This window comes from Apostichopus japonicus, chromosome 13 (genome assembly GCF_037975245.1).
Source record: "Apostichopus japonicus isolate 1M-3 chromosome 13, ASM3797524v1, whole genome shotgun sequence".
Classification (NCBI taxonomy): Eukaryota; Metazoa; Echinodermata; class Holothuroidea; order Aspidochirotida; family Stichopodidae; genus Apostichopus; species Apostichopus japonicus.
Window position 1 is genome coordinate 14,764,611 of NC_092573.1, and position 104,644 is coordinate 14,869,254.

At 37.1% G+C, this 104,644-nt stretch overlaps 5 protein-coding genes and 34 non-coding genes across 41 annotated transcripts; 36 read left to right on the forward strand and 3 right to left on the reverse strand.

Moving 5' to 3' along the window:
• Window positions 1–4,200: 4,200 nt before the first annotated feature.
• LOC139978941 (uncharacterized) lies at window positions 4,201–13,613 on the reverse strand. Its single transcript, XM_071989525.1, has 3 exons — window positions 13,376–13,613; window positions 6,384–6,608; window positions 4,201–5,644 (listed from the first exon to the last, which is right to left on the reverse strand). Exons 1-3 carry the CDS (start codon window positions 13,410–13,412, stop codon window positions 5,337–5,339), a joined length of 570 nt encoding a protein of 189 aa, XP_071845626.1. The 5' UTR covers window positions 13,413–13,613; the 3' UTR covers window positions 4,201–5,336.
• A 3,887-nt stretch (window positions 13,614–17,500) lies between these two features.
• On the forward strand, window positions 17,501–35,053 carry LOC139978523 (probable peptidyl-tRNA hydrolase 2). Of its 2 annotated transcripts, XR_011796971.1 has the most exons (7): window positions 17,501–18,051; window positions 20,666–20,991; window positions 21,965–22,048; window positions 22,315–22,511; window positions 28,613–28,727; window positions 30,494–33,312; window positions 33,664–35,053. XR_011796971.1 is itself a non-coding variant. In XM_071988813.1 (6 exons), the coding sequence occupies exons 2-6, from the start codon at window positions 20,866–20,868 to the stop codon at window positions 30,578–30,580; spliced, it is 609 nt and encodes a 202-aa protein (XP_071844914.1). In that variant the 5' UTR covers window positions 17,501–18,051; window positions 20,666–20,865; the 3' UTR covers window positions 30,581–35,053. The 2 variants fall into 2 exon arrangements, 1 of the variants encoding a protein (XP_071844914.1); XM_071988813.1 differs by having other exon boundaries at window positions 30,494–35,053.
• Window positions 35,054–36,164: 1,111 nt separating this feature from the next.
• LOC139978522 (acetylcholine receptor subunit alpha-like 2) lies at window positions 36,165–43,022 on the reverse strand. Its single transcript, XM_071988812.1, has 7 exons — window positions 42,862–43,022; window positions 41,755–41,885; window positions 40,878–40,922; window positions 39,537–39,646; window positions 38,542–38,753; window positions 37,521–37,853; window positions 36,165–37,007 (listed from the first exon to the last, which is right to left on the reverse strand). The coding sequence occupies exons 1-7, from the start codon at window positions 42,920–42,922 to the stop codon at window positions 36,436–36,438; spliced, it is 1,464 nt and encodes a 487-aa protein (XP_071844913.1). The 5' UTR covers window positions 42,923–43,022; the 3' UTR covers window positions 36,165–36,435.
• Window positions 43,023–44,118: 1,096 nt separating this feature from the next.
• On the forward strand, window positions 44,119–44,200 carry Trnal-uag (transfer RNA leucine (anticodon UAG)). Its single transcript has one exon. It is a non-coding gene; the product is annotated as a tRNA-Leu (tRNA).
• Window positions 44,201–46,016: 1,816 nt separating this feature from the next.
• Window positions 46,017–46,098, forward strand: Trnal-uag (transfer RNA leucine (anticodon UAG)). Its single transcript has one exon. It is a non-coding gene; the product is annotated as a tRNA-Leu (tRNA).
• A 1,917-nt stretch (window positions 46,099–48,015) lies between these two features.
• On the forward strand, window positions 48,016–48,097 carry Trnal-aag (transfer RNA leucine (anticodon AAG)). The gene has a single exon. It is a non-coding gene; the product is annotated as a tRNA-Leu (tRNA).
• Window positions 48,098–49,028: 931 nt separating this feature from the next.
• On the forward strand, window positions 49,029–49,110 carry Trnal-uag (transfer RNA leucine (anticodon UAG)). Its single transcript has one exon. It is a non-coding gene; the product is annotated as a tRNA-Leu (tRNA).
• A 285-nt stretch (window positions 49,111–49,395) lies between these two features.
• Window positions 49,396–49,477, forward strand: Trnal-uag (transfer RNA leucine (anticodon UAG)). The gene has a single exon. It is a non-coding gene; the product is annotated as a tRNA-Leu (tRNA).
• A 101-nt stretch (window positions 49,478–49,578) lies between these two features.
• Window positions 49,579–49,660, forward strand: Trnal-uag (transfer RNA leucine (anticodon UAG)). The gene has a single exon. It is a non-coding gene; the product is annotated as a tRNA-Leu (tRNA).
• An 823-nt stretch (window positions 49,661–50,483) lies between these two features.
• On the forward strand, window positions 50,484–50,565 carry Trnal-aag (transfer RNA leucine (anticodon AAG)). Its single transcript has one exon. It is a non-coding gene; the product is annotated as a tRNA-Leu (tRNA).
• A 642-nt stretch (window positions 50,566–51,207) lies between these two features.
• Trnal-aag (transfer RNA leucine (anticodon AAG)) lies at window positions 51,208–51,289 on the forward strand. The gene has a single exon. It is a non-coding gene; the product is annotated as a tRNA-Leu (tRNA).
• A 2,833-nt stretch (window positions 51,290–54,122) lies between these two features.
• On the forward strand, window positions 54,123–54,204 carry Trnal-aag (transfer RNA leucine (anticodon AAG)). Its single transcript has one exon. It is a non-coding gene; the product is annotated as a tRNA-Leu (tRNA).
• A 389-nt stretch (window positions 54,205–54,593) lies between these two features.
• Trnal-uag (transfer RNA leucine (anticodon UAG)) lies at window positions 54,594–54,675 on the forward strand. Its single transcript has one exon. It is a non-coding gene; the product is annotated as a tRNA-Leu (tRNA).
• A 96-nt stretch (window positions 54,676–54,771) lies between these two features.
• Window positions 54,772–54,853, forward strand: Trnal-aag (transfer RNA leucine (anticodon AAG)). Its single transcript has one exon. It is a non-coding gene; the product is annotated as a tRNA-Leu (tRNA).
• Window positions 54,854–55,242: 389 nt separating this feature from the next.
• Window positions 55,243–55,324, forward strand: Trnal-uag (transfer RNA leucine (anticodon UAG)). The gene has a single exon. It is a non-coding gene; the product is annotated as a tRNA-Leu (tRNA).
• Window positions 55,325–55,420: 96 nt separating this feature from the next.
• Window positions 55,421–55,502, forward strand: Trnal-aag (transfer RNA leucine (anticodon AAG)). Its single transcript has one exon. It is a non-coding gene; the product is annotated as a tRNA-Leu (tRNA).
• A 389-nt stretch (window positions 55,503–55,891) lies between these two features.
• Window positions 55,892–55,973, forward strand: Trnal-uag (transfer RNA leucine (anticodon UAG)). Its single transcript has one exon. It is a non-coding gene; the product is annotated as a tRNA-Leu (tRNA).
• A 366-nt stretch (window positions 55,974–56,339) lies between these two features.
• On the forward strand, window positions 56,340–56,421 carry Trnal-aag (transfer RNA leucine (anticodon AAG)). The gene has a single exon. It is a non-coding gene; the product is annotated as a tRNA-Leu (tRNA).
• A 414-nt stretch (window positions 56,422–56,835) lies between these two features.
• On the forward strand, window positions 56,836–56,917 carry Trnal-aag (transfer RNA leucine (anticodon AAG)). The gene has a single exon. It is a non-coding gene; the product is annotated as a tRNA-Leu (tRNA).
• A 99-nt stretch (window positions 56,918–57,016) lies between these two features.
• Window positions 57,017–57,098, forward strand: Trnal-uag (transfer RNA leucine (anticodon UAG)). The gene has a single exon. It is a non-coding gene; the product is annotated as a tRNA-Leu (tRNA).
• A 99-nt stretch (window positions 57,099–57,197) lies between these two features.
• Trnal-uag (transfer RNA leucine (anticodon UAG)) lies at window positions 57,198–57,279 on the forward strand. The gene has a single exon. It is a non-coding gene; the product is annotated as a tRNA-Leu (tRNA).
• A 101-nt stretch (window positions 57,280–57,380) lies between these two features.
• On the forward strand, window positions 57,381–57,462 carry Trnal-uag (transfer RNA leucine (anticodon UAG)). The gene has a single exon. It is a non-coding gene; the product is annotated as a tRNA-Leu (tRNA).
• A 734-nt stretch (window positions 57,463–58,196) lies between these two features.
• Trnal-aag (transfer RNA leucine (anticodon AAG)) lies at window positions 58,197–58,278 on the forward strand. Its single transcript has one exon. It is a non-coding gene; the product is annotated as a tRNA-Leu (tRNA).
• Window positions 58,279–58,377: 99 nt separating this feature from the next.
• On the forward strand, window positions 58,378–58,459 carry Trnal-aag (transfer RNA leucine (anticodon AAG)). Its single transcript has one exon. It is a non-coding gene; the product is annotated as a tRNA-Leu (tRNA).
• A 642-nt stretch (window positions 58,460–59,101) lies between these two features.
• Trnal-aag (transfer RNA leucine (anticodon AAG)) lies at window positions 59,102–59,183 on the forward strand. Its single transcript has one exon. It is a non-coding gene; the product is annotated as a tRNA-Leu (tRNA).
• A 2,601-nt stretch (window positions 59,184–61,784) lies between these two features.
• Trnal-uag (transfer RNA leucine (anticodon UAG)) lies at window positions 61,785–61,866 on the forward strand. Its single transcript has one exon. It is a non-coding gene; the product is annotated as a tRNA-Leu (tRNA).
• A 538-nt stretch (window positions 61,867–62,404) lies between these two features.
• Window positions 62,405–62,486, forward strand: Trnal-aag (transfer RNA leucine (anticodon AAG)). The gene has a single exon. It is a non-coding gene; the product is annotated as a tRNA-Leu (tRNA).
• Window positions 62,487–62,858: 372 nt separating this feature from the next.
• Window positions 62,859–62,940, forward strand: Trnal-uag (transfer RNA leucine (anticodon UAG)). The gene has a single exon. It is a non-coding gene; the product is annotated as a tRNA-Leu (tRNA).
• A 95-nt stretch (window positions 62,941–63,035) lies between these two features.
• Trnal-aag (transfer RNA leucine (anticodon AAG)) lies at window positions 63,036–63,117 on the forward strand. The gene has a single exon. It is a non-coding gene; the product is annotated as a tRNA-Leu (tRNA).
• A 5,210-nt stretch (window positions 63,118–68,327) lies between these two features.
• On the forward strand, window positions 68,328–68,409 carry Trnal-aag (transfer RNA leucine (anticodon AAG)). The gene has a single exon. It is a non-coding gene; the product is annotated as a tRNA-Leu (tRNA).
• A 371-nt stretch (window positions 68,410–68,780) lies between these two features.
• Window positions 68,781–68,862, forward strand: Trnal-uag (transfer RNA leucine (anticodon UAG)). The gene has a single exon. It is a non-coding gene; the product is annotated as a tRNA-Leu (tRNA).
• A 96-nt stretch (window positions 68,863–68,958) lies between these two features.
• On the forward strand, window positions 68,959–69,040 carry Trnal-uag (transfer RNA leucine (anticodon UAG)). Its single transcript has one exon. It is a non-coding gene; the product is annotated as a tRNA-Leu (tRNA).
• Window positions 69,041–69,136: 96 nt separating this feature from the next.
• Window positions 69,137–69,218, forward strand: Trnal-aag (transfer RNA leucine (anticodon AAG)). The gene has a single exon. It is a non-coding gene; the product is annotated as a tRNA-Leu (tRNA).
• Window positions 69,219–69,589: 371 nt separating this feature from the next.
• Trnal-uag (transfer RNA leucine (anticodon UAG)) lies at window positions 69,590–69,671 on the forward strand. Its single transcript has one exon. It is a non-coding gene; the product is annotated as a tRNA-Leu (tRNA).
• A 96-nt stretch (window positions 69,672–69,767) lies between these two features.
• On the forward strand, window positions 69,768–69,849 carry Trnal-uag (transfer RNA leucine (anticodon UAG)). Its single transcript has one exon. It is a non-coding gene; the product is annotated as a tRNA-Leu (tRNA).
• Window positions 69,850–69,945: 96 nt separating this feature from the next.
• On the forward strand, window positions 69,946–70,027 carry Trnal-aag (transfer RNA leucine (anticodon AAG)). Its single transcript has one exon. It is a non-coding gene; the product is annotated as a tRNA-Leu (tRNA).
• A 96-nt stretch (window positions 70,028–70,123) lies between these two features.
• Trnal-aag (transfer RNA leucine (anticodon AAG)) lies at window positions 70,124–70,205 on the forward strand. The gene has a single exon. It is a non-coding gene; the product is annotated as a tRNA-Leu (tRNA).
• A 2,958-nt stretch (window positions 70,206–73,163) lies between these two features.
• LOC139979018 (neuronal acetylcholine receptor subunit alpha-10-like) lies at window positions 73,164–82,204 on the reverse strand. Its single transcript, XM_071989654.1, has 7 exons — window positions 81,742–82,204; window positions 78,946–79,085; window positions 77,977–78,021; window positions 77,249–77,358; window positions 76,300–76,835; window positions 75,538–75,868; window positions 73,164–74,886 (listed from the first exon to the last, which is right to left on the reverse strand). Exons 1-7 carry the CDS (start codon window positions 81,779–81,781, stop codon window positions 74,676–74,678), a joined length of 1,413 nt encoding a protein of 470 aa, XP_071845755.1. The 5' UTR covers window positions 81,782–82,204; the 3' UTR covers window positions 73,164–74,675.
• A 2,125-nt stretch (window positions 82,205–84,329) lies between these two features.
• On the forward strand, window positions 84,330–96,254 carry LOC139978765 (neuronal acetylcholine receptor subunit alpha-10-like). 2 transcript variants are annotated; one of them, XM_071989247.1, is made up of 6 exons: window positions 84,330–84,553; window positions 86,034–86,185; window positions 87,824–87,978; window positions 92,835–93,388; window positions 94,595–94,782; window positions 95,565–96,254. In XM_071989247.1, exons 1-6 carry the CDS (start codon window positions 84,406–84,408, stop codon window positions 95,919–95,921), a joined length of 1,554 nt encoding a protein of 517 aa, XP_071845348.1. In that variant the 5' UTR covers window positions 84,330–84,405; the 3' UTR covers window positions 95,922–96,254. The 2 variants fall into 2 exon arrangements, with proteins under 2 accessions (XP_071845348.1, XP_071845349.1); XM_071989248.1 differs by having other exon boundaries at window positions 84,334–84,553; window positions 92,853–93,388.
• Window positions 96,255–104,644: the final 8,390 nt, after the last annotated feature.

A 104,644-nucleotide genomic window follows, 5' to 3' on the forward strand; every position in this document is an offset into this window, starting at 1 on the left:
GAAAACGGTTGAGGGGCCGGTCCAAGGCCTGTTCGCAGACATATTGCCCAACATATTGAAAAAGTCCCATGCATCAACGACAACCCCAGGAAGGAGGAGGCATGTTTGCATGACCAATGAGTCTTTAAATAATGTAGGTGCGTGAAAAATACAACATGAATATTGGGGTGCATGTCGGGTTTCTGTCCCACCCCCCCACTTCCCTCCCCTAAACAAAACCCGCCGATGCCTCACCAGACCGTGGAGGCTTGGAACTTTTTAGATCCCCGGGCTGCCCGCGGACAGGGGAGGGTCTAGGCGAGTGACAAACGACTGTGTATCGTATAGGTGTTTGAACTATTCCCAGGAACGAAACGTTATTCCCCCACTCCCCGCCCCTGACCGCAGGCCCTAACAAGTACATTCCAGCAAGGGTGCAACCACTGGCTGAAAGTTGGGGGGGGGGGGGGCCAAGGCAGTCATGAGAAACGTTTTGTGTGTGAAAAACATTATGTATGGAGAACTTCCCAAAAGTTGGAGGGTTACGCCCCCCGCCCCCCCCCCCCCCCCTCAGTGGCTGCGCCCTTGCATTCCAGCGAAATCCCTATTGCGATATTTGACTTCATCAGCTTCTCATGACCATTGGCGTTCCACAGCATGAACTTACTACACCTACACTATACATGCGCTGCCCAGTATATTCAACAGACTAGGCTAGGCAGCTTAGCTCGTTATTTGGTCCTACTCGAGTTTGCTTGTGTGCCTTGGAACCTTATTCTTAATAATATTTACCGGTATATGTCGTTAAAATATCAATCAAGATCTACAACGATCAGATTAATATTTCGAAGTAAATTTCTCCAACGCAAGTTCCCTGTAAGTATAATCCGTAGCCTTATGTTATTCATGCACGTTAGTGACGGTCACTAAGCAGATGAGTTCGCATGGTCAACGACGTGCACCGTGAGCAAGATGGCGACGGTTACCGTGAACTTGTTTATTGTGTACGAACAGTAAGTTGGTACACCTTTCAAATTTTACGAAAGATCGAGCAAAATACTTTCGAAAAATTCACGCGAAACTGGCATATCGTGCTAAATGCAACTAATGTCATGTAGACAAGGCTCTAGTACACCCATTTATGAATAAACCATACGACCACATCTGGCGGGGGGAAAAGAAAGTATTTTCTAGAATTTCCACCCCCAAAAAAGGAAAAATTAATATCCTACCATAGTTAAGTGTATAGTAAATAGCCTAACCACTTCGCCGGTTACGGATCTCACGTAACAACAAAAACACAACTAATTGTATTTTGCGAAGTTGACGTTTTCTACAAGGACATTGAAACAATATTTAGCATTCAGTTAATCATGCCAAGTGGCCTAAAACATGGGATTAAAAGGTTTACTTTCATAAAGATAGCCATACTGTAGCTATTGGGGCCTTGATATCGTGCTATGTCTGTATGGTATAGACTGTGCCTCGAGTGTACCATGGGGAATAGATTGTTTTGTTCATGCGGAGGAGTCGGTTGGCTTGAGGTGTGTTTTACTTACCTTAATGTTACGGGGATATATACTTTTCTTGAACGTCTAAGATAATATTTCGCATAACTTTACCGATCCTTTACTGACTTACCTTATTAATTCTAGAGTGGAGCCAAAATAGTTTACTCCATGAAAAGTTTTTTGGAAACGTGCCAAAAATGTTAACAAACAGGTGTTAGACAGGGGGTTGTTGGGAAAAATCGCAGCCCATGTACAGTATGCCTACCATGATATTTAAGTAGGGGTAAACACTGCAGTTGTAAACTGATGTACGTATAGTACACGCTGTTCATTGTTAGGCAGTCTAGAAACGGGGCTTTGCCGAACGTAGTTTGTTTCATAATATTGACAGTTTTGTTAGTTAAACTTTTTAAAGATTGTAGGACAGATTAAATCTCTTTTCATTTTATCACATAATATAGCAACTCTCACTTGTCATTTTCAAATTTTCATCAGTTTCGTGACAATTTAAATTCAAAAAGTTGTCAGTATTTTGAATCCTCTACTGCGAATTTTTTATCGCCAGACACGCAAAAATACTAAAATTTTCCGGGGCCTTTGTCCCTGGACCCCACACAAGGGGGTTCCACCCCTTGACCCCACCGGGGCCCTAAGGCGGGCCCCTGGACCCCACGCCATTATGCTCGCACGCAACAGGGGTTGGTGGGAATTCGGCAGTTGACAGCAAGGAAAAATTATCGTATAATTATCGAAATATCACGATAATCTTTGAACTATTTATCGTGACGTTAAAAAGCAAATATCGCCCAACCCTAGTGGGGTGGGTGTATTACCATTACGTTTCTGGAAAATTTTGTCGAGTAGCCTACACATGTCATTATCATACCGGGGTTGAGCTATACAACAGCTTGAAGGTTCTCTGCTTGAAACAATGCAATACAATGTGGAGAAATAAACTGAAACTGTATCGCAAATTAGCTTGCATTAAAATTTTCACCGAATAGTTACTTATATCTCTAACCACATGGCAGCCTAACACACTAAGTCAATGGGAAAAATCAAGCCTAAACCATCTGTTTATTCGTTGAATTTATGTCGCAGTTAGCTTCAGAAATCAACGTTACGGTCGATGTTCTCTCTTTAACATACATGTGTGGCATAGCTTAACTATTGTTTTGATTAAATTCTGGTGTGTCAATATGGGTTTTCTGAAGTTCTTGGGGGCATATATTTAATGCAATGGCTGATTCAGGTTTAATTCATAGTTACGTACCACTCGTTGAACAAGGCTCATAATGTATAGGCCCAGGTAAAGGCTGCTTTTATCGAACTTTCGAGTAGGGGAGTTTCACAATTGTTCATAAGAGACCCAAGAAATTTTATTTGTGAGGTTTGATAACGTGGAAGATTTGCAAGAATTATATAAAGTACTGAATCTCGGACATTTGGTAGTGGCGGATTTTAGTGTATAAGTCACTTTGCAACATAAACTACCGCTCTATTGACTGTCAAAACCGCTAAAGTTAATCCGGTCACTTGGCCAAGTTTGCTCATTGTTTGTGAAGAATAACCAGCCTTGTGTTGTCAGGACACTGTGCTCATTACTCCGGCTGGCAACCAGCTTGTGTGCATTCAACCATGGGACCAATATGCACATGCATAATGAGCAAGGGGTGCGAGATTTCCGCCGGCCCGGAACCGGCGGTTAGATTTGCGAGGCTTCCCTAAAGAAATGCATTATTTGGTGATATGATATGATATGATACACCTCGTATTACGCTTCCACCCGAAGGTGCTTCAGCAGACTAAGGAAATCCTTAGTCGGAAATTATTGAGGTTCCAAGTTTTTGTGCGTGGAAGGACACCGGCGAAACTCGCCTTCTCTTTTCGAATAGTGCCCTGAAGTAACGAGGCAGGGGTGTGTAATCCTGCTCCCGGGACCGCAATTTAACGTCCCCTCCGAAGGACGTGAGTACCGCTTTCCACGTGTAGCCACTTTCCTACCACGAGAAAGGAGCGGGGTGAAAATTGGTGTCAGTGTCGACACCGAGGTTTGAACCAGGGACCTCAGGTACTGCAGACGTGTACTCTCCCGTTCTGCCACCTCACCGCTCACATTATTTGGTCAGATATTGTTCTTTTTATGCTGCCTCGTCTTGTTTGCCTGAATTGTTTGGTTAATTATACGTCGTCGGTGAGGCAGTGTTTGTTACCGAGGGTCTGAATGAGACTTGAGTATAAGACCACGAGTAAAAGAACATGATCTAGAAAACATTGTACCGTTGTAATGTTAAACACAATTGGCGGATTTGGAAAACGTCAACTACTTTAGCATTCTAAACGAGGATAGTATATATGTTGAATGCATGGGCTACGGGCGAATCCAGCTTTTTGTAAACATGGTTAGGTGGCTCTGAGGTTGTACAAGCGGATTCCTCATGTAAGGATATCTTGACGCATCTTTCAAGTCTAAATGTCTAAATTGATGAGATGCAAAGTTCAATTTACGCGGTTTTTTTATATTTTATTTACTTGGATTAGTTGGACCTATATTGTAAACTCCTCTGTGATGGCATTCGTAGACAACACTTCCAAATGCCTTTTCGTACCAGTATCAATAATTTTTTTTCGTGGTTAAAAGAAGGAGAGCAAGGGTGTGGGGGGGGGGGGGTGGACACCACAAATAGAAAAGAATAGAAAACAAACAAAGTATATCTTACATCCCTGTATTTGATCAAAATATAAAATTATGTTATAAAGTTTAACTATTAATATTAATATCTTGAACCTTTCCTGTAAAATAAACCCCTGTAAGAGTTAATAAATTTTATATTTACACTTTTCTTTCCAAGTTTATATATTTCTTGTTAATGTCGTAAGTTACGTGCGTTAAGTGTTTATAGAATATCAACCACCCTAAAGAAAGGAAAAATAACTTGAAAATGACCAATAAAGTGATCGCAATATAGTGGTATAGATTTGTGTTTAATAAATTGCTTTAAAATATAATTATTTCTGTAGAACATGAACCAATTGAGAGACAAACGGGGAGGGGCGGGGGAGGGGAGGGGGACTGGTGAAAATATCGCGTTAGCATACTGAATGATGTAACAATCATCACTTTTGCTCATATCGGGTAAAACTAGGACTGAAACTTACATTCATCACGTCTTTCTTTTTATAATTGATTTTTACTCTAACTTTTAATGAGCTCATTTGTCGTTTAATTAGGAAAATTGGGCTGTGTTATAAACTAAGCTATCAAGAAGGCTAACATCCGCTGCACTTAAACAAGATCCTTCACTTTAAGGGACAGGAATTTCTTGAATTGTGAAAGATATGATCATGTGAGAGTGTTTCACAAACACACTGGAGGCGTCGATTTCCTATATGCAGGTAACGATATGACAGGTACAGAGTGGCCCTAGACATCTTCGCTGCCTGAAGCCTTCCAAGTTCAGTTATAAATTAAAAGAGAGGCTAATAGTGCTTTCACCGTCAAAACAACGGTATGCCAATATATTCAGGATACTGAAATTCATTATACTCGAGAACAATCTTAAATAGCAAGCACATACATTAAAATCTACAACATTTTTGTTTGTTTTTAAAGAATGTGCAACTTTTTTACGTCTTGGAAACATTGGTATACATTTATTTTAGTTTATAGACACTTGTAGTCGACAATTGACGTAGAACTTGTGGCTTGGTTTCGTCAGAATATGTCAAACTGGGCAGACTTCTTTGATTATTGAAGAAGAAGATGTTTGCTCAGCTGTTCTGTTTGGAATACAATCTATGACTTGTTGGATCAATCCTTATCTCTTTTTATCTCTTTTCCTTTATTTAATTAAGTCGTTCCGGTGCGTTGCGAGTTCTCCTTTGTCGCCTGATGACGTAAGCTGCCACTCCTGCGGCGAGAGCCACCAAGACAAAAGCTCCAACGGCGAAGACAAGACCGACAGCTCTTCCTGCACCATGAGAAGAGCTGATTTGTTGAGGATTTCCTGCAGCTTTGTCGGGCCTTACTTGTCCACCACTACCTTGTGCTGGCCCAGCACCGTTAGCACCAGCGGCTCCACCAACTGCTCCGTTTCGATCAGGTCTGGCTTGTCCTCCCGCAGCCCACACTTCTCCGTCAACAGCTTGGGCAACTTAAAGAAAGAAACGAATAATATAGAGGGGGAGTAAGGTCACTTGTAGAACTACAACGGTAAAGCTACATCACTATCAAATCAGTGGCAGAGATTATAGTATTCTGTCTAACAATGAACTCTTATTATATTCTTATTATATTCCTCTTATTATAGAAGTGCTCATGCATGGAGAGTATTCATAAAATTCAACACAATTCCAAGGCGTTGTTGGAGTCACGTGTGACAATCATTCCTGATTTTGGTCGTCATTTATTTGTATCATTGTCGGGGACAAAATTTCACAGCTGCTGTTTGTTTTATTTTAAACTGCTCTGGGTTATTTAACATTTTCATTTGGTAGCTCGGCAGAGTTGGGTTAGGAAATTCAGATGTACTGCCTTGACTTGCAGCACTTGATTTGACGCCAAGCCATTTATACCATTATCTCACTTACCATTCTAAGTTGGTTCGTTGCCATTAATTATTATGGCTTTATTCTGTGCCAAGACATTTCGTCAGTTGCCATTGTTACTTGATTTACGCAAAGACTGCACTTTGGCATTTATTACTACTATTACTACTAATACGATTAAATTTGATTCCGTGCCATGGCAGGTTCATCACCGTTATATATCTTGAATCTATGTAATGGCCACTAAATTTACTCGCTTTATTTAATGCGATGACATTTTTCGATTCACGATTCCATATTTGATTGCATGATATGGCACTTTAACATTTATACTGAGGAACTTACCGTTATCACTTGATTCTGCAGGCTCAATATCAGATTCGACGGGTTCAATGTCTGACTCAACTGGTTCGGACTCAAATTCACTGGTTTGTACGGGTCCATTCAGAATGAGTAGACCAGGACTATTGCGTGCTGCTTTTATCTCAAGAGGTTCATATGACGATTCATAGGATGAACCAATACCACGTGGTGGTGGTACAACGAACCCTAAAATTGAGGGCACACAGGCTGAAAGAGACAAAAAAATATGAAAACATAACCACATCGTTCACTGACGTCAGATTCGTAAATGTAAGAAACAATACCAACATTTGTTTGGCAACTATGTACACCTTTCTCTATACTTAAAGGACTACATGATATACTATGAAGAACATCTGACCGCTAGTTACGTTTCTATTCAGCTGTTCTGGTTTTCAAGACAATCACCTTTCAAACAGCTAAGTCTCTGGAATGCGCCATTAAAACAAAATCGATTATAACGTCGGCTCCTATTTGCATATTAATATTAATGTAAATCCATGATTCATATAAAAACCAAGTTGTTCTAACTTCGTATAAACGACCTTTGGATTACACTACCCTCATTGCCCCTGACAAATGTGTATATACATTGTAAGTAATGGCTAATAAAAGGATCATTTCTCAATCAAAATGGAAAGGGTTATAGAAATACAACTTGTACAAAAAGAAGTGGTTTTAGCGGTGTACAACAAATCAAAGCTAATATTGTGTCGTTAAAGAGATGACTCATTGTCTACTGCGTGAAACATGCAATATACTCAGGAATTGAATGACAGCTCAATGGAATATATAGTCTGTAACCCTTAAATGACTCGTTCAAATAAAGTGAATAAAAAGTGGTGGTTGTAAAAAGGACTGCCAACAGGGTATGAGGTGAGACATGCAAGAGAGAATGAGCAGGAGACCGAAGAAGCAGGAGGATCAGGACGTATAGCTGTGTAAGAGTAGCGGGCAAGGTAGGGCAAGAGGCGGCGACTACTAGGGGAGCTTGAGGAGTGGGGAAGTTGAGCAGAGCCAGAGGAACCGAGATATGAAGCAGGAGGATCAAAGGAGGAGAAACAATAGTATGCGTAGTATAGCAGGAATGGAACGAGATGCACCGGGCGGGCGTAGGGGAGGGGAGGGGCGGAGGGCAAGCTGACGGGGACTGAATACGTCATCGTAATTGCCAGTACTACACTCGAGATATGCTCTGTACCTGCTACCTCTGGTGAAAACAAATAAAAGTCTTTCATCAATGCAAAATAATTCTCTATAGAGGTACTCTTGTTCAGGAAAGAGCTCCGTAATGAGCGCTGCTGCAAGAACACAAAGACCGCCCTCGATAATGCATTTACCGTTAACCTTTCCGTCCCTCATTTTGACAGTAATTACCTGTTCCTGTCCGAAGGAAGCCACCTATTATACACTTTTATAGAGAGACACGTCACGGTGTTTTTATCCCACTACTACCTATCAAACTGTATGACATCAACATGGTGACATATTTATGAATATTTCCTACTCGTCATCTCCGCACGCACTGAGTGTTTCTGTGGGTGGCGCACTGTCTTTATCAGCAGGGTGCAGCTATATATGTAAATCCAGTCCTACATTGACACAGTTGGTTGGTATACAACCGATATCATAATCAAAATCGATATATCTACGTGATGTTTTCCACATTCAAAGGATGTAAACTTTAATCGTTATTTAGAAATGCTAAGTTGATGATCGAATTAAGTATAGTTTAATAAGTAACTATAGAGAGAAGTAGAGATGTTAATGATGTACCATATGGTAGTTATTGTTACATCTTTATTGCTATTGGCTCTACATTTTTTCAAGTTCAAGTAAAATTGAGTATTAAAGAGATCATTCTTTTAACTGGTCCTAAAAAGCAACCCTAAACTTTATCATTGACATATGTAACAGTAGGCAACTGTCCCAAACAACAAGAAAGGTTTCATTACATTTTGGAAGATATAACAGTTCTACTAGCAAGAATGAAGACTTCAGCTATCATCGAGGCAGTAGTATTTTACATCTTATTGGTTTTCTTTCTTTATCATATATATTGAAATGCACATCAATGACATTGTTTTCATTAATAGCACTGTTAATGTTTACTTTGAAAATGTGCGTGTCACCATGACATCAGCCATTGATAAAAGGTCCTGATATTTGTTTTCTAAAACGAACAATAATTCTATTAGTTATTTGGAGGCATTATTTATCTCGCTCACCACTATATCATTTCACGTCCAGATGATGACGTATGTTCCTCTTTTTTTACCCCATATCCATATAATTAAAATGACCTTTCGTTAATCACAGTTAAACATTTAACAAGAAGAAGCCAACACAAATTATCGCATTGTTCTTGTTTTTCTAAATCTTGGGAAATTAAGAGTTGTTTTATCCAATAATTCCATTTTCTGTAGCTCTTACAAATTTTAAAAAGCAAATAATGTATGTTATTTTAACAAGCCATGTATATTTGAAAGTGGTAAATGATGGCTCCTAGAGTTAAGTACTATTAAATCTGCTTAATATATGCATTGAAACATGGATAATGTCGCCAGATAGAAAACAAAACGTACTGAAAAAAGATGGTCTTGATTATCATCAAAACGAGGTCTAATTCTTTGAAGAAGGTACTTATTTATCATTATTCCATATATATATATATATATATATATATATATATATATATATATATATATCATAATTTGCACAATATCCTGTGTCTGATGAATGAGATGGGCCATAATGGGAGTGTGGACTCTTCACGTTACTCATTGCTGAAGTTAATTCCTTTCGCATATTTATTTTGGTGTACTCGAGAATCATGGCTTTATTTATCTCAACATGTGACGCCAATATCCATGGCTTGCTGTCTAACGTTGATCCGTGATTTCCCCGGCAATATATTTATATCCTAGACAAGTCTCTCTCCGCCAGAAAAATCAAGCAGGAAGTTCCCAATCAGTAGTTGCTATTTTTGGAATCAGGTCGTCTAATTATAGTTACCTTTCCGCCAATTGAGAACCTCAATTAGTAATCATGTATAATTATGATTACGAAAATGGCACATTCTGTATACGAATATTCTAAACGTTAAGGCCGATGCTATGACAGAGAGGCACATATAAAAAACGAACTTTGTGGAGCATTTTACACTCTGAGGAAAATTTCCAGCTCAAAGTGTAAATGGAATATATTGCCATGGTTTCAAATATACTCATACAAATGAACGCTAAAGTTAGGATTCCATTGTGTAGAAATACAATTACTCTTTCATAACATATCATCTTTATACGTTCATACAACGTGTGATAAGCTATTTAAGTACATTCTATATAGTATCCAAGTAAATGTGTGACAGAAAGTTATAACCTAATCTTAAATACAGTATTATTTCTAAAAGACTATCGTTTGATACGAGAAATATCATTGAGTGATGACATTGCTTTTAGATAAATACGCATGAGCTAGTGTGTACATAATTACATCCTACACGGCTGATTGTGAAAACATAAGCTATTATTGGAAATACCGAAATATTATAATGTAATAGAGAGCTTAATGCATTTACTGCAATCCACTTTACACTAATTAAATATGAATAATTAATGTTTGTTCCATACTTAAGACATACTAAGTTCTTTGCAAGAGATCAAAATATGTCCCACTATAGGTTATAGTTGTACGTGCCGCAGCGGCCCCAAGTGGATAATCACCTTTAAGGTACATCGTGCGTTGACATGAATCTAGTGAACCTTGTAAATAGAGGGATGTGCCTCACTTTAGTTATTTAGTATGAATAAGCATAACGTGTCCAATCGCCTGTTGGCATATCCTATCGACATTTATGACAAAAATAACTCCAACAATGCATCCCATATGACGATATGTCCCTATATGTGTCACTGTGTGGTTCTGCCAAGGAAACACAAAATTAGTAGCCACTAATTGATTTCTATTAGAAGCCGGAAAACACGTGTTTCTTGTATAATATTAATGGACATATTCAAACCCCGATGGACGTGCCTTTTCTCGTCGACAGGTGAATGGATTTTATCTACAGAGAATAAAGTGACTAGTTATGACTGCGTTATTTCTGTCACAATTCCACCGCAAACGCCAATGCTCAACATTGACAACCTATTTATATCATACAACACGCAAAATTGAATAAGCTAGGCTGATGGTTGATTTTCTGCAATGGGTCAGCGTGGGGAGAGTTGCGACCTATTTTAGGTTGATTGTAGTAACTTAAAGCCTCATTACATGATCGTTGCACCCTTTTACTGATAGGCCTACGTCTATCATCAATGTTTCTATACTTCATGTACTGAACATAACACCCAATACTAAACCATCTGGCTAAAATTCAGTGGTAGTAAATATCATGTTCGGGCAAAACTTGATTTCTCACTGAGGGATAATTTTAAAGGTTTTCTTTTGCAATTTATTAAACATCACCCATGTTTATATCGTTTTTGACTGAGTAATGCCTATCGGCCATTAAAGTGGCTCTATATTACTCTGACTGATCAAAATATTATTAAACCTTACTACATATTTTTGCCTCCTTAATTTTCCTTGGTACTTTAGCAGAAAGAAACTAGCTAATGATACACAAGTAACATAGCAACTACACTTTTTGATCCAACTTCAGAGGTATTACTAACTGAGATATTTTATCAAACTGAAATGTTTGTGCTGTTTTCTAATGAGAAATTTCCAAAGCAATTTTAGTACATTAGAATATCAGCTAAGTCTTAGTTTTAATCCAGTACAGCGTTTCTTAAGGAATGACGGTAGGCACAAAAATGAATTTGATATATGGTTAGACATTTAAAAACTGGTATTATTGAGTCCAGGTTGTATGTAGTGAGAACTATCCTATGAAATATCAATACATATTCAACTAAAGCGCATAAACTACTTAGTGCAGCACACAAAAACAGTAGGTCAGCTCACATCTCAATATAAAAACAAGGTGTTTTTAAGACCTCGAGTAAGATGTTTACAATTCATTCAAGTTGTGCAGGACAAATGATGTTGCATGTGATCCATGAATGGTATTTTGCTATATCACGTTCAAAGCCTCATTGTAAAGTTAAACAATATATTTAAGTTATCAATTCCGCCTGGATTGAGGAGTCGAAATCTTCATCACCAAGCCTAAAGAGCAAACCATATGTTCAACATATCTCAAATACCATTTGAAAACTAGAATATTTATAGAAACATTACTGACAATGTTCAAATGTTCTCCTATTGTTGTTGGATTATAACATGTTAACAGTACATTTCTGCCTAAATATAATGTGAGATTGGGAGAAATGCTATGATTCTATACGTAAGAGCCCTATAAGCAATGATATATATCTAAACCACGAATAGGTAGAACTGCAGAACTAATAAAGTATACAGTAGACTCTACAAGTTCAAATAGCAAGTCTAAAATAGCATAATGGGGAAAAAAAGAAACGAACATCATGAAAGCGTGCATTTCTCCTTCACCATTAATTGTTTTATCATATAGGTATAATTACAAAGTTAAAAGACAATCTCCTGTTGACATATCATAAAGGTCTCAGCAAAAGCCCTTTTCACAGGATGTGAGTATATGACTAATACAAAGACTGAATCATTTTAATGAGCTTCAATTAAGTTTCCACCGTCTAATTTCCTTAATAACGCAAACTGAAAAATTAAAGACAGGCTTCAATGAAAGTACAGTGGAAGAACATGTGTTCAATATACATTATAGATCCGCATATGATACGCTATAATTATAACCCTTTATGTTTGAATTAAAAGGAACAATGTTCCATTGTTTTAGGAAAGTTTAACTGAGAGCTTTTAATCCGAAAGATGATATTTTGTTTCAAAGCAACAGTTTATAAAAATGTGTTAGGTCTTTTGCAATGATGTTTCTTGTACCTTTACTGCATCTGTTGAGTCCTTTAAGATGTATACCTACACGGTTGAAAGTCTTTTTAACAAGATCACTGTCTTTCTTGTCTTAAGAAACAGAGCCTTGATCACTATCTAATGCCCACACATTTATCATCAGGTAATCTTTCATGAAAGTTTTGGTGAATTAAACAAATGACATGATTCAATATTTTGTTACTCTGCCATGCCCTAAGCATATACACATAACTAAAATTGTCTTCAGTAAAGAAAAACGTCTGTACAAACATTTTACTACATTTTCCTTAATTATGTTTCTGTGTGACAGACGTATTCTTCGCATATGTCTGATGCAATTATTACTTCTCAAATAACTTCAGCTTACAGTGAAAGCAAACGTTTATTTTTAAGGTTTTATAGTAGATATGAACGTTAAGGGACCGTCTCAACAGCTAAAATGTAAGGAATAATACTTTAAAAGGGAATCACTGATGACTAGTTCTCGCATTATCGATTAAAACAATTCCTATTTGGTTCCCTAAACAATAAATGAGATGTTCAGTTAACTCACCCTATGTTCATGATTTCTGAGTTGATATTTAACACAACTACCTGTTGTTTATTGGAATAAACTGATGGATTTCTGTCTACTTTGTATATGATTCTCAATGCACGCTGTTCATTTTTGTAGAGCATCTTTATTTCTTACACTTTAGTTATTAAAGCTGAACCGAGGAACCATACAGAAGATATATCTAAAATCCAATCTTCGATTTGTTCCCCTTTTTCTATCCTAAATTTAGCAACAACTTGAACATGCATATAAGAGTGTAAAATGATAGAATCATAAAATATCATATCACATTTGCCATCTTTGTTGTTGTTGCTTAGATTATATGAAATCATGCTACATACATATTTAAATAGAGATGCAGAAACTTTCCCTTTCATTTGTTCAAAACTTTTTGTGTCGAAAAAGAACAAGAATGTCTTTTTTTCAAGATTATTGCTGTCAAAAGTGATACTATCGTGATCAAAGAAACAGATAACAAAAAGCATACCAATGATTAATAGAACTGTTGAGATCCTTGCGTCCATTTTGTGTCACCAACGGTATTCAACTTCTGGATGGAATAAAATAAATATTCTTGATTCTTGATGGTAAGTTCGAAGTTCTGTCTTCCTTACAATCTTCCGACCTTTATCGTGAGTAACTAGTAGGGATCTTGTTTAACAGTGTGCTACTGTGTCCGGTAGCAGAGCTCTTTTATACTTCCTAGCACGTTGTGGATTAACACGTCCAGTTGCTTACACTCGTCGTAGATAGTTGACATGAGTCTATTACTCACTTTACAGTCGGATGGACATCTATTGGATGTTCCGCTCCCAAGCTGTATTTTTGGATGGTAACACTGACGTATGGGAAGGATGTCTAAAGAGATTTTGAAGTATGAGGAAATTCAATTCTTCCTACGAGTTTAACCAAAAAAAGATTTCTCTTTTCACCCTCATGGGTATAGACTTATATAGTAGTGCAAAGAGAAAACTATTTCTCCTATGCAGGCCTATCTACATTAGATACATATATACGTGTTACCTATTCTCAATCTATATCGTTTCGTATGACGAAATCATTACTCATTTTGTGCATGTTTCTCCACGTGAAATAACCAGCAAACGTTCATTATAAGTTAACGTTCCCAAGAATTAGACGGAAATAAAAAGAAACTGCTATGTACGATGCAACCTGTTGTTTTAATATGTCAACATAGATAGTATTATCAACGCAGTCTTTAATTTAGTAAGCGATATGTCGAAATTTTATTAAGAGTACGAACGATCATATTAAGAAACACCTGAAACGTTCATCGTCCTTGTCATTTCTGCGTATAACATTCCATGACCGTGCGCCATTCATTTTTTACATGCATATTCATGATGATGTCATAATATTATGATCAACATGAACAAATATGTCGCCCTTAATTCTCTGAGACAGTAGGATACGTGGACGCCTTAATTCACATCACTATGTTAATCAATGTTAATTTGTCAAACTGTCTCATTATTGTTACGTCACACCGAAAATGTTTCAGTATATTTCCCGTTTTAGAGTAGAATGAATGTGTGCCATCCGTTTTAAACAGCAACTTGCCAACTAGATTCTGCAATATTCAATTGACTATTAAAATATACAACTGATGTCCCACGAGATAAATCTGGGAGAGAAATGTCTACTTTCCATAAATTATCAATTTTCATACAAAGTAGCTTTTAATACGGACAAGAATTACGATAAAGTTAAAGAGAGTTTGAATAGAGCCGGTAACCATGACAAAGTCGATTAATTTCCCATAAGTTATCAGTAGTTTCCAGGGAGTGTTAGCTCAGTGGTTAACGCCGGTGCCTTTCAATCATAAAGGTCCCGAGTTCGAGTCACTCCAAGATTAATGTATGTCGTCCAGTTACAGAGTTGTTGACAATTGACAATTCATAATCATGAACGTTAAAATGAATCTAAGAGACTGACTTCGGTCAGCTTGCGGCTTTGATAAGCCAATGATGCATCTTCGCGAGTTCCTGCTTGCAGGAGGATCTTAAATACAAACTATAAAGCTAACTTTGAACAAACTTATTCCTTGTGTAGTTATGTTCAATTATATATTATCATGCTGGACACTCTACGCAACATACAGAAAACCGACATAAAGGCCCGTACTGTGCTTTATGACTTCACAGTTGAAGTACTACCAAAACAGGAATAGTTTAGAAGGAAATTAGATGATGGTATGTGCAAGAAAAACTTGATTTTAGTATTACGTTGAGTTACCAAGATAAGAATTAAAGGAAGACAACGGTATTGACTCTTCTCAGAGCAACTATGATAATTGTATCATATATCACACTCTACTTGAGGGCGGTAGAAGAAGCCTAATTGGTTAGAGAGAGCGATAGAGCAGAGGCACAAGTTTCGAGGGGCAGTGGGACGTCTGAATTTGATATTTGCATCATAATTTTAGACAAATTGATTTGTTTGTATGTATACCGTATACCACAAATTCAAGTATTGACGTTTTCTTAGAACAAAAAGGCACTGCATAATAACATATTTTCTTTAAAATGTTTAACAATAGGACCTTCTCAATAAGAAACAATATAAAACGAAGAACAGCAATATGACATTTTGTTCTAAAATGGAAAACGGTACGCCTCTTTCACAAAATGATAGGGCTCTTTAGAATTATTAAATAATTTTTTTACAAAGATGGATGGGATACGAACATATGATTATTCCCCCTGGGCCCCGCCGCCATGTTCTACTTTCTATCAGAGTCACCTAAGTAAACCTAGTACAATGTTCCGAACAAATTCTACGGAGTGGTTCCCCCTCGTTCATAAATTAACAGGTGTTAAGCCCTTACCAACTTAATTTCAACAACCATTGATACCATCAAATATGATATGCAAATTAGTTGAGATTCCAAGTCTGCTCGATCGGTTTATCTATGCATCTCCGGCTATATAGCTATATATGAATAATGTTTTGACATGCGCAATGGCTTACTTTTGACGTTTGTTCAAGATCATGGACGTTGTAAAGGTTGTAAAGCTGTGGTGTTACTTCCGTAATCAGTAATTAGGTTTGTGCCAAATTAAGTTACGCCGAGGGAGAGTACTTAATACAGCACAAGCTAGTAACACAAGTCCACATAACCACCAATTAAAGGGACTTAAGTTAGAACATGCGGGCATCCAGAAAGACGGTTGACTCACCTGGCGACATATATAGTTTGCAGATAAGAAAACAAGCACACGTACCTTTGCACTGATGTTATTAACAGTTTCCATCCGTTCAGTGATGTAGTCATTTGCCGCTTTAAAAAAAAAAAAAAAAAAAACATCTACTTCGACAGTCATCAATCAGGTTATATCCCTAACCCTATAAAAGATTACGTCTAAAGTACTATGTATACGGTTTCCTGTTAAATGCGGTGATATCGATAAATCGACTTCTTTAAACATATTTAATTTGTGTAAAAGTAAGTTGGCCTGACGTTTCGATCCTAGCAGGATCTTCTTCAAAGGCAAGACATATTTAATTTGTGTGTAATTTATACTATTCCATAACAATTATATAAGCCTGCTACTGGTATTTCATGATTACATTATTGATCAGGTTTTCAAATGTAATGGAATGGGGGAATTGTAAAATCCCCCGACTGTCTTATATTATAGGGACTGAACCAATATGGAAGGGCCAGGGGCTTATGACCGGTTTTTATAAAGGAGGGTGTGGTCCCATATGGGATTAATGAAGCTTTCTCACGTGTTGCACCGTCTGTGAATCGTTACCCAGGCAAGAAATGAAAAATGTGTTATTTGCTTAGCACGAAAATAAACTTGCTAATAATGTCTCATCTTAAGGCGTCGACGAAACTCCTAGGGTACCAGTATCATGTAGGCTATATATACTTGTCCATGACATAGTAGTAGTAAGTTGAGTCTCGTCTATCCGACATGCTCAGTGATTAACCTCCGCCACGTATCACGATCTTGCGCAAGGTTTATTGCTTCTTCGAAATTGGAATTGAAAATCGTTGTGCCCCATAGTTCGCAATTGTACAACAACAAAAAAACTCTTTAATAAAGTCTCAAAGATCCTAAGCTTAATTTTCCGGCTTATGTTTTTGCTTTTAAAAATGCTTGACAGTGTGTTGAAAGCACCGTTGGTTATACCAATTCTTCTGTTAATGTCTTCTTCGGTCCCCAGCAAGCTTCCAACATATTTACATTTCTTCCAACTGTCATTTCCTTTTCTTGTGATTGTAAATTTCTCAGTTTTTGTGCAATTGATTTTCAGATTTCTTACTGCCAGTTTGTCAGAGACTCGTTTTTCGATGTCTTGCAGTATATGCTGACCAGTTGATGCCCAAGAGATATCATCAGCGTATTGTTGGTCTACAGTGAAAAAAGAATTAGTGGTGGTAGTGCTGTAATCATGATCAACTAACTGCGATGGCAGGATAACTGCATCGATATCATTATCATCTGATTTCATAGAGTTGGCTAGATAAGTTATAAAAAAATAGTGCACTTGCACTATCTCCTTGTGGTGAACCAATGTTAGTGTAAAAGGAAGTCCTAGTTTGCCCTCTAATTTGACGGTGTAGGAGACGTTATCGATTAGCATTGATATCAGGTGAAGTTCGTCGTTGTCAAGAACCTGTTCTAGGTCAGTTAGCAAGGATCCTCTTTGAATTGTGTCGAACGCCTTGCTCATATCTAGCATCAATAGATTTATAGTGTAACCTATGGATGTTATAGCTTTTTCTGCTAGCACTTTAAAAGCGAAGACAAGTTCAGCTGTGCAACGTCCTGAAGTGTAGGCAGTTTGGGTAATGGGGAGGATATGCTTATCAATTGACGGACGAATCCTCCTGGCCACACAAACCGCAAGAATTTTTCTCAGTGTTGATAAAAAAATTACTGGTCTTAAGTTTGACATGCTTCGGCTCTTTCTTGATCTCTGGACTGTGTTGAAGTTGACGCTGAATGAAGCACTCCTGTGTTTGTTGGCTTCAATATGATATTCCTAAGGAGAAAATGGCTGCTTCCTAAACCCTTTATTCCCAAGACAGCTGCATCAATCAACATTCCCAATGTACCCAATGGACAACATTCAATAACTTCTGTTTCAGTGAACAACATCATCTGTTTCTCAGAGCTGTAATTGAAGGTAAAATTGTTGCCCACGGGCTTGAATCACGTAAAAATGTTACAAGCTAGCCCTGTTACTTGTTCGTGTTACTGTTGGTTGTTAGTGTTACTGTGTCCACTGCGTAACGTTATGTTACAGAGTAAGGATGGGCTACTCGGACTAGTATGAGTCGAGTGTAGTCTACAGAAGCCTAGGCCTACACAGTTTGCTAATTTTCATGTGCGATTTGCATTTGCCCAAGCACCCTGCCTGGGGTCATTCACTTACAGACCTATTCACTGGCAAGGCCTACAGTAGCTGAAGATGGTTTTATTTAAGATACATGTCAGAAGGTCATTCTAGTATTAGACTAGTATTATATACCTGAAATAAATATCACCAACACATTACTGTGACTCAACCTATGCCATTTGGCAATACTTCTTTAGTTGGCTGGAATTTTAGCATACATGTTCAGGGTTTTTGTTAAGAAATGTAGTAGGTGGGTCAAGTTGAAAAGTAGGCGGGACTGTCTTTACGCGGACATGGGGGAGGGGTCTAAGGAAAATTTCAATTTAAAAAGTCTCTAGATGCAAAATGGTGCAATATACAGCTGTTTGGTCAATGATATTGCCCCCTCCCAATCACCCCTTTCTTCTGTCCTATTTGTCTTTTTTTCTCCTCAATTTTTTCATTAACACTCTGGTCATGGAGCCTAGGGAGGTAGCTATGCCACTGAACCGAACTTAGCAAGGGTGTGACGCACTTGCTGCATTAAATGAAGTGCGAAAATAACAAAATGATAATAGGTCTAGTAGGTCTACGGTACCTTTGGGCTGTGGGTATTTATTCCTCTCGATTTTTTTTGTCATTTTTTTTTTTTTTTACTGAGCGTTGCAAAGTATCCAGGTCATGTACGTGCAGTAGGCGGGTCATTTGACCCGGGTCCCGGCTACTAACTAAAACCCTGCATGTTTTCTTCTTTAAAACTCAAATATTTTATGTTCAGTTGTACCAAATCTCTGATGATAGGTGCACAGAGTCAGGAATGTTTTCCAAATTGTGTGCAAAGTGGATTGACACAAGTAGCTTAAAATATGCCTATTCAGTTTGATGGCTCAGTAATATCAGATTAGGCGCTTTCTTTCTCCTCCCCCTATAGAAGAAATACATTTAATCCCCAAAACTGAAGATAAATAGTTAATTTAGGAAAAGGCAATCACACATGCATACTTATCAGTAATGCTTCTTGTATTGTGTGTCCATGGCAGTAATATGCATAACTCTAAATTCTACATAGTTCACTACTGCATGAACATAGGCTTGTTCAAACTTGGGAGTTTCAACTACACATGCACAAATCCTCAAAATCTGACCCAACATTTTCCCTGGGGGCTTTGGAGTGTTTGCAAACCAGCTCTACAAAAATTACATGTAAATAACCTTTTCTATGCAATGTCGATTACATGAAAATAAATTTCAACGGCTACTTTTGATGATGCATGAAGTACAGTAGTTTACACACAACCATTACATCAAAAAACTTGACTGCGAAATAGGTTGCAACAAAGAAACTACTGTGGTATGAATGCACATTATACATTAGCAAATCTCAATGCGGAGAGCACAATCAAACTGTGAGATGAAAAATCCTGAAAACAATGATTCAAATATTACCTGATAGTCTCAGAAACAATTCAAGTGCATCTTCGCACCATGAAAGCTTTCGTAAAAACTTAGTACTGTATTTGACAACAAGGCCTAGAACGTTATGATATTTGAGTGCACACATATGATAGCCTATACCACAAACTTTGCTCTCTCTACACAGAGGAAAATAACGTTACAAGTAGTTGCATATTGTGTTCATGGAGCACTACAGATGCAAGAATGTCTGCAGACAATGGGAAAGGGACTATTAGCCAATGAAATCACAGCACATATTGGAAAAGTATCATTGACTATTTTTAGCATGAAAATTTCTTTAATGGAAATGATGTTATTCCTGTACCTTGCAGTCGATTGTTTTGATTTATTTGTTTCCAAACAAATTCAATATTCTGGTAGGACTGGAAGAAATTTGTGTTTTTCAGAAGAAGTTGTTGTTTCTTGAAAAGAAAGAAAGATGTTCATTAAAAATGTATTTCCTTTTGCATAGGCCTAGTTGAGTGTACTTGGGGTTTGTTTCTCTCATAAGAAGTTTGCGTCCGCCGGCAATTTGAAGATTTTGGGTCCCTGGTTAAAACATTGCGTCCTGGACGCAGAATCCTGCGTCCATTACAATACTGCATCGCTGCTGGCCAAAACTGCTGAAGCAGAAGCAAGCTCATGTCAACTGCTTGGCCATAAGTTAATCAACCAGTCAAAAATACAATCCTTTCCACTTTAAGGCTTAAGTCATTTGATTGGATTTTGTTTGCTCTAAAGTTCTAAGGCTGCAAGGAAAGGTAAATCTAGGATGTAGTCTTGACTTTTTCACAACATCACAAACATTCTTTTATATGAGCATGTTGTTTATCAAAAAGTAATTATCAACGGGATTGAGTTTTCATGTTTTTCAGGTCAATCGTTTTAATTTGTTCATGTATACTATGCATCTTGCTGTGAAAGTAGAATGTTAATCTCCAGTATACCTGCTTTACTTCTTCATCAGGTTTCCCACAATTGTCATTGATCAAAGGTACCATCAGCCTGGTGCTATCTGGAGAAGTTTCATTTACTAGTGATGGTTCAAAGACCGTCTTTGATTCGGTCTCTCGATGATCCACTTTGATTAAGTCACATAGGCTGACATTGAATGTGAGTGATCGGTGTAACATTTAGCAGCAGTCAAGTGACATCTCGGCACGGTCAATGGAGCCATCAGGGGAAGCAGCTGAGGCAGCAGCAGAAGCCCCCCCGCCCCCCTCAGGAGAAAAAATACCAGAGCTGGTTAAAATGCTGATGGCCATGGGCATTGACAGAGAATTGGCTACACAGGTAGTCAAATTTTTTATCTAAATGTGTAGAATATAGTAAATGCAGATCATTTCATTTCTTTGTACCCTACATGATTGTTTTGGGAACACCTTTAAGAAACAGTGCAGAGCTCTGCTTATGCACTGCATAATAATGTGCTTATACACTACATATACACTGCTTATACACTGCTTATACACTACATAATAATGTGTGACCTTTAACTGGGCTCTAAAGAACTCTACAGTAATTCAGCTCTGCCTGTAGATGAGTCTAATTTGACCAGCTAAAAAGAACCACTGCCATTAAAAGGAAATAGTTACCTCTTTGTAGCACCCTGTCTTATTATGGTTATTTATTTGTTATAATTTTGTTGATTCTAGTTTAGAAACAGCTATGAAATTTATTGGCTATTAATACAAGATTCTGTGAAGCCCTTAGATTGATCGGTAACACTTGTTGAATTGTTGCTTGAGATGATGCCACATTACCTATCATATTGCATACAGTACTGTATCACCAGGGATCACATCCCAGTTTCACTTACATAGATACAGAACCTGTTCAGCTAAGAGATCTAAAGCAACGTGTGGCTAAGTTTTTTGTATAAAATCCAAATCAACAACCAGCAAAAATTGTTCTGCTATTGGTTTGCTTGTATGTTAGCTCTGACCACAATTGTTATATCTTAGGTTGGGAAAGACATGGTAGTACTTTGTTCTTTGTTTTTTTTTTGGGGGGGGGGGTATTTAAAGGTCTTTGGACACCTATAAACCACATTGTCCTAATCACTCTAATGGGCATTAGAAATCATGAAAATAGCTGCCAAATCTGTCAAAGATTGACCATATTACAAGTCCTTTCTTAATTCTAGTATAATTTATGAATAAACAGTAGCTAATTATTCACAGTGATGATGTAAAGGGAGTGATTGCCTAATTTTCTGTTATGTTATTCTGTGTTTCATCTGTACCATAACATCTGTTTCTCTCAGGCTGTCTGGGTGACTGGAACCACTACGGCAGATGCTGCCCTCACATGGATTTTTGAAAACCGAGATAGCGTGGAGCCTAGCGAGGTGAGAATTTCAATAGAAACCGTGATAGAAGTTTCTATCAGTACCCCTATATGTATCTTTATGTCCATATGTATCTTTATCATTTTGCTAGAAGAATTATTAATAATAATTTGCTAGAAAAAAACAACCAGTAAGAGAAGAACACAGCATCACACAGAATAGTGTATGGTAAATATATATAACCAAATTTTTGTTGGCTATTTCTTTCTTTTATTCATTCGCTTGATTCAAGCTTTTGACTGTTTTTTTGTTTAAATTTTTTATAGGAAAGGCTCCCACCAGACGGTGCCCTTGTAGAAGGTGACAATGTAGCCAAGATGGTCTTTGTCGTCAACATGGACCTCAAAATGGGGGTCGGTAAGGTGGCGGCGCAGGTAGCCCATGCTGCTGTAGGGTTACATAAATTCCTTCTACAAAATCAAGAGGTTTATGGTCATCTTCTCCTGCTTTGGGATGCAGATGGGTAGGTACACAATAGATGGTATGAAACGATGGGGTTACCATGAACTTGGTCTAAGGGTGTGGAGAAGGTGGATAGTGGGGGGGGGGGGGAGTGCTGGAACGAACGTAACAATGGTGAACTGTTATTACTGTAAATTGACAAAACAGAACATTTCCAATTATTTTTTGGGCATTGGAAAGTGGTGGATTAGTTGATTTGGTTACTTCTATAAATATTCCATTTCTTTTGGATTGAAGATTATTTGGGAACCACAAAGTGGAGGGACAAGTCGTGTCGACAGATAAGGATATTTCTTCATTTATATTTATTTTATAGTATCTAACTTGAAAAGGTACCAAAACAGGCCTTAGTCTGTATGATGAGAAACAAGGGTATTTGAGACTCATAGAATGTCTTTACTAATCTATTAAGGACAAACACAGTCTTAAAAGAACCTGTTTGCTCTTAATTTGTATTCTGACATAACCTTATTCCACTTTCAACCAGAAGCACTGAAGAATTGAAGATACTAGTGCAACTAGTTTTTGTTTTGTTTTACAATAACAATATAGCATTTCTTGTATCTAATGAAAAGTGCTGAAAATTAGCTAAGTTACCTCTTAATGGTCAGAATTTTATTCTTTCCTTTTTTTTTGGTCTGATTATTTCAAAGTTGGCTATAAGCTGGAAACTTTTGCAATAATGCTTTGGTATGATAAGACTTGTTGCTGATGTTAAAGTAATGGAAAAATAACCAGCTGCTCTGTGGTGCCAAGCTTGTGTTGTGATATTCAAAGTTAAACTTTGTGGTCAAGATTGTTTGGGTAATGCGAGGCAATGTGATGGCATACACCACATTTGCTTTTGGACATTATCTTGGTTGGTTTTGTTTTAAAAACAAATGTTCATTGAAGACTGTTCTAGAAATGGAAACAAATAAAGGTGTCATTTTCTTTCAGAGTTTTCAAGTTTATTCACTAAATAGATATACTGTACATACAGGAATATGGTTAGGAGCAGTAAAGACTTTTAGGAGAGGATGAGAGGTAAATACTTTTAGGAGAGGTCCATCAAGTATGTGACATGGAGCGGATAGAATGTTTGGGTCATATTAAACATTGCCATCCACTGCAAGAACTGAGCAAAGATGACTTGAACTGGTTGGATTAATTTAGTTCTAAAAGGTTTATGTTTCCACTTGGTTTCGAAACAACTTTGTTCGTCATGGCTGCACTGCAGTGATGTCCAATGGGGTGCCTTTGCATACCTCAGTATTTGAGAAAGTGGTCAGATGCTGGGGCATACACTCTCGTCCGTCGAATGGGGACGTTAAATGGTCGTCCCGGGAGCAGGATTGGGAGCCAATTCACACCCCTGCCTCGTTATTCTCAGAACACTTATCGAAAAGAGAAGGCTTGAAATAAGCCGGTGTTCATCCACGATATAACATGGATAGGGTCTCAAATAAGCTACTGTAAGGCTTCCTGATCCTTGGGTCCCTAAACTAAACTAAGAAAATTCACAAAGATAAATGATAGGTTAGTCAGTTTATTAGATGTATGTACCTCTAAGTATGAATTGATGACAGTGGTTGAAAGTATGACTTAGAGCAGGTTTTAATTTTATTGAATTGCCATAATTCAATGAAAATGTTGAAAAAATGTGAGTGTTAGTAATGTTCCCATAAGCTGAAACCGTTTTCGAGATATTCACCATTAAAATATGCTAATAGCCTGGAATGCTCCCCCAAAGCTTTAAGCCTTAAATTGATGATAACCTTAGCTATATTTCTAATAATGCTTGACTGTAAAGCTGACCTTTGAACTGCACATGACTAATAGAGCACCCATGGATGATGTCTTACACCACCTTTTGTTCTTGGAAATAATTTGTAATAAATTATAATCATGATGTACTTCTAAACCATATAAGTTTTATTGCTTTGATTTTAAGTTTTGTACTGCTTCAGCATAGCCGACGTCATCTCCATCCAAGTTTATATCCTTAGACAGACGAAGCTGGTCAATCGTCTTTAACTTTTATCCCAAAAGGAATTAGTCTTTTGGCACATCTACATCTTGCCTGTATTAAATATTTCCATGATTCTACATGGACAGTTTATGGTTATTCTTATAGGTGCAGGATTTAATTGTCCAGTATATTTTCATGTAGCTGAAAACAATTTGAATTATTGGTTTGAAATTTGTCCATAATGAGGCCCTTTATAGTATTCAGGTAAGGGTTAAATATTGAGACACATATGATACACTCTGTGACTTTCCTCTGCTTTTGTAAGATGCTTTGTCGGTAATTCTGTGTTGTGTTTTATTATGATTATTCTTTTTCTGTTATATAAAAAATTCTGTAATTAAATTAAAATTCACATTTAAAACCTTTTCATTGACTACAGAGAAGCCTAGAATAATTGGTTATTTATGCGACAAGTCATGACGTTTTGCCCAAAAATTTAATTTGTGAAAGAAAACTGAATGCTTACATGGACAGATGATTTGAGCCTCCTTGCTTTATTGCAGACACAACTTGAGGAGTGTTAGAGGTGAAGGTTGTATGGAATTTGTCTCAATCTGGTTATATATAACATATTATAACACTAAAAGCAAATAAGGTACATGAGAAACATTATCTGCTGCTTTAATCCACCAAAGTCACTTCAGGAATAATAAAAACTTTGGTGAGACTTCCAAAAATTTCTAAATGAAAAAAGAAGAAACTGTATTAAATTTTTAAATTTTGTGTATTGGATGTATATCACACTTTTTGATGGGTCTGATATATACCCTCTTTTGAACAGGCTGACGTGTCACCCTCATTTGATATTTCACCCTACTCTGATGGGTCTAATATATTGCCTTTGTTTAATGGGTCTGATGTTTCACCCTCATTTGATATGTTACCCTGTTTGATGGGTCTGATATTTTACCCTACTCTGATGGGTCTAATATATTGCCTTTGTTTAATGGGTCTGATGTTTCACCCTCATTTGATGTGTTACCCTGTTTGATGGGTCTGATATTTTACCCTACTCTGATGGGTCTAATATATTGCCTTTGTTTAATGGGTCTGATGTTTCACCCTCATTTGATATGTTACCCTGTTTGATGGGTCTGATATTTTACCCTACTCTGATGGGTCTAATATATTGCCTTTGTTTAATGGGTCTGATGTTTCACCCTCATTTGATATGTAACCCTGTTTGATGGGTCTGATAATTTACCATACTCTGATGGGTCTAGTATTGCCCTTGTTTAATGGGTCTGATGTGTCACCCTCATTTGATATGTTACCCTGTTTGATGGGTCTGATATTTTACCCTACTCTGATGGGTCTAATATATTGCCTATGTTTAATGGGTCCGATGTGTCACCCTAGTTTGGGGCTTTGATACGTCACCTTTCTTGATGGGTCTGATATATAATTACCGTACAGTAGTTTGATGGGTTTGATAAATCACCCTTCATTGGTGTGTCTAGTATATTACCCTCGTTTGATAGCTTTAAATATAATTCACTAGTTTAAAATGTTACCATAGCTTGAGTAAGGTCTGATTTGTAAATCATAGGTTGATGGGTCTACAATATTACACTGCTTTGATGGGTCTGCTATGTTATCCTCATTTGATGGCTCTGTTATATTAACCATTTTTTATTGGTCTGGTATATTACACGTATTCGATGGGTCTGTTCTATTACCCATATTTGATGGGTCTGGTATATTATACTTATTTGATGGGTCTGATATAAAACCCTCATTTGATGGCCCTGTTATATTACCCATTTTTGATTGGTCTGGTATATTACACGTATTTGATGGGTCTGGTATATTATACTTATTTGATGGGTCTGATATAATACCCTTATTTAATGTGTCTGCTATATTACTGTTATATGATGGATCTGGTATATTACCCTTATAAGATGGGTCTGGTATATAACCCTTATTAGATGGGTCTGCTTTATTACCTTTATTTGATGGGTATGGTATATTACCCTTATTTGATGGGTATGGTATATTACCCTTATTTGATATAATACCCTTATTTGATGGTCTGCTATATTACACTTATTTGATGGATTTCGTATATTACACTTATTTGATGGGTCCTGTATATTACCCTTATTTGATGGGTCTGCAATATTACCCTTATTGATGTGTCTGGTATATTACCCTTATTTGGTGGGTCTGTTATATGAACCATGTATGAAGACAAAATTTGATTCAGATTTCTGATATTGACATGCTGATGTAGAATAAAGCAATAGCGCCACCAATCTAAAGCATTTAGTGCCACCAATACTATTACTCAACAGATCAAAATAAAACAGCTTTTAAGTGTGAAGGTTTATCAACCGAAATGATTAATAAATTTGATTCAATCCTCAACAAATTGTCCTGCAGACACTTTCAAAGAAATATAAACATATGTGTTAAACAAAATTAGAAAATTTTAAGACATTTTTGACAGTATATACTTATTTGAGATGAATCTTGGCAACAATAGCTAATGGTCAACATTGTGGGACTGTATTGTAAATAGCATCAATTGCCAAATATCTCCAAGTCAATCCAATCCCTATTTTCCATAGGAAGCTACTGTAAATTAACTTTGAGTAATACTCACAATGATTAAACTTCACATGTAGAAAGATTAATCCAGTGAATAAGAATCAACTGAAACTTCTGATATAATAGATATTATTTATGTCATCATAGCAAAACCCATGAAAAATAGAGTGCTTCTCCTCCATGATTTGCCTTTAGAAATACCTAGCAATTTTATGAACAATGGATGTAAAGCTTGAAAACCGTGGTTTATAAGAGGTGAGTCATGTGACCCCCTTCTCCGCTCGCTCAGAACATTTCTTCTCTCTGCTCCATTTGTTTGTTTTGATAGTTGACAGAGACCTTGATTTCACATTCTTTGTTTGTTATGTCAGAAATTCAGAAAATGACCCATTCAAAGTGGAGCAATTAGTCCGCAACTGATGTGGTGAGGTAGCCAAACATTTCAGACGTTTTAAAAAACAAAGAGAATGGGTGGAAGAAGACAACAGTGAGTGTGGTGTGTCTTCTGCAGTCTCGGCATGGTGTTCTGTTATAAAGTGATGTCAGGTGTTTGGTTTCAATTAAGTGTGTGTTATTTCAAACTGTTTGCATACACTGTTTGCATCTACTTGCATTCCAATTATCCTTTTGATGTGAACATAGGAGTCATCGGCAATCAACCCGCCCTATTTGTTTAGTTAACAAACCTGATTTGACAGGTCTTGGAACCCTACCGTGATATCTCGACTGTGTAAATAAATCCGAGCGTGTTGACTCCTGGCCTCCGTTTTATACACATTTCTAATTTACCGCAGTTCCGATCACATGTGACTCAGACAGCTGGCTCAGTGGGTCCATCGTTTTGTTTTCATCATCAATTTGTTCCTCAATCTATTTTCTTTTCGTTTATCTTGTTATACAGTACAGCACGTATCTTTTAGAAGTTCTGTCATTGTTAAGTATCACTAACTAGTGCATTGAAGTATAGCTTTGCTGTGCCTGCAATGTGGCTACTCTTATAATGCAAATGAGCTTTGTACAATAAATGATGTTATTACTTTATTGCAGCTCACTTGTTGGTACCTGAGGAAAGGCTTACCGATGTGCAAGCATGATTGTCATTGGGCGGGGGGGGGTGGGGGGGGGAATGGAGGGTACAGTATCTGTGATACTTATCCTTTTATAGTATATTTTCGTCTTGATCGATTACTTTCTCATGATCAATATAAAATATCTTATATTTTTTGTGTATTGGTTTCCAATACTATGGCTGATAATTGAATAGCTGTTACAGACACTCCAATCCTTCCTAGGTTACTATTTGTAGTATTAAAACATTGATTCTAACTGGAAGACCCTTTAACCAATCAAAGCATCTTAGCATACGTCATAGTTTGTATGCAGAGAAGTAATGTCTCTAAATGTTTCTGTTTGCTTTATTTCTTTTTCCTCCCTTCTTGTTTGTCCAACATCAGCTCTAACAAATCTTGCTTGCAAATGTTGCCAGCATGTGAACCAACCAAAATTGAACCAATCCATGCATTTTTTTTTATTTCCAGAGAAACAAAGATTGTCTTGAAAGGAGATAATATTACAATCTTAGAAGACCTGAGGAGAAAGTCAGAGGCTGCTGGTTTACCATGTTACTTAGTCAGTGATGCTGGAAGGACACAGGTAGGTCCTCATGATTTCAAAGCACTGAGCAGATTGCATTTGAGGTTTAGTTTTTATCTTGCCCTGAGATACCTTGAAGTTTTTTTGCCTCGATGTCACAACAGGTGTATGACATCTTCAGAAAGCCTGGTGGTTTGCAAAGGCATCAGCACTTAACCTAGCCCTACCATACTTTGAAAGTAGAGACATCTAGCCTAACCTACCACACATTGAAAGCTTGAAAGCAGAGACACCTACCCTAGCCTGCCAAACTGTGGAATCTAACTAGTCAATGGAATTGTGCCAATTTGTAAAAAAAAAAATGGAAATCAGACCTAGAAACCATTGCTTAGATAACTGAGTGAATCTAAAAAGAAAGGATGGCAAGGCAACCAACAAATGTGAAACATTAAATGTGTTAAAATATTTTACAGGAAAAGACAAATTGTTGGTATGATGGGTGTTATACACTTGCTATCAAATCATTGTTTACTCAGTGCAGGGATATGAAATTGTCAAGTATAATTCCCTCAATGTATTATGTTCTGTAAATTTCATTTTGTAGAGGACAAAATTGGGTATGAGGTTATGGCTTGATTGAGTCTTCTTTACCTATGCAAAGAAAAGTCATTCATAATTCCCTATACATCTTGTATGTTTGTAAAATGTCAAAGTTGTTGTGAAATCCCCTTCTCTGTTAGTGTCAGGGTTAAATTGAATGAAAATGGGGCAATACTGATTTCATAGTTACTGAAGATAGTAATTACAAAAAATACAGCAGACTTTAATTTATAATTCTCAATGGGGAATTATTAAATCTGATATCAAATTTACAATATGCATATGAATTGTGGGTAAATTGCTACAGAAATGCATATCAGTTTTTGATGTGTCTGCGTGTGTGTACAGAGATGTTCATATCTGCTATATTTTACACTAAACTTAAAACCTGCTGCACAGATTGTGCTCAACTTTTACAGCAAAGGATGAATTTTTGGGTGTAAACTTAATTTGATATGTTGTAGACCATCACAAACACTGCTAGCAAATCAAGATTGGAATTTAACTTTTCAGAAATGACCCCTTTAATGAGGTTCATCAGTTAAAGTGACTGGACTATTTAGTGTAGACCATCAGATCAGTTCCTCAAATGGCAACACAAAAATCAATGGGATAACAAGAATTTTATGACCTGAAATGATATGCTTTACAAATTTGTCTAGGACATATTTGTTTTGCATATCATGCCAGGGTAGCTCTGTTGTTTACATGACCATAAACCAACATGTTTTGGTTAAGATATTATAATTTATAAAACAACAGATTAAAATTAACAATTGGGCCTGAACTGACAAGCCGATGTCATCATCTTTGAGGCATTAAAGGAGCATTCCAGAGGTAAACAATATTTTGAAAACCTAAATACCTATAGAAGCATAACTAGCACTCAAAAGTGGACTATAGCATATCAAGATTAAAATTTGGCCTAAAATTGCCCATTAAAACCCAAATCATCTTGAAGTATTTTGTGTTTATTTGTTCATATTTTCTTTGTACAGCAACTTTTTGCATTTTGCGCTTTATAAATTGTGTTATTATTATGATTATTAAGTCACTTCCCTGCTACTGACTTTCATTGACATGTCTGGGGTAGTTACACTTTCAGAATGGAATTTCTTTTCTGTAGAAAGTTTTGCTTGTACTTTGTTTACTTTTCTCACTTCTTTTGTATCAACAACAAAAAGGGAATATTTCTCTGCAATTTTTTGCCTACGTCTATTTCTCAGGTTCCTATGGGCTCGTCCACAGTGTTTGCCATCTTTGGAAGGGTCAATGAAGTTGATGACATCACAGGTCAGCTGAAACTACTCTGACACTTAATATGACTGTAATCTGTTCAAATTAAACCCACATAGAAGGCTTGCAGCAGACTTGAGTTTACCCGAGACTATATTGCCATGGTAACTGTGGATTCTGCTGAGCTGATGAATAGCCCAGGTGTGGATGGACATTTTTGACTGGTCAGGGTACATTTTTCAAGATTGAGAAATGTATGATTGCGATGTTTAGAAGATGTCTGTGTGACAGTCTGATATCGGTTGTGTAAATTTATGTGAAATGTTCTTTTTTATTTGAAAATTGTGCTCTGTGTGAAATGAACGACGAGTTCTTTTTATTTTTACCAAATGTATGAATGGAAGTTGCCTTCAGAATGGAAACTGCCTAGTTTTGTCATTTCAAAAATGGAAATTTTGTGGAGGCAGTTTTTATTTTCTCGGTTGACAAATGCTAAGATGACTCAACCCTAATATTTTGGTGAATCTAACTAAGATCATAAACTAAAAAATAAAAAATATGTTGCTTTCAATGTGTAAGATTTGTTGCTATGCCAAAAATTGTGTATTCCTGCAAGTTTCAGCTGTTTTATCTTTTTCGAAAGGTTGCAAGAAATAGTCGCTTAGGTACTTTCAGTGTTATTTAAATGTCTTTAGTTAGTCAAGTTGCTTCCAAATAGTACGTTCCATATGTCACTCATTAATGAGCTGGCAAACATATAAAAAAAATTAAAACAATCTTATTGTGCAATATGGCTAGCATGTAGTCTTAATGCAAAGCAATACATAGTTAGTATTAAAATGAAACCCCAACTGGGTTTCAATGTGACAAACTCAACCATCAAATTAAATAAAACTTTGGGAAGCTGGTTTCGATGGCAAATGAGATCATTTACACTGATCTAAAGTGTCCATGCCAGCATAAAATGAGTAAACTTGGTTCACTATTTCGCCTGGACAAAAATGTGTTGAACGACCCACGTGGATGTGGTCGACTTATGCAATGGATCAGACCACATTGCAGATGGATTCAAAACAACAGAGTGAGTTCACCTTTGTGAATTGTTTCTCTATTTGTATCGGTCTACATTATTCGGCCCACCCCGAGTTACGTTAGTCTGTTTGGTCCCACTTGGTAGTTTTATAGTGTGCTTAACGACTTTAAGTAACCTTAAAAATGCATGCGCTGTATGTATTCCGCACTATTCCAAAGTAGCTGTTTTATTTTGATTGGATTATTTTTCGTACTTTTGTTTTTGACAATTCCAGTCCTATTTTATGTTTTTTTTGTTGTGCTTTCATTATACAAAGCTTGCTTTCAACAACAAAATGGGGGTGGGGGTGGGTGGGATGGAGGAGGGGGGGAGGAAGGCATTTCAACTGACATGGAGTCTAACTGTATGTCAGTTATGGGGGATTGGTATATACACAAGTGGCCAAAACATATTTCTACACTCAGTCAGAAGGCTTTCAAAGCCTTGTTAATGTGTATTAATACAAAAAATGCTTTACACCAGAGTGTGTGTGCTTTTCATTGTCTGTGTTGGGATGCAGGTTATTAATAAAACATATTTAGTGACCAAGGAAAGAGAGAGAGACAGAGAGCAAAGTTCTTTAAATAGTGAAAGGTGGAAGTTTTTAAAAAGCGATTTTTTTTTTGGTCACACAGATTCCCAGTCAGTTACATACTCATAGAGTTATAATATCTCACTTTCTCAAAACTAGTTCACTGAAGCAAGTGTCATACATAGTTTAGCAGCTATTCTAAAAGGTTATGTTCAGTAGGCTAAAGGTAACTTAAAGTTTATTGGATCTCACGAAAACCGCCCACCCCTGACCCCTTGCTGACTCTTTGCCAGTCATTTCATTGACATTAATGTAGATACTTCTTTTCAGCGTGTACAAACATTAATTTTAATTTGTTTAATTTATTTTTTAATCCATGTCAAATGAGAAGTAGACTTTTCTTGATATGCTGCGTGGGAAGATGATATCGATCTCAAAATGACATCTTCATTATGATTCATAATGCCTATACAGTATCGGTCACATACTGTGTATATGCACTCATGTGTTCTCCACCCATTAGACTAGATTACCTGTCATTCCTTGTGACATGACTAAACATTCCAGGTAGATTAATAGTATACATGTGTAGGGGTAATGGTTGCACTGCAGCAACATAGAGAAGTGTGTTTGATGTAGCAGTAATTTGTGGTATGAATTTAAATGGTAGTGGCATCTTAAGGAGGCCATTAGTTAAGCAGCTTGCAGAGATGGGCAGTGGTGAGCTTTTCAACTTGACTAATAATGTTCTCTGTTCACTGAAATGGTGCATGCCAGCTTTCATGGGGTTTGCTATTACAATTAGGCAAATTCATGAATAGTCATATTTACAACGGTTTTAAAATTCAGAGGCAGCCTGCCAGCTTACATCAGGTATCCTATTACAATATGGAGGCTCATTAATATTCGTATTCTACAATGTTTCAACTTAATGCAAGCAGAGGCAGCCTGCCAACTTTCATGTGGTTTCCAGTCACAGTTAAACTCATGAATATTCATATTCTACAATGTTTCAACTTAATGCAAAGCAGAGGCAGCCTGCCAACTTTCATGTGGTTTCCAGGCACAGTAAAACTCATGAGTATTCATATTTACAAGATTTAAAATTCAGAGGCAGCCTGCCAGCTTACACCAGGTATCCTGTTACAATATGGAGGCTCATGAATATTCATTTTCTACAATGTTTCAACTTAATGCAAGCAGAGGCAGCCTGCCAACTTTCATTGGGTTTCCAGGCACAGTTAAACTCATGAATATTCATATTCTACAATGTTTCAACTTAATGCAAGCAGAGGCAGCCTGCCAACTTTCATGTGGTTTCCAGGCACAGTTAAAACTCATGAATATTCATATTCTACAATGTTTCAACTTAATGCAAGCAGAGGCAGCCTGCCAACTTTCATGTGGTTTCCAGGCACAGTAAAACTCATGAATATTCATATTTACAAGATTTAAAAATTCAGAGGCAGTCTGCCAGCTTACATCAGGTATCCTATTACAATATGGAGGTCATGAATATTCATTTTCTACAATTTTTAAACTTAATGCAAGCAGAGGCAGCCTGCCAACTTTCATTGGGTTTCCAGGCACAGGCAATATTCATATTCTACTGTTATTGCAAGCTAATTCCAGGAAAGGTTGCTACTGCTAGTTTCATGTCAAGCTTTACACAGTAATCTATTGTAACATATCGACAGCGAAAACTGCGAAAAATCTGTTTGAAAATTAGATTTTTTTTTTCTTCTCCCAAAGTTGGGATATGGAATATTGTACATTTTCAGGAAATGTACTAGGCAGATGGTTGATATTATGTTAACATGTATAGTCTCTGTATAGATATGCAAAATGCTAAATTACTACATAACTGTCAAACCATCTTCTCAGCAGTCTATGCAATTGGGCGAAGACCGATGCATTTTGTAGCCAACAGTTTGAACTCTTGAAGTTTTCAGGATATGCTGAGTGACATAATGGCACATTAATGTGTGTATCTGTTTGTCTATGTGTGCTTTGTTTGTTATAAACTTCTCATACCACCGCCTGCCAAACTGCTACATTGCTTCTCCACTCGGAGCTCTTGTATTCTTGCTTTGCCCTGGCCAGAGAATTCTCTAATGTGTAAAGTTTCTTCCAAATTACCCCCTCCCCCGCACTCCGTAGACTGATGTTATGACAGCGTTCATCTTTCCATGAGTGATGAGGCAGGTAATGAGCTAACAATTCTGTGACTAGATTCATTCATAACTTCGCTGTTTCCAATCTTGGTAGACTGACTCTCTCTTCGGTTATATTGACTATTCCCACATTGCAGCTATTCCAATTGGGCTATGATGTCACCATAGTACGAGGACCATGTCCTGCCAGTCGAAATATTCCACTTTTAAGTAGGGGTGTTTTGTATGTGTGTAGAATCTGAAACAGTCGTTTTACTGAACGTTGTAGACGGGTGATAAGAACAATCCATCGGAGTGGTCGGAAATATATATAATAGGGGTGATTTCTTATGGAGTTTTTTCCTCTCCTTCTTAGAGTTATAGTAATTGTTGTCGGTGTCAAATATGGATTATTTTCTCTCCTTATCAGAATAATAGTTTTTCATTTATTTAGATATCGGACATTGGAGTATAGTCCAAAATAAAACTGCAGCCGGCGACGATTGGGACATACAGTAGTATGTATCCCCCAAGGTGCTACACTTATATTATGTATATTTATTCCATTTCGATGTTCTTGCGGGGGACATATCATAAATTACTGTAATCTGTGTGTCTTCTGTAACATTATACACACTTCCCTCAGAAGTTAGATCCTATGCGATACATGCTGAGGTCACGGCGGGTCAGATTTCGTTGCCACAATAAAAACCATTATGCATTCATCATGTGAACTCGTTGGTACACATGTACGTGCATTTGTGCAATACATGGAACTTCCTGAAATACCTCATTGCGTTGCTGTTCAAATTCTTTTTTTTTATCTTTCTTCCTTATTTTCTGCATTGTGTTCGTTGATACTTTTGAGGAAGTTTCCTAACCGGAAGAGGGGATGGCGGAGGGCTGATTGGTTTTATTACAGGCGTAAGGCCCGGTCACACTACAGCGATATTTTATCGGAATACGGTCCGATTTTTCTGTTTTTAGGACGAAGAGTGAGGTTTGTGGTAGTGAATGTAATGGGTGCAGTGGAGTATTCGAATACCTACTCCATATCTGAGGGGTTCTGGAACGGACTACATTATGAAGTGACGTCACATCGAAAAACGATAAAAATCGGATGAGAAATCGGATAGCTATCCGATAAAAGGAAACGGAGTCAATATCAAAAGTTAGGAGCGGGCTATTCCACATCGGAATGGCTCAACATATAGCAAATCAGGTCCTTTATCACTGTGGCTAGAAGACCCGAACGAAAAACTGGCTGTTTCGATTCCTCTGGGAAAATCGGATAGTATTCCGATAAAAAATCGGTATAGTGTGACCGGGCCTTAACTGTTATTAAAAATTAGTGTGGTATGTGGACGTCTCTTTTGGAGGCCAAACAAACCAAACATCTCGATTCGGTCGCTTGTATCCGTTCATATGCTCTTCCACAGTTTTAAACTCAGGGAATGTTTTCACTGTATTCAAGCTTTTTATCATGAAAGGAAAAAATGACAGAAAAGTGTTTTATTACTGGATGTTATTAATTATAACATTCTTCAAAATTTAAATACTCATCAACAACATATACACAAGAATATTACGCTAAATTTAAGTCCATAGGTCGAGCTAGCTGTCGTGTATTCATAAGGTTGGGGGTATGGTATGGTTCAGACCTTAGGGAAACTCTGGAGTCGGGAAACCGCTGGTTTAGGTATATTTATTCAATTACATTGTAAACAAGTAGTTGGAATATAATTACTATTATTTAGTTTTGTTATTAGTGAAAACTTTTATGTTACCAAGCTTTGTTCTAAGGGATTAGAATGGGTGTTGAGAGGGGGTGGGTTGGGGAATCTTGCTGTAGAAACGGTTCAATTGACAGCATTTCATACTTGATTCTAAATTAACGAACATGGGTTTACATTTTATTTATGCCCACCTTGCAGCAGGTCAAGTGAGTCACTGATAAACTAAGGACAATTTGCTTCTTCTTAACAAATAGTTAAACAAAAACTTTTACGAATGGCCTCTTCACTACAACTCCACCGGCAACACGATGACTTAAACTGGTACATACTGATTAACACGGACTCAGATTAACTAAGATACTAATCATGGTGACATGCATGTTAGTGATTGACGACTGTTTCTCGAAGTCGTTCGTAGTTCACCGATATTATATATTTTCTAGGCGACCATTAAGAATAGCACGATCACTGACGTCATCACCAAAGCTAGTGTAAACGCTATCAACAGAATTCTATCAAAGATGATACAGATATCGAGCCATTGTTGCTTCACACTATCGGATCTGTCAGTCTCTTGCGCATGCTCCATTAAACGACTCACACATCGTTCAATCTGCTTGACAGTGCCACCTATGGCGTCTGTTAGTCCAGAATCACTTTCGTAATCTGAATCTTCACCCTTTTGTGTTTCCTTGGCAACCGATTCTTGCAGCGCGAGTTTTTCCAACAAACTTTTACCTACAATACGATCGTCAATAGACCCGGGACCGTTTTCAGGATCAAACGGGTCCTGGATCGCGGCTAAGCCTTCGTCGATATCAGCATCGTCATAGTCACGGAAAGGATGTCGTCTGCCGTGCATAAAAAGTATGTCCGCCAATTTATCTAGCACCAACCATCGCAGCCATCTTGGGGGTGTCGTCTTGGGTTCTCGGTAATATAAACGCAAGACAATGACACTCATCGCTGTCTCCAGGCACATGATGACGATTATACATTCCAACAGTTGAGCTGCAATCAAGAGATGATAATAATGATGGTAATTATACAGGTCCACTTCAAGTACCATGATTGCCAATAAATAGGCCTAAGTTGTGGTCCTATAGACAATCAAATTAGGAATAGGAAGTAGGCATTCTGTCGACACGTTCGGTTAAGGTAGGAGAAAGGGAGGGTAATCTGGATTAGCTTCTTCGCCCTCCCCTCCCCTTCCCCCCCCCCCTAAAATGTCAAAACTGAATTATATACAAATGTGGTAAATTGTGGGATATCTTGCTCACGTGACAATTCAAAGCACTATTGTTTCTGTATATCGTTGATATTCTGTCGCACTTTAGTTTATGTCAACCATTGGTTCTTGGGTAATCACAACTGCTTCATTCCTTCCCATCCAGCCCGCTTACCAAAAAATAAACAAAACAAAAGTCACGACACTACGAATAAATTTTGGAAAAACATTTCTATATGCCAAGGCTCCATGGTTCAAGAATATAGAGCACAGAATGGCTTACAATGACAACTTACCTAGCAACGGGACGGAGTCCGCATTAGGGGGCAGCAGACTTGCTCCTAGCAAGAGAAAGAATACCAGAGCTAGAAGCACGGTGATATTTAGTCCTACTTTCTCTCCCGATTCCATCGGCATGTAGAAACTAAGTACAGACAACCACGACATCAGTATAGACGGTATCACCAAGTTGAACAAATAAAACAATTCTTTCCGTCTCAGTTCTAGAGTGAAGGTAATATCCGAGAAAGGAATCGGACAACAGCCGTATTTGACTAAATGTTCTTCGACCGGCATGGCGAGAAGTTTCCACTGACCGTTTGGAGTTAGCTGAGAGAAATCACCGCTTTCTGTGAAGGAAATGGCAGATAACATGTAAGAATTGTTCTATGGTACTCTTATAAGCTTCTGGAGTGTAAGCTGAGTGCATTGGCTACTGGGGTTGGTTGGATGAGGGCCGGGAGTCTTAAAATCTCTTTACAGCGTCTTGACTATACTAATATACGAAATGGATACATTTCGTAGATATACATAAGTAGATCCATGACATTATGTTACTTCTTGACGCTTATCTATGCACAATAAAGATAGACAGAGTCCATCCTGCACTGTTGTATGTGACAGTTATACAACTGCACCCAGAAAATTATGAAAGACAAAGAGCAACACATAACTACACACTAAATTATACAAGAATGTTTGGTCTGAACGTTATTAGATTTCGACAAAGACCAGCGAATATTTCAAGACGCTCATACAGTGGGTATACGGGTGGGGTGAACCACCGCCCCTTTTCAACCCTTCATAAATATAATAAGAAAAATAGTTATTTATGCAAACTTGTGTTAAGCCATCTTAATAAACCTGATTTATAGCCTGAATATGCCCCAGAATGCATCATTTCACGTCTGAATTTGCTTTGTTTTTTTTCTGCGGAGGAGCTAGAACCCCAAACGCATGTGTCGGCTTCAACAACCACAATACCACCGTACTTCATCCTTTATAACTTCCTGGATCCTCGCCTTAACTGATATTTACCTGATACTTGTCGCATGATCACCTCGTTACCGAGGTAAGCCCAGGGTCCAAACTTGAGAATACAGGTTTGCTCATCAAATGGGAACCTAGTGATGACGAGACTGCATGAAGACTTAAATATAGCAGGAGCCGGCCAGTAGACACCTCCAGTATAGTTGATGACGGCATTTGTCAGAAGGACTCCGGTACCGGGCTCTTTATCTACGTCAGCACTGTCAGGATAAAGAAAGGAATGACGTCACTTTAAAGATGACAGTATACACGATTTTAAGAAGATGGAGCGATTTTGCTAATCCTTGACAGAAATAATTATATATGGCCGCTTTTACCATGATGCAACATGAAATGGATCCAAATATACCTGCTATATGTTATGTTAGGTACTTATGTTATCTCAATTTCTATTGTTCCCCCTCCCCCCCCCCAAAAAAAAAAACCCCGCTAAATACCCATTTGGCCTCCCATGATGATAATTCAATAATGTAATTCATTAAGAATGTAAATTCACCTTCATTGATCAACTCATGGTAACCTCCACCTCCCCATTCTCACACCTTGTCTTTACACAAAGAGACACCTATATACCTGTAGGCCCAGTCATTGTAAATTTAACTGTAAGCCATTGTCCATGTTATTGACACGCCCATTTGACTTACTTTCAAAGCAAAACACTATAGCTGAGATACATGTTCATCCATAGAACGGAATGCTATTATTGTGAAGTTGTCATGACATGGTGTACTCCACTTTAAACAAAGGCCTTGGTGAAGGCTACCAAAGTGAATGATATATTCTAATAAGCCACGCCCATTTTGCCCTGCACCTGTGATGTAATATTTGTAGGAGATCAACATCATTCCAGCGGGCATGCTTACTCTTCTTGAGTTAGAGTTATCTGTTAGTTATTAATCTCAGGAGCCGTAATTATGTCAAATAAATATTACAAAAACAATAAAATAAATAGAATATCTACAAGCCACGCCCATTTGACCCACCTGTTATATAATACCGTATCTGGTATCCATATCCTCCTGGAGGAGATGGTCACTTCTGTTAAATTGTCATAATCTTCTGGATTCCATTTCAAGTAGTCATCATGCCACCACTAGAAATAAAACGAAATATGCGAAGAAATTATTAAATGTCAGCGGAACAGAATATATTAAACTATCTAGCGAAACAGGGTAAAGGAAGTGAGACATCGAACTCAAGTTTGGCCTATACATGCGCGATTGTGAAATGTAAATGGAGTCATTTCAACTGACATGTGTATGTGCTGAAGAGAGTTTAAGCAGGGACGTTGCTAGGGTCTTGTGATGGGGGGTAGGGCGGGAAATAGTAGAATCATAACATTCCAACTAGAATCATAATTTTCCAACTGGGTGGGTTCATAGGATATGACCGACTGATAGTAATCATCTTTACTGTAGTAAAGGTGGCCTATACTGTAGGTTACATTATATTGCATATATTAATTATCATGACTATACTTGCGAAATGAACACCGTGAACAGGTACAAAATCCGTCATTGAATTTCCAATTTCGGAATTTTCAGCAGCACAACGCGAGTAGGTTATCAATTCTTTGTACCCTGGTACGTAGTAATAATGCTTTGCAAGGTGCTAAATCGAACGCCAATTGGCCGTATTCAGGCAGCATTAAAGTTAGTTTGTAGTACTTTCAATTTTATTATGGGTTGTACAAGGAGTTAGAAACAAGATTTCGGTTAATTGTAAGTTCGAATTACGTCAAATCTTGTAATAAGGTAAGCCTGAACTTGGAAATATAGCCTCATATTATTAACTCAGAAATCAGAATTATCCTGTCAAGAGTGCGATCAGCTTAAATTATGTTAAGAGATATTGCATAGGTAAAATGTTCAAACTGTCATGCTTTTGATCGCCGATTTTCCAACTACTGAAGATTCCAGCCAATTATTGGGGGGGGGGGGGATAAGACACCCCCTTTAGCTACGTCCCTGAGTTTGGGTTGGGAATGGGGGCGATTGTCACAGCTAACAAATAACACACATGAGACACGGCTACATGACATTGCTATTGAAGTGGACATTTAGGACAGCAACGTTTTCGAAGATGTAAAAATATTATCCTGCCTTAAAAAATAATATCCTGCCTTAAAAATAATATCCTGCATTCATGAAATATCATGCACTGAGTATCAGGTCTGGAGCCGTGGAAATGTTAACCTATAATACAATGTTCTAACGACGGCAGTGTCTATCGATCAAACTTTATACATGTAGTTTGTTGTAGTTTATTTTTCATCTGATACGCTCGTTCAAATAATAGTAATTAGGCTAGAAAGATTCCCTTACCTGTTCTAACCAAACCGCTGTGGCTAGAATTTGATTTCTCTCGTCCTGTAAAAAAGAGAGGCACAGAAACAGATTGTGAGCGTCAATAAATCAATTATCACTATTGATTTGGGAATAATTTACGTCTTGCAATTAAAAGAAAAAGTTTTCTAATTTTTTTTTGTAGTCAACTTGTGTTTGCTTTTATACAGTTTACCTCGATTTATATATATTAAGACTAATTGTTCAATTTAAATATTCCAAATTCCTGATTTGTTTTTTTGAATTTATCTGTTTTGTCCCGAACCTTTCTGTGGATTTTATATTTCAAATGTGAGGTTCCTGTACTTGCATACGGTAATTACTTCACTCGGAACTCTACATCGATGAAGAACACACACAAGCTATAATCGTTTGAATAAAGTTGCATTTTGGTTGAAATGTTTACAATTACTTGACATTTGAAGACAGATTAAGATACTTGGAAGCACCATCTGTTACTTTAAACCCACCAAAATCTCAGCAGAAAACTATGACGTTATATAGTCAATATATATAGTTTGCAATATAATAATAAAGCATTGCCAAAAAACTGTGGGACACAAAAAAATGAGGTATTAGATTAACCTTTAAATTATTCAGCGAGGACCAATAAATTTAATGTAACCATGAATAAATTATTAATTAGATTGTGTCCTTAATTAATTTGTCTGGTTCACAGATAATTAATAATTGGCCAAAGATGCAACCCAATAAAACATCATATAAAGCATACTGTTTACTTTGGAAGCCGACCATTATATATAGGCACATTTGACCATTACAGACGACGAACTTATATTACCTAATTATATATTGTAGACACATAGATAAGTAAAGTCATGTTGACTACACTTACAATTTTCAGAATTCTTGATAGTTTCATATGATAGAATATTTCTACCAGTTGGCTCTCCATGGCAACCGGTCGAACATATCGACTGTACTGCGACAGGAGATCATCGATTAGCTTAGCTTCAACATCTGCCGCTAAAATCAGGAATATATTAAAAAAATAATTAAAGACAAAACAGTTAACGGTCATCAGTCAGATACCAAAATATGCTATAATTTATAATTTTAGGTTTACAGTCTTGTAAGGGCCAAGGCCCTCTCACACGACTTTACAACTTAACCCTGGTCATTGGTAACTTGTCACACCTACACACCAAAGTGTGCACAATTCAATCAATCTGTACTAGGGCACCATGCACCGTGCACCACAACCACGTGTCCCCCGGGGGACTTCCCATAGGGTGCAGCCACAAACCGGCGCAAACAACTATGCTAGCAAGTCTATTAATGGTCTCTAAATTAAACACGCACAAAATATTATAACACACTAAGATATTTAAATGGCTAAGTTAACAAAATTAAATGCTTTTGAAAATATTTAGCAGGGTACACTTTCAACACTGACTATATCCTTTAAATTAATTTAAACAAAAATACTTGAACATGATTAATCGGTCTAACCACGGAGTTTCTATATTTGATCCTGCTGATCCTGGGATCAACGAAGGCAGACTCGTATGGACTATATTTATATAGGACTTCTTTTTTCTTTTCTTTTTTGGGGTGGTATTTTGTTTCCAAGATTTGCACCAAAATACATTTAATGGGACGGAAATATATATTATGATATGACAGAAAATGCGCAATTCCAAAAGAAAGAAAAGAAATAAAAGAGATCAGGAATTAGAAGAAAAGTTATGATAAGTTAGCAAATTTGTGTGTGAAACGAATCTCTATGCATCCACAATGAAACCCAAATATTCCTATAGATTATTTATTTTACACTGAATAAACTATTTGCAAATTCGTTCCCCCACCGAATCCGATAACCCCTCCCTCACACGTCTCCGTCCATCCTTAATAACAAAAACCAAAAACACTCCTTTGCATAATTGACCGCTTAATACCGCTTATCGCCTATTATTAGAAATAAAATGTGTTTAAAACTTACCTTCTGTGGGCAAAGAAACTTGTAAGCAGAACAAAATGAATATTTTCAGCAAAAACCCCATCTCTAAACTCCGAAATGAGAAAAAGATGTTTGTACGTATATTGTCATCACTGGAGAAACTAAACTTCGTTCGCACACCAGACCAACAAGAAGCATCTCATACACGAGCAGGGTATTACGTAATCATGTTTTTTTGTGTAACTAATAGAAAACTGGTCAACAGATGGCAACCAGCTAATAGTCATCTCGTGAGTCGAAAATCAATGCAGGAATGAAAAAAGTTTTCATCGATCACCATTCCTAGCTATCTTCCTTCCTGTTTTAATATTATTATTAACGACGAATCTGAATTAGTATACCGCTATTTTTTTTTAACCGGATTGGTAATTCTTATAGTATGACTTTAGACAGAATTGTAGTATTGATATGTTATATCCCAAGAAGAAAGAAGAAGAACATTGAGTGCTTGTAACGTTTCTAGAACTATAGTCTGGTTTGGATATTCATCTTGACGCTAAATTTGTGAACTACCCCTGCAAAACTAAATTATTGATGACGTCGGCTCCTCAGATCAGGTCTTAATGATAACCAAGTTAATCTATTGTTTTATAAGTTCTAATAAACTCTGTCAGATCATGTTCTATTAACTATTAATGTATGTCGTCCAGTTACAGAGTTGTTGACAATTGACAATTCATTATCAAGGACGTTAAATATGAATCTAAGAGACTGACTTCGGTCAGCTTGAGGTTTTGATAAGCCAATAACAGAGGCTTCTTCGCGAGTTCCTGCTTGCAGGAGGATCTAAAATACATACATACATACGTTATATTAAAAATAGGGCACTGTTGGATGACGATCAACAACATTTATCTTTGAATAAAAAAATTACGTTACATTGTAAACATGTCATTTGAGGCCTTCAAGTTTATGTTTTCCAATCGAGGTTTGTGTTGTATTTGGGGAACTGACCTAATGGTTTTTGTATTATCTTATGTAATCCAGTCACTATAATTGATGAACCTCGGCGTTTAAAAGGTCATTTCTCAACAATGAAATGTATTATAGCAAAAACAAAAACCAGGAGTGATAACAGAGGCTTTGAGTGGTCTTCACATATCAAAAATAATTTTGTGCCTGAAGTCATGACTCAGGCCCGGTCATTTCGATGGCGTTGGTTCGAATCCCACTGTTGCCAGATGTAATAACTAAATGCTACGAATGCATAATAATAACTAACTTCTATTAATCCGTATAGGTAGCGTGGCCGAGTGGTCTAAGGCGCTGGTTTTAGGCACCAGTCATTTCGATGGCGTGGGTTCGAATCCCACCGCTGCCAGATGAAATTATTTTCTTTTAGATGCGACGTATGCACAATGTAATCAAGGTAAAAATTGGATCGTGGAGCAAGCGACAACATACTTTGCTTGGGAAAGTCCAACTTTATCAATATTTATTTTATAATTGTTTTATAATTGTTAATTATTCTCGCACAGTTTCTAGTCCTGGGAAAGATGTAACTACTAACTAGAAAATAAGTTCTGTTTCCAATTCTATGGGATGGTAAGCTGAGCTAGTAGCATGGAAGATTGTCACACTGAAGTATGACTATTGGTGATTGGGTTTAGACTGCTTTGAGCATAAGATGAGTGCCATATTTGCCCATGCTTCAATACTTGTGTAATGGTGATTCCAGTTCTGTTAAATATTAGTTTGCAAGTTACTATTTGTCCCTAAAACTTCGTACTTGTTATCTACATCTTTGGTGGAATTCAAGTCCTCACACAGTTCCGAGATGTCACTGTCGCACAGTAAGGGTCGTGACGTTGTTAGAAGTCGGTTCAAGTTAGATCCGTTGCTTACCTCCCCCTCCCCCCCCCCTAGGTTAATCCACTTAATCTTTAGTTTTCTTGTTTAGCCAGCAGACAGTTAGTACCTCAAGCGTGGAGATCTCGCTTCCAACACTAGATTGGGGGCTAATGAAATACGGCCTTTCTTTCAATTGTTTGTAATAAGCTTAAATAAAGCTTAAACTGGAGGGTAATACATAGAGCCATGTAAGGATGCCATTGGAGATGGACACTGCCTATTTTCTCTAAAGTCAGAATCGGTTCGTCATGTGTTTTGTTTAGTGTAAATCACTAAGGGAAGATCATACTGTGGGTATACGAAATGTTGCGTCATGATATCAAGTTTGCTTTTCTGGTTATATCCAAAATTTAAATAGGCACAATGTGTATATTTATAAATGTTTTCTAAAATGAAATCGTAAATAGACTGAAAGGAAAGGTGAAGCTGCGTTCTGTTATGCGCAGTTATGTGTCAATTTTGTGTGTTTTAGGCTAAGTAACAACGTTAAATTGCTTTTCTATTTGTTTCTATAACACGTAAATGTTATATATATATATATATATATATATATATATATTGTATCATTTAGTATATATTGTTTTGTACACTAAAATAGTTAATAATCTAGGAGTAACTAAAGTAAAGGTAGCACGATCGAGTGTTTTAAAGCACCAGTTATTGCGATGGCGTGAGTTCGAATCCCACCGCTTTCAGGAGTTAAATGTTTTCTTTTGGAATCTAAGAAGACATATACTTTAAAAACAAAAATAAGAGAAACATAATTTCATAGATGTTTCGTTTAATGGTTTCAGTATAGGTAGCGTGGCCGAGTCCAGTCAATGCGATGGCGTGTGTTCGAATCCCACCGTTGCCATGAGTATTTTCTTACTTTTAGATGCTAATGCCATATTTCAAGAAAATCACAGAAACATAATTTCATGGAGAAGATTTCGTTAATTTTTTCAAATATTCGAAATATTGCATTGTTCGTTTCCGTAAATTTCGAGACAAGAATGTGTCCACTGATGGCCAACAACATCATTAAGTGTAAATAATGTATTACAGTGTACAGGTGTGTATTATTTCGTGTAATGTTGTATGTTTATAATACTTCTGTGCATTGTGTTATGACGATAAAGGTATAATTCCTTCTTGTCACCTTCCAAATTATTAAAAAGATTAATTTGTGTATAATTAGGTTTTATTTTATTTACAGTTTTGTACAATGAAATTGACAATAAAATGAAAGCAAAAAATAGAAACATAATTTCATAGAAAAGGTTTCGTTAAGTGATTTCTGTATAGGTAGCGTGGCCGAGCGGTCTAAGGCGCTGGTTTTAGGCACCAGTCATTTCGATGGCGTGGGTTCGAATCCCACCGCTGCCAGGAGTACATTTTTAATTATAGAAACTATAAAACTTCAGGAAAATAACAGAAACATAATTTCATGTCGTATTATAATTTCATTATAGGTAAGGTGGCCGAGTGGTCTAAGGCGCTGGTTTATTTTGTTAATGGGTGAGCCAGTGGGCTCGCCTTCAAATAAAAACAAATAAATTTAAAAAGCGCTGGTTTAGGCGCCAGTAATTGCGATGGCGTGTGCTAGAATCCCACCGCTGCCAGATATTAATATGTGTGTTATGTTTGGGAAGCTACTAGAAGACTTATTTCAAGAAAATTATAGAAACATTGAATTGTTCGTTTCGAATTGATAGGAGACTTCCCGTCACACTGTAAATTGTGATGAAACAAATAAATATACAAATACAGATAGTTTCCGTAAATAACGAGTCACGAGTGTGTCCACTGAGGGCCGACTATACATAATTGTTTGTAAATAATGTATAATAGTGTACAGTTGCACAAACTAATTGAACTTATCTTAACAAGAAACTGTTTCGAGTTCAATAACCAATTCTATCTACAAAAGATCGGTTGCGCTATGGGTAGCCAAGCCTCTCCGGAAATCTGCGATATCGTCATGCATAGACTTGAAAACCAGATTTTACCGACAGATAATAAAATCTTAAAATGGCTCCGCTATAGAGATGACATTCTATTGCTCTACGACGGTACACATCAGGAACTTGAACAACTGGTAAACAGGTTGAATGAAATTCACCGCTTTTTAAAGTTTACGGTAGAAATATCACACACCGAGGTAACATACCTAGATTTGAAAATCTTCAAAGGTCCAAGGTTCGAAACCAATGGGTTATTAGACACCAAAGTCTACACCAAACCCACGGAAACCTTCCAATACCTCGACAGAAACTCTGCACACCCACTTGCCACTTTTAAAGGCTTCATTAAAGGGGAAGTAATACGCACGTCTCTGTAACAATGAGACTGATTTCTTACAGAAAAAGAACGCGTTCACAAAGAAACTGTTACTCCGTAACTATAAGAAAGAGGAAATTGCCTCAGCCACGAAAGGCATAAAATTTGAAAACCGTGGGCAATACCTCACTAACAAACCTAAACAAAAGGAACCACCACTGGTGTTCAAGCTTACCTATACACCCCATATCAAAACCACGCATTTGAAAAAAGCACTTTTGAAACATTGGCACTTAATCTCGCAACACGCGGAATTATCCAAACTGTTTCCAAAAGAACCGATTCTAGCCTACGAAAGGGCCCCAAATCTCAAAGATTTACTTGTTAACTCAATGTTTCGTACTAACGAAGAATCAGCTGACCCTCAAGGTTCACACGAAGCTCTTTTAGATGCTCTTATAGCTGTACTATGAGTCCATAAAAACTCGTGCACAGAAAGTAGATGCATTTTGAGAACGAGACGCCCAGGCCGAATATAAAATATTCAAAGGCTACTACTGATGAAGCTCCTCCTGTAAAGTTTGAGAGCAGAAACCGGTCTAGTTGGTCATAAGAACATACGCTAGTCTCTCCTACTATTAACAGTACACTCAATTCACCAAATAGGTGCAATTATGTTTCACCATGAGGAGCATGCTATAAGTTCATGTTCCTCGGGCCCTCCCTTAAAAATACTTCAGGTTCTTGGCGACTACGTTGCGTTAGATAGTGTAAAACCACCTACACCCCCCCCCTTTCATTTCACATCATATTATTTCGTGCAATGTTGTATCTTTATAATAGTTCTTTGCATTGTGCTATAAATGTGTATTTCCTTCTTTTTGCCATCCAAATCATCAATAAGATTGATTTGTGTAATTATTCATATTTTATTTACAGTCTGGTACAATGAAATTGACAATAAAATGAAAGAAAAAATAGAAACATAATAACATGGAGGTTTTGTTAAGTGATTTCTGTATAGGTAGCGTGGCCGAGCGGTCTAAGGCGCTGGTTTAAGGCACCAGTCATTTCGATGGCGTGGGTTCGAATCCCACCGCTGCCAGGAGTACATTTTTAATTTTAGAAGCTACAAAATTTCAAGAAAATAACAGAAACATAATTTTATGGAGAAGATTTCGAATTGTGATTTCAGTATAGGTTAGGTGGCAGAGTGTTCTAAAGCGCTGGCTTATTTTGTGAATGGGTGAGCCAGTGGGCTCACCTTCAAATCAAACAAGTTTTTAAAAAATCGCTGGTTTAGGCGCCAGACATTGCGATGGCGTGTGCTAGAATCCCACCGCAGCCAGATGTTAATGTGTGTGTTATGTTTGGGAAGCTACTAGAAGACTTATTTCAAGAAAATAATACAAACATTGAATTCTTCGTTTTCGAATTGATAGTTTCCGTAAATTTCGAGTCACGAGTGTGTCCACTGAGGGCCGACTATACATAATTAATTGTAAATAATGTATAACAGTGTACAGGTGTGTATTATTTCGTGTTATGTTGTATGATTATAAAAGTTCTGTGCATTGTGTTATAAATGTGTATTTCCTTCTTTTTGCCATCCAAATGATCAATGTGATTGATTTGTGTAATTATGCATATTTTATTTACAGCTTTGTACAATGAAATTGACAATGAAATGAAAGAAAAAATAAATACATAACATAATTGTTAAGCTATTGTATGCTTTATAGAAGACTTCCTTTCACATTGTAGTATATTTGCACGTGAAAAAAAACAAAATAAATCAAATCAAATCAAATCAAACTTCATGGGGTATGTTTCTTTAAGTGATTTCTGTATAGGTAGCGTGGCCGAGTGGTCTAAGTCGCTGGTTTAAGGCACCAGTCATTGCAATGGCGTGGGTTGGAATCTTACCGTTGCCAGATGTATTATTTTTTTCTTTTGGAATCAAAGAAGACATACTTTATAAACAAAAATAACATTAACATAATTTCATAGAGTTGTCGTATAATGATTTCAGTATAGGTAGCGTGGCCGAGTGGTCTAAGGCGCTGGTTTTAGGCACCAGTCATTTCGATGGCGTGGGTTCGAATCCCACCGTTGCCAGATGTAAATCTTTTCTGTGGGAATCTAAGATGACATATTTTATAAACAAACAATAGCAGTTACATAATTTCGTGGAGGTTTGGTTTAATGATTCCAGTGTAGGTAGCGTGGCCGAGTGGTCTAAGTCGCTGGTTTAAGGCACCAGTCATTGCAATGGCGTGGGTTGGAATCTTACCGTTGCCAGATGTATTATTTTTTTCTTTTGGAATCAAAGAAGACATACTTTATAAACAAAAATAACATTAACATAATTTCATAGAGTTTTCGTATAATGGTTTCAGTATAGGTAGCGTGGCCGAGTGGTCTAAGGCGCTGGTTTTAGGCACCAGTCATTTCGATGGCGTGGGTTCGAATCCCACCGTTGCCAGATGTAAATCTTTTCTGTGGGAATCTAAGATGACATATTTTATAAACAAACAATAGCAGTTACATAATTTCGTGGAGGTTTGGTTTAATGATTCCAGTGTAGGTAGCGTGGCCGAGTGGTCTAAGGCGCTGGTTTTAGGCACCAGTCATTTCGATGGCGTGGGTTCGAATCCCACCGCTGCCAGATGAAATTATTTTCTTTTAGATGCGACGTATGCACAATGTTATCAAGGTAACAAATGCCATTTGAAGCGTGGAGCAAGCGACATCATACTTTGATTGGGAAAGTCCAACTTTATCAATATTTGTTTATTTTAATTGTTTCATTATTTCTCGATATAACTTCTAACCTGAATAAATTTACTTGTAATCGTACATGTTATCCACATCTTTGGTGGAATTCAAGTCCTCACACAGTTCCGAGATGTAACTGTCGTACAGTAAGGATTGTGACATTGTTAGAAGTCTGTTCAAGTTCAATCTGTTGCTACCCCCCCCCCCCCCCTTGTTAATCCACTTAATCTTTGGCTATATTGTTTAGCCAGCAGACAGTTAGTACCACAAGCGTGGATATCTCGCTTCCAACACTAGACTAGACATTCGAGTTACGAATGTATCCACTGAGGGCCAACAACATCATTAAGTGTAAATAACGTATTACAGTGTACAGGTGTGTATTATGTCGTGTAATGTTGTATGTTTATAATAGCTCTGTGCATTGTATTATGACGATAAAGGTGTAATTCCTTATTGTCATCTTCCAAATTGTTAATAAGATTAATTTGTGTAATATGTACAATTTTATTTACAGTTTTTTTACAATGGAATTGACAATAAAATGAAAGGAAAACAAAATAGAAATATAATTTCATGGAAAAGGTTTCGTTAAGTGATTTCTGTATAAGGTATACCTTATTAACAGTTTATAGAATGAAATTGACAATAAAATGACAGAAAAAGAACAGAAACATAATTTCATGCAGGTTTTGTTAAGTGATTTCTGTATAGGTAGCGTGGCCGAGCGGTCTAAGGCGCTGGTTTAAGGCACCAGTCATTTCGATGGCGTGGGTTCGAATCCCACCGCTGCCAGGAGTACATTTTTAATTTTAGAAGCTACCAAATTTCAAGTAAATAACAGAAACATAATTTCATGGAGAAGATTTCGTATTGTGATTTCAATATAGGTAAGGTGGCTGAGTGTTCTAAGGCGCTGGTTTATTTTGTGAATGGGTGAGCCAGTGGGCTCGCCTTCAAATGATTTTTTTTTTAAACTGCTGGTTTAGGCGCCAGTCATTGCGATGGCGTGTGCTCGAATCCCACCACTGCCAGATGTTAATGTGTGTGTAATGTTTGGGAAGAAACTAGAAAACTTATTTCAAGAAAATAAAAGAAACATTGAATTGTTTGTTTCGAATTGATCGTTTCCGTAAAAATTCGAATCACGAGTGTGTCCACTGAGGGCCGACAACATAATAAATTTTAAATAATGTATTACAGTGTACTAGTGTTTATTATTTTGTGTAATGTTGTATGTTTATAATAGTTCTGTGCACTGTGTTATGACGATAAAGGTGTATTTCTTTCTATCAACCTTCCAAATTACCAATAAGATTAATTTGTGTAATAAGGTTTATCTTATTAACAGTTTATAGAATGAAATTGACAATAAAATGACAGAAAAAATAACAGGAACATAAATTCATGCAGGTTTTGTTAAGTGATTTCTGTACAGGTAGCCTGGCCGAGTGGTCTAAGGCGCTGGTTTAAGGCACCAGTCATTGCGATGGCGTGGGTTCGGATCCCACCGTTGCCAAATGTAAACATTTTTCTGTTGGAATCTAAGAAAACATATTTCATAAACAAACATAACAGTAACATAATTTCGTGGAGATTTGGATTGATGGTTCCAGTATAGGTATAGCGTGGCCGATTATAGTCATTGTGATGTATTAAACACAATGGTTTTGTCTCTGATTTTTTCTCAATTAAATGAGGAGTTAGGCAATGATGTCCAATTTCAGCTATATTTTATGTTCTTATCACAGAAGCCTTTCATAAAATAATTTGTAATAATCCGGAAATTTCTGGAATTAAAATATGCAACACCGAAATTAAATTGTTTCAGCATGCTGATGATACAACATTCTTTGTTTCAAATGTTACAAGTATATATGCAATTAAAGATACCATTAATATTTATGAACAAGCATTAGGTTCAAAATGTAACTTGGACTAAAATTAGCATTTAATAATAGACCAAACCCAAGATGAACCTAACGAATTTTAATTTTCCTGTAAGGAAAGATTATATTGATGTTCTATGTGTTTCTATTGGAATGTGAATTGGATTATTGAAGCCCAAAACTGGAAAATAAACTAGAAATATGTACATCGTTACTAAAAAGATGGACATTTAGAAAGCTATCACTTAAAGGCAAAGTATTAGTTGTTAATTCCTTAATAATATCTAGGTTCGTGTATTTAATGAGTATTTTTACTGTGCCAAGTTGGGTATTAGACTCAATTCGTCAGGCAGTAACTGATTTTATATGGAATGGGAAAACACCTCTAATCAGGTTTAAGTCATTAATGTTGCCTATAAGTAAAGTATGGCTCAAGCTATGTGACTTTGAAACTACACGAAATTCTTTAAGAATTAAATTAGTTAGCAAACTGTTAAATGGAATTGTAAAATGTCAAACTGAATGCATTAATGTTATTTTTTCTTAATAAGTACATAAATTTAAAGCTTGGATTGGGTATTTTTCAAGTGGACCCTCAGACCAAATCTTTACATACTATACAACCTTTTGCCAGAGAAATACTACTCGCATGGATAAATATTACACAGGGCTAATTTGTAGAACCTATCACACGAGAGGAGATGCCTATCCAACCAATTTTCCATAACCCTCTCTTACGCGATGAGAACGGTGAAACTCTTTTTAACAGTATTTTTTTTTATTGATGGGGGTATAATTATGGTTGGTGACCTTATGTATGAGGTTATCCCAACACAACTGCCATCAGAAGCCTTTCATGAATGCAGAACACTTACTAATCCCGATAATCCTATTTCCTTGAATGAAGTACAAGCGATTATTCCTATGGTAATGAATGTATTACCCGAGAACTGGTTGACAGAGATCTATTCATCCGACAGGGTGGTATCTACACAATCCGACTTACAATACGCCATTCATTCTCGATGTGGTTGTGAAACTATTGATGGTGCTGTAAAGGATATCTAACCTTTTACGTACTTTAAGAAATAATACCCTAACGGTGAAATCTATTGGAAGAATACTTATGCAGATCTATCTTTTGAAACTAGGTGGGAAAGTGTTTTTAAAACGCCTAAGAGTTATACAGATGCTGAAATTGATTATAATATAATGCATTACATTTTATTTACGAATGAAATATTGTACAAATTCAAAATTATTGATTCCCCTCTGTGTACATTTTGCAGAAGTTCGATTGAAACAATACATCACCCTTTTTTTATAAATTGCCCTAAAATATTACCCCTTTGGGAAAATTTAACCAACAAACTAAATAAACTACATTTTATTGACAGCCATTATCGTTGGACCTTAGCAGCATTATTTGGTCAAGGTCTTCATGCAAAACATTAAGATAGTCTCCATATAGACTATATATTTAATGTTTATCAATCTGTAATATGGAACGCCGTAATGCAATTATTTATAATGGTGGTACTATTAATATTACAGCCTATTTTCATAATCCTCTAAAGAAGAACTTACGTCTTATTTATGAGGTTTACGTGAGCCATAAAAATTTCGTCTTTTTCAGTTTTATGGAAAAGGTAAAATTCTACTTTTAGCCGACAAAGATTATACCTACCAGTACTTTTTAGATAGAGGCTAAAGCAATATAATTTTTGAGCCGATTAACTGTATAATAAGTTATTATTATTTATAATGGTGGTACTATACTATACTAATGCCTGTATACGCATATTTAAGGAGGGCTATATCTGTAAAAAAATTCAGCCTAGTATTAATTCAATGAGTTATTATTGACTTGAATAACTATTCCTAATTTCTCAAAGTAATATATACTATATGAGATTACAATCGAATTAAGTAAAACGTATTTAGTAATATCATACCAACTATGGTATAAGAACAACATTTGTGAGTTACTAACAATAATTATATTTTTTATTTTAATACACAAGTTCTGTAAGAACTTATTGTATATATTGTTTGGTGAATGGGTGAGCCAGTGGGCTTGCCTTCAAATAAAAATTTAAAAACAAAATATAAAAAAGTCGCTGGTTTAAGGCACCAGTCATTGCGATGGCGTGGGTTCAAATCCCACCGTGGCCAGATGTGAATGTTTAGTTTTGGAATATTAGAAGACATATTTTATAAACAAAAAAGGAAAAGAAAAAACAGAAACATAATTTCATAGAGGTTTCGTGTAATGGTATCAGTATAGGTAGCGTGGCCGAGTGGTCTAAGGCGCCAGTTTTAGGCACCAGTCATATCGATGGCGTGGGTTCGAATCCCACCGTTGCCAGGAGTAAATTTTTAATTTTAGAAGATAATGCCATATATCAAGTAAATAACAGAAACCATTTTCATGGAGAAGTTTCGTTCGGTGATTTTTGTATAGGTAGCGTGGCCGAGTGGTCTAAGGCGCTGGTTTAAGGCACCAGTCATTGCGATGGCGTGGGTTCGAATCCCACCGTTGCCAGATGTATTTTTTTCTTTTGGCAAAGAAGACATACTTATAAAAAAAATAACATAAACATAAATTCATAGAGGTTAATTTAAGAAGCTAATGCCATATATCAAGAAAATAACAGAATAGGTAGCGTGGCCGAGTGTTCTAATGCGCTGGTTGAGAAGAAGAACTTATTGTATATATTGTTTTAGTGAATGGGTGAGCCAGTGGGCTCGCCTTCAAATAAAAGAAAAATGAAAAAACGGACTGGCTTTATACGACCGTCATTGCTAAGCCGTGGGTTCGAATCCCACCGTTGCCAGGAGTAATTTTTTTTTTGGAAGATAAGGAGACATATTTCAAGAAAATAACAGAGGCACAATTTCATGGAGAATATTTCGTTAAGTGATTTCTGTTTAGGTAGCGTGGCCGAGTGGTCTAAGGCGCTGGTTTTAGGCACCAGTCATTTCGATGGCGTGGGTTCGAATCCCACCACTGCCAGAAGTAATTTTTTAATTTTAGAAGATAATGCCATATTTTAAGAAAATTACAGAAACTATTTTCATGGAGGAGATTTCGTTCGGTGATTTTTGTATAGGTAGCGTGGCCGAGTGGTCTAAGGCGCTGGTTTAAGGCACCAGTCATTGCGATGGCGTGGGTTCGAATCCCACCGTTGCCAGATGTATTTTTTTCTTTTGGCAAAGAAGACATACTTATAAAAAAAATAACATAAACATAAATTCATAGAGGTTAATTTAAGAAGCTAATGCCATATATCAAGAAAATAACAGAATAGGTAGCGTGGCCGAGTGTTCTAATGCGCTGGTTGAGAAGAAGAACTTATTGTATATATTGTTTTAGTGAATGGGTGAGCCAGTGGGCTCGCCTTCAAATAAAAGAAAAATGAAAAAACGGACTGGCTTTATACGACCGTCATTGCTAAGCCGTGGGTTCGAATCCCACCGTTGCCAGGAGTAATTTTTTTTTTGGAAGATAAGGAGACATATTTCAAGAAAATAACAGAGGCACAATTTCATGGAGAATATTTCGTTAAGTGATTTCTGTTTAGGTAGCGTGGCCGAGTGGTCTAAGGCGCTGGTTTTAGGCACCAGTCATTTCGATGGCGTGGGTTCGAATCCCACCACTGCCAGAAGTAATTTTTTAATTTTAGAAGATAATGCCATATTTTAAGAAAATTACAGAAACTATTTTCATGGAGGAGATTTCGTTCGGTGATTTTTGTATAGGTAGCGTGGCCGAGTGGTCTAAGGCGCTGGTTTAAGGCACCAGTCATTGCGATGGCGTGGGTTCGAATCCCACCGTTGCCAGATGTATTTTTTTCTTTTGGCAAAGAAGACATACTTATAAAAAAAATAACATAAACATAAATTCATAGAGGTTAATTTAAGAAGCTAATGCCATATATCAAGAAAATAACAGAATAGGTAGCGTGGCCGAGTGTTCTAATGCGCTGGTTGAGAAGAAGAACTTATTGTATATATTGTTTTAGTGAATGGGTGAGCCAGTGGGCTCGCCTTCAAATAAAAGAAAAATGAAAAAACGGACTGGCTTTATACGACCGTCATTGCTAAGCCGTGGGTTCGAATCCCACCGTTGCCAGGAGTAATTTTTTTTTTGGAAGATAAGGAGACATATTTCAAGAAAATAACAGAGGCACAATTTCATGGAGAATATTTCGTTAAGTGATTTCTGTTTAGGTAGCGTGGCCGAGTGGTCTAAGGCGCTGGTTTTAGGCACCAGTCATTTCGATGGCGTGGGTTCGAATCCCACCACTGCCAGAAGTAATTTTTTAATTTTAGAAGATAATGCCATATTTTAAGAAAATTACAGAAACTATTTTCATGGAGGAGATTTCGTTTGGGTGATTTTCATGAAAGGTATCGTTGCCGATTCATCTTACGCGCTGGTTTAGAAGAACTTATTGTTTATACTGTCTGGTGAATGTGTGAGCCAGTGGGATCGCCTTCAAATAAAAAACATTTTAAAAACGGACTGGCTTTATACGACCGTCATTGCTAAGCCGTGGGTTCGAATCCCACCATTGCCAGGAGTAAAAAAAATGTTTAAAGCTAAGAAGACATATTTCAAGAAAATAACAGAAGCACATTTTCATGGAGAAGGTTTCGTCAAGTGATTTCGGTATAGGTAGCGTGGCCGAGTGGTCTAAGGCGCTGGTTTAAGGCACCAGTCATTGCGATGGCGTGAGTTCGAATTCCACCGCTGCCAGATGTTTAAATGGGGTTTTTTTTGGGGGGGGGGGGAAGCTAAGAAGACTTATTTCAAGAAAATAATAGAAACATGGAATTGTTGGTTTCGAATTGATCGTTTCCGTAATTTTCGAGTCACGAGTGTTTCCACTGAGGGTCGACTATACATAATTCATTGTAAATAATGTATAACAGTGTACAGGTGTGTATTATTTATGATATGTTGCAGGCCTATGTTCATAATAGTTCTGTCCATAGTGTTTTTGGCACTTATTGTGTATTTCCTTCTTTTTACCTTTCAAATTATTAATAAGATTAATTTGTGTATTTAGGTTTATTTTATTTACAGTTTTGTACAATGAAATTCAACTGAAAGAAACAATAAAAGAAACATAATTTCATGGAGAAGGTTTCGTTAAGTGATTTATGTATAGGTAGCGTGGCCGAGTGGTCTAAGGAGCTGGTTTAAGGCACCAGTCATTGCGATGGCGTGGGTTCGAATCCCACCGTTGCCAGATGTACTTTTTTCTTTTGGAATCCAAGAAGACATACTTTATAAACAAGAATAAAATAAACCTAATTTCATAGAGGTTTCGTATAATTGTTTCAGTATAGGTAGCGTTGCCGAGTGGTCTAAGGCGCTGGTTTTAGGCACCAGTCATTGCGATGGCGTGGGTTCGAATCCCACCGTTGCCAGATGTACTTTTTTCTTTTGGAATCCAAGAAGACATACTTTATAAACAAGAATAAAATAAACCTAATTTCATAGAGGTTTCGTATAATTGTTTCAGTATAGGTAGCGTGGCCGAGTGGTCTAAGGCGCTGGTTTTAGGCACCAGTCATTTCGATGGCGTGGGTTCGAATCCCACCGTTGCCAGATGTAAATCTTTTCTGTTGGAATCTAAGATGACATATTTTATAAACAAACAATAGCAGTAACATAATATCGTGGAGGTTTGGTTTAATGATTCCAGTGTAGGTAGCGTGGCCGAGTGGTCTAAGGCGCTGGTTTTAGGCACCAGTCATTTCGATGGCGTGGGTTCGAATCCCATCGCTGCCAGATGAAATTATTTTCTTTTAGATGCGACGTATGCACAATGTTATCATGGTAACAAATGCCATTTGAAGCATGGAGCAAGCGACATCATACTTTGATTGGGAAAGTCCAACTTTATCAATATTTTGTTTATTTTAATTGTTTCATCATTCTCGCCCAGTTTCTGGCCCAGGGAAAGATATAACTTCTAACCTGAATAAGTTTACTTGTAAACGTACATGTTATCCACATCTTTGGTGGAATTCAAGTCCTCACACAGTTCCGAGATGTCACTGTCGTACAGTAAGGATTGTGACATTGTTAGAAGTCTGTTCAAGTTAAATCTGTTGCTCCCCCCCCCCCCCTTGTTAATCCACCTAATCTCTGGCTATCTTGTTTAGCCAGCAGACTGTTAGTACCACAAGAGTGGATATCTCGCTAACAACACTAGACTAGACATTCGAGTTACGAATGTGTCCACTGAGGGCCAACAACATCATTAAGTGTAAATAACGTATTACAGTGTACAGGTGTGTATTATGTCGTGTAATGTTGTATGTTTATAATAGCTCTGCATTGTATTATGACGATAAAGGTGTAATTCCTTATTGTCATCTTCCAAATTGTTAATAAGATTAAGTTTTGTAATTATTTATATTTTATTTACAGTTTTTTTACAATGAAATCGACAATAAAATGAAAGAACAAAATAGAAACATGAATTCATTGAGTAGGTTTCGTGAAGTGATTTCTGTACAGGTAGCGTGGCCGAGCGGTCTAAGGCTCTGGTTTAAGGCACCAGTCATTTCGATGGCGTGGGTTCGAATCCCACCGTTGCCAGATGTATTTTTTTCTTTTGGAATCAAAGAAGACATACTTTATAAACAAAAATAACAGTAAAATAATTTCATAGATATTTCGTATAATGGTTTCAGTATAGGTAGCGTGGCCGAGTGGTCTAAGGCGCTGGTTTAAGGCACCAGTCATTTCGATGGCGTGGGTTCGAATCCCACCGCTGCCAGGAGTACATTTTTAATTTTAGAAGCTACAAAATTTAAAGAAAATAACAGAAACATAATTTCATGGAAAAGATTTCGTATTGTGATTTCAATATAGGTTAGGTGGCTGAGTGTTCTAAGGCGCTGGTTTATTTTGTGAATGGGTGAGCCAGTGGGCTCGCCTTCAAATGATTTTTTTTTTAAACTGCTGGTTTAGGCGCAAGTCATTGCGATGGCGTGTGCTCGTGTCCCACCGCTGCCAGATGTTAATGTGTGTGTTATGTTTGGGAAGAAACTAGAAAACTTATTTCAAGAAAATATTAGAAACATTGAATTGTTTGTTTCGAATTGATCGTTTCCGTAAAAATTCGAATCACGAGTGTGTCCACTGAGGGCCAACAACATAATTAATTTTAAATAATGTATTACAGTGTACTAGTGTTTATTATTTTGTGTAATGTTGTATGTTTATAATAGTTCTGTGCATTGTGTTATGACGATAAAGGTGTATTTCTTTCTATTAACCTTCCAAATTACCAATAAGATTAATTTGTGTAATAAGGTATATCTTATTAACAGTTTGTAGAATGAAATTGACAATAAAATGACAGAAAAAATAACAGGAACATAATTTTATGCAGGTTTTGTTAAGTGATTTCTGTATAGGTAGCGTGGCCGAGCGGTCTAAGGCGCTGGTTTAAGGCACCAGTCATTTCGATGGCGTGGGTTCGGATCCCACCGTTGCCAAATGTAAAAAAGTTTCTGTTGGAATCTAAGAAAACATATTTTATAAACAAACATAACAGTGACATAATTTCGTGGAGATTTGGGTTCCAGTATAGGTATAGCGTGGCCGATTATAGTCATTGTGATGTCAGTATTATACACAATGGTTTTGTCTCTGATTTGTTCTGAATTAAATGAGGAGTTAGGCAATGATGTCCAATTTCAGCTATATTATATGTTCTTATCACAGAAGCCTTTCATAAAATAATTTGTAATAATCCGGAAATTTCTGGAATTAAAATATGCAACACCGAAATTAAATTGTTTCAGCATGCTGATGATACAACTTTCTTTGTTTCAAATGTTACAAGTATATATGCAATTAAAGATACAATTAATATATATGAACAAGCATCAGGTTCAAAATGTAACTTGGACTAAAATTAGCATTTAATAATAGACCAAACCCAAGATGAACCTAACGAATTTTAATTTTCCTGTAAGGAAAGATTATATTGATGTTCTATGTGTTTCTATTGGAAATGTGAATTGGATTATTGAAGTCCAAAACTGGAAAATAAACTAGAAATATGTACATCGTTACTAAAAAGATGGACATTAAGAAAGCTATCACTTAAAGGCAAAGTATTAGTTGTTAATTCCTTAATAATATCTAGGTTCGTGTATTTAATGAGTAATTTTTCTGTGCCGAGTTGGGTATTAGACTCAATTCGTCAGGCAGTAACTGATTTTATATGGAATGGGAAAACACCTCTAATCAGGTTTAAGTCATTAATGCTGCCTATAAGTAAAATATGGCTCAAGCTATGTGACTTTGAAACTACACGAAATTCTTTAAGAATTAAATTAGTTAGCAAACTGTTAAATGGAATTGCAAAATGTCATTAAAAGGCATTAATGTTATTTTTTCTGAATAAGTACGAAAATATGAAGCTTGGATTGGGTATTGCTAAAGTGGATCCTCAGGCTAAATCTTTACACACTATACAACCTTTTGCCATAGAAATGCTGCTCGCATGGATAAATATTACACAGGGCTAATTTGTAGAACCTATCACACGATAGGAGATGCCTATCCAACCAATTTTCCATAACCCTCTCTTACGCGATGAGAACGGTGAGACTCTTTTTAACAGTATTTTTTATTGATGGGGGTATAATTATGGTTGGTGACCTTATGTATGAGGTTATCCCATCAGAAGCCGTTCATGAATGCATAACACTTACTAATGCCGATAATCCTATTTCCTTGAATGAAGTACAAACGACTATTTCTATGGTAATGAATGAATTACCCGAGAACTGGTTGACAGAGATCTATTCATCCGACAGGGTGGTATCTACACAATCCGACTTACAATACGCCATTCATTCTCGATGTGGTTGTGAAACAATTGATGGTGCTGTATTAACTTGTAAAAAGGCATCTGACATTTTACGTACTTTAAGAAATAATACCCTAATGGTGATATCTATTGGAAGAAAAATTATGCAGATATATCTTTTGCAACTAGGTTGGAAAATGTCTTGAAAACGCCTAAGTGTAATACAGATGCTGAAATCGATTATAAAATAATTATAAATTGTATACATTCAAAATGATTGATTCTCCTCTGTGTACATTTTGTGTACAAAGTTCGATTGAAACAATACATCACCTTTAATTATAAATTGCCCATAAATATTACCCCTTTGGAAAAATTTAACCAACAAACTAAATAAATTACAATTAATTGACAGCCATTATCGTTGGACCTTAGGAACATTATTTGGTCAAGGTCTTAATGCAAAACATTAAGATAGTCTCCTTGTAGACTATATAAATCTGTAATATGGAAAAGCCGTAATGCAATTATTTATAATGGTGGTACTATTAATATTACAGCCTGTTTTCATAATCCTCTAAAGAAGAAGTTACGTCCTATTTATGAGGTTTACGTGAACCATTCAAATTTAGATAATTTTTTTTTTTCAGTTTTATGGAAAAGGTAAAGTTCTACTTTTAGCCGACAAAGATTAAACCTGCCTGCAGTACTATTTAGATAGAGGCTAAATCAATATAATTTTTGAGCCGACTAACTGTATGATAAGTTATTATTATTTACTAATGCCTGTATACGCATATTTAGGTAGGGCTATAGCTGTAAAAATTAAGCCTATATTAATTCAATGAGTTACAATTTACTTGACTTACTATAACTAAAATTTCAAAGTAATATATACTGTATGAGATTACAATCGAATTAAGTAAAACGTATTTTGTAATAACATACCGATTATGGTATAAGAACAACATGTGTGAGTTACTAACGATAATTATAGTGTTTATTTTATTAAAAAGTTCTGTAAGAACTTATTGTATATATTGTTTGGTGAATGGGTGAGCCAGTGGGCTCGCCTTCAAATATAAAATGGAAAACAAAATATAAAAAAGTCGCTGGTTTAAGGCACCAGTCATTGCGATGGCGTGGGTTCAAATCCCACTGTTGCCAGATGTCAATGTTTATTTTGGAATATAAGAAGACATCTTTTATAAACAAAAAACAAAACAAAAAACAGAAACATAATTCCATAGAGGTTTCATATAATGGTTTCTGTATAGGTAGCGTGGCCGAGTGGTCTAAGGCGCTGGTTTTAGGCACCAGTCATTTCGATGGCGTGGGTTCGAATCCCACCGCTGCCAGGAGTAAATTTTTAATTTGAGAAGATAATGCCATATTTTATGAAAATTACAGAAACCATTTTCATGGAGGAGATTTTGTTTGGTGATTTTCATCTAAGGTATCGTGGCCGAGTATTCTTACGCGCCGGTTTAGAAGAACTTATTGTATATTTTGTTTGGTGAATGGGTGAGCCAGTGGGCTCGCCTTCAAATATAAACATTTTAAAAACGGACTGGCTTTATACGACCGTCATTGCTAAGCCGTGGGTTCGAAACCCACCGTTGCCAAGAGTAAACATTTTTTTAAGCTAAGAAGACATATTTCAAGAAAATAACAGGAGCACAATTTCATGGAGAAGATTTCGTTAAGGGATTTCTGTATAAGTAGCGTGGCCGAGTGGTCTGCGGCGCTGGTTTTAGGCACCAGTCATTGCGATGGCGTGGGTTTGAATCCCACTGCTGCCAGGAGTAAATTTTTAATTTTAGAAGATAATGCCATATTTAAAAAAATTACAGAAACCATTTCATGGAGAAGATTTCGTTTGGTGATTTCTGTATAGGTAGCGTGGCCGAGTGGTCTAAGGCGCTGGTTTAAGGCACCAGTCATTGCGATGGCGTGGGTTCGAATCCCACCGTTGCCAGGAGTAAATTTTTAATTTTAGAAGATAATGCCATACTTCACGAAAATAACAGAAACATTTTCATGGAGAAGATTTCGCCTGGCAATTTTCATAAAAAGGTGTCGTGGCCGAGTGTTCTAACGCGCTGCTTTAGAAGACATTATTGAATATGTTGTTTTAGTGAATGGGTGAGCCAGTGGGCTGGCCTTCAAATAAAAAAGCATTTCAAAACGGGCTGGCTTTTTACGACCGTCAATGCCAAGCGGTATGTTCGAATCCCACCGTTGCCAGGAGTAAATGTTTTGGGTTTTTTTTAAGCTAAGAAGACATATTCCAAGGAAATAACAGAAGCACAATTTCATGGAGAAGATTTCGTTAAGTGATTTCTGTATAGGTAGCGTGGCCGAGTGGTCTAAGGCGCTGGTTTTAGGCACCAGTCATTTCGATGGCGTGGGTTCGAATCCCACCGCTGCCAGGAGTACATTTTTAACTTTAGAAGATAATGCCATATTTCAAGAAAATAACAGAAACCATTTTCATGGAGAAGTTTTGTTTGCTGATTTTTGTATAGGTAACGTGGCCGAGTGGTCTAAAGCGCTGGTTTAAGGCACCAGTCATTGCGATGGCGTGGGTTCGAATCCCACCGTTGCCAGATGTATTTTTTCTTTTGGCAAAGAAGACATACTTATAAACAAAATAACATAAATAATTGAAAATCAACATGGCTGCTCTTAGTCGAGACACGTCCATACAGCTTCACCTAGATTGTAGTGAGGGGAAGTCAGTTATTTTTAATCTTTTGAAGGAAAAGTGCATAGATCCCGGAGAACATCTAACGGCGGTTCAGGAACTCCCCGGTAGACTATGGGACGTGACTTTCAAAACAGTAGATTTGAAGAAGAAGTTTTGGCCTGCTCTATCGAGTGCAGATTGCTGCACTGCAACAACATATACCGGTTGCACGACGCTAGTTACGGTTTTGCATGTACCATATGAATTGGGGGACAACGTGGTGAGGTATATTCTAGGCCGTTACGGTAAAGTTGTGAGTGGTCGTTTCCTTACACTTTCCGACTACCCACAGGTGTTTAATGGGATTCGGCAGTATCAGGTTGAAATCACCAAAGACATCCCCTCATCCTTAAGACTTGGTGGAAGAAACTGTTGGGTGCGATATAGAGGCCAGCCCAGAACGTGCCTGAAATGTGGAGCAAACGGACATGAAGCAAAACACTGTGACCAGATAAAGTGCTACAACTGTCACGAAATTGGACATACAGCAAAGCAATGTGTGACTGAAGTTAAGTGCACCGTATGCGAAAAGTTGGGGCACACCTCTCGTAGCTGCCCAATTTCCTTTGCGAACAAAATCAGCCCTACCGCCAGAGCCTGGGTCAAGGGTCCTGCTGTCGTGCAACAAGAGGCAACAATGTCGGAAGAAACTGACGAGCCAACGGCAAAAGTAACTGACGGCAACACCAATGCCGAAACGGTCGATACACAAGGTATGACACAGGACCTAGAGAAAAAAGAAGAAAGTCAAACAATCAACGATAGCGACACAGATTTGTTCGAAAACACAGAGGTTATGGAGACAATGTCTTTAGCATCAAGTAGCTGGGCCACCCCTCAAACAGAACATCGGGAAGTATCGAACAGCGAAAGAAGACAGTCTAAACCTTCACCTGAAATATCGTCACAAGAGGACATCGTTGGGGATAATAAATTTCGTCCCAGCTTAAGACCCAAGAGAAAAAGTGTCTCCCAACCTGAAGCAGTCAAAAGACCAGAAAGATCCAGGTCAAGTCTTCGCTTCCCCGCCGAGGACCCCAAAGATAGTGTGAAAATGTCACAAATTTTTCTAGAGGATGAGCCATGGCACTCATGTAAAGCAAAGGGATGCCCGGAAGTTTTTTCTGAGTATCACGTTTTGAAAGAGCACCTGTTAAACGCCCACCCAAAGCTGAAACCGTCAAAGTACCCATGTGCTATGAAGTCATGCAAGAATACGTGTAAATCCCCCCAGGAATGGATCTTACATATGGCTGACGAGCACCCAGAATTTGTCAGTAAAAAGGAGATAGAATTTTTCGACAGGTATTTTTTAAGGAATGCCTGATCATCGGAATCTCATTGTGGTATACATCTCGTTCTGTTCTTTACTTTATCTCTCTCTATGGCTACTATGAACCTATCGATTGCTTCACTTAACGTTAATGGACTAAGAGACAACAAAAAATGTTCAAAGATTTTACAATGGGCTAAGATATTCAATTTTGATATTATTCTTCTGCAAGAACTGTATTTGTCGGATAGTGCCGACTCTCAATTTTTCAGACGTCAATGGGGTGGTCCTTTCATTTTCTCCCCTAGTTCTTCTAATCACTCTTGTGGGGTGGGTATTGCTTTCAGTAGTAAACTGTGTTGCGTCATTTCGCAAGTAAGACACGATACCTCTGGTCGTTGCATTTCTGCCCTCTGCACTATTCATAACAGTACTGTACGGGTTTGTAACATTTATGCGCCTAACGCCCCGAGTGAAAGGAAAGCGTTTTTCAGGCAAATTTACACTTACACCCGTGGTTACGATCCTATTATTTTGGGGGGCGATTTTAATTGTGTAATGGATGACATCGATCGCTCAAACATTTCGTCCAACCGTTCTGCTTTTGTAGGCCGGGATGAGATCAACGATCTTATTGTCACTTATAATCTTGTTGATTGTTATAGGGTTATCCACCCCACCATACCCGGTCATACCTGGTTTCGTTTTAACAACAGTCAAAGTTCTAGACTTGATCGAATCTACTCTTCGAGAGATTTTTTTGTCAACAAAGCGACTACGTCGCCGATCCCTTATTCTGACCATAAGCCTATTCAGGTCAACATCAAAATTCCTCACACTGCTACTCGGGGGAAAGGTTATTGGAAGTACAATGTGTCTCTTAACAATGATAAGGAATTCTGCAAAGAATTACGTGTTTATTATAAGCTTTGGTCTACTCTGAAGCCAGGTTTTAATGCTTTATCTGATTGGTGGGAGAACGTTAAGTCTAGAATTAAAACGCTTGCGGTTCGGCACAGCTCCCGCATTGCTCGTCAGAAGAGAAATCGGCTTAAAGAGCTTCAAACGCTTTGTGCGACTTCAAATTCTCAGGAAATCGATGATATTATTAACACTGAGTTAAGGGGTGCTTACATTCGTTCTAGAGCTAAATTTCTTGAAGAAGGGGAAAAACCATCTGCCTTTTTCTTTAGAAAAGAAAAACGTCAAGCCGATCAGAAAGTTGTTCATCAAGTCCGCAAACCGGACGGTAATATTACCTGCAATAATAAGGAAATTATAGAGGTTTTCCACAAATTCTTTAGTGATCTCTATTCCAACCACGAAGGGTTTGACGAGAGTTCTCAAGATGTTTTCATTAATAGTTTGCACAACATGTTAAATGATGAGGACATTGAAAGTCTTGAAAAACCAATCACTCTAGATGAGATAAAGATTGCTCTGTCGCTTGCTTCCAATAACAAATCTCCGGGTATTGATGGTCTTCCATATGAATTCTATTCCTCCTTCCTAGATATGTTGGGCGAAGACCTCCTCGGTGTTTATAACAACATTTTCAAAACTGGCACTATGTCAATGTCTCAGCGTACAGGCATCGTTACCCTTCTCCCAAAGAAAGGTGATAAGACTGACCCAACCAATTGGCGTCCAATCAGTCTGCTTAACACAGACTATAAATTGATCTCGAAGGTTCTACAAATCAGAATGTCTAAAGTATTGCCCACTATTGTAAACGAGCATCAAACATGTTCTGTCCCTGGCAGATCTATTCACGATAATATGTTCATAATTAGAGATATAATTGATTATTCAGCCATGAAGAAAATTGATTGTGCCCTCATCTCAATCGACCAACACAAAGCTTTTGATAAAGTTTCTTGGTCATTTCTTATGAGAGTTCTCGAGAAGTTACGGTTTGGTAGCAATTTTCGAAAATGGGTGACTATTTTGTACAACAATATTTACAGTCGTATTCTTATCAAGGGAAATCTCTCTGATATCATACCCATTGCTCGAGGGGTGAGGCAGGGCTGCCCCCTTTCACCGGTTCTGTATGTGTTATTTATTGAGCCAATTTCTAGATATATTAATAGTTGCAATAGCATCCGGGGCTTTCCCATCCCTGGTGGGAGTGGCAGACGTGTTAAATTTCTTCAATACGCGGATGACGCCACATGTGTTGCAACCAATATTGGTGATATCGCACAGTATTTTAATGTGTTTAAACTTTTTCAAAAAGCTACCGGTGCTTCTGTAAACATGAGCAAGACTTGTGGCTTAAAGTTGGGTACGTTTGCCTCTCGTCAGTTACCCACCAACATTCATTGGAGTACCTCTTCAATCAAAATCACGGGTGTGACCTTTGGTTCAAAGGAGGCTGTCCATTGTAATTGGGCTACAAAGGTTAAATCTGCCACTCTACGTGCTAAATCTTGGAGCAGCAGACATTTGACTCTCCTAGGCAAAGTACTGGTTACTAATACTGTTATTTATCCACTGTTTTACTTTGTGGCCCCCGTTTTTCGTGTGCCTGATAGTGTGGTCAAGGAAGTAAACAAAGCCGTTTTCTCCTTTATTTGGGGTGAAAACAAACCCGACCTTGTGTCTAGGAAAGTCATCATCTTGGACAGACTACAAGGCGGCTTAGGTTTAGATAGTTTTAGAAATAAGATGGATGCATTGTTAATTAGACCGTTATTTACCTTGCTGACTCGCATGCAAGACCCGCCTATCCATTTTATTATAGCTCGTTTCTTTCTGGCCATGCCACTGCGTAGAGTCTTCCCTCAGTTATGGTCCAATACGCGGCCAAACTCTGCCGTTTGTCCACCCTCGTTACTTTACGCAAGTGATATCATTAGGAGGTTACATTCAATGGACAGCCTTTTCTTTCAGTCCAGTAAGAGTATCAAACTTATTACTAAATCCCTTCAACCCAGTGGTGCCAACTTAATTGCTGTTAGAGATTACCCAACGTTCCCTTGGGAGACCATCTGGAAGCTGGCTTTTAGTAACATGCTAGGCAACAAATTAATGGATTTTCAATGGCGTCTAGCACATCACATTTTGTACACCGGTAAAAGGATAAAGGACTGGGGAATGGGTGACGGTATTTGTCCTTGCGAGCAGTGTAACGAAATTGAGACTATTTCTCACATTTTCTGGGAATGCCCAAAAGCCAAGACAGTTTTGATTTGGGTAGAGAAAATTTTTCACAGATTAGCTGGTGATAACAGCTCATTTAACATGAAACTGTATTTGTTTGGATTCCCTTGTGTCGACTTTCCACAGATAGTTTTCAACAGAATTTGGTTTATCTTTTGTATTACGAAATTTGCTATTTGGAAGTCAAGGTGCCTTCACATTTTTGAAGACCAAGCCCAAACTGGGACTGCTCTTCTCTCGATTATTGCAAAAGAAATTAAAACCCGAGTAGAAGCAGACTTCAGTCGTCTTACAAAACATCAGTTCAGTAAACTTTGGACGTCCGGAACGTCTTTTGTTAAAATTAAAAAAGACAAACTTCATATTAATCTCAAGACAAATTTCTCTTAAGGTTTTGTTTTTCTTTTCTAAGGTCTTAATATATACTTCCTTTGTTCTGCATTAACTGTTTGGATTATTTTTTTTTGTTTACTAAATTCTGTTTAGTACTTGTCAAAAAGTGCACTAAGTGCACTTGTTTTATCTGTACATTTTGATTTTGGTTGAATAAAGTGAACATTAAAAAAAAAAAAAAAAAGAAAATAACAGAAACCATTTTCATGGAGAAGATTTCGTTTGGTGATTTCTGTATAGGTAGCGTCGCCGAGTGGTCTAAGGCGCTGGTTTAAGGCACCAGTCATTGCGATGGCGTGGGTTCGAATCCCACCGTTGCCAGGAGTAAATTTTTAATTTTAGAAGATAATGCCATATTTCACGAACATAACAGAAACATTTTCATGGAGAAGATTTCGCTGGGTGATTTTCATAAAAAGGTATCGTGGCCGAGTGTTCTAACGCGCTGTTTTAGAATAACTTATTGTATATGTTGTTTTAGTGAATGGGTGAGCCAGTGGGCTCGCCTTCTAATAAAAAAGCATTAAAAAGCGGGCTGGTTTTATACGACCGTCAATGCTAAGCGGTATGCTCGAATCGTACCGTTGACAGGAGTAAATGTTTTTGGGTTTTTTAAGCTAAGAAGACATATTCCAAGGAAATAACAGAAGCACAATTTGATGGAGAAGATTTCGTTTGGTGATTTCTGTATAGGTAGCGTGGCCGAGTGGTCTAAGGCGCTGGTTTTAGGCACCAGTCATTTCGATGGCGTGGGTTCGAATCCCACCGCTGCCAGGAGTACATTTTTAATTTTAGAAGATTATGCCATATTTCAAGAAAATAACAGAAACCATTTTCATGGAGAAGATTTCGTTTGGTGATTTCTGGATAGGTAGCGTGGCCGAGTGGTCTAAGGCGCTGGTTTTAGGCACCAGTCATTTCGATGGCGTGGGTTCGAATCCCACCGCTGCCAGGAGTACTTTTTTAATTTTAGAAGATAATGCTATATTTCAAGAAAATAACAGAAACCATTTTCATGGAGAAGATTTCGTTTGGTGATTTCTGTATAGGTAGCGTGGCCGAGTGGTCTAAAGCGCTGGTTTAAGGCACCAGTCATTGCGATGGCGTGGGTTCGAATCCCACCGTTGCCAGGAGTAAATTTTTAATTTTAGAAGATAATGCCATATTTCACGAAAATAACAGAAACATTTTCATGGAGAAGATTTCGCTGGGTGATTTTCATAAAATGGTATCTTGGCCGAGTGTTCTAATGCGCTGCTTTAGAAGAACTTATTGTATATGTTGTTTTAGTGAATGGGTGAGCCAGTGGGCTCGCCTTCTAATAAGAAAGCATTAAAAAACGGGCTGGCTTTATACGACCGTCAATGCTAAGCGGTATGTTCGAATCCCACCGTTGACAGGAGTAAATGTTTTTGGGTTTTTTAAGCTAAGACGACATATTCCAAGGAAATAACAGAAGCACAATTTGATGGAGAAGATTTCGTCTGGTGATTTCTGTATAGGTAGCGTGGCCGAGTGGTCTAAGGCGCTGGTTTTAGGCACCAGTCATTTCGATGGCGTAGGTTCGAATCCCACCGCTGCCAGGAGTACTTTTTTAATTTTAGAAGATAATGCTATATTTCAAGAAAATAACAGAAACCATTTTCATGGAGAAGATTTCGTTTGGTGATTTCTGTATAGGTAGCGTGGCCGAGTGGTCTAAGGCGCTGGTTTTAGGCACCAGTCATTTCGATGGCGTGGGTTCGAATCCCACCGCTGCCAGGAGTACTTTTTTAATTTTAGAAGATAATGCTATATTTCAAGAAAATAACAGAAACCATTTTCATGGAGAAGATTTCGTTTGGTGATTTCTGTATAGGTAGCGTGGCCGAGTGGTCTAAGGCGCTGGTTTAAGGCACCAGTCATTGCGATGGCGTGGGTTCGAATCCCACCGCTGCCAGGAGTACATTTTTAATTTTAGAAGATAATGCTTTATTTCAAGAAAATAACAGAAACCATTTTCATGGAGAAGATTTTGTTTGGTGATTTCTGTATAGGTAGCGTGGCCGAGTGGTCTAAGGCGCTGGTTTAAGGCACCAGTCATTGCGATGGCGTGGGTTCGAATCCCACCGCTGCCAGGAGTAATTTTTTAATTTTAGAAGATAATGCCATATTTCACGAACATAACAGAAACATTTTCATGGAGAAGATTTCGCCTGGTGGTTTTCATAAAAAGGTATCGTGGCCGAGTGTTCTAACGCGCTGCTTTAGAAGAACTTATTGTATATGTTGTTTTAGTGAATGGGTGAGCCAGTGGGCTCGCCTTCAAATAAAAAAGAATTAAAAAACGGGCTGGTTTTATACGACCGTCAATGCTTAGCCGTATGTTCGAATCCCACCGTTGCCAGGAGTAAATGTTTTTGGGTTTTTTAAGCTAAGACGACATATTCCAAGGAAATAACAGAAGCACAATTTCATGGAGAAGATTTCGTTTGGTGATTTCTGTATAGGTAGCGTGGCCGAGTGATCGAATCCCACCGTTGCCAGATGTATTTTTTCTCTTTTGGAATCAAAGAAGACATACAAGCTTATTAAGGCATATTTTATAAAAGTGAACAGGAACATGATTTTATTGAGAACGTTCGTTTGTTTAGCGTTTCCAGAATAGTAACTGTGACCGAGTGGTTCAAGGCGCTGGTTTAAAGCACCAAACATTGAGATGGCTAGGGTTCGAATCCCCATGTAAATGATTTCTTTTGGAAGCTTAGAAGGCATACTTTATTTAAAAGAACAGAAACATTATTTCATGGAGAAGGTTTCGTTTAATGTTTCCACATAGGTAACGTGGCCGAGTGGTCTAAGGCGCTGAAATATACTCTTCAGATGATATTGTTTCATCACAGCATCAAGGCACTCACATTCACGAGCGGTTCAGAGGATACAGATCCTTCCAAGCTTCCGTGCAAGCAGACGTCTAGCCTGTTGCGCAATAGTGTTAGAAATACCCTAAGGGTATACCCATTGGGATAATGAGTTTGGCGTTATTGATTAATTTATAAAGGCTGGAAAAAGACATTTAAAGGAGTCCGAGTTGTTTTCACGATGCAGATATTGATTTTAAAATGGGGCAGAACTCTATACGAACGATAAACTCTACAAAGTTAACATAGTTGACTCTCCGGATACATGGTACGACCATTCATTTGTTCATCGATTGCCCTATTAACTCCACATTATGTAGTACTGTAAACACGAAAACTTAACTGTATTTATACAAAAGACGACATCAATCAATGAAAGCTATTACTCAGCTTGGGCTTCACAATAGCCGCAAGGAAGGACATCTTTGTAGCTGCCTGCTCAATACTTATAAGTCTACAATCTGGAACAGCCTAGTCATTTACCTTAGCAATAATTATCATATCAAATATAGAACGTCTTTTCCCTAGCAGTTTGAAGAAAAAATTATAGACCTACTTTATAATGTGTGAAATGGAAACAATAACATTGACAGAAGCTCTTTTACAATATTTTCGCACAAAATGATGTGGTGCTCTCTAAAAGCAACTTTACGACCTACTCCTATCATTTCGACAGGGGTTAGTGAACCCCATTTGCTTCTACTGGAAATAGCTGGGGTTTTTGCTTCACTGGTCACTGTAACGTGGGTTTTTGTTAGCTTTATATTGACTTCATTATACATTTTCATATCACGATTCGCCACTTAGTTGAAAGGGGAACTTCATGTAAATAATTGTGAGTCTAGCACGTTTCGAGAAATTTGTATTCGTATTTATAGTATAATCATTTCAACCGTTGCTAATAGCAACATTTCTAAGTTATTATCAATAACTTTATCCTTTATCTTACAAAACAATTTCAGTAAGAACTTATTGTATATACCTTTTTGCGAATGGGGGTGAGCCAGTGTGCTCAACTTTTCGACAACGTGGTTCCGAAGAAAGTAACAGAAACATGATGTCATGGAGAATGTTTTGTTTGGTGAGTTCAGATTGGTAGCGTAGTCTAAGGCGCTGGTTTTAGGCGAAAGTCATTGCAATGACGTGGGGTCGAGTCCCACACCTGTCAAAAGTAAATGTTTTCTTTTGAAATCTAAGAAGAAACATTTTGTCAAAGAAAATCAGAACCATGATTTCATGGAGGTTTCGTTTAATGGTTTCAGTATAGGTAGTGTGGCCGAGTTGTTTAAAGGCGCTGGTTAATGGCAATGACGTGGGTTCGAATCCCACAACTGCCAAAAGTAAATGTTTTCTTTTGAAATCTAAGAAGACACATTTTGTTACAGAAAAAACAGAACCAAGATTTCATGGAGATGGTTTCAGAATAGGTAGCGTGGCCGAGTTGTCTATAAGGCGCTAGTTTTAGCAGGGAGTTGTTATGGAACCCTGGTTTTAGGCACTAGTCATTTCGATGGTGTGGGTTCGAATCCTTCCGCTGTCAGATTAGTTACTCGCCGTTCATTGATTTAACTTTCGTTTTGAGCGTTTCGGTCAAGATTTTTCTGTATGAAAATCTAGAATGGAATCGAATTTTACAAATAAACTATTCGTGATGGCTTATATTCAATTGCAACGTTAATGGGGAAGAAGTCTATCACAGGTAATGAACCTTTTTAAAGGTTATGCATTTAAATTCTCCTTTAAGCATAAACAAACATAAACTAATTATCTTATTTCATATCTTTATGTGTGTTTATGTGTGTCTGTCACCAGTATCTATAAGTGGTTTGTTTCTGCAGTGGGAAGTGCTGCTGAAATAAATGCAGCGCTTCATTTCATAATCACGAAATTAATTGAGCACATACAACAGGTTCTAATATATTGTTAATGACTTAATTAATTTAATAAATTGTAAGAACCACAAGAGATGACATAGTGCCCCCCCCCCTTAAATCCTCCCAACATCAACAGATATTAGGAGTTATTTGGCTTGAGGAAAATATCAATTTTGGGCAATAGAAATACTCACGGTGTTGTTGCATTATCAATTGACTGATTACGTTTAGAACATCGGTGTTTATAACGCATAAATTCACGCACCCCTCGGCCTCGAAAAGAAAACACAGGATATACATATGTGAACAAGAAGAGACAACTTAAATGTTTATTTAGCACTATATACACTTTCACATTTAAAGGCACATCTTCGGTTAAGCCTACATGCAGGAATAACATTATTCATCTGTTAATTAGTTCAGAATTATTGAAAACAAAGACGTTTAATATTACAGCCTAGCATAATAAAATCTATTGATGGTTAAACAGCAGTGCGGAAAGATACCACACGGATGGAAAACATGGTAAGAAGTCTCGTTGGCAACATCAAAAATAGGTCCCTGACGTAACTTATACTAGTTATCTGTTTCTTTCAATCAGTAGAAATAAGAACTATATATAAAGAAACTATTTTTGAAAGGATAAGTTTGCAAAATGCATGTTACCGGTCTATGGATATACATGTCCATGGTTTCTTTGTTGTAGACATTGTTAGTAGAACGGGTTCATACATTCTGTAGAGAAAGCTATCCATTGATTAAGTACATTTTAATATGCATTTTGCGTTGTTTGCACCGTTTATAGACCTCTGACTAGATCACATAGTATTCAAACTTAATCACTTGGGGGGGCATGGGTAGGGGCATGGGGGGACGTGCCCCTAAACTTCAGAGCTTCTTTGGATGACATTTAACACCGTTTGTCGTTAACACAAAATGTAGCACATTATATACTTGTCAGCTTATATCAAGTTTAATAATCATAATTGATGTGGTTTCACCGATTAATACTCGTGTATCATGATGGACCATGAGCAGACACTCCTAAAGTTGTGGTTAATTCGTATCTATATTATAAGAAGGTATGGCTTGTTGACGGTTCCTACAGCACAAAATCCACAATTTTCGAGCGAAACGGCAGTATGTGAGCCTATGTTGTTACACTTATCTCTACAAAGTGATAGTACACAAATAGTCATAATTCATTAAAAGAAAGGTTCAGAAAAGAGCGAAAAGCTTCACTTTTATTCAGCGGCGCTTTGTAAAGTAAGTAAGATGTATAGAGAGAAAAACCTCTTGCTTAAAAGTTTCAGCATACTTTGGACAAGTTTCGATGTCAATTATGTGCCTCATTCTCTCTCGAGGAATCGCACCTTACCAGGGTTGCCATAATTCCCATAGGACTATCTGTTAAAAGCTGTTAATTATGCAACAGCAACGTAATTACGTCATGCATCGAAACTGAACTGCTGATTCTCATTTGTTAAATCTTTGCATACAAGTCGGTTTGTCTCGTTATTTAAACAGATTTAACGTAAACTGTCTTTAGGGGATTTCGCAGCCTCGAGGTACAACAGGTGATGTTAAATAAACAACATAAATTTAATTTTGATAGAACTATATTATACTCTTTTTCATAAAGCTTAATGATTCTCTTTCTCTTACGCGCACCTCTCTCCATCTCCCTTCCTCTTTCTCTCTATAATGAAAGGACTAATTCTCTTTAAAGTTCATGTGCTACTTTGAAAGTTCTCAACGTATCACACTACTGGTATAGTGAACATGTGACTATGAGAGTCTTGACTATACACGGTCATTCCACGAGAGTATACGGTTTCTTTTGTCCCAGAATAATGGCGGTGACGATAATGGTGAGAAAGAGAAACAGCCACAGAAGGAGTCGATCAAGAACATGGGCGACATGTTTCCACTCATTCATTATCTCTTCTTCGTCATCTGCATCTTTGGCTCTCTTGGTCAGGAAGGACAGATTCGTACGGATGCTGCTCAGATTATCTTCGAACCTAGGAAATAAAAGGAACAGCAGATTTACGTTAATGATAGACCGAACTTCATTCTTCCGTGGCGTATTATTTATTATTATTATTATATGATTGTCATATCCTGCACCAATGCTGTTTATTTTAGGCCAGTATGATTTGTTTCTCTATGGAGGGTATGGTCAACATTTTTAAAGAGGATAGCCAACATTCTCGTCCCAGGGGGTGTGGGTTGTATATCCCGCTCCCCCCCCCCCCTTTTGTTCAACCCCAGCACATAACAAAAACTAGTTATCAGCGCAACCTTGTCTATAGACATAATTAAAGACTACTTTATAACTTAAATAAACCTCGGACTGCACCCATCTCCCATCAAATCCACTTCATTTAATATCCAGAATTTAGGGGTGTGGGTTGTATATCCCGTTCCCCCCCCCCCCCCTTTTGTTCAACCCCAGCACATAACAAAAACTAGTTATGAGCGCAACCTTGTCTATAGACATAATTAAAGACTACTTTATAACTTAAATAAACCTCGGACTGCACCCATCTCCCATCAAATCCACTTCATTTAATATCCAGAATTCGCCTCTTCTTGTTGTGCTATATACTGCTCCATCGACTTAACCCAAACGGCAGTGCGATTACAGATAAAGAATATATTTTTAATCTTACTTGTTTTTAAGATTTTGTCTATCAATCAGAGTCGGCAGCGGTTTTAGCGGACTCAACTTCTTTCCTTCGGATCCATTCGTCATCATCTCGGGTTGGTCGGTGTGATTATTTTCGATAACGTCATCTTCAAATTTCTGCGGTTCCTGTTCAACGCTATTTTTGGTACCAACATTGTTCAAGCACAAAATCCGGGCCAAATACACCAACGTAATTCTTTTGAGGTACTTAGGTACAGGACCTGTTCCCGGTAACCGGTAATGTAGCGATAGAATGTAAACCGTTAGGAATATCGATACCGTTACTAGGACAATAGTTGCGGCAAAATATTGACCTACAGATGAAACAGGAAGGAAAAGAAAGGGAAAAAATCATTCCTTGTAAATTGAAAGCCTTGAATTTAGAGCCATTTTCAGCTTATTAAACTTATATTAATACATTATACAATTACATCATATTTTTAAAAAGAAACCAACATAGCGATAAAATGGGAAATGGCTTTTGTAAAACAACTGTCACGTAGTGACACCACATTCCACACAGTGTGTTCTGTTTCTCGGAGTAACGGAACGGTATCGGCCCTCAACTTAACGTATATTTGAGGGACGCTAGAAGTACTTTACAGGTTCTGGTTGATTTTTAAACTATCACGGTGTGGAATATCGTATTCTTCCACTATAGTGGTGGTTTACTTCCCACCACCGGCATATCCATTTTTTACCTCTTTCTTTATTACCATATGTGCGTATAGTTCTATGTACTCACCCACTATAGGGACAACCTCTGAAGTGGGAGGCATCGTCTCAGCAGCCAGTAACAGGAACACCACGAGGGCTAGGAGAACCGTGATGCCTAACGTTACCTTCTCGCCTGCATCGGCTGGGAGGTAAAATGCTAACACTGTCATCACAGATATAATGATACATGGTCCAATCAAGTTAAACATATAAAATAGAGGGAGTCTTCTAATGATAACCTTAAACGTCACATCCGGATATGGGGAATCACAACATGCGTAGTACACGATATTGTTCGTTACCGGCATACCGACCAGTTCCCATTCACCGTTGTTAATGTAGGCCGATATATCGCCAGCAGTGGATCGGTTGGTCAGACTTAGTTCGTCCCCGGAAAGAGCCCAGGAGCCAAATTTAAGGTTGCAATGCTGCTCGTCAAATGGGAAGTAAGTTACGTCTATTTTGCAAGTGCTCTTGTATATAGCAGGTGCGTTCCAGTAAACGACGCCCTCACTTGTTACTGTTGCACTAGTCTGCATCATACCGCTGAAGCCACTGTCTCCGCTGAAATCAAAATGGCGTCATTTTATAATTCAATCAAAACATTAAACAAAAAAAATGTATTAATTTGAACAAAAACTCAAAAGTTATATATTACATTTTTTTCTGTCGGCAAATGTGGAAAAAAAAATCTCGTACATTCGTTATTGCGGCCAAGAGAATTATTCTCATATCCACTTATATATTAAATAATAGAGAAGTCTTAAGAATGTTGTTGCATATGTTAAGGGATACACATTTTTCTTGTTCTACTATCTGTGCGTCATTTACACGCTTGTGTTACAGTTTGTTCTGGTTGGTTGGAGACGTCACATGATAACTTCTTTTAAATAAAAAGTATGAAAATCAGTGATCCAGGTTGGTGTGAGAATGGTGGTAGATTCCATGGTGTGAGTAGGATACATTACATAACTTACTTGGTGTAGAGGACTATATCAGGTCTCCATATGCTATCGATGGGGACGACCATGGAACTAGTGTCACCAAATTCAGCCGGGTCCCAGTGCAGGCTGGCATCTGTCCATTGCTATGAGAAACAATAAACAACATGGCCTTCGTTATGCATATAATGAATACACACTTCACACTTCATATTAAGCTCGAGTCAAGTGACTCTCCTGACTCGAGTACAGTCTTTTAAATATAATCACTTTATTATCTCCACAGGGAGAAGAGATTGATAAATTTAGTGATTCACTCGCTGCAACACTGCTTCCCAACTCAGTTGTACTTATAGATGAGATGAACGTATAGGTGCCTTCACTGTCTCGTTCAAGGTAAGAAGAAAAATGGCGGGGAGCTAGTCTCGCCAGCTCTCCTAAAAAAACAAAATAGCATAGACCCTAAACGTAAATATTTCTGCAACGTTTTCATATAGTTAGCACCCAGTAGCGTATGGTTTAGCCCCCCCCCCCCCACCACCCCGCTCAAAAAAATAAAAGTTTCAGGCCCTCCCTCACCCAAAAAATAGAATTTGTTGAGAATATAGGCCATGCCCCCCCCCCAAAGAGCTTTTGGCCCCCTAAAAAAAAAAGATGTTTGGCTACGCCCCTACATGAGATGTAGCATATATATATATGTTACTTTTTCAAAAGTGCAAAAGAGGCAAAGAGTGCAATGAAAACAATACTTGTTTTATACTTACCAATCGCATCCACAAATTCAGTGTAATGATTTGGTTCTTCTCATCCTAGAGTACAAACCAAAGAAAACACAAATATTACCCCGATTGACCTCAACTTGACCCCGCGCTCGTCGCTTGCTTCTTTTAGAAGTGGGAAATCAAAAAACTTGATCTCTTCTCCACCCCAATCGCCTTACATTAAGAATATATAGCCATATGATCGTGGTGGTGTTAAATCAAGTGCAGTACCACGAATCGCTTCGAACGGAAATCAATAGGAACGGGCGTATTTTGGGGACCGGTCGCCAAGGATTAGGTAAGGCTCCTAAAGCGAGGAATTGCGGGACCAAACTAGCGCAATGAGATTCGTTTTCCATATTTGATGATGATACTGAATGTATCACTATTGAACGCAATGTGCTGTGTGCAATGGGAGTGGGGGTTAGGGTGGGAGGGGATGGCACGGGATTGGTAGGGGATGGGAGGAGGCCCACAAGACCCCGGGGCTTCACCCCTCTTACTCATCTGGCGTTACCCCGATGGATGAGCTACAAATAGCCAATATGCTCAGTGTAGGTTATCTCATCCCTACTTATTCAGAAACCCGAACAAAATGTTTCCACTTTAAGATGCAAACCTTACTAAGAGTTGATGAAGTGTATAGATAACATGTAAATAGCGTGGTTGTGTTTAAATATCAAAAAAATACCAACAAGGTAACTTAAAGAGCAAACTAGAATTTTCACATCAATTTGCTATATATCTATATATAAACGTAATAACAATGGTTGATTACCATTGTTTATCATTGATTACAACTTAACAACGAGGACGTATTGATTCATACTTTTCAAAGCTGGCCCAGGGAAAATTGCCCTGTTCAGTGCTTTGATTGCATTCATGTAGGACAACTTTACAGACGTTTTTTACGGCATCTCGAAGGCGTAAATTCTGCAAAATGTATCATAAATAAAATCATTACTTAATTACCATATCAATAATCTGTTGCAGAGCTGCTCCTAACAAAACAGGAACGCTATCTTCAGGGCGGGAGACCGGTCTGACAGCCGTGCTGTAATTCCCAAGCATTGCCTCTAATAAGCGGTACTCATCCGGAGTGCTCTCGGTACCTACAATATGTCAAATAATTGTCATGGATTTTTTTTTTAACATTATTCGCAAAACATATCAGTCTGAAAAATAAGGTTTTAAGTATGTGTGGCACGAGACACAAATAGACTTTGGAAAATGGAAAATGATATCAAATCTCAGGAAGTCCCCTCTCCCCGCAATCCTGGACTCATTGGACAAATTCCGTTTTGATTTGTTAAAGAGGAACATAATCTAAGCATTCTGGTGAAATTTGCATTCAATTCCTATGTATACTGTTTTTGAGATATTGACAGTTGAAGTTGCCACCTTTCGTACCAAAAGTGAACTTGGAGCAAACAGTTTTGACGACGTCATTGTTGTACACTGATAAATAAGGTTTTGTTTTCCTTTAAAATTTACGTATAATATTATACTCCACAATTGCATGCATCCACAATGTGAATGTACCATAGGTATTGGTATTTTATAAACTTCACATCCCCTTTAGACAAACTAGTAACCCTATCCAATCCAAGGTCAAATCAAATAGACTGAAAAATAAAGAAAAAACAAAACATTATTTGTCAGTGTGTAACTACGACATCACACCTGTTTGCTTCAAGTTCACTAGAATACCAGATAACTTCAACTGTCAATATCTCAAAAACGGTACATAGGAATTGAATGCAAATTTCACTAGAGTGCCTAGATTATGTTCATCTTTAACATATCAAATCGAACCGGGCTTTTCTTTTAAGGAGCACCAAAAGTACTCGTGTCCTGTAACTTTTAAAATTTTGTATACATAATGGTGAGTTGGTGACACAAATGGGTGGGGCACAGTGGTCTGTACTGCCACCTGTGTCCCGGCCTAGCTACGGGCCTGCCGGAAATAAAAATGAAACTGAACCAGTTACGATCCATCTGAATTATACCACGGTCTTGCAAAACCAGTACAAACCAAATATGTTAGAAAAAGTGAGTCACAGTATTTTGATTTCCAATATGATACCAACTACATAACAGATGTGTTTGCTTTTTTTTTTCTCAAAAGTTACATTGTGAATGGATTACAACACGCAGGTAGTGTTCTACTAGGAGTAATCAAAATATTGTATCTGCATATATGGCGTTCTTTTGAGGTGGCTTTAATAGGATATTCTTGTGACAAACAATGTCAAGCTTATATTGAAGAGAAATATTCCGCACTGCTTTAGTGAAAGAACCGTGTCACAATATCTTGTCCCTAACTCGAGATATGGTTAATTGAATGTATAACCTACTCTGACTGGCTAAACCTTCAACTACTCCCTGCAGGGTGTTGGGTCATGGTAGGGGGTCTCTGACGTCATCTGGGCAAATGCATTTCAATAGCTTTACTTGTACACCTACAAAATCCTTGTTGATTTATCATTGACATATGATACATATGAATATTTATTTAGCTGCCAAAGTCCTCTGTACTTAAAATTTCATCGAAATGTATCTTCTTTTGGTAGAAATTTATTTTTCCTCTGTGGATATAATTGTTTGACAAATTATTAAGAAAAATCTAAACATTTTCAGCTCAATTTCCACTATGACGTCATCCATTCTGCTGTTGCCAGATGCATTTACAAAATATCACAAACAAACAAAAATTAAAAATTCATATCTTCGCGATACAAAAGGCTTAGACGAGAATGTGGTTTTCGCTTAAAGATTTCGGATAATTTTCAACAATTTTTCAACAATAAACTTCAACCACAAGAAAATATTTTTTAAGATACGGTATATTTTATCAAGGTATTATTCATCAACCAACACACGACATCGTCACAAGGATAGGACACCGCTAAGAATGAATTTGCTTTGAGCAGTTAGGTTGCAAAAGATAGGTCACATTTGCAGATAAATCAACCAAAAATAGCAATTTATCAATATAACAATCATATATGATTTCCACTAACATTGCGTTTATTTGCTCACTGTGAATAGCTTGATAATAACACTCTATAATCATATGTATTTAACTTATATAGGCATGTATCTTCATTTCGGTTCCAGATTCCCTATTTCCCAAATGGGTTTATAATTTTCCGTGTGTTAGTTTTGTTTATACCTGTACTCATATAACGAAAGAAATATAATTACAATGACAATTTATGATATAAAACTCTTCTTTAAAGAATCTTCTCTACACTAAGGCGTGGTTCTCTAGTTTTTTTTTTTTTCTTCAAATGTTATCCCACAATCTTCCAGAAAATCAGCTTAACCTAAGTTCAAATTCCAAGCAAATTTTGCCAAAGCTTCTGAGGATCATGATGGGCTTGTTAATCATATAGAGTTACAAAGTTTTACAGATATTAATTTAACCATAATGTACATTGAACTGAAACCACTAAAACCACAAAAGAAAACGTCTTAAAGTTATCTTTTCTTTTATACATGTTTAGCATTTTGTTTTCTAAGATATTTTCACCGCTTAATTCTATAAGGTAGACTTATTGAGTGAAACAATATCACGGGAAGAAAGATGCAATTATGTAGGATAAATTACAATTGTTTTTAAATGATAGAAAGTACAATATTTTAAATCTCTGAAAATATTAAACACCTAAAAGTGTAGTTTTATATGTTGATCAGACGGAGATGAAATTGCAGCTTCCAGACCAAAAACCAACCAAGAAACAAACAAAAACAAAACTCGCTTACCCAAGATTGATAAAGCCAAGACAACGACAAACAACTTCATCTTGATGATAACGATGGATTTCTTTCCTGATTTTCTTTACTGCAACTACTCCAGTGTAATAGTAGTCCTCAGTGTTGGTTTTATTCACAATCCAATATATTCACCGCTTTCAAAGTTTGTAAAAACACTTGCGTATTTTGATTTCAGTTTCCCCCTTCATCAACCAACAGGAAGATCTTTCTGGTTGTTATGGAAAAAAAGAAAACTTATCTTGATATGACTAATTTCACGACTTCCAAGAGTTGTCAATAGCAATTGCAACTTTTCTTGGTTAAAAATGAGAACAGAATTTTGCACCCCCTTTTTCTTACTTGGGCTTTCACTCTTGATAACAAATTGACATCTTAAATAATGGAACTCCACCAGCAGAAGGGCTAACGAAATGACGCAAATGTATTAACGAAGGACCTCTTGACTATTCGCTATGCGTTACTTAGTCAATCAATGAAAGCTGGAGAGGTCGGTTTCTGCATCCATTGTACCTTTCCTTAGCGTCTGGCAAATCCTCTTTCATTCTTTGGAAATCGATGGTTGCCTTCTGTTCACTAGTAATTAGGGCTTTATTCATTACCAGGCAGTCAGTCGGTGTGCATTGTGTTAGACTTACACGAGGGGGGGGGGGGGGGCATATGGGTTGATATATACTCTATCATATTTTAGGTGTGTCTGAGTGAGTGGATAATACCCGTAATCGATCGTGTAAGTATGTTAGTGCAATAGGGGTTGAATACAAGAAAAAAGAATGTAACTAAATAGCATGAGATGTTTGTGTAAACGGCTTTTGTCACAAGAACGTTATTTGAAATAGATAGAAGACAATTGAATGCAAGTACTAGTTGAATAAATCAATAATGCTACATATCTTTGATATGTAACTTGATGTTATGTCTACCCTTCACATTTAGTTATAGTAGTTCATCTGTCGAGAATGATATTATTTATGTAAACGAAATCAATGATGAACTTTCCTATATTGGCTAGTTATGTTGTGTCGTCTCAACTTCTGTTGATTCTACTTGTGATTGGTATGTGTGGCAAGGGACCCTGTCTGATCAAATGGAACAAAAAGTAATGGTTAAATTGACTTTGAAACGTTCTCTGTTGATGATTAATTTAAAATAAACTGGGTGTTTTTTATGTGTTAAAACATATACGGCGCTCTCAATACACCATGATATACATGGTTGAGAATAACCGCTATACGGAACCATGTAGTTAATTTGTTTATTGTATTTTAGATCCTCCTGCAAGCAGAAACTCACGAATAAGCAATCAATGGCTTATCAAAGCCGAAAGCTGACCGAAGTCAGTCTCTAAGATTCATATTTAACGTCCATGATAATGAATTGTCAATTGTCAACAACTCTGTAACTGGACGACATACATTAATCTTGGAGTGACTCGAACTCGGGACCTTATGATTAAAAGGCACTGGCGTTAACCACTGAGCTAACACTCCTTTTGTATAGTTAGTTGCGTGATATGGGACTAAGGCAGTAGAATTCAGCACAGCTTAACAAGGAATGATTGGTTTTTCAAATATTCCTTCCCTTGTGGTTAATTTTGTTGCGTAGATAGGTACGGATTCCTTGAAACTCGATGTAAAGAACGGGACTCGCCACGATACCGAAAGCGTTCTTACGGCGTTACTATCACGTGTTCCCTTTAATCCAATCAGAGTAACCTTACCCCCACGTTATGTACCTATATTAACCAATCACAAATGTTTAGAAATAAAAGTATTTTTGGTTTGGAAACCATCAAAAATGGAAGTCATGAATGAACAAGTAACTTTGCGCTTGTCTTAAATATTCATTTTATAATACTTAAATATTAAATTTAACTTCACTTAATACAAACATGATCTGAACCATATACTCAATGTGAAACATTTAGCTCCCATAGTCTATAAAATAAAGATAATCTTAATATATTTTACTTAAATTTACTTGTCTCTTTTTGTTAATTTCTGGAATTGAAATAAATCGACATTGATTTCATACCGACTGTGTTGTTAATGACAGGTCCATTAAGAACATAGTCATCAGTCAAATTTGCATAAATACTAGAATCAATGAAAATATGTAATCTTATATACAAATTCGGTGTACTTCTTCTACAAAATTACCAAGAAAATTACAAATGATATTAATAACTTAATAACTCAAATTTTATAAAAAGTATCTAACTGAAGTTAGGCTCATTGTCTAAACCATTATTATATATATTGTTATGCAAATTTCTACTGCATATCCATCAGTCTTTGATATAACTCCTCGGGTGATCAGCGCCATGGACCATGAGACATTCCTTTCACGTGTTAATGTTAATTATCTACACCAGCTTATGCTATTCATAACTTCTCTCAATCTTTTCATTCCATGATTAACCAGGGTCATCATCTAGTGTTTTAGTAATTATTAACTTACGTAAACATTTCGTGAAACTATCGATGTACCAGGTCGATTTGTTTTGTTCAATTTGCTTCGATGAGTTAAATGGCTTTACAGTCGATTTTTGATTCGGGGTGGAAGAGAGACCTTTTTAAAAATCTTTACGCACCATCTGGTGAGTTCTTAATTTTTTTTTCCAGTTGGCGTTCCATGGATAATTAAATCTTGAAAATGCGCAACCTTTCCAATACCACCAACCCAGCAGGACCAAAGTTTAGTTTCGTTCCAGTGAGGAAAGATTTTATTTGGGAGAAAAGGTGGAAAATGTTCCAATATCTACTAGAAATATCGGCCATATTGTTGTTGCTACCATGCCAAGGTAAATATATTTACATTCATTGAAATCATTAAGTGAAATTTAACTTTAATAATCAGCCTCCGATCACATACCGGTAATCTAGTAGAGACTGAAAAATAGCGCTTGGAGAGTTTCGTCAAAATTAATTTCTGCTTGTTTTATGCACATGCATATGTATATAAATATACTCCTTTTTTTATTTTAGTGTTACTCATAATAATATTTTTTTGTACTATACTTCAAACGTTTTAATGTATATTTTGTCTAATATAAGGGTTAGTTTATTATCTGCGCAAAACATGTCTTTTTTTGAATTAAAAACTAATGTAGCTTTATTATAATTACTAATGAACATCGCAAATGTCTTAATTGTTGTAATGGTGGAAACGTAATTATTACATAATATTTTATCTGATTATAACCATATAATACATTACCAGTATTCGTTAATAAGGGTTGTTTAATCAATTGCGCATAATAAAAATTTCTTTTTCGAATACAACATCGAACATCGCGAATATGTTAATTGTTATAATGGTGAAAACAAATGTTCGTTTTTGGTTGGTTGAAAATGGAGAAACATACCACATAACATATGTAAATTCTGTTGTGCTGAGTGTTTCATGCAATAATAATATTCTCGAACTTAATAACCATTACTGAACTGTGTACTGCATTGAAGTATGATATATTTCATCATTAACAAACAAAAATAAGTCCATTTAATGTTTCTGTGGCTTTCTAGTTTTCAAGACATTCACCTTTGAGAAATTTGCAAAGTATTATGAAAGCTCTTTGGAGGTAAAATCAATAATGATACAATCCGATTCTCAGTCGGGACCTTCGGATTGCTAATGTTTAACCATTGTTTTATCAGTTTCTAATAATCTCAATCAAAAACTGTTCTTTTAACTTTGTTCGCGCCTAGCGCATGTAAACTTTACATGTGACATGTATATACATTACATTTTTTGACAAAATTCGCAAACGTGTTGTAAACTCGTTACATGACAACCTATGAGACTATAAATTGTTCATGATTGTTACATTGTGTTTTAGGTATAGTTACTGTCATTGATGAACCTCGTATTGTTGCACAGGAAATTCTAAAAATGCAACAGTAAATATAATATATCTGTTCTATATCACAATTCTACGTACCTTCTTCACTGTTTGTCATTGTCATTGCAAACGCACCATGACATCCGTCCCGTATTAACCGGTATGACTTCATTCATGATTACACCACGAGGCTCGCAATAAATGTTTTAATGTTCCTTTCTTACCAAAATACCCCCACGTTCTTGACTCTTTCTCACTCTTACGCCAAACCTCTCTCCCTCCTCCCCATGTTCTCCGTCCTTCCTTTGGCATTCCCCTCCCCTCCCCTAACCCCCTCCCCTAACCCCATCCCTACCCTCCCCCATGCAGCAGGTGGTTTAGTAATCTGCGGATGTGCGAAACTCGAAAAACAGGTTACAATTTGCAAATTTCTCACTAGGGCGTGCAAATGACAACAACAACAGCAGCGCCACCTACCGGCTGGTTACAACACTTATGACGAATTATTCTAAGTTGATACGCCCGGCCGAGTCAGCGAGCGAAACCATCATAGTTAGATATGGCATGGCTCTACAACAGATCATCGATATGGTAAGCTGTACTAAATCACTTGTTATGCGCGAATGTGTCGAATATTATTTGGTATTAATTTACTTAAAGGTCATCAGTAGTAATCCCAAATTACATAGCGCCCAATAAGTTGTTAGACGATTACAAAAGTATTTAAATTGTGGGACCTCCTGACCAGCAATGTGCTTCCCAGACTAGCCAAGGAGTGTACAGTTAGATGTTAGTCGATGAAGAAGAGTAATTAAACGGGTGGCAGTGAAGTGTTTGTATAAGTTTGAGCATGGGTGACCATTATTTGAATATCTAGCATATTTTAAGGGTCAATATTCATGACCTGTAATGCACCTTAACTGAAATGCAATTTAGGTTTAACTAGAATTAATATTTCAATAATTTGATGCTATATTAGTTTGAAATGAAATAAGTCAAGAGTTTACAAATGTGCATCATTTAATTTTTTTTTTTAAGTATTTTCTTTGAAGTATTTTCTGTCTGTGTTGATTAAATACGGGTAAATCCCTCAGCCATATTAGTAGTGAATAAAATGCTATCAGCAAAAATTCCTTAAGGCATCTGATATCTAAAGATTAAAATAAAAATAATATAAAACACAGGATGTTTGGTGTCAGCATTAAAGCCGGACTTATTTCTCGTGGTGATATCACATACTGCATCCACATACTCCTTAGTAATTGTTCGTTTACTCTGAAAAGTATGGGAACGTTAAGGTGCTCATATCTTTCTCTGAAATTTTGCTGCAGTTCAGCATTTTGTTTTTTGCGAAAATGTTGAAATGATGACACTCTAATGCGAGCGTAATTTAATCCTTTGGTTGCAACATGTTAATATCACGAGATTCATTAAATGTTTAATTTATCTTTCTGTTGCAACATGATGAAATGATGTTATTCTGATGCGATCGGAATTATCCATATTGTACAGTTGCAAATGTTGAATGGGAGAAATATATTTAGTGATCGATTTTATCAGTTTGCTGCGAATTCTTAAAATTGATGACTTTTGTTTAAATGACCATTCGGTTATTTTACAGAAAAATGTTGAAGCCATTGATTATATATTCAATATATATATATATATGTTCAAGGAACTTGTCACTTTATTGCAAATTGTTAACATATTATCTGAACAATTAATCGTTTTGTTTGAAATTGCTACTTTTACTTACAGAAAGATCTTAACATTCTTACGGCTCCGTAACGTTAATTTAATGGACAAAAAAAAATCGTTCTCATAGCGTTATTGGCGACCTGTTATATAAGCCACCCAAAGTTATCGTGGGAGTCGCTGTGATATAATATGAAAAAATATGCTACTGATTCATAAAGATATGACTTTCATTACTGTCCTAAATATAACTGTCAATGATAGCGTAGTATACGCAAGTGCTACGATTGTACAGAGTGCACCCCTGGTGCTTTTGAATACGACGATGTACATAGAAATACCACTTTTAGAGGCAAGCCAAGCCACCACTAGAAACAGCGTGACTTAGTCTATATAGTCTTAGTTTATATATATATATATATATATATATATATATATATATATATATATATATATATATATATATATATATATATATATATATATATATATATATATGAATAATAAAAATATATCCAACTCTTATATTACAAGGACGAACGAAATCAGATTCTTACAACTAGTGTATGGTTACGTCAGCATTGGACAGACGCCAGCTTCAAGTGGAACCCTGATGACTTTGATGGTATCACAAAAGTAACTCTGCCCTCTACTGACGTATGGAAACCAGATATCGTTCTCTATAATATGTAAGTAGCCATCTGAGTATACGTCGTTTAATAACATTTAAAACCTAAATCATGTGCGAGATTTGCCAAGAAATTTAAATTGGAATTTCTTAAATGTATAATCAACAGGTAACATACATCTTGTTTTAAAAGTGACCTTAAAGGGAAGTCAATACTCTTTTCAGGTCAATGTTGCTTGAATTCTTCCATTCGTCTGCGTTGAACCTCATACATAGGAACATAATATTTATTATTTTATTTTTGCTATGTTACTCCATTGCTATATCATCTTCATAGGAAATTGATATTAATTTTGTCCCTTCCCCCTCCCCTCCCTCCCCATGGTCCTCCATATCGGATACACTACTGTATTTCTTAATGGTTGGAATTTCGTTAAATATCAACTCTACCGAGATATATTTTCTGAATCATCTCATTCAACCATGGGATAACATCCACCGTTAAGTAGAACAAATCGCAATTTGCGATGTCAGCAATAGGGAGGTGATGTCCAAGTAATACTTGCCAATCCACAATAGTACATACAATAATTTATACAAAGGTAATGGATTTCTGCCTAAGGTGCTGAACTAACGCATCCTCGTAGTGTTGTATTACTTCGTCTATGGTATATGTGGTTTCCGTATAACATTTATTCACTTCTTCAAACAGAATGACAAACTAATTCGTCCACGTGATATACCAATTCATATATTGATAACTTCCCTCTTACCTTCCTCTGCGTTGGATGGTGACGCCTTTTTAAATATAGACTTATATGATATTAAAGAACAGTTACTATCAAATACGTCAGCAAGACAATATATTGTAAATTATGAATAAATTATAAACTACAGAAGAGCTCGTAGAAGAATTGTCACTTCTAGAGTATAAGTTCGAGGTACACTATATACACTTTCAAACTATATATATATATGTCTATGTTGTTATCAGAAACGATCTGTATTTAAAAGTAAATGATTGGGTTTTGGACAAACATATACCCGTGGCAAAGCTTTCGATACACACTCTTCATTCCCAAAGAGAGCGAATGCTTTTGTGAAGAGTGTTTTTACAATGATTACTATATCGAGGAAGTGAAGTTAGTATTTTGGCGGAGCATACGAAGAGAGGGTATATATCATCGGCGAAATAAACATATTCACCTTGAACTGTTGTAGGTATAGTAATATCAACCGGAAGCTTAGTAGCAATACTAGCACAAACTATTCATTCTATTAATAAATTTAACGATCAATTGAAAATCTATTAAATTTACCTCAACGATATACTGTGTATTACTGTAACACTAATACATTGTTTTTATTATCAACAACAATTCTTATTTAGGTACACTCATTCAATCACACTTGGAGTTTAACTACTTCTCTGATCTATTTGCCTTTAGATATTGTGTTTACCGTTTCATATGATAACAATTTTGCGATTGGCAAGTCTATTAAAAGACACCTCTGGACACTGTTTACGGAAGTGCACGGGTTTTATATTCTCGTTAAGTATACACGAGGGGAACGATGTCATGTGTCGTGCGGTATCTACACATTGGGTAATCTGTACAGGATCAAGTGGTCACGTGCCAACACTTCGGTTCTGAAAATAAATGGGTTCCAAAAGAGTTCAACAAGTGAAAGGAGAAATAAACCCTATTACGACGGCAGTCATTACACGACATAGAAACCTATCTAGCATATCCTACGGTAACTAAGGCAATAGCTAGTCAAATTTTTCTTCCGATATACTTTCTTGACTCGGGACTTCAAAAAAAAGAAAAAAAGAGAGAGAACATGGATGCATTTGGACTTGACTGCTTTCAAATCGAGTCTGAAAACACAGTGAAGGAACTGAGGCAACGACCTAGAGCTTTTTAAACAGACCGCATCCGTGTCCGACACTGGCATGCAGTTACTCTGATGCTAGTATTGCCAACACCTGCAGTAATAGTTCTGCGACGAAAGGGCAAACCTGGAGCTTTTGTACCTTTTGTACGTTCTCTTTTCCCTGGAAACTTTTACCCCTCAGGAATAACAAAAATATTGTTTACCCTTCCCTGCTCCTTTCCTTCCCTCTCCTGTTGATACAACCAACACATCGGCATTTAACACCAACTTCTGAACAATATCCGAGAGCAAGTGTACAATTTCATTTGCAGAGAGGGGATTTATTTAACTTACGACGTGGCTCGCTGACGTCATTTCTGAAGCGCCCTCGTTATTAAAATTAACAAAATGTCCGCCAACACAGTAGGTGATGAATAAAAATAATGAGAAAATTCCTGGAAATTCGTGGAAAGGTAGTTTTGACTAATTATTTCCACAGAGGGTGTAAGAATATTACTCTCTACTATTAGGTCACTGCAATACCCCAGGGTGTATATCTCCTTTAAGCCCCTCTGATTACAACCGATAGGTAAAACATCTTGCGATACTATTGGGCATTTATATATATATCCTGAGCATGCGTCAATTTAAGCGGGTATAACATTACTTGACTTCCTATCCACAGTCCGATTGGTTCAATATGGAGCCAATGCGGTAGTCTATCACGGGTCACGCCCACGTGCTTCCTTAATTCTGTTATATAATCTACTGATTCACGATGAACTTATAACACATTGTAAGAATATCCTTCACTTCAGCGTATAAATTAAATTTGTTGTGTTTTCTTTATCAGCAAAAAAAATAAAATAGTATCGCATTTATATAAGAATTTCTTACATAACCCAAATTTAATCTTGTAAGACAGGCTATTTTCGTTTACGATAGTTAAAGAAACTCTGAAAAACGAGAAGCAAATCCTAGCAGGAGATTATTATGAAAAGGCGTAATTAATGCAGTGGTTATGCCCCCTGCGGAAAGGTCTTGCATGACTATACACACCGCATCTTGAAAAACAATGTAAATAAAGAATAAAGCTGTAAGGGACATACCGGTATAAAATACCCCTTCCATCCCCAGCTTGTTCCGCACAATTTTGAACCTTTGCTTATCCGCGAGCTGGACCCTGCTATATTATCTTGGCACTGTTTCCTGAATTTGCAAGTACTTCCATAAAATGTTATTGTTTCTATTAACAATGATTAGAGCCTAATTACAAATTGATGTTCCCAATTGCGCATACATGCATTATTAGGCTATGTATAGTTGTTATACATAACATGTATCTAACACTGTGAGAATAGTATAGAAGTATATTAAATATTATTAAACCAGCTATATTGAACTTAATTATACCGGGTATATATTAAACCTATTTGTCTGGTATTTTCAACCTAATTATACCTGGTATATTTAACCTTATACCAGGTATGTCTAACCTGCTATATTTAACCTAATTATGCCTGGTATATGAAATCTAATTATACCTAGTATATCGAACCAAATTAAACTTAATTTATTAAACCTAAAAATAATTAGTAAATTAAACCTAATTATACCTGGTATATTAAACCTAATTTAATACTTAGTGTATTCAACCCTTATTAAACATACTGTATTAAACCTATTTATATCTAATTTATGAAACATAGTTATACCTGAAATATTAAACATATAAGTATACCTGATATCTTGAACCTAATTATACCTATTATATTCAAACCAAATTAAACCTGACATATTAAACCTAATAATACCTAGTAAATTAAACCTTATACCTGGTATATTATAACTAATTATCCCTATTATATTAAACCTTAGTTTACCTAGTATGTTATACCTCATTATCCCTATTATATTAAACCTTAGTGTACCTAGTATATTATACCTAAATTATACCTAGTATATTATACATAATCATACCAAGTATATTGAACCTTAGGTTACCTATAGTCTATCATACCTAATTATACCTGGTATATTAAATAAAAAATCATGGTTTATTATAAGCATAATAGTATACATAATGTTTTAAACATAATTATCTAGGAAGGATATTAAGTTCTTTGGAAGTAGAATTGTTACAGTTAACGCCACCAAGCATAATGCCGTTATAGGCATGAGGTTCAAAATAAAAGAAAGCAGTACCTTTAAATTGTGGAAACAAATTTCTTGTTTATACTTCAAGGGTTAGTCAAATAACGATTAACTGTTTGTTGGAGCTAGCAATACCACACGGATCTCTTGATGGGAATGAAAAGCGTTCAAAGATATATGAATGCTATGTCGCTTCGTGAGAGTGACAAGGACCGACCGGACTCTGAATGTCCTTTTGAGAGTTCATTTCCTTAAAGTGATTAAAAACTTTAAGAATAAGGTTTATCGTCTTATATGAAGGCCCAGTCCTTCTCATGTATGTATTTTAGATCCTCCTGCAAGCAGGAACTCGCGAAGCTGCCTCATTGGCTCATCAAAGCCGCAAGCTGACCGAAGTCAGTCTCTTACATTTATATTTAACGTCCATGATTATGAATTGTCAATTGTCAACAACTCTGTAACTGGACGACATACATTAATCTTTGAGTGACTCGAACTTGGGACCTTATGATTGAAAGGCACCGGCGTTAACCACTGAGCTAACACTCCCTAATCATGTGATTTCACAACACTGGGGACTACCCTTAGGGACGTGTAACCACAAACCGTCGCACGCAACTATATTCGGGACATAGAGAGAGAGAGAACCTGCAAGGGCACGGACACCAAACGACTTAACTGTTCTTCTCTCAAACCCCAGTCCCCTTATATCGAAACTGTGACCGCGTGAAGAGAGGCAATGGATTTCAGTTCCATGTACACACCGAGGACACATCGTTAGGATCTGGCTTAGGACTCGAACCTTAGATCGCTATCCCATTTAACTTATCCATTTGACTATACTGCACCAAGAGAATCTTCATTTTCTCTGATTGATCATTTCAGTCTCACTCATCCTTACAGAGCAGACGACACCTTCGAGGGAATCATGAAGACCAACGTGGAAATTCATTACCATGGTGAAGTCACCTGGTACGCACCTGCTATCTTTAAGAGCGCATGCAGTATCAACATGTACTATTTTCCCTTCGATGAGCAAGTTTGTCATCTGCAGTTCGGTTCCTGGGCATTCGATACCTCCAAGTTGGACCTTGTCAATAGATCGCAAAGTGGGGACGTTGCTAGCTTCATCCCTAACGGAGAGTGGGATCTTCAAGGCATGCCAGTTGAACGAGTCGCCGTTAAGTACAACTGTTGTCCTACTCCCTTTGCAGTATTAACTTTCCGGATTGTGGTGAGAAGGAAGCCTCTACTGTACGCATTCAACGTCCTCATCCCGTGCCTTTTGGTATCTGCACTGACCCTGTTGACATTCTTCCTGCCCGCTGATGCCTGTGAGAAGGTCACCCTCTGTATCACCATCCTCCTGTCGATGAGTGTCTTCCTTCTACTGGCTTCAGAGACGATGCCCCCGACTTCGCTAGTCGTGCCTCTGATATGTAAGTATATTTTGATGACGTGTTCAAATTCTTCTACAGATAGACGTTAGTCAACATGTGATTTACACTAAGATTTCAATTTAAGGTGAAAGGTTTATTTATGATTACTATATACTTGAATTAACTTCGTCATATTGTGGTAGAACCAAAATCGTTCGATAATGATAACAAAAATGAAACCTTGCAAACATATGATCTGATACATCAGTCTCCCAAAATCGTATTAAGAATTTCTGGAAAACTTATACATTATTATCATTATAATTTTTTATGTGGGGAGGGGAGGAGAGGGGGAGGGTGATCGTCTTAAATGATGATTGACTCAGCACTCATAGTAGCAGTTACATTGTAAACATATCCCATTGTAAGATTTAGGGGTATCCGATTAGTTGCAAAAAAGTTGCAACACGACGCAAAAAAACCGATTATACAGCTGTGTCAAAGCGAATGTTACATATAAATATAAATTTATCTATTACGGCAGCTTAAAAGTGCCATCAACATAAGAAAGCTTTGACCCAATAAGTCAACATTTTTCAGTAAATTGTTTAGAAAACAAAATAATATCTTATCAAAAATCAAAAAAATGTTGGATTGCTTAGTTGCTTTCACAGAGCAATTGAACATTTTCTGCAAATATTTAATTGACAACTTATCAGATCGCGTCAATTCAACATTTTTCGGAAAAAATGTTCAATTGTTTACCTCATTCCAAGCCGTCAATTGAACAATTTTCTGCAAAATGTTCAATTGACAACTTATCGGATCTCGTCAATTCAACAATTTTCTGTAAAATGTTCAATTGTTCCCTTCATTCCAAGTGAGCAATTGAGCAATTTTCTGCAAAATGTTCACTTGACAACTTACCGTATCTCGTCAATTCAACGTTTTTCTGCAAAATGTTTAATTGGCAACTTATCATATGTCGTCAATTCAACAATTTTCTGTAAAATATTCAATTGTTCACCTCATTTCAAGTGAGTCAGTGAAAGAAATTCTGCAAAAGGTTTTATTGACAACTTATCACATCTGGCCAATTGAACCTTTTTTTTTTTGAAGTTTTGTTGTTTGAAATTCTCAAAGTAATTTATGGGGAAAGAGAAGAAATAGCCCATTAATATTTATGGAGTTGGTTAACTTCACCTTTCCATAACACCCTTTGATCACATTCTCCCAGAATACATTTTTGTTTCTTTTGTCTTATAGCCCAGTATTATATGGGAACAATTATACTGGTCTCCTTTTCGACCATTCTGTCCATTTTGGTACTCTACGTGAGTAACTATGGTAACTACACAGAGCAACCGTCGGCGTTTATGAAGAAGTTGATGATGGACTTTATGGCAACATTAGTAGGAATGAGAAGTTGCAGAGAGACTGCTAAATCCAAACCGGTAACGCTTAAAATAGTTCACGTATATGTATACTAACAGTATTTAAAGTGATAAGATGAGTTCGACTATATACCATCACACCTTCCAATTTGGCGTTCCATATACTATGTTGATACAACAACTGACTCATAAACTCGTGTCGCCTTTGATACGAGAAACTCAACCAATAGGCGACGTGCCATTTAAACAAACTGGTATCTGATTCATCATGGTCATAATCATCATCGACCGAAAGTCGTTGCGAAATTGGTCTTACAGGCCCGTAAACAGGGGGAGAGGTGGGTTAGGGAGGTGAGAGGGGTGCGTACGCAACCGCCAACTAATTTTTAAATGTCCACCTTTCCCTCGGTAAAGAATGGTAGAGAATGATGCGGGGAAGGAAGGGAAGAGGGATGGGGGTGGGTTAATTAGTTGCGTAAAATTTTACCCAAAAAATTGCTATGGTTGCCTAATGTATATGTGTTCAATGAAAGGTCCGTGTACATTTCCAGTTAAGCGAACCACCTCATAGAAGAAAAAAATCTGCATTTAGGCCTGTTTTGGGTTTATATGCCCAATGTAACAGTGTTTCTATTAGCGTAACTTTTTTTAAACTATCATATATGAAACCCTTCTTTTACAGTCTAGTGTATTCTCCAGGAGAAGGAATTCTCATAACTACCAAAGCTAATATAAGTGAAACAATATCGACCCAAAATTACAGTTTGCTACTTATTTACGTAGTAAACTATTATTCAATTTTTTTCCCTTTGTTTTTCCTTTCTTTTCTCCGTTCGTTTTAGATCCCCAGAATAAGATTTGAAAGAGCATCACCGTACACACCCGAAAGACATGCCGATAGGATCCCTTCCCTGAGCGGTGAGATTGATACGTTGAAACCGAACGGCAATGCCAAAGCGTTGTATTACAACAGCAGACAGCGGCAATTGTATGATAGTCTTCAATCGGTGGCCGGTCACTTGTGTTCTCTGGTCCAAAATGCCGACGAGGCGGAAACTAGCGACGAACATAACTTGGAATGGGTTCAAATGGCTCTCATATTAGATAGGTTCTTCATGTTTGCGTTTGTGGTAGAATTTGTAGCATTCTCAATAATTCTCTTCCTTCAAGTGGGTCATCAAGAATTTTATGAATTTTGAAAATGAATATTCATGATCTTTTTCTTGAGTAGTTTAAGGGAATCCATATAAGTGATCCTTATAGTCTTAGGATCATTTATGGATGGATTTCAAACCCGAAGCTCTCACATGTAGAATTTAATTAGGCCTATATATATATGCTGTCAGTTTAAACAGTTGGTTGTGTTTTTCTTTTCATATTTTTAAGGTAGACTGTGAACAGTGTAGACACCGAAGTCAATGAAATCATTAGGTCACGTGAAAAGCTTCAACCAATCAGATTCTGGATTTTGCAAAATCCCATCTCAATACAGAAAATTGAACATTGGAATAAACAAAGAAAACAACAAGAAATGAAGCACGTGTCGTTCGATGATGTCTGCATATTTAGACTTGCTCAAGTCGCCAATATTTTGTGTGAAGGATCGATAGTTAATCTTCGATGGAATATGATTTGTCTTAGCTAATCTCTATCACAATGATTAGCTTTGTGTCTACTCAAATAATTTCATTTTTGCCAGTTTTTTTAACTCATTTAACTGAAGAGACGACACTGTTTACGTGATGGTCACGTGACAAAAACCCGATTATGATTTTTTTTTTGGACAAACTCAAGTAATGCTATATACTGTATAAAAAGACAGTAACTTTCACTTATTTTAAAACACCTGCATTGAAATACAGAATGTGCTGATGTTGATATTATCATCGTTGCGTGAAAGTTACTTTATTATTAAAGCCTAATTCGAACTCTAATTGAAGCTTTAAGGTCAACGGTTTTCTCAATAGCCGAAGAGGGGAATATTTATATTTTAGTGTTGGAGACGTCTATCACTCGAGGTATTGCGAACATTGTTCGATGGACATATTAATGTCGAGTATACACGGGTCAAGTAAGTTTCATATACGCATGCGCGCATATTGCAATACAATATACTATGTACTGCGCTTACGCAGTGTCGTAAAACAGCACGCTTCGCTGTGCAATCAATCCACCCGCCATGGAAGCAGTAAACCTGTTCGCGGCACCAGAGGTTTGCTCTATATCACCACGCGACATTTTCTGTGTTCTTAGAAAATAAATCTGTCTCTTTTCAATGTTCCGAAAAGTAACACAGTTGCTTTTTTTTTCAAACTGTACCGTAGTAAATACCGTTCTACGTAATCACCGAAAAATCAAAACGTCAAAATCGACCGCTATAGACTCTTGCTGTCAATTAAGTGAACATTATCACCAAAAATATACTCCCACGCTAAGTTAAGGCTGTGTTTTTGGTCAAACTTATCAATCTCAAGCGACCCAAGAGTATGAAATTCACTGCATGCCAGGGCAGAAGCTTTCATTTTGCATCCCAACATCCAAATGTAATCGATCGCAAATATCTGTCTACAACAAAAATTGGATTCACATATTTTGGCAAACTAACAAGGGGAAAGGTTATGAAAGCAACAAAACAAAAGGAATACCATATGAGAGATGACTGCATGAGTATTTCAGGGAATTGGCCACGATCCATTCCTGAACTCTAGATATTTCTTATATTTTCAAATGCCTCCCACAAACTGTATAAGTTATTCTACACCCTCTATATACCAAGCGAAAATATGATTGTGTTAACAAGTCGAACAGACTTAATTGAGGTATCAATTATCGATCATTGTAACAAATAACTATACTACATTGGCCATTCATTATTTGCTTTGAATGAAGTCTTAAGTTCCATGCACAGGGGCGACAGAGCCGGGTCAAGTCCCAACCCCCTTTTTTTCCCGCTGTTTTTGTTACAAAACTCTGAAAGCGCTCCTTTATAAATTATAGGAGTGGCTCTTTATGTTAATAAAATTTACCTCTTTGCCCCTATTTTATGCAATTAAACGTTTACACTACATCCTTGTTGTTTAATTAAACAGTGCCCTTTTGTTGCAAAGAAAATTAATTAATAAAAAAAAACTCGAATCTGTGGTATTGAATGTACAGAGGATGTCGACAAATGTTGTGGTAAATTTGGTAGCGTGCTCCCCGAAATCAAAGACACATGACGCTTGCCCCTCGACGTTGATCCACCCCCCCCCCCACCCATAGCCCTCTCTATCCAATCGTCTCACGCAGCCACTGCCCAAGCACCAGTGGCGTCGCCAAGGGGGGCCAGGGGGTACGTGCCCCCCTGGAAAACCTAGTGCCCCCGAGTGCCCCCCATCTGAGATTTGGGTTGGTAAAAAATATATATATATATATTTTGTTATATTCAACTCCCATCATCTGAGTTGGTTTTTCAAAAGGAAAAAGAAGCACAGTAATTCGTATTTTCTTCAAATGAGCTGCGAAAAAATGAAAAAGTTTATCCTTGACCGTCGGGTATCGAAGTCGTAACCCGCGCCATCACAACTCGTGAATTGGATGCCTGTGAAATGCCGAAAATCCGGACCTGCTGTGAGAAGGGAGGGTTCTGCAGTATGTTGCCTTGGTCTGAGGTTGACAGGTTAGGAGCTGACGAAATGTGAGAATGTGAGGGTCCGCAGGCACCATACTTGCCTATATTTGTGGACCCATATATTAACCCTGTTGTGTAGGGGGTGCAGAGGTCATTTGAGGTCAGATGCTTGTAGGAACAAATGGCGAATGTTCACACCTGCATACTGAGCTATACTTGATGTGTGATCAAACTTTGGATTGCATGGTGAGATCCCTGATAGGAGCCAATAACGATGCTGCAGAACCTGTTACATCTTAATAGATAATGGGAGAAAACGAGCAGGACAAGAAAGGAGTCGGGGGTCATGCACACATTAATTCAATAAATGTAGGTTCTATTGATAGGGTTAGGCATAATATCGACAGCATGTGGTTCATATCCTCTGCAAAATTCTGCGCGTTGTTTAAATCATTACCTCAAAAATAGCAATTTCTGGAGATATCTTCAGATCGAATTTAGCATCAAATGTGGCACCATTTTGCATCTAGCCCATCCTCCGTATGCGAAAATTTTCCAAAGGAGAGGGGGCACCCCCTCCCCTTAGACCCCTCCCCCAGGACGGCGATCCGTATCCACCTAAGTGCCCCCCCCATCAAATGCTGGTGCACCCCCCTGTGCCCCCAGACTGAAAAGTCTGGTGACGCCACTGCCAAGCACAATCAAATCATTCACGGCATTATAAGGAATAGTACGCATTTGTGAGTCTATATATTAACACGTGGAACGCCAAAAGGAAAAAAAAATGTTCTGAAACAAAATGTTATAATGATAGGTGCATGCATAAATACTGTAGAGTTTATGACGTCCTTACTATAATGACCATGTATGTGATAAGACCTGAAACCCGAAGCCCAATTACTTCATAGGAATAGTACAGTAAGCAGGATACCGTTCCTAAGCTCCTCCTCCCCTTCCCTCCTACCCTCCCCAACCCCCAGTTAGAGAACCTAACCTTACTTATTGCAAAGCCGATGATACGGTTTATCCTATACTTATACCTAGAATCAGCGATGAGTTCACATATTAAACAATGCACTACCAAAATCCCAAATAAAATACCACGAATACGACAAACAGCTATAATTCATAAAGTTAGAAGTTGACAGTTGGAATAGTCTTCGAATTTGATGGTGAAGATCAGCGAAACCCGCTTATTTCCGACTGCCGACTTTTTTTTTTAAATGCTAGATAATCAAACTTTTCGCTCTAATTTTCCATTACTGGGAATATATTTTCCCCTCCCAACTGGGATTACCATTAATAAATAAGGAGGTTTAAGAGACAAAGTAGAACTGCATTTGCCTGCAACAACACATAATTGTGGTGCGCGTGGAGTGTTTGCAGTATTAGGAAGAACTTTTCGGTTGTTCATAGTGTTACTTTTTGATCGGACAACACACCAGGGAATTAAGTTATGAAAGTACATACAAAGTGAGGGCGCTTGTGAGCGCCGTAACAGGCTCCGAATAAGTTGTCTATGCAGCTAGCCTCTGAGACTGCAAATGTACAGAGACTAAATGAACTTTAAGTTTCAACATCCAGTCATGTAGGTATCGTTCACTTGGCCAGTAATGTCAATATTGTGGCGCGCACGCGCACTACAATAATTAAGAGGGAAGCAGAGAGCTAATATATATCTCTACTCCCTCTGTAACCTCTGAAGATGACTATATATAAAGTACAGTCCTGCAGTCATCACCATGTGGAGATCATTCTGACACTGCCAGTATACGCAGTACAATAAGACCTCGCGGGCATGTTAACACTTTCAGAATGACGTGGTTATACTTGACTGTTAAAGGGATTAAATTATGACCCAGAAAATGGTATACATTGACTGAAGTCTGAGAGAAAAGTATCACACGGAAAGCAGAGGTGAAATGTAATGCTGTAGTTGAACCTATACATTATCACAGGCGAGAATGAATCCTTATTCAGTTTCAGTCCAAGAACGTGATTAAGACCGTTCGGCTATATACTGAGTTACCGAGTCTCACAGGATACAAGACAAACGCATATAACACCCGCCAACCAAGGTGTCGCAATCAAAATCGGTGGTGACGTCATATGCAAGTCAGGCTGTGGCGTAAGTGACGCCATGTCTATATATAGATATGAATATAAATAGAATATAAATATATATATAAATATATATATAAATATATATATATATATATATATATATATATATATATATATATAAATATATATATATATATACATATATATATATATATATATATATATATATATTATTTGCAAAGTATATGAGCCATAATTGACAAATAAGGAGTACTGTTTAGGAAATATATTGGAATTTTCGGTCCCCCTGGGACTTTCGTTAGCAATATTTGACAGATGTAACACCACGAAAGTATGACGCTAGATAAGTGTGAGTGGCACTGATAGAATTAGTACCAAATAAACCATGACTATACTGAATAGTTTTGTTTGTAGAAATGGTAGTTGTTTAGGGGTCCCACGTCTTTGTTTAGGCCGGTGATGTGAGACTTAATGCGAAAGATCCAATCGATTTCTTTCCGTTTACGTTCAGTTACAGATTTGAAGTTAGAAGCAATTATGATACATTTTAGGTTTTTGAGAGAATGTCTATGAAGACTGTATTGTTCGGAACGAGGAATCATGCAAATTATCAGGAATTGCTTTCTTGTGATTATTAAAACGTATAAGTGGAACCGAGAGCCTCTTTCACCTACATAATTGCCCTCTTTACAAAGAACATAGTAGAATATGTAAATGACATTGCTACAATTACTAGAGAGGGAAGGGGGTCTTAGACCATTGGGAATTTTAACCACATTGCCAGGGGTAATATGGGGGCATATTTGGCACCGAGGTTTTCTGTAACGGAAACAGGATTTTGCTTTATTCAAAGACGATCAGTCTGCAGGAGAATCGCTTGAGGTGCCCCCCCCCCTCCCCTCATGCTAGCTTTTCGTCAACCCCCAACCTTAGATTTCAACTCAATTCCTCCATGCTTCCTTAACCAGTTTCCACCTCCGCAGGTACTTTCCTATGCGTTCCAAAGGTACATTTACATCACTCATAAAATACTGCAGGTTTGGTTATCGGAGATATCATTAGTAATACTAGATCAATATGTAAATATATAGTTTAGTGATCATTCCAACAAATTCATTTTGCAAGGTCCTTTTTTCATTCTAAATACCAATGTCCGCTGTATAAGGTTATTTTATTAAGGTGACTCAATTAAAATTCAAACAGAAATTATTCAGTTACTGTCAAAGCGGGAATTCCCGCCGATCTCAGGACACTGGAGTGGCTGGTTTGATAGCGTAGGTGTTAGGCATAATTTAAGTCACCATCTAACCACAGGGACCCTCATTAAAAAACTGATGAATATTTGATGATTACACTTTCTTTGTCTTAATTACAAAAATTCTCAGCATAACGTATGAAGTTTTGCCATTAAATAATTATGATAACAATAACGATAACAATAATAATCAAGTAGTTATTTTTATGACGCTTAAGCGACCACGAATGTGGAAGAAGTGCTAAAGGATAACGGATTACAACTTACACGTCCAACGGCTTCCAATTCGACACTTAAACTCAAATTTGGAATCTTTTCAATTTTAGAAAATCATTTAGGATTGGAAAACCGTAGATTGCTCTTGGATGAAAAACCCACCTTACTATGACCTTTCTACGACAGTCTGTGAGGGGGCGGGTGGGGAAGGGTGGGGGAGGGCGGCAAGCGTTGATAAAATGAGGACGGAATATTTAAAGCATATACTTAACGTGCCGGGCAAATTGGTATCGAGTTTTTGGCGCTCCATCACCCCCGAATGTATGCATTTGTTTAAGCTTTCGCCAATGTTCACATCGAGTCTATTTGAAACAATTATTGACCACATTTTAGAAAATAAAGTTCAGTATGAAAACTTATAACTTAAAATCCTGTAGTGGCGGACAAGCGTGGGGAGCTGAAAAATCAGGATCAAATAATTGGTCACCCTCAACCCGTCTCTACCGCCCAACAATAACGAAGTAGAGCTGGTAGTAATATCAAACCACTGACTCATGTAATGCCAGGACAATCCTCGTATAGTTTATTGATATATTTCTGTAACCCTTCATTGGACTTTAGAAGACGCGATTACCGCAACCCGACCCATAGTTCCCTAAATTTGTACCCCCCCCCCCACCCGGTTATGCGTCATTTTGATACACAGTCACCCACTTTTATCAATTGAACATCCAAAGTTTTAGCAACTTCAGTAAAAAATATGATGTTGTACCAATATATTGGGTAATAAATCAAATATTCAAATGTCTATTAAATATCGATCCAGAAGAATATAGACGTTTCATGATTTTCAACCCCCTCCCCCCCCCCTTAAAAAAATCAAATTGCTTATTGAGCATAACAACCAATCACATTTAAAATGAACCCAAAAGCGTTTCAATTGAGTGCATTATCTACTTTATTATCACCAGCCTGCAGGGTATATAAACGAATTTGACAGTCGCCCTGAAAGATTACATCTCCACTTATGCGATTTCAGGAACCCGGCAAGTCCCTGCTACAAGGGAGAACATATATATACATACATGCTGGCGATGATGACAACTCTGGAAAGGAGAACAAGGATACCGAGCTAATCAAGGAAGGGCATTGTTTCCTATATAGTTAAATTCATGTTGTTGTACCCAATCACCTGTAGCTTATACTCATATAACTCGCCAGAGTATGTATCGAGGTTTCTTCAGCTAAATTTAACGGATATACGAGGTCCGTTATATCAAAGGGTATTAAATGTGAAATAAAAGATTGTAATCAGTTAGCGGAATGAACGGTTTTCAATATTTTTGGCGTTAATTGGTCTTTTTGGCGTTCTGTCATGTTGGCCGGGTGATTTGGAATATATTTGCACATAATTGGACATTCAGCAATCTAGCAAAGAGATCTATTGACATTTTAGCTGTTCCAAGCTATCGAGTTATCAAGTTAATAATCTAGCACAAAACAGCACTGAGGTCTTCAATCCAGAAATTCAGTGTAACGTTTTTGCTGATTTTCTGAAGTTATTTCAAGTCTATATATGTCAATGGGTTCGTCACGGTTCTTCTGAAGATTTCGAGTTAATACATTAACCATTATACTTTTCAGGTTTCATATCGCTAATATAATTGTTAAGTCTATTACCAAGTACATACTGTGGGGAAACTGAAGGCAAGATGTCGCTTTACAGGCTGGAACTTGTGACGTCATCATATTGCGTATGTAAACCACATAAGCATTGCATCACATAAATTGTCCAAGGTACAACATGAAGTTTCTTGCACTGCATCGTATTACCTGACCAATTTAACATATTTCGACAAAAATAAAGATAAAGATATAGATACAGATAAATATATATATATATATATATATATAAATATATATATATATATATGTGTGTGTATATATATATGTATATATATATATATGTATGTATATATATATATATATACATATAGAAATACATATACATATAGAAATACATATACATATATAGTGAATAGCGTTGTATAGTTACCGACCTTATTGCCTGATTCAACAAACATGGCCCGAGTGCACCATATAGTGGGCAGCATGTGGCGGCATCTGGGTATCTAAATAGGCTCGGTGTACTTTATCATGACGTTACGAGTTGTCATCAACATTTTGCGTTGCAGATCTGTCGTCATGCGTGCACCAGATACTAGCTCAAAAGATCTGTTAAACTGAGGATCGATAGCGCCCTCCTACCCACCTCTTTTAATCCAGAACGATTATTTTGTACCTTTGCACAAATTCCTTATAAGATGAACGCTTATGTTACAAAGGAAACACGGACAAAGAGAAAACAGAATAAGGTTGTTTCGTTGCAACATATATAAAGTTATGTATAATTTCATAAAATAAAGTTTGCCAAAAAATGATTGTGAAGCGTAATATATGATTTATTTGTAACAAAAATGAATAAATAAATGAACCCAACTGCAGCAGCTTACATGACTAGTTTGCCGAGCCCACACACACACACATACATATACATACAGATACATACATATACATATATACACAGTAAAAAAGATGAACTATCTGAGCTTCTTCTTTTGTCACACCATATGACTGTAAATTAACACCTGGACATCGAGGTAATCAGTGCGTGGGTGCTTGTTAAAGGCCAAACCAACCCTAATCAAGTCACCATTATTTCCGTTAAAACTAATAAAAAGTTTCCTGTAATATGA

Excerpts from the sequence above, each read along its gene's own strand:
- LOC139978522 (XM_071988812.1), bottom strand. The coding sequence starts at position 42,922 with ATGGGGTTTTTGCTGAAAATATTCATTTTGTTCTGCTTACAAGTTTCT. Across the intron at positions 40,923-41,754 it reads TATCAAGAATTCTGAAAATT|GACGAGAGAAATCAAATTCT; the intron begins GTAAGTGTAGTC and ends TCTTTTTTACAG. Across the intron at positions 39,647-40,877 it reads CAGCGGTTTGGTTAGAACAG|TGGTGGCATGATGACTACTT; the intron begins GTAAGGGAATCT and ends TTTTATTTCTAG.
- LOC139979018 (XM_071989654.1), bottom strand. The coding sequence starts at position 81,781 with ATGAAGTTGTTTGTCGTTGTCTTGGCTTTATCAATCTTGG. Across the intron at positions 79,086-81,741 it reads CTTGGCTTTATCAATCTTGG|GTACCGAGAGCACTCCGGAT; the intron begins GTAAGCGAGTTT and ends GACATATTGTAG. Across the intron at positions 75,869-76,299 it reads AGAGGTTGTCCCTATAGTGG|GTCAATATTTTGCCGCAACT; the intron begins GTGAGTACATAG and ends TTTCATCTGTAG.
- LOC139978523 (XM_071988813.1), top strand. The coding sequence starts at position 20,866 with ATGGAGCCATCAGGGGAAGCAGCTGAGGCAGCAGCAGAAGCCCCCCCG. Across the intron at positions 20,992-21,964 it reads ACAGAGAATTGGCTACACAG|GCTGTCTGGGTGACTGGAAC; the intron begins GTAGTCAAATTT and ends TGTTTCTCTCAG. Across the intron at positions 22,049-22,314 it reads ATAGCGTGGAGCCTAGCGAG|GAAAGGCTCCCACCAGACGG; the intron begins GTGAGAATTTCA and ends AATTTTTTATAG.
- LOC139978941 (XM_071989525.1), bottom strand. The coding sequence starts at position 13,412 with ATGGACGCAAGGATCTCAACAGTTCTATTAATCATTG. Across the intron at positions 6,609-13,375 it reads AACAGTTCTATTAATCATTG|CCTGTGTGCCCTCAATTTTA; the intron begins GTATGCTTTTTG and ends TGTCTCTTTCAG. Across the intron at positions 5,645-6,383 it reads TGCAGAATCAAGTGATAACG|TTGCCCAAGCTGTTGACGGA; the intron begins GTAAGTTCCTCA and ends TCTTTCTTTAAG.
- LOC139978765 (XM_071989247.1), top strand. The coding sequence starts at position 84,406 with ATGCGCAACCTTTCCAATACCACCAACCCAGCAGGACCAAAGTTTAGT. Across the intron at positions 84,554-86,033 it reads GTTGTTGCTACCATGCCAAG|GGCGTGCAAATGACAACAAC; the intron begins GTAAATATATTT and ends ATTTCTCACTAG. Across the intron at positions 94,783-95,564 it reads AGACTGCTAAATCCAAACCG|ATCCCCAGAATAAGATTTGA; the intron begins GTAACGCTTAAA and ends CGTTCGTTTTAG.